Consider the following 144179-nt stretch of genomic DNA (forward strand, 5'->3'; position numbering starts at 1 on the left):
TGGGGACATCTAGCTCAATTGGAAAAAGATAGTTTATAAAGAAAATGTTCTACATCCTACTTTGGTGAGTGGCATTGGGGTCTTAAAAGCTTGCGAGCAACCATCTAAGATGCATCGACTGATTCCAAGCTACCTGGAGCAAAGGAGAATGAAGAACACCAAAGACACAAAGAAAATACTAGCCCTACAGACAAAGGAGCCACATAAACCAGAGACATCATCAACTTGAGACCAGAAGAACTAGATGGCGCATGGCTACCACCAGTGAACACCCTGACAGGGAACACAGCAGAGAGTCCCTGAAGGAACACAAAAAATGTATGGAGCAGAACATGAATTCATGTAAATAGACAACTTAAGAATCTTACTGAGACCAGAGGAACCCTAGAAGCCATGGCTCCCAGACATGCTGTTAACCCAGAACTAAGGCCATTCTCAAAGTCCACTCTTCAGACAAAGATTAGACTGGACTATAATACATAAAATAATACTGGTGAACAGTGTACTTCTTAGTTCAAATAAATACATAAGACCAAAGGGATGGCTCCTGTCTGGAGGTAGGATAAGAAGGCAAGGAGGGGACAGGACCTGGTTGGATGGACACAGGACTGGGATGGAATGGGGGAGTGTGCCGTCACATTATAGGAAATGCAACTAGTGTCATATAACAATATTTATATTAATTTTTGTATGAGAAATTAACTTGAGCTGTAAACTTCCACCTAAAGCACAATAAAAAAATTAAAGAAGACTCATTGCATTGGGCAATCTGCTGCAAAAGAACTCTTTCAAGTGTTGAAAAGCAAAGATGTCACCTTGAAGACAAAGGTGCACCTGACCCAAGCCATGGTGTTTTCATTTGCCTCATATGCATGTGAAAGCTGAATGATGAATTAGGAAGACCAAAGAAGAATTGATGCTTTTTGAATTGTGGTGCTGGAAAAGAATATTGACTATACCACGAACTGCCAAAAGAACAAACAAATCTGCTTGGAAGAAATACAACCAAAATATTCCTTAGAAGCAAGGATGACAAGACTGTGTCTCACATACTTTGGACATGTTATCAGGAGGGATCAATCCCTGGAGAAGGACATCATGCTTGGTAAAGAAGGGGTCAGTGAAAAAGAGGAAGATCCTCAGTGAGATGTATTGACACAATGGCTGCAACAATGGGCTCTAGAATAACAAGGATTGTGAGGAGAGCACAGGACCAGGCATTGCTTGGTCTGTTGTACATAGGATTGCTAAGAGTTGGAACCGACTGGATGGCATCTAACAACAGCAACAACATAATTTTGCAGCTCTTTTCACAGAATAAAGTGTTTTCTTTATCTTAATAGGTGCTGTGGCGATTTGATGGCAAGAAACCAGATAACTTAGGACCCAATACGAGACTGTATAAGTGGATCCCCCAGAATGACCTCCTTGGTAAGATTAGAGAATAAATACTGACAATATGAGTAACAGTCAGAAGGATAATAGTTCAACAGAAAGCCAATTTTTCAGCATTTACTGTTGAAAAACTCAAAAATGAAGCATAAGTTTTTTATATTTATTTTCTTGTTCTGGTGGGGAAAAAAATGAAATATAATAATTGGCATCTCATTATACACAGTCATAATCCTTCAGACCAGAAGCAAGGTATCTGTTATTTCAGAAGGAATCGCTTCTTGTTTGGAATTTTATAATAGCCTCCAGGATCATCACTCTGTCCCCTAATACTCTCACCTCATACCTATCCATTCCACTCTTACAGAGATAGTTCAAACGCAAACATTAACAGCCCCTCCCTTAGAACCAATGACTCTCCATATTCTGTAGAAAAATATCCAAAACGTTTATCATGAACTGATGAAACGTTTCATGATAAAGAACTGCCTTCCCTTCTTCTGAGTCCAGCACGACCATCATTACACTGCCGCTTGCCTTGGACACCCTACATATCAGACTGAGTCTTTTTCTCACTGTTTCTCTAAGAGAATATGTTCTGATGCCCTTTTTTTGCTCATGTTGTTACTTTTATCCAGAATATTCTCCTTCAGTTCATCCACCTGTCAATCTTCTATTCATTTTTAAAGTCTCCAGGCACATACCATTTCTCTCATGAACCCCTCACTTACTATTCCAGTAGACCTAATTGCTTCCTGCTCAGAGATCTAAAAACAATTGAAATATAGTTTTACAGGCGAGATAATCTGTTTCCCAGAAATCACTGTCTCATTGAGTTCCTTGTATTTCTCATTTTATTTCTACAAATTATAGTGAATAATTTTGCTAAATTTCACCCATTCCCAGGTCACCCAAAGACCAAAGCTTTTATAACTCATGGTGGAACCAATGGCATTTATGAGGCTATCTACCATGGGATCCCTATGGTGGGCATTCCCTTGTTTGCGGATCAACCTGAAAACATTGATCGCATGAAGGCCAAGGGGGCAGCAGTGAGTCTGGACATGAACACAATGACAAGTACAGATTTGCTCAATGCTTTGAAGACTGTCATCAATGACCCATCGTGAGTGGTTATAATAAGTTTTCTGCTTGTTTTTTGATGATGTTGGGGGAATGATATGTCACAGGTTTGAGGATAATGGAGAAGTTTTTTTTGTTTTTAATAATTTTTATTGTGCTTTAAGTGAAAGTTTTGTTTTTGGGTAAGTGAAAGTTTACAAATCAAGTCAGTCTCTCACCCAAAAACCCATATACACCTTGCTACACACTCCCAATTACTCTCCCCATAATGAGACAGTCTGCTCTCTCCCTCCTCTCTCTCTTTTTGTGTCCTTTTTGCCAGCTTCTAACCCCCTCCATCCTCTCATCTCCTCTCCAGGCAGGAGAGGCAAACATAGTCTCAAGTGTCCACCTGATCCAAGAAGCTCACTCCTCACCAGCATCCCTTTCCAACCCATTGTCCAGTCCAATCCATGTCTGAAGAGTTGGCTTTGGGAATGGTTCCTGTCCTGGGGCAACAGAAGGTCTGGGGGCCATGACCACTGAGGTCCTTCCAGTCTCAGTCAGACCACTAAATCTGGTCTTATGAGAATTTGGGATCTGCATCCCACTGCTCTCCTGCTCCCTCAAGGGTTCTCTGTTGTGTTCCCTGTCAGGGCAGTTATTGGTTGTAGCCGGGCAACATCTAGTTCTTCTGGTCTCAGGATGATGTGGTTGCTGGTTCATGGGCCCTTTCTGTCTCTTGGGCTCATAATCACCTTGTGTCCTTGGTGTTCTTCATTCTCCTTTGATCCAGGTGGGTTGAGACCAATTGATGCATCTTAGATGGCTGCTTGCTAGCGTTTAAGACCCCAGACGCCACTCTTCAAAGTGGGATGCAGAATGTTTTGCTAATAGATTTTATTATGTCAATTGACTTAGATGTCCCCTGAAACCATGGTCCCCAGACCCCTGTCCCTGCTACGTTGGCCTTTGAAGCATCCAGTTTATTCAGGAAACTTCTTTGCTTTTGGTTTAGTCCAATTGTGCTGACCTCAGTGGGGAAGTTTTGAAACAGCCAATAGGGAAAATGAGAGGAATCACTCTAGTTGGAAATGGAAGAATTACGAGATGAGAACAAATTTGATGTAGGGACCGTGACTGTTAGTAAAAATACTACTCTGCACAGTTGTGTGACACTCTCAGCATGCAATTCTAAATGTTTTAAGCTATTCTAAAATCATTACCCCCACACATCTGTCAGTTTGTCTTACCGTGGGGGCTTGTGTGTTGCTGTGATGCTGGAAGGAATGCCACTGGTATTCAAATACCAGCAGAGTCACCCATGATGGACAGGTTTCAGTTGGCTTCAGACTAAGACAATCTAGGAAGAAGGACCCGGCTGTCTACTTCTGAAAAGAATTAGCCAGAAAATCCTATGAATAGCAGTGGAACATTTTCTAATATAGTGCCAGAAGATGAGCCCCTCAGGTTGGAAGGCACTCAAAATACTACTGGGAAAGAGCTATCTCCTAAAAGTAGAGACGAATTTAATGATGTGCATGGAGTCAAGCTTTTGGAATTTTCATTTGGTTATGTGGCATGACTCAAAATGAGAAGAAACAGCTGCAAACATCCATTAATAAATGGAATGTGAATGTACAAATACGAGTAGAGGGCCAGTGAAAAAGAGGAAGACCTTCAACAAGATGAATTGACACAGTGGCTGCAACAGTGGGCTCAAGCATAATAATGATTGTGTGGATGGCACAGAACTGGGCACAGCATTTCGTTCTGTTGTACACGGGGTTGCTGTGAGTTGGAACTGACTCAATGGCACCTAATAATATACAATAATAAAATGGTTTGTTTTTAGTAAATCAGCATGACAAAATCATCCTCAAATTTCCATTATATTTAATGCTTCCAAAACTTTCTAGCCTGATAATTTGCTCCCATTACTAGAAATGGTAAAACTAGGGGTGAAAATATGTACAATTAAAACCATGAAAAATGTGGAAATCCAACTGTCATGGACTGAATTAGGTCCCCCCAAAAATATACGCATCTATTCAGCTGGAACATAATTCTCTGTATTGTGTGGTTGTCCTCTAATTTGTGATTGTAATTTTATGTTAGAGAGAATTAGGGTAGAATTGTAATTTTATGTTAAAAAAGATTAGGGTGGGATTGTAACACCCTTACCAGGTCACATCCCTGATCCAAAGTAAAGGGAGTTTCCCTGGGGTGTGGCCTGCACCAACTTTATTCTCTCAGGAGATAAAAGGAAAGGGAAGCTAACAGAGAGTGGGGACCTTATACCACCATGAAAGAAGCACTAGGAGCAGAACGTGTCCTTTGGACCTGGGGTCCCTGTGCCTGAGAAGCTCCTTGGCCAGGGGAAGATTGATGACAATGAATCTTCCACCAGAGCCGACAGAGAAAGAAAGCTCTCCCCTGGAGCTGACACCCTAAATTTGGATTTGTAACCACCTAGACTTTGAGAGAATAAATTTCCCTTTGTTAAAGCCACCCACTTGTGGTATTTCTGTTATAGCAGCAGTAGATGACTAAGACAAAAACAAAACCCTTTGCCATCATAAACCCAAACACACTGCCGTCAAGTCGACTCTGACTCATAGCGGCCCTATAGGACAGAGAAGAACTGCCACATAGAGTTTCCAAGGAGCACCTGGCAGATTTGAACTGCTGACCTCTTGGTTAGCAGCCATAGCACTTAACAACTACACCACCAGGGTTTCCATTGCCATCATAAATGTATGCAAAGCCTTAGTTCTTCTGATTATGATTATTTTTGTCTTATTTGGAAGAATTGTAAAATTAAAATTCATTGACTTGAAAAACACATGTTGGAATTATTATTAGGTTTTGTAGAGTCAGTTCCAACTCACAGCCATCCTTTGCACAACAAAAGAGAACACTGCCCTATCCTGCGCCATCCTCACAATCATTGCTATGTTTGAGCCCAGCGTTGTGTCAATCCATCTCGTTGAGGGTATTGCTATTTTTCACTAACCATCTTCTTTACCAAGCATGATGTCCTTCTGCAGGGACTAGTCCCTCCTGATAACGTGTCCAAAGTATATGAGACAAAATCTCACCATACTCACTTAAAAGGAGTATTCTGGCTATACTTCTTCCAAAAGATTTGTTTGTTCTTCTGGCAGCCCATGGTATATTCAATATTCTTCGCCAATATAAAAAAATCAAAGGCATCAATTCTTCTTTGGTCTTCCTTATTCATTGTAAAGCTTTTGCATGCATATGAGGTGATTGAAAATATAATGGCTTGGGTGAAGCACAACTTAGTCCTCAAACCGACAGCTTTGCTTTTCAACACTTTAAAGAGATCTTTTGCTGTAGGTTTGCCTAATGCATTACGTTGTTTGATTTCTTGACTTCTGCTTCCACAGGTGTTGATTGTGGATCCAGGTAAATGAAATCCTTGAAAACTACAATATTTTCTCCATTTATCATAACGTTGCTTATTGGTCCAGTTGTGACGATTTTTGTTTTCTTTATGTTGAAATGTAACCCATACTGAAGGCTATAGTCTTTGATCTTCATCATTTGGAATGTTGGAATGTTCCCTGTTCAAAAGTCAAAATTAAAGAAATCAGAAATATTGGGTGCCCAAATTATCTCAAGACATACATTAATTTCAATTATATAATTAATGCTATTATTATCATAATTATTCTGTATGCTTTTTCCTTTTCATTCATACTGACTTTAAGAGGAAATAAAATATTTATTTGAAAATTTATTGATGATAATAGCACCATGGACATTTACATGTTGAACACAGCAATATTTTGATTTTAGTACACCTATTGGTCATTCAGAAACCTGGTGCCATAGTGGTTAAGAGCTATGGCTGCTAACAAAAAGATCGGCAGTTCAAATCCACAAGGTGCTCCTTGGAAACCGTATGGAGCAGTTCTTCTCTGTCCTATAGGGTCACTATGAGTCTAAATTGACTCAGCCGCAACAGGTTTTTGGTATTGCTCATTCTACATGATAACCATGTTAAGCTTATTTTATTTTTCATTGTTTTAAAAGGAATATACTTCTCATTTGGTAAATTCATATAAAAATATATCTCTCTAGTATAGATCTATTTATAAAATTTTAATTTTTAATAAATATTATGGTGGTATTGAAATGTGAACAGAGTTTCTTTATTAGCTTATGTCTATTAAGTTCTTTGCTTGTATTAAGTGACATCGTCATTACATTCTTTCCCTGTTATATACCAAACATACTTCAGGAGTAGTAGCCCTTCCACTGTATTTTTTAAGTAACAAAGAGCCAAGTTACCTCCATTGCTATTGCTACAGTGTCATGCTATAGCACTTTGGGATTCAGAGTTTATAAACCCTATGCCTTTACTGACATTTCTCCCTTGATCAAAATGATTTTCAACAGAATAAAAGCAAATATAACTGCAATGCCTCAAAGTGAAATGTTGAGCAATATCCACAATCTAAAATAACAAAACTAACAGGAAAAATAAAAATAACAATAGCAAACATTTGCTGAGTCTCTACTACATGATAGGAACAATTCTAAGTATTCTAAGACTCAATGCATTATTCCTCACAATAATCAGATAACAGAGGCACTACCCCATCTATTCCATTTTAACAAAGAAACAACTGAGACACAGAGAGAATAGATAACTTGCACAGAACAGGCAGCAAAAAAAAGCCAGAATCAAGTTTCAAACTAACACAATCCACTTTCACACATTTAACTACACAGTCTCATAAGGTCAATACCAATTCCTGACCAACACTAATTCCTAACCAGCCCTGCCTGGACACATGCCTGGACCTCATGATATACCTGCTTCTTATTTCTGGATAATGGTATTATTTTTAAACTTGTACACCTGGCCCATTAACAATTTCTCAAATGATGATCTTTTTCTTTTCTTTTTCATTTTTTGCTTTAAACTTAGCTCTTTCAAATCATGTCCTCCCCAAACTTCTATATTTCTTTAAAAAAAAAAAAAATTTTTTTTTTTTTTACACATTGAAATTGTACATATTTAACAAATTCTAGCCTGTAAACTAAGATCTCTAAAATCATCTCAGAGGAAAATAATATATTTTTCTTCCAATCTTATGTGGCACTCATTTTTCACATTTGCATGAAAATTTCACTTATTTTTCTTTTCTAGTTTCTTCTCTAAGTTGATGTCTATTTGATTTTTCTTCAGCTATAAAGAGAATGCTATGAGGTTATCAGCCATTCATCATGATCAGCCTGTTAAGCCCCTGGATCGAGCCGTCTTCTGGATCGAGTTTGTCATGCGCCACAAAGGAGCCAAGCACCTTCGCCCAGCCTCCCTCAGCCTCACCTGGTACCAGTACCACTCTTTGGATGTGATTGGGTTTCTACTGGCTTGTGTGGCAATCGTCACTTTTCTTGTCATAAAATGTTGCTTATTTGGTTATCAAAAGTTTTTTAAGACAGAAAAGAAGAAAAAGAGGGAGTAGGCCTTTTTAAGACCTAAGACTAATAGGCATGATAAGTGAGAGCAGTACATTTAATTCAAGCATTATGGTTCAAGTTGGGGGAAGATTCTCCCCCACCTTTTGCAAGAGCTGAGCTTTTTCTGCTTTCCTCAGATATTTCACTCTTAGTTAGTTGTTATGTTAGCTAATCCATTCTTCCTAAGGAGGAATAATCCTGTGTGTTTTTGGATAAATTCCTCCTCAATGTTACTCTTGAAACGGACATTTCCATTCATCAGATAGATTACATTTCAAGGCATTATTCTCATTTTGTAAATCCAGAAAAAAATTCTACTTTGATGATGTCTTATGTATAATTTCATAATGGAACACAAACTAAAACTCACTTGAGCCTCAACCTATTGATTTGAAAAGATCAGGAAGCCTGATGTTTTCACTGCGATTTTTCAGAAATGTTTTCTACATGTATAATATGCATTCATAAGAAATACATGTACCCCTCATTAACCAAAAAGTATTTCTTCATGAAATTTTTCTTTCTTTCAGAAGTTCTGAGTGCTTTCAACTGCCTTTCCCCCTAAATTTGTGCAATCCTGTAAAGTCTTTAGTTAGAAAGGCTAAAGATATTTTCCACACCAGCCTTGAATATGTTTGAGTTATTGTTCTCCCTTTATTGAATTACCCTTTGTAACTGGATAGTAAGGCACAAAATAAAAGGAGAGAGTAGTTCCCATTATTAGGAATGATAGGTGAGGCCCAACAAGTTTATTCCAATGCCTCTGGATTATAATGTTAAAAGATCCTGTAATAAGATCTTTCATTTTTGACCTTAACTTGTCAATTCACATACTTTAATACCTAGGATACTTAGGAGAGAAAAACCAGAACTCTATACAAGTGTTTTATATAGATTCTTCCCTCAACCCCATTGAAAAAGTAAATTGCAGTTAGAATAAAGACCCACATTTTGTTATGTGCAACACTTTTTACAATCTTTGCATTAGAAAACATTTGAAATGGCAAAAAAGGTCTCCAAATTTATCTTTCAATATCAGTAATCAGAGCCTTTGGACGTAGAACAAACCACAGAGAAGAAAACAAACATTTCATTGTGATTTCTTCTGCCAGATAAGAGAACTTTAAACATTTGGATGGAAGAAAGGCATATTTAGCTTTTTTGATACCTGGAAATTTTTATAACACTCTTCTATATGACAAGCTAGGGGTCCCTGGGTAGCAGACACAGTTAAGAGTTCAAGTACTACCTGAAATATTTGGCAATTTGTTTCTGAAAGATCACAGCTTTGAAAACTCTGTGGAGTACTCTGCATATTTGGGGCCTCAAGGAGTTGGATTCTACTCTACAGCAACTTGTTAGGTTTGGGTTTGGGTTTCTACACATCAAAGACATTTTCAGTAATAGTAGTAAATGTAATTATGATAATAATGGTCAGAAAAATGAAATTATGATAATAATGGTCAATTAATATTTTCCTTTATTAAACTTATATCTTTAATTAAACTTTGAATCATGCTATTAAAAAGAAAAAAGTATCACATTGCAAAAGAGAAAAAAGTAATGCATTTATGATTTATTTATTTAATAGTTTTTTTTTGTTTTTAAGTGGGAGGATACCTGATACCTACACATTAGTCTGAGACAATAATGTAGCTCAACACATACTACCAATGCCAAATTCGTATCTATTTCTGCTTTCAAGAAGTAACGTGTGCGCACTTGTTAATGACTGTCCATATTGACCGTCTTTGCAATTCTTAGACCACATACCAGATACATCAATCTATATCTACTTATGGATGATTGAAGTGTCCTTTTATCCACCTTAATTTTGACAGTTTTTTCACATAAAACAACACTCATAATTATAATTATAATTAGGAAAAGCCATAAACATGAAGGTACATTTGGCAGAAAGTCATAAAAATCCCACAATCTATTAAATTCTACAAATTGCAATATTTTCCATGTAGTTGTTTCCTCAGGACTGTCCTGGCAGCTTTCAAATGCCTCAGCAGGCAAAAAAAATTTAATGCAAATGAAAACTTCAAGTAGTCACCTGGAATCACAGAATGAAGGTAACTTTCATCACCTTTACAATCTCCGGGCTAGTGTTATTTCAAATCTATTGTTTAAAGACAGGAACACGCAAGCATCACAGTGGTTGGATACAAAAATCAATGATTGTGAACTCAATCTTCAAAAGAATGCAGGAAACTGAGTCTGTCTATGCTGGAGACTGACAATATGATCAAGAGTTTTCTGAATTAATTTATATGTAAAATGCAATGTTTATTAAAGGGTATGTCATAAAAATATACTAATCAGAAGTTTCAAATTTATTCTTAAAACCCAGCAATAATCACAGTAACCACTCAATAACAATAATAAAGAGGGGAGGGACTTTGGCAGGGATATGTCATTCTGGTGCTTTATTTTGATAAAGCTTAACATTCAACCAGCTGGCAAAGAGAAATGCTTAGAGGGTCCGGATTCAACAACATAAAGCTAAATTTGGAGCTGAGACACAATAACCCAAAAACTGGCACAGCAGACAATATTTAAATTTTTCTCATGTATTGACATCTTAAAATTTTTTGTACCTTTGGGCACAGCACTATGGTGAAATTCAGACAAGTGAGAAGTGTGGCTTTCCTTTGAAAACAAAGTGTGTGAAAGTGGGGAATGTAAAGATCAAGTAATAGATTCCTGACAAAGGTCAGCTGATATTAGGTCCATGAGTCTGCAGTTCCACTCATGGCACCCCCAAACATATAATCAGAATAATAACAGGTTGGAGTTATGGTAACAGTAGTAACTAGATCAGTCTTCGGTCCATTCTGTTGGTACCATCCCATCACCACTCTGTTCATACACCTAGCAAACCAGAACTAGAGTGACAAATGATTTGGTGCCCTTCTTATGGGGGGGGTGAAGCCCAGGTGGCATAGTGGTTAAAAGTTCAGCAGGTAATCAAAAGGTTGGCAGTTTGAATCTACTAGCTGCTCCTTGGAAGCCCTATGGAGCAGTTCTACTCTATCTTACAGAATCACTATGAGTTGGAATCGACTGGACTGCAATAGGTTTTTTGTATGGTGGTATTAATTTTACAGTTCAAAGTATATGAAAATGTATCACATAGATTCAATTGCCAATCCCTCATTATTAACTTGGCCATTTTTTTGTATATGTTAATATTTTTATTTCTATAGGATTTAAATATTTCATGTTATGTTTATTTTATGTCTGTTGCTATCGTGATAAAATCTATAACATTTTATGATTGATTTTTGCTGATATTTAGGAAATTCATTGATTTCCAATATTATTGCATTCTATCTTCTTACAAAACTTTTAATACAGTATTATAATTTTTCAGTTGCTACTTTTAAATTTTCTCAATAGACAACCATATTATCGACAGGTGATGACAAATTCTTCTCCTGTGTTCTAGATTTTACTCTTTTCTCATATTTTTCCTGACTTATTGAATTGGTCAGGACTTTCAATACAATGCTGAAGAGTAAGACTGACAACTAAACATCGTTGTCAAGTTCTTGACTTTCATGATAATAAGTCATTAGGAAAAGGAACAAATCTCAGCAAATTTCAAGTAATTCATACATGTGCTTAAACAGATCAATTAGTGCGTATGTATTTTTAGTTGAAAACACATATCTCCTTCTGACTTGAGCCTTATTTAATCATTTTAGTTTTTGTTTCTTCCAATGTTGATCACATCATACACTTTAGTTAAACAAATCATAATAACCTCCCTTACATATGCATATGTCTTTGTACAAGGAGAAAGAAATGAAAGGATACACATGACGTAATCAACACAAGTCTCTGGAAGGTGCTGCTGCATGGTGGTTGGGTAGGGGGAGGGAGGAAATTGGAGGTAAGCCAAAAAAAGTGGGTAATTTTTTTAAAAGCACATTTTATAGAACTGTGATACTTTGTTTATGTAAAATTAAATATCTGCATGTATATATTCACTTTTTAAAAAAATTTACCTTCTGTTGCTGTTGTTTAAAATGTACACAACTGTACACCATTTTAACAATTTCTACAACTACAATTCAGTGACACTGATCATGTTCTTAGAGTTGTGCAACCATTCACTCTCCTTTTCCAATTTGTTCCTTCATATCATTAATTGAATTGTGTCCCCCCAAAATGTGTGTTATCAATTTGGCTGGGCCATGATTCCTGGTATTATGTGATTACCCACCATTTTGTCATCTGATATGATTTTCCTATGTTTTGAGAATCCTGCCTCTATGATGTTAATGAGGGGGTATGGGCAGCATTTGTATTGATGAGGCAGGACCAAATCTGCAGGATAAGATTGTGTCTTCAGCCAGTTTCTTTTGGGATATAAAAGACAGGATCAATCAGAGAGACAGGGGACTTCATACAACCAAAAAAGCAGTGATGGGAGCAGAGTGCATTGTTTGGACCTGGAGTTCCTGCGTGGCATATCTCCTAGTCCAGGGAAAGATTGATTAGAAGGAGCGTTTCTCCAGAGCCAACAGAGAGATAAAGCCATCCCCTGGAGCTAACACCCTAAATTTGGACTTCTAGCTTACTAGACTGTGAAAAAATAAATTTCTCTTTGTTAAAGCCATCCACTTGTGGCATTTCTGTTATAGCAGCACTAGATAACTAAGACACTCCCCCATTAACTTAAATCCCCCCCAATGCTGTCAGGTGGATTCTGAATCATAGCTACGCTATAAGACAGGATAGAACCAGCATGGAGTTTTCAAGGCTGTAATCTTTACTGAACAGTAAGCAACATCATGGTAAACGGAGAAAACATAGAAGTTGTCAAGGATTTCATTTTACTTAGATCCACAACCAACACCCATGGAAGCAGCAGTCATGAAATCAAACAGCGTATTGCATTGAGCAAATCTGCTGCAAAAGAACTCTTTAAAGTGTTAAAAAGCAAAGATGTCACTTTGAAGACCAAGGTGCACCTCACCCAAGCCGTGGTATTTCAATAGTCTCATATGCATGCAAAAGCAGGACAATGAATAAGGAAGACCCAAGAAGAAAGACACCTTTGAATTATGATGTGCTTGTGATTTTTTTTTTTTTTTTTTTTGTGAAGAATATTGAATATACTGTGGACTGTCAGAAGAACAAACAAATCTGTCTTGGAAGAAATACAGCCAGAATGCTCCTTAGATGTAAGGATGGCAAGATTTCGCCTGACATACTTGGGACATGTTATCAGGAGGAACCAGTCCCTAGAGAAGGACATCATACTTGTTAAGCAGAAGGTCAGGGAAAAGAGGAGGACCCATAGGGAGATGGATGGGCACAGTGACTACAATGATGGGCTGAAGCTTAGCAATGATTGTGACAATGGTGCAGAACCAAGAAGGGTTTTGTTCTGTTGTACATTGGGTTGCTATGAGTCAGAACCAACTCAATGGTACCTAACAATAGCAATCTTTATAGAAGCAGACTGCCACACCTTTCTCAAACAGAGCAACTGGTGGATTCAAACAACCCACCTTTGGTTAGCAGACAAACACTTAACCCACTAAACCACCAGGGCTTCTTAATGTAAACTCACTAACTCCTAAGTTTCTTATCTAACCTTTCAATAAATCTTCTTAAATTTCTGAGTGTTTTATTTCTTGGAAAGTAATACTTCAACTATCTCCAGCAATTTAAAAAATACTATAAGTGGCTGAAAACATTCCCCCTGAGAACAGAAATCATACAAGAATGCTTTTATTACCACTCTTGTTAAAACCTGTGCTGAAAGTCCTAACTAGAGGAACAGGCAAGAAAAATAAATAAAGGGTATCCAAATTGGGAAGGCCATGATGTGTCTGTCAGTTTATCATACTGTGGTGGCTTGCTAGTTACTGTGATTCTGGAAGCTTAGTCACCAGTATTACAAATACCAACAGGGTTATCCTTGGTAAACACATTTCAATTGAACTGCCAGACTAAGACAGACTTGGAAGAAGGACCTGGCAGCCTACTTCTGAAAAAAACTGGCCAGTGAAAACCTTATGAATAACAGCAGAACATTGTCTGATACAACGCTAGAAGATGAGCCCCTCAGGTTGGAAGGCACTCAAAATATGACTAAGGAAGATCTGTCTCCTCAAAGTAGTGTTGACCTTAATAATGTAGATGGAGTCAAGCTTTCTGGACCTTCATTTGCTGATGTGGCATGTCTCAAATTGAGAAAAAGAGCTGCAAACATCCATTAATAATTGGAACATGGAATGTGGGAAATAAAAAAAATGAAACTAGGAAAATTGGAAGTCATCAGAAATGAAGTGAAATGCATAGAGATCAATATCGTAGCACTTCATGAGCTGAAATGGACTGGTATTGGCCATTTTGAATGAGACAATCATATGGCCTACTATGCCAGAAACGACAAATTGAAGAGGAATGGTGTTGCATTCTTCATTAAAAAGAACATTTCAAGATATATCCTGAGGTACAACACTGTCAGTGATAGCATAATATCCATACACCTACAAGGCAAACCAGTTAATATGATTATTATTCAAATTCACGCATCAACCATGAAGGCCAAATATGAAGAAACTGAAGACTTTTAACAACTTGTTCTGTCTGAAATTGTCCAAACATGTAACCAAAACGCATTGATAATTACTAGTGATTAGAACGCGAAAGTTGGAAAAGAAGAAGGATCAGTCGTTGGAAAACATGGCTTGGGTGACAGAAACAAAGCTGAAGATCACATTACAGAATTTTGCAAGACCAACAACTTCTTGATTCCAAATACCATTTTACAACGTAAGCAGTGACTATACACATGGACTCACCACTACACTTAGGAAATAGACATTAGAAAAGCTCAATATCACCAGACAGCCAGGGACAGACTGTGGACCATCAATTGCTCATATGCAAGTTCAAGCTGAAGTTGAAGAAAATTAGAACAACTCCACGAGATTCAAATTATGACCATGATCTTATCCCACCTGAATTTAGGGACCATCTCAAGAATAGATTTGATGCATTGAACACTAGTGACTGAGGACAAGACAAGTTGTTGAACGACATAAAGGACATCATAGATGAAGAAAGTAAGAGGTCATTTAAAAGACAAGAAAGAAAGAAAAGACCAAAGGAATGTCAAAAGGGACTCTGAAATTTGTTGCTGAACATAGAGTAGCTGAAACTAAAGGAAGAAATGATGAAGTAAAAGAGCTGAACAAAAGATTTCAAGTAGTGGCTCAAGAAGATAAAGTAAAATATTATAATGAAATCTGCAAGGACCTGGAAATAGAAACCAAATTTGAGAAAACCCTAGGCATTTCTCAAGTTGAAAGAACTGAAGAAAAAATTAAAGCCTCAAGCTGAATACTGAAGGATTCCACAGTGAAAATATTAAATAAGGCAGGAAACATCAAAAGAAGGTGGAAGGAATACACAAAGTCACCGTACCAAAAAGAATTGGTCAACACTTAACCATTTCAAGAGGTAGCATGTGATCAAGAACCAATGGTACTCAAGGAAGAAGTCCAAGCTACACTGAAAGCATTGGAAAAAAAGCAAGGCGTCAGAAATTAATGCACTACCATTTGAGATGTCTCAACAAACAGATGCAGCACTGGATGTGCTCACTAGTCCATGACAAGAAATTTGAAAGACAGCTACCTGGACAACAGACTAGAAGAGATCCATATTTTTACCCATTTCAAAGAAAGGTGATCCAGCAGATGGCTGAAATTTTAGAACAATATCATTAACACAACACACAGGTAAAATTTTGCTGAAGATCATTCAAAAACAGCTGCAGCAGTACATTGACAGGGAACTGCCAGGAATTCAAACCAGATTCAGAAGAGGACATGGAATGAGAGATATCACTGTTGATGTCAGATGGATCCTGGCTGAAAGCAGAGAATACCATAAAGATGTTTACCTGTGTTTTATTGACTATGCAAAGGCAATTGATTATGTGGATCATAACAAATTATGGGTAACAATGCAAAGAATGGGAAATCCAGAACATTTCATTGTGTTCATGAGGAACCTGTACATTGACCAAGAGGCAGTCCTTCTAACAAAGCAAGAGGACACTGCTTGGTTTAAAGTCAGGAAAGGTGCGTGTCAGGGTTATATCTTTTCACCATACTTATTCAATCTGTATGGTAAGCAAATCATCTGAGAAGCTGGACTATATGAAGAAGAACACAGCATCAGAACTGGAGAAAGACTCATGAACAACCTGCATTATGCAGGTGACACAAACATGCTTGCCGAATGTGAAGAGGACTTGAAGCACTTACTGACGAAGATCAAAGACCGTACCCTTTGATATAGATTGCACCAAAATGTTTACACAAATAAATAAATAAATCCTCACAACTGGACCAAAAACATCATCATGATCAATGGAAAAAACATCGAAGCTATCAAGGCTGTCAAAAAATGAAACAATGCGATATATTGGGCAAATCTGCTGCAAAAGATGACTTTAAAGTGTTAAAAGCAAAGATTTCACTTTGAGAACTAAGAGGTGTCTGATCCAAGCCATGGTGTTTTCAATTGCCTCATATGTGTGTGAAACCTGGGCAATGAATAAGGAAGACCAAAGAAGAATTCATGCTTTTGAACTACGATACTGGCAAAGAGTATTGAATATACCATGGAATGCCAGAAAAATGAACAAAACTGTCTTGGAAGAAGTACAGCCAGAATGCTCATTAGAAGCGAAGGTGGCGAGACTGTGTCTCACATACTTTGGACATGTTATCAGGAAGGGCCAGTCCCAGGTGAAGGTCATTATGCTTGGTAAAGTAGAGGTGCAGCAAAAAAGAGGAAGATTCTCAAAGAGATGGGTTGACAAAGTGGCAGCAACAATGGAATCAAGGATAACAATGATTGTAACCATGGCTCAGTACTGGGCAGTATTTCGTTCCATTGTACATAGGGTTACTATGAGTCGGAACTAGATGGCACCTAACAACAACAACAACTACATGTTGGTAAAGAAGAAGTAAAACTATCCCTATTCAAGGTTAGTGAGATACCATACATAGAAAATCCCGATTTCATAAGAAAGCTACCAGAATTATGTATTATGCTACTTTGTTAATTTGAGGAATTAACAAAGTAGCATAATACAAGATCAACATATAAAAATTGCATGGATACTTCTATACTAACAGCCAGAATTTCATAAAGGATGTTAGAAAAACATTACCATTAACTATAGCCCCTCAAAAGATAAAATACTTAGGAATAAATTTAACCAGGATATAAAAGACCTATACAAAGAAAACTACAAAATACTACTCCAGGAAGCCAAGGGACAAACCAAAATGGAAAAACATACCATATTTACGAACAGGAAGACACAACATTGTGAAAATGGCAATACTACCCCAAATGAAGTACAGCTCTAATGCAATCCCAATCCAAATTCCAACAGCATTTTTTAATGAGATTGAAAAACTAATCACTAATTTTATATGGAAAGGGAAGACACTCCAGAGAACTAAAGCGTTATTGAAGAACAAAGTAAGAAGCCTCCCACTACCTGATTTCAGAACCTACTATACAACAACAGTAGTGAAGACAGCCCGGTACTGGTACAACAACATACAAATGAAATAGAGTTTAGAACCCAGATGTAAATCCATCCACCTATGGACAGCTGATCTTTGACCAAGGGCCAAAGTGAGGACAAGACAGCCTCTTTAACAAATGTTGCTAGCAAAACAGGATGTTCATTTGTAAAAAAAAAAAAAATACCCATACCTCACACCATCTACAAAAAGTAACTCAAAATGGATCAAAATCCTAAATATAAAACCTAAAACTATAAAGATCATGGAAGAAACAGCAGGGACAACGCTAGGGACCTTAATAAATGGCATAAATAAAATACAAAACATAACTAAAAATGCACAGGCAGCAAATGATGAACTAGATAAATGAGACCTCCTAAAAATTAAACACTATGCTTATCAAAAGACTTCTCCAAAAGAGTAAAAAGAGAATCTAAAGACTGGAGAAATAAATTTTGCCATAGGCTGGGGGACATCTATGTCAATTGGCATAACATAGCTCATAAAGACAAAGTTCTTTGACATATCCGACAAGGTTCTTATCTCTAAAATTTATAGAAAACTTCAAAAACTCAAAGACAAAAAGACAAATAATACAATTAAAAATTGGGCAGAGAATATGAACAGATACTTCACCAAAGAATACGTTCAGGCTGCTAACAAGCACATGAAGAAATGCTCCCAATCATTAGCCATTAAAACAAAAAATAAACAAACCTATTGCCTTGGAGTCAATTCCAACTCATAGCAACCCTGTAGAGTGATGCAAATCAAAACTACAATGAAACACTGTCTCACCTCGATATTACTGGCACTAATCAAAAAACAGAAAATAACAAATGTCGAAAAGGTTGTGGGGAGACTAGAAATCTTACACACTGCTGGTGGGAATGTAAAATGGTACAACCACTATGGAAAATATTATGGTGATTCCCCAAGAAGCTAGAAATAGAAATACCATATGATCCACCAATCCCACTCCTAGGAATATACCAAGAGAAATAATGGCCGTCACACGAAAAGACATATGCATACCCATGTTTACTGCAACATTATTCACAATAGTAAAAAAATGGAAACAACTAAGTACCTATCAAGAGATGAATGGATTAACATTAACACACAATGGAATACTACAAAACAATAAAGAATAATGACTAATCCACAAAACATCTCACAAGATGGTTGAATTTGGAGGGCATTATAGGGTCGCTAAGAGTCAGAATTGACTTGACGGAAATGGGTTTCGGTTTTTTTTTTTTTTTTTTGGTTTTATGCTAAGTGAAATAAGTCAATCACAAAAGGACAAATATTGTATGAGACCACTATTGTAAAGAAACAAGAAAAGGGTTACACAGAGGAAAAACAAAAACAAAAATTCTTTGGTTACCACGAATGGGACAGACAGGGAGGGAAAAATACCAAACAGATAGAAGACACATATTAGCATTGGTGAAGGGAAAGGCAATACACAGTAAGGAGGAAGTCAGAAAATATGACCAAGACATAGGAGGACACTGAGAGAAACGCAAGGACAAACGGCAACAACGGTACTTGGTAATTAGTACAGCATAGACAATCTTGCAGCAATAGTATTAACAAACACTAACTTACAAATTGATACTTAGGTAGATAGGTCTGTCAAGAGGTGTGGGAGGGTGTAAAGGAACACACCTACCTGCAGATATAGGTTTAGTGGTGGACATTTCTACATACTAACTGTAGGTACAGCTTATATATTTATATAGACAATAGAGCACACAAGGGCAAGAGACATAACCAAATACCTTGTGGGATGAAGTTCCTAGGCTCAAAGGTGAAAGAATATAGGCTGGGGGACATCTATGTCAATTGGCATAACATAGCTCATAAAGACAAAGTTCTGCATCCTGCTTTGATGAGAAAATCTTGAGGTCTTAAAAGCTTGTGAGCGGCCATCTTAGATACAACTATTGGTCTTTTACGGTCCAGAGTGAAGGAGAGTGAAGAAAACCAAAGACCAAAGACTCAAGAGAGCAATGAGCAATTAATCTAAAAAACTAGTGGACCACATGAACCACAACCTACATGACCCTGAGACCAGAAGAAGATGGTCCTGGCTACCACTACCTACTGTTCTGATGGGGATTATAATGCAGGGTTCCCGAAAGAGGTGGAGAAAAATTGCAGAAAAATTTACAAAAAAGACCAGGCTTACTGGTCTGGCAGAGACTGGAGGAATCCCAGAGGCTATGGCCCTAAGACAGACACCCTTCTGAACTAGAACTGAAACCGTTCCCAGAGACCATCTATCAGCCAAATCATAGATAGGCCCATAATGTAAACAATAACACCCAAGAGGAAAGTGCTCCTTAAAACAATCTGTATGAAATCAAAAGCAAACATGAGGAGGCAGGAAATGGTGAAAATCAGAAGGAAAGGAAATGGGGAGGGGGTTGACACATTGTGGGGAATGAAACCAATGTCATGAAACACTTTATGTATAAACTATCAAATGAGAAGCTAATTTGCTCTGTTAACCTTCACCTAATGCACAATAAAAAAAAATTTTTTTTAAAGGGGCAGGGGAAGCAAATATATATATGTACATATGCTCTAAGAACATTCCATTTTCTTAAAGAAAGAAAATAATTAAGAAAAACTAGAACTTAATTAAGCTTACTTTAAATATAAATAAATAAATACAGAGGTAAATTTACATGTATTAGTGGGCACTATGCTAACCTTTAGAAAGCCTGGTGGCTTAGTGGTTAAGTGCTATGGCAGCTAAACAAAAGAGAGGAGTTCAAACCCTCCAGGCGATCCTTGGAAATTCTACGGGGCAGTTCTACTCTGCCCTATAGGGTCGTTATGAGTCGGAATCGACTCGACTGCACTGGGTTTGGTTTTTGGTTTTATGTAAAGGCATAATCCATACCAAAGGTTGTGCTCTTTGATCTTCATCAGTAAGTGCTTCAAATCCTCTTCACTTTCACAAGCAAGGTTGAATCACCAGTATAATGCACATTGTGAATGAGTCTTCCTCCAAACCTGATGCCACATTCTTCTTCATATAGTCTAGTTTCTCAGATTATTTGCTCAGCATACAGACTGAATAGGTATGGTGAAAGCATACAACACCAACACACACCTTTCCTGAGTTTAAACCATGCAGTATCACCTTGTTCTGTTTGAACGACTGCCTCTTGATCTATGCACAGTTTCCACATGAGCACAATTAAGCGTTCTGGAATTCCCATTCTTCACAATGTTATCCATAATTTGTTACGATCCACACAGTCAAATGCCTTTGCATAGTCAATAAAACACAGGTAAAATCTTTCTGGTATTTTCTGCTTTTACCCAGAATCCATCTGACATCAACAATGTTCTATATCCACTTTTGAATCTGGTTTCAATATCTGGCAGTTCCCCGTGGATGTACTTCTGCAACTGTTTTTGAATTATTTTCAGCAAAATTCTACTTGCATGTGATATTAATGATATTGTTTGATAATTTCTGCTGGTTGTTGTCTTTTGCCTAGTGGGGTGAGCTAAAGCTTCATTCCATTAGTAGTCATATCAGAATAGGGTGGCTGTACTTTTCCATTGACTTAAGTCACAGGGCATATTATCACTAAGAGACACCCCAAATGATCTCCTGTATTCCAGACATAGTCTTTTTTACCATCATTGTGTAATATTTCCTCCATTTTCACTTGGAAATCAGGATCATTCACACAACCCAAAATTGTGTCTCCTTTCTTTACCTGTTGATACAGAGGCATGAGAAGCCCAAAGTAGCCAGTGGATTCTTAACTTCCAGTTATATGGAATCAGTGTTGTGTCTCCTGCTAGGAGCATTCCTACCTTTGGGACGAAGATCTCTGGACCTGTAGTGCACAGGGTCACTGGGACAAGAAGCAAATATCTTGTGAGTGGCTCACTTGGGGTAATAGTGAGTGGTGCCACTTCCATTTTCATCCCTTCATTCCTGGTCTTGTGAATTCTGACTATGGGAGAGAGAACACCGTATATTCAACACTGATTTAGAGCACATACAGCCTCCTAGAAAACAATGGCACAACGCTGCAAAGTATTACCAACTAGCTGGCACCATAATTGTGCCTTTAGTAGGCCATGACATCGTTCTATGAAGCCAGCTGCTTCAGGATAATAGGGAACATGGTAAGACCAGTGAATTCCATGAGCATGGGCCAACAGCCATACTTCATTTGCTGTGAAATGAGTCCCTTGATCTAAAGCAATGCTACGTGCGATACTGTGATAGTGGATAAGGCATTCTGTGAGTCCACACATGGTAGTTTTGGCAGAAGCACCACATGCAGAGAAGGCAATTCTGTATCCAGAGTAAGTGTCTATCCCAGTAAGAAAGAAACGCTGCCCTTTCCAAGATGGAAGAGGTCTAATATAATGAACATGCCACCAGGTTGTGGCCTGATTGCCTCAAGAAATAGTCCCTTATCAGGACTCAGTGTTGGTCTCTGCTGCTTGTAGATTGCGGACTCAGCAGTGGCTGTAGCCAAGTTGGTCTTGGTGAGAGGTTATATATGTTGCTGAGTCCATGCATAACCTCCATCCCAGCCACCATAACCACATTGTTATTAGCTTATCAGCAATGACAGGAGTGGCTCAGGAAAGGGGACAATCGGTTTCCACAGAAGCGCGATCTAATTCAATTGATTGTTAAAGTCATCCTCTGCTGAGGTCACCTTTTGGTAATCATTCACATGAGATACAAATATTTTCACTTCTTTGCCCCTTTTAGAGAGTTCTATCCAAATACCTCTTCTCCATACCGGTTTGTCACCAGTTTTCCAATCAGGTTATTTCCAAGACCCTGACCATTCAGTCAATCTTTGGCCATTGCCCATGAAATCAGTACATAATCCCACATCTGGCCTTTTTTCCTTCCAAGCAAAGTGGACAACCAGGTGCAGCACTCGAAGTTCTCTCCATTGGAAGCATTTGCCTTCACCACCGTCTTTCAGGGATGTCCCAGAAAGGGGCTGCAGTGCTGCCACTGTCCATATTTGAGTGATGTTTGCATATCACGTAGAGCCATCTGTAAACCAGGCACAAGTCTTCTCTTCCTCAGTCAACTGATAATAAGGAACTTCCCATCAGTCCATACTTACAGACCGGCAGGGGGAGGGGGAGAAGATAATGTGAAAGCAATGTAAACTATGGGCAGTTAAGCCACTTCCTCGTACAACTTACTTGTGCTTTCAGGTCCTGCTCAAGCCCAGTATCACGTATACCGCTTCCATTTAATGATGGAGTGCTGCTGTGCACGTCCAACTTTATGGCTTCATGCATCAGACAATACCCAGTTCATGATAGACAGTGTGGTGTCTTGGTGGCCCATGCTTAGGCATTCGGTGTCTACTAAAGCATGGTAACAAACCAAAAGCTATTTCTCAAAAGGAGAATAGTTATCTGCAAAGGATGGCAAGTATTTGCTCCAAAATCCTAAGGGTCTGCACTGTGATTCACCAACAAAAAAAATCACCAATAGGGGCCTGAAAAACTACAAAATGTATCTCTATCTGCCATTAATACATCAATTCCCATTGGATCAGCCAGATCATGATACCTAAGGTGCAGGACGGCTTGCATGGCAGCCTGAACCTGTTGCAGAGCCTTCTTTTGTTCTGACTCCCACTCAAAGCCAACAGTTTTTGATTTGGAGCCAAGATGGCAGACTAGTCAGACACACTAAGATATCCTGCAGCAACAGAGACCAAAATCACCAAGTAAAACAGATACAGATCTCAATCCTTGAACTCTGAACCTTAAATGAAGGGATAAAGTATTAGTTTGGAAGTCACTGAGAAGAAGAAACAGATAGACATCAGGATGAAACAGAGATACAGAGTGGACTTTCCTGGCCAAGAGGCATGTCTCAGTATGGCCGTCTTGGAATAAAACCAACAATCCTGCACGTGGAAAGTCACCTCCACAGAATTCCCAGTAGGAGAAAAAGGTACAGCGTGGACATATCCAGGGCTAAGTAAGACCACATTTACTGGCTACAACTCAAGAAGGAGCTCAGACTCCTCCAGGAGAATGTTTCTACAACACTTACTCCTCTGGTGAACACCAGGTAAAACTGTCCCATCCTGGCAAACAAGACTGCTGGAAATAACAGTACCAACACACATTATTGCCCTCTTCCATAAGTCCCCTTTGCCCCTCCCTTCTCCCCCCTTCTTATCTCTCTCCTCCTCTATGTCACCCACAGCCCCTAGGTGAATTCGCCCAGACCCCAGGCCCCGCCCCACCATCTCTGGACCTCTCCACAATAAAGTCACACATATCCATAATCACACTGAACGTAAATTGCTTAAATGCACCCATAAAAAGACAGAGCATGACAGAATGGATTTTTTAAAATGTCCCATCAATATGTTGTCTACAAGAGACACACCTTAGACACAAAGACATAAATATATTAAAGATCAAAGGATAGAAAAAAATATATCAAGCAAACAGCAGCCAAACGGTACTAATCTCAGGATTGGCAATACTAATCGCAGGTAAAATAGTTTTACAGACAAAGAAGGACACTATATAATGATTAAAGGGATGATTCATCATGAAGATATAACCATAATAAATATCCTTGCACCTAACAACAAGACTACAAAATACATAAAACAATGCTAACAGCTCCAAAAAGAGAAATTGACGGTTCCACAATAATAGTAGGACACTGCAACACACCTCTCTCAGTAAAAGACAAAACATCGAGAAAGAAACTCAGCAAAGATACAAAAGATCTAAAGGCCATAATCAGCCATCTTGATCTCATAAACATATTTAGAATATTCCACCAGACAGCAGAAAAATATACATTCTTTTTTTAACACATATGGAACATTCTCCAGAATAGAGCACATCTTAAGCCACAAAGCAACCCTCAACAAAATCAAAAACATTGAGATAATATAAAGAATCTTCTCAGACAACAATGCCATCACGCCCAAGCCCAGTGCTGTCGAGTCGATTCTGACCCATAGCAACCCTATAGGACAGAGTAGAGCTGCCCCATAGAGTTTCCAAGAGTGCCTGGCAGATTCGAACTGCCAAACCCTTGGTTAGCAGCCATAGCATTTAACCACTATGCCACCAGGGTTTCCAACAATGCCATAAGAGTAGAAATTAATAACAGGAATAGCAAGGAAAAAAAATCAAATACATGGAAACTGAATAACACCTTACTGAAAAACCACTGGGTATTAGAAGAAATCAAAGATGGAATGAAAAAATTTCTAGAATCAAATGAGAATAAAAACACCTCATACCAAAGCCTGTGGGACACAGCAAAAGACAGAGCTCAGAGGTCATTTTATAGACACACACATCAAAAAAGAAGAAAGCACCAAAATCAAAATGTCAGCCCTACAACTCGAACAAATAGAAAGAGAACAGCAAAGAAGCCCACAGCCACTAGAAAAGGAAATAATAAAGATCAGAGCAGAAATAAATGCAATAAACAATAGAAACAACCAACATAACAAAATGTTGGTTCTTTGGAAGGATCAACAAAATAACAAATCACTGGACAAGTTCACAAAAGAAAAAAAGGAGAGGAAACAAATAACCCATTGAAGAAATGAAACGGGGGGCATTACAGCAGACCTAATGAAATAAAAAGTTTCAGAGTACTAGGAAAAACTATACCCCAACAAACTTGAAAACCTAGAGAAAATGGACAAATTTCTAGAAACACACTTCCTACCTAAACTAACACAAAGTGAGGTAGAAAATCTGAACAGGCCCCTAACAAGAGGAGAGATTGAAAAGGAATTAAAAAAAAAAAAACTCCCAACCATAAAAAGGCCTGACCCAGATGGCTTCATGGAGAATTCTACCAAACATTCAGAGAAGAGCTCACACCAGTACTACTCAAATTATTTTAGAACATAGAAAAGCAAGGGATATTTTGGAATTCATTCTATGAACCCAGCATAACCCTGATAACAAATCCAGGCAAAGACGCCACAAAAAAAGAAAATTACAGGCCAATACCTCTCATGAATATATACACAAAAACTTTCAACAGAATTCTAGCCAATAGAATTCAGCACCATATAAAAAAATAACAAAACACAACCCAGTGAGATTCATACCAGGTATGCAAGGATAGTTTAACATTCGAAAATCAACCAGTGTAATCCACTATATAAATAAAACAAAAGAAATTAATCACATGATCATCTCAATCGACATGGAAAAAGCATTTGATAAAGTCCCATACCCATTCCTGATAAAAACTCTCAAAACAGAAGGGAAATTTTTCAACATAATAAAGGACATCTATATAAAACCAACAGCCAACAGCATCCTCAATGGAGAAAGGCTGAAAATATTCCCCCTGAGAACAGGAAAAAGACAAAGATGCTCTTTATCACCTCCATCCCAGCTAAAGCAATAAGGCAAGAAAAAGAAACGGCATCCAAGTTGGTAAGGAAGAAGTAAAACTATCCCTATTCATGGATGATATGATACCATATGTAGAGAACCCGAAAGACTCCCCAAGAAAACTACTGGAACTGCTAAAAAATTCAGCAGAGTATCAAGTTACAAGATAAACATACAAAAATCAGTTGGATTCCGATACCAATAAAGAGAACTACAAAAAAAGGAAATCAGGAAAGCAATACTGTTTATAAAATAAAATACTTAAGAACAAATCTAACCAGGGACATAAAGGACCTATATAAAGAAAATTACAAAACACTACTGCAAGAAACCAAAAGAGACCTACATAAATGGAAAAACATACTATGCTCGTGGATAGGTAGACTCAACATGGTGAAAATGTCAATTCTACCTAAAGCAATGTACAAAAACCATGCAATCCTGATCCACATACCAATAGCATTCTTTAATGAGATGGAAAAACTAACTTTATATGGAAAGGAAAGAGACCCCAGATAAATGAAGCCTTGTTGAAGAGGAAGAGCAAAGTAGGAGGCCTCCCACTACCTGACCTCAGAAACTACTATACGGCTATGGTAGTCAAAAGAGCTTGGTACTGGTACAATGACAGACACTGACCAATGACACAGAATCCAGAACTGAGGTGTAAACCCATCTACTACAGCCACCTGGTCTTAGACAAAGGTTCATTAAATTGTGAAAAAAAGTCTTTTTGACAAATGGTGCTAGCAAAACTATATTTCCTTTTGTAAAAAACAGAAACAAAAACCGAAACTCACACCATACACAAACACTAATTCAAAATGGATCAAAGACCTAAATATAAAATCAAAAACTATAAAGGTCATGGAAGAAAAGGTAGGGTCAACATTAGGGGCCTGATTATACAGCAGAAACAGGATAAAAACCATAACTAACGACACAGAAACACCAGAAGATAAGCTAGATAAATGGAATCTTCTAAAAATTAAACACTTATGCTCATCAAAAGACTTCACCAAAAAAGTAAAAAGAGAACCTAAAGACTGGAAAAAAAAATTTGGCTATGACATAGCCGACAAAGGTATAATCTCTAAAATCTATAGGAAACTATAACACCTCTACAAAAAAAAAAAAAAAAAGACAAATAATCCAATTTTTAAAAATGAACAAAGGTTATAAACAGACACTTCACCAAAGAAAACATTCAGGTCTCTACCAAACACACAAGGAAACACTTCTAATCACTAGCCATTAGTAACAAAAATTAAATTAAATTAAATTTTGACACTAGGGAAATGATCGGAAATGCTTAGAAAAGAATTTTCCATACATCTCATCTAAAAAATTGACACATTTTTAAAGAAAAGTACAATATAATGCCACAGAAGATAATATTGTTAAATCGTACATATAAGTCTGAATTAATTTTCATCAAACTAACTTGCAAGGCATTTAACAGAAAAAGGAGTGATATATACTGTCTAGCAAAAACTCCTACAAATCATAAACAAAAGAGAGAAACAGTCCAATATGTAAATAGATGAAGGATATGTACAGGCATCGACAGAAGTAAAAATGTCCAGTAACATGGAAGAACTGACAAAAGTCACTAACAGTTCGGGAAATGGAAATTTAGACAAATAATTTTGTCACAGATTGGTAAACCAAGTATCTGAGAAAACTATTTTTGTAGGAGTACAATATGGAATAACCATTCCAAATGAAATTGGTGTGACCTAGGAATTCTGCAGGAATGAACCTGTCATACAGAAATACTTGAATGTGAGTATGTATGTGATGTATGTACTTGTTGTTGTTGTCTTTAGGTGCCATTGAGTAGGTTCTGACTCATAAAGACCCTATGTACAATAAATGAAACACTGTCCGGTCCTACGCCATCCTCACATCTGTTATGCTTGAGCCCATTGTTGCAGCCACTGTGTCAATCCATCTCCTTCGGAGTCTTCCTCTTTTTCACTGACCCCGTACTTTAGCAAGAGTGATGTCCTTCTCCAGAAACTGAGCCCTCCTGATAACATGCCCCAGGTATGTAAAACAAAGTCTCTCCATCCATGCTTCTAGGAGCATTCTGGTTGTACTTCCTCCAAAACATATTTGTTTGTTCTTTTGGCAGTCCATGGTATATTCAATTTTTTCTCCAACACCACAATTCAAAGGCATCAGTTCTTCCTTGGTCTTTCTTATTCATTGTCCAGCTTTCACGTGCATATGAAGTGGCTGAAAGCACCCTGGCTTGAGTCAGACGCAGCTTAGTCTTCAAGGTGACATCTCTGTTTTTCAACACATTAAAGAGGTCTTTTGCAGCAGATTTACCCAATGCAATGCATCTTTTGATTTTTTGACTGCTGCTTCCAAGGCTGTTGATTGTGGATTCAAGTAAAATGAAATCCTTGACAACTTCAAACTTTTCTCCACTTATCATGATGTTGCTTTTTGTTCCAGTTGTGAGAATTTTTGTTTTATGTTAAGGTGTAATCCATACCGAAGCCTGTGGTCTTTGATCTTCATCAGTAAGTGTTTCAAGTCCTCTTCACTTTCAGCAAGGAAGGTTGTATCATCTGCATAACGCACATTGTGAGTAAATCTTCCTCCAAACCTGATGCCACATTCTTCTTCATATAGTCTAGTTTCTCAGATTATTTACTCAGCATACAGACTGAATAGGTTATGGTGAAAGCATACAACACCAACACACACCTTTCCTGATTTTAAACCATGCAGTATCACCTTGTTCTGTTCGAAAGACTACCTCTCGATCTATGCAGTTTCCACGTGAGCACAATTAAGCGTTCTGGAATTCCCATTCTTCACAATGTTATCCATAATTTGTTACGATCCACACAGTCAAATGCCTTTGCATAGTAAATAAAACATAGGTAAAATCTTTCTGGTATTCTCTGCTTTCAGCCAGGATCCAGCTGACATCAGCAATTGTATCCCTGGTTCCACATCCTCACCTGACACCAGCTTGAATTTCTGGCAGTTCCCTGTTGATGTGCTGCTGCATAGCTTTTGAATGATCTTCAGCAAAATTTTACTTCTGTGGGATATTAATGATATTGTTCAATAATTTCCACATTCAGTTGTATCACCTCTCTTGAGAATAGGCATAAATGTGGATCTCTCTGGTGGCATAGTGGTTAAGAGCTATGGCTGCTAACCAAAAGATCAGCAGTTCAAATTCATCTGGTGCTCCTTGGAAACTCTATGGGACAGTTTTACTGTAATAGGGTCACTATAAGTCAGAGTTGGCTCAATGGCAAAGGGTTTTTTTTGTTTGTTTGTTTGCCAGTCGGTTGGCCAGGTAGTTTGGCATAGATGAGTGAGCACTTCCAGTGCTGCATCCATTTGATGAAAATTTCAGTTGGTGTTCTATCTATTCCTAGAGCCTTGTTTTTCACCAATTCCTTCAGTGTAACTTGGACTTCTTCATTCAGTACCATCAGTACCTGATTATATGCTACCTCCTGAAACGGTTGAACGTCCCAACAGCACTTAATGGTCAGTCAAAGAATACACTTACTGCTAATAAAATGGAGAAGGTATTTTCTGCCATTACAGAGAATAAGTAGATTACAGGCAATATTGTCGAATGTTGTCCACGTCACGTTGTTATATAAAATAAAGTTTGAGAAACTGTTTAAAAAACAGTATGATAATCTTTCTTTGGAAAACTAATAAAATGTGAGTAAACGTGAATAAACATAAAAATTCTGGCATCCAAAATGACCAAAACAATATTATAAACAAAAACACAAAGTTGAAAGACTTACACTTTCTGATTTCAAAACCTGCCAATCTACAGTAATCAAGACAGTGTGGTACAGGCATACAGATAGATGTATAGATCATGAAATAGAATTGAGAATGCAGAAAGACACTCACACGTTTATCGTCAATTGATTTTCAACAAGGGCACCAAAATAAATCAGTGAGGAAAGAAAAGTCTTTTTCACAAATTTCCTGGGAAAACTCAAAACCCATATACAAAAATATAAAGTTGGACTACTTACCTCAATCCGTATATCAAAATTAAGCACTTGTACTTCAAAGAACATCATCAAGAAAGTGAAAACACAGCACTCCAAACAGCAGAAAATATTTGCAGAATCATACATCTGCTAAGGAACTTGTATTAAGAAAATACTAAGAACTCTTTTACAACTCAATAAGAGGAAGATAAATAATCCAAAGAAAAATGGGCAGATAATCTGAATAGACATTTCTCCAAAGAGTGCATGAACAAAAGCTCAACATCATTCGTCATCAGAGAAATGTAAGTAAAAACCACAATGAGATATACCACTTCACACTCACTTGGTTGACTATAATCAAGACAGATAATAAAAAGTGTTGTCAAGAATGTGGAGAATCTAAGTTATTGGTGGTGAATTAATGTGGGAAGAGATATCGAGAATAATGACACAACTTGAAGAATGTAATCAAGGTCACTAAACCCTACATGTAGAAATTGTTGAATGGGTGTATGTTTTGCTGTGTCTATATTTTTGGCAAAAATAAATATTTTTTGAAAGAATTAGTATTAGAAAAAAAAAGAATGTGAAGAAAATGGAACCATTATACATACTATTTTGGAAAATAGTCTGGCATAAGGTTAAACACAGAGTTACCATATAATCCAGCAATTTACTTCTATGTATGTTCCCAAGAGAAATGAAAGCATGCACCCACACAAACCTTGCAAATGAATGTTTATAGACAGCGTTATTGATAAACAGCATAAAAATCAAAAAGTTGAAACAACCCAAGTGTCTATCAACTGATGAATGAATGAGAAAAAGTGATATATCCATACAATAGAATATTATTTGACAATAATAAGAAATAATACTATGTACATAATAAACATAAATCTTGAAAAATTATGGTAAGTGAAAGAAACCAGTCACACACAAAAAAAACATATTGTATGATTCCATTTATATGAAATGTCTAGAATTGGAAAAGCTATAGAGACAGAAAATAGCCTAGCAGTTTTCTAGGACTGGGATTAGAGGGAGGAAGGGAAGACAAGGGGTGATGGGTAAGGTGCACAGAGTTTCTTTTTGGGTGATTAAAATGGTCTCAAATGATTGTGGTGGTGTTTGTACAACTCTGGCATAAACTAACAACCATTGAATTGTATGCTTTAAGTTGATGAATTGTTTGGTATGGGAATTATGTTAATAATGATTTTACTAGACACAAAAAGCCTTGAACCATGATATCCAAAAATATGCTTATGCAACCATGACATTACTTTGTTTTTAGTTCTTGTGTCAAGGACACTGCCATCACAAGTGGCCTCACAATTGCCACTGTCCTTAATACTACTCTAAAATCTATTATATAACAAGTCACACTCAAATGTTAGATCATCACCTCTTAGCTTTGTGATAGCACTTATGATAGAAGAGACATTAGGTACACTCGTACAAACACAAGGTCATCTACCCTTTGCTTTTTCTGCTTGACATCCATGTGCTCTATTTGTATAATGTATTTTCTTTGACCTGTAAGAGTTGTATTTTAACTTCTTGATTGATTTCTCCTGGAATATAAGCATGAGCAATGGCAAAAGGCAACAGAAATTTGAAAAGAAGCATTCATTTAACCAGGATGTCTGCGAAATGGATTTCAGTTCTGCTGATACAACTGAGTTGTTACTTTAGCTGTGGAACTTGTGAAAAAGTGCTGGTGTGCCCAACAGAATATAGTCACTGGATCAATATAAAGATAATACTGGATGAACTTATTCAGACGGGTCATGCTTCAGCTTCCATTCTTATTGATCCCAACACACCATCTGCTATTAAATTTGAAGTTTATCCTACTTCTCTTACTAAAGATGATTTTGAGTTTTTTTTTCTTGAAATGGATCAGGAAAGGGACATATGATCTCCCGAAAGATATATTTTGGACATATTTTTCGCTAGTACAAGAAATCTCTTGGGAATACTCTGTATTTGAAGGCTCTGTAAAGATGGAGCTTTCAAAAAGAAATTAATGATGTAATTACAACAATCAGGGTTCGATGTCATTCTTGCAGATGCCATTGATCCTTGTGGTGAGCTAGTAGCTGAACTACTTAAAATACCCTTTTCGTATAGTGTCTGGTTCACTTCTGGCTATACATTTAAAAGTACAGTGAAGGGCTTTTAATGACTCCTTCCTATGTACCTATTGTTACATCAGAATTATGAGATCTAATGACATTCTTGGAGAGGGTAGAAAATATGATATATGTTGTTTATTTTGACTTTTGGTTCCAGATATTTAGTGAGAAGAAGTGGGATAAGTTTTACAGTGAAGTACTAAACAAGTCATGTTTTTAGTTGATAGAATGAAGTTCTAGCATTCTCTGTGTCTTCAAAGGTTAGTTTGTGTAAATAAAAAGAGAGAGGAATCTGTTTTTTGTCAGTGAAAGATGAAATGAAAATACAAAATGATCTGTCAATCTCACCAATATTATAGAGAGGATTCTACTATAGAATCAGTAAGAAGAACTTGGTGTCCCATAACTACAACAGACTCCAGAAAGCCAGAAACTCAAACATTAAGACACTTAGAATTTCTTCAATTACATATTCATTTTATTGTGCTTCTTATCTTTAAAAAGTCATTACAGGGGCTGGGCGAAGATGGCGGACTAGGTGCACACTACTGCGTATCCCTCTTGCAACAAAGACTCGGAAAAACAACTGAATCGATCACCTACATAACAATCCATGAACTCTGAACAACAAACACAGACTTAGAGATGGAGAACGAACAAATACGGGGAGACAGCAATTGTTTTCAGAGCCTGGAGCCAGTGTACCAGTCAGGTGACCTTCGGAGCCCGATTTGGGGCAGAGCCCAGGGGGGCAGATGGCACAGACAAAGGGCCCAGCCCTAGCCCCCGAACTCATTCCGGGAGGGGGCCCAGCAGGTTCGCGCGGGCGGCGTGGCGCCCCAGCTGGTGGGAGAAGTCCCCAGGAGGCGGTGGCTGGTCTTGGAGCAGAGAAAGCGGTGTCCCAGCCGGGATGCGCAGTCCCGATGCAGGCGCGGGGAGCTGCTCCACTCTCCTGAGCTGACCACGGGGGGGGGGGCCCAGACGGTTCACAGGGGCGGCACGAGACGCGGGTGGCAGGATGGGGAGTCCCCGGGAGGAAGCGACTGATTTTGGAGTCAGGAGTGCACCGTCCCAGTAGGGGAGCCTTAACATTGGGGGTGGGGCTGACAGCGGAGGATCTGACCATGACGCCAGCGGGCCAGACCCCCCGGGGGCAATCTCCACACAGCCAGTACACATAGGCGACGCGCCCCGTGGAAATCTCAGATATAATAGTCATCCCAAGTAAGACAAGCAACTCTGGCTATATTCTGAGGTGCTACTCTCCTAGCTCTCTGATCCTTCCCCCACCCTCCCCAGGCAGCTCCATTAACATCCGAATAGCCTGAGCCAGAGGGAGAACTCTGATAGGGATCTGACTGCATTTTTTTAGCAGATTTTCTGGAAAAACTAGTTTCCCAGTGATGGCTCGGAGACAACAGTCCATATCAAACCACATAAAGAAGCACACCATGACAGCTTCTCCAAACCCCAAACAAAAGAATCAAAATCTTTCCCAAATGAAGATACAATCCTGGAATTATCAGATACAGAATATAAAAAACTAATTTACAGAATGCTTCAAGACATCACAAATGAAATAAGGCAAACTGCAGAAAAAGCCAAGGAACACACTGATAAAATTGTTGAAGAACTCAAAAAGATTATTCAGGAACATAGTGGAAAAATTAATAAGTTGCAAGAATCCATAGAGAGACAGCATGTAGAAATCCAAAAGATTAACAATAAAATTACAGAATTAGACAAAGCAATAGGAAGTCAGAGGAGCAGACTCGAGCAATTAGAATGCAGACTGGGACATCTGGAGGACCAGGGAATTAACACCAACATAGCTGAAAAAAAATCAGATAAAAGAATTAAAAAAAATGAAGAAACCCTAAGAATCATGTGGGACTCTATCAAGAAGGATAAATTGCGAGTGATTGGAGTCCCAGAACAGGGACAGGGGACAGAAAACACAGAGAAAATAGTTGAAGAACTCCTGACACAAAACTTCCCTGACATCATGAAAGACGAAAGGATATCTATCCAAGATTCTCATCGACCCCATTTAAGATTGATCCAAAAAGAAAAACACCAAGACATATTATCATCAAACTTGCCAAAACCAAAGATAAACAGAAAAAATTTAAAAGCAGCCAGGGAGAAAAGAAAGGTTTCCTTCAAGGGAGAATCAATAAGAATAAGTTCAGACTACTCAGCAGAAACCATGCAGGCAAGAAGGGAATGGGACGACATATACAGAACACTGAAGGAGAAAAACTGCCAGCCAAGGATCATATATCCAGCAAAACTCTCTCTGAAATATGAAGGCAAAATTAAGATATTTACAGATAAACACAAGTTTAGAGAATTTGCAAAAACCAAACCAAAGCTACAAGAAATGCTAAAGGACATTGCTTGGTCAGATAACCAATACTATCAGGTACCACCACAATACAAGGTCACAAAACAGAACGTCCTGATATCAACTCAAATAGGGAAATCACAAAAACAAACAAATTAAGATTAATTTAAAAAATAAATAAATAAATAATACACATAACAGGGAATCATGCAACTCAATAGGTAAAAGATCAAAATAATCAAAAAGAGGGACTAAATACAGGAGGCATTGAATTGACAGATGGAGAGTGATACAAGGCGATATAGAACGATACAAGTTAGGTTTTTACTTAGAAAAATAGGGGTAAATAATAAGGTAACCACAAAAAGGAATATCAACTCCATAACAAGATAAAAGCCAAGAAAAACGTAACGACTCAACTAACATAAAGTCAAACCCTATGAAAATGAGGATCTCACAACTTACTAAGAAAAACGCCTCAGCACAAAAAAGTATGTGGAAAAATGAAATGGCCAACAACATACATGAAAGGCATCAAAATGACAGCACTAAAAACTTATTTATCTATAATTAAGCTGAATGTAAATGGACTAAATGCACCAATAAAGAGACAGAGAGTCTCGGACTGGATAAAGAAACACGATCCATCTATATGCTGCCTACAAGAGACACACCTTAGACTTAAAGACACAAACAAACTAAAACTCAAAGGATGGAAAAAAATATATCAAGCAAACAATAAGCAAAAAAGAAGAGGAGTAGCAATATTAATTTCTGACAAAATAGACTTTAGACTTAAATCCGCCACAAAGGATAAAGAAGGACACTATATAATGATAAAAGGGACAATTGATCAGGAAGACATAACCATATTAAATATTTACGCACCCAATGACAGGGCTGCAAGATACGTAAATCAAATTTTAACAGAACTGAAAACTGAGATAGACACCTCCACAATTATAGTAGGAGACTTCAACACACCACTTTCGGAGAAGGACAGGACATCCAGTAAGAAGCTCAATAGAGACACGGAAGACTTACTTACAACAATCAACCAACTTGACCTCATTCACTTTTACAGAACTCTCCACCCAACTGCTGCAAAATATACTTTTTTCTCTAGCGCACATGGAACATTCTCTAGAATAGATCACATACTAGGTCATAAAACAAACCTTTGCAGAGTCCAAAACATCAAAATATTACAAAGCATCTTCTCAGACCACAAGGCAATGAAACTAGAAATCAATAACAGAAAAACTAGGGAAAAGAAATCAAATACTTGGAAAATGAACAATACCCTCCTGAAAAAAGACTGGGTTATAGAAGACATCAAGGAGGGAATAAGGAAATTCATAGAAAGCAACGAGAATGAAAATACTTCCTATCAAAACCTCTGGGACACAGCAAAAGCAGTGCTCAGAGGCCAATTTAGATCGATAAATGCACACATACAAAAAGAAGAAAGAGCCAAAATCAGAGAACTGTCCTGACAACTTGAACAAATAGAAAGTGAGCAACAAAAGAATCCATCAGGCACCAGAAGAAAACAAATAATAAAAATTAGAGCTGAACTAAATGAATTACAGAACAGAAAAACAATTGAAAGAATTCACAAAGCCAAAAGCTGGTTCTTTGAAAAAATTAACAAAATTGATAAACCATTGGCTAGACTGACTAAAGAAATACAGGAAAGGAAACAAATAACCCAAATAAGAAACGAGAAGGACCACATCACAACAGAACCAAATGAAATTAAAAGAATCATTTCAGATTACTACGAAAAATTGTACTCTAACAAATTTGAAAACCTAGAAGAAATGGATGAATTCTTGGAAAAACACTACCTACCTAAACTAACACATTCAGAAGTAGAACAACTAAATAGACCCATAACAAAAAAAGAGATTGAAACGGTAATGAAAAAACTTCCAACAAAAAAAAGCCCTGGCCCGGACGGCTTCACTGCAGAGTTCTACCAAACCTTCAGAGAAGACTTAACACCACTACTGCTGAAGGTATTTCAAAGCATAGAAAAAGACGGAATACTACCCAACTCATTCTATGAAGCTACCATCTCCCCGATACCAAAACCAGGTAAAGACATTACAAAAAAAGAAAATTGTAGACCTATATCCCTCACGAACATAGATGCAAAAATCCTCAACAAAGTTCTAGCCAATAGAATCCAACAGCACATCAAAAAAATAATTCACCCTGATCAAGTGGGATTTATACCAGGTATGCAAGGCTGGTTTAATATTAGAAAAACCATTAATGTAATCCATCACATATATAAAACAAAAGATAAAAACCACATGATCTTATCAATTGATGCAGAAAAGGCATTTGACAAAGTTCAACACCCATTTATGATAAAAACCCTTACCAAAATAGGAATTGAAGGAAAATTCCTCAACATAATAAAGGGCATCTATGCAAAGCCAACAGCCAATATCACTCTAAATGGAGAGAACCTGAAAGCATTTCCCTTGAGAACGGGAACCAGACAAGGATGTCCTTTATCACCGCTCTTATTCAACATCGTACTTGAAGTCCTAGCCAGGTCAATTAGGCTAGACAAAGAAATAAAGGGTATCCGGATTGGCAAGGAGGAAGTAAAGCTATCACTATTTGCAGATGACATGATCTTATACACAGAAAACCCTAAGGAATCCTCCAGAAAACTACTAAAACTAATAGAAGAGTTTGGCAGAGTCTCAGGTTATAAAATAAACATACAAAAATCACTTGGATTCTTCTACATCAACAAAAAGAACATCGAAGAGGAAATAACCAAATCAATACCATTCACAGTAGCCCTCAAGAAGATAAGATACTTAGGAATAAATCTTACCAAGGATGTAAAAGACCTATACAAAGAAAACTACAAAGCTCTACTACAAGAAATTCAAAAGGACATACTTAAGTGGAAAAACATACCCTGCTCATGGATAGGAAGACTTAACATAGTAAAAATGTCTATTCTACCAAAAGCCATCTATACATATAATGCACTTCCAATCCAAATTCCAATGTCATATTTTAAGGGGATAGAGAAACAAATCACTAATTTCATATGGAAGGGAAAGAAGCCCCGGATAAGCAAAGCATTACTGAAAAAGAAGAAGAAAGTGGGAGGCCTCACTCTACCTGATTTCAGAAGCTATTATACAGCCACAGTAGTCAAAACAGCCTGGTACTGGTACAACAACAGGCACATAGACCAATGGAACAGAATTGAGAACCCAGATATAAATCCATCCATGTATGAGCAGCTGATATTTGACAAAGGACCAGTGTCAATTAACTGGGGAAAAGATAGTCTTTTTACCAAATGGTGCTGGCATAACTGGATATCCATTTGCAAAAAAATGAAACAGGACCCATACCTCACACCATGCACAAAAACTAACTCCAAGTGGATCAAAGACCTAAACATAAAGACTAAAACGATAAAGATCATGGAAGAAAAAATAGGGACAACCTAGGAGCCCTAATACAAGGCATAAACAGAATACAAAACATTACCAAAAATGATGAAGAGAAACCAGATAACTGGGAGCTCCTAAAAATCAAACACCTATGCTCATCTAAAGACTTCACCAAAAGAGTAAAAAGACCACGTACAGATTGGGAAAGAATTTTCAGCTATGACATCTCAGACCAGCGCCTGATCTCTAAAATCTACATGATTCTGTCAAAACTCAGCCACAAAAAGACAAACAACCCAATCAAGAAGTGGGCAAAGGATATGAACACACATTTCACTAAAGAAGATATTCAGGCAGCCAACAGATACATGAGAAAATGCTCCCGATCATTAGCCATTAGAGAAATGCAAATTAAATCTACGATGAGATTCCATCTCACACCAACTAAAAAGACTGGCATTAATCCAAAAAACACAAAATAATAAATGTTGGAGAGGCTGGGAAAGATTGGAACTCTTATACAGTGCTGGTGGGAATGTAAAATGGTACAACCACTTTGGAAATCTATCTGGCGTTATCTTAAACAGTTAGAAATAGAACTACCATACAACCCAGAAATCCCACTCCTCAGAATATACCCTAGAGATACAAGAGCCTTCACACAAACAGATATATGCACACCCATGCTTACTGCAGCTCTGTTTACAATAGCAAAAAGCTGGAAGCAGCCAAGGTGTCCATCAACGGATGAATGGGTAAATAAATTGTGGTATATTCACACAATGGAATACTATGCATCGATAAAGAACAGTGACGAATCTGTGAAACATTTCATAACATGGAGGAACCTGGAAGGCATTATGCTGAGCGAAATGAGTCAGAGGCAAAAGGACAAATATTGTATAAGACCACTATTATAAGATCTCGAGAAATAGTAAAAACTGAGAAGAACACATACTTTTGTGGTTACGAAGGGGGGAGCGAGGGAGGGAGGGAGAGGGTTTTTTATTGATTAATCAGTAGATAAGAACTGCTTTGGGTGAAGGGAAAGACAACACTCAATACATGGAAGGTCAGCTCAATTGGATTGGACTAAAAGCAAAGAAGTTTCCGTGATAAAATGAATGCTTCAAAGGTCAGCGGAGCAGGGGCGGGGGTGTGGGGAACATGGTTTTCGGGGACTTCTAAGTCAATTGGCAAAATAATTCTATTATGAAATCATTCTGCATCCCACTTTGAAATGTGGCGTCTGGGGTCTTAAATGCTAACAAGCGGCCATCTAAGATGCATCAATTGGTCTCAACCCACCTGGAGCAAAGGAAAATGAAGAACACCAAGGTCACACGACAACTAAGAGCCCAAGAGACAGAAAGGGCCACATGAACCAGAGACCTACATTATCCTGAGACCAGAAGAACTAGTTGGTGCCCGGCCACAATCGATGACTGCCCTGACAGGGAGCACAACAGAGAACTCCTGAGGGAGCAGGAGATCAGTGGGATGCAGACCCCAAATTCTCATAAAAAGACCATACTTAATGGTCTGACTGCGACTAGAGGAATCCCGGCAGCAATGCTCCCCAGACCTTCTGTTGGCACAGGACAGGAACCATCCCCGAAGACAACTCATCAGACAAGAAAGGGACTGGTCAGCGGGGGGGGGGGGGGGGGGGGAAGGGGAGAGATGCTGATGAAGAGTGAGCTAATTAAATCAGGTGGACACTTGAGAGTGTGTTGGCAACTCTTGTCTGGAGGGGGGATGGGAAGATAGAGAGAGAGGGAAGATGGCAAAATTGGCACGAAACGAGAGACTGAAAGGGCTGACTCAATAGGGGGAGAGCAAGTGGGAGAAGGGAGTAAGATGTATGTAAACGTACATGTGACAGACTGGATGTATAAATGTTCACTTGAAGCTTAATAAAAGTTAGTTTAAAAAAAAAGTCATTACATGGGTCAGTGAATGTCTGGATGACCATAGACATATACATTGACAGGTAATACTCATATTTCTAGCATATCTCTCTACATAAACAAAACCCGTTGCTGTCGAGGCAATTCTGACTCATAGCGACTATAGATTGAAGTTGTCAAGTATTTCATTTTACTTGGCTCCACAATCAACAGCCACGGAAGCAGCAGTCAAGAAATCAAAAGATGCATTGCATTGGGTAAATCTGCTGCAAAGGACCTCTTTAAAGTGTTGAAGAGCAAAGATGTCACACTGAAGACTTAGGTGCACCTGATCCAAGCCATGGTATTTTCAATCACATCATATGCATGTGAAAGCTGGACAACGAATAAGGAAGACTGAAGAAGAATTAACGCCTTTGAATTGTGGTGTTGGCGAAGAATATTGAATATACCAGGGACTGCCCAAAGAACGAACAAATCTGTCTTGGAAGAAGTGCAGCCAGAATGCTCCTTAGAAGCAAGGATGGCGAGACTGCATCTTACATACTTTGGACATATTATCAGGAGGGATCAGTCCCTGGAGAAGGACATCATCCTTTGCAGAGCACAGGGTCAGCGGAAAAGAGGAAAAGCCTCAACGAGGTGGATTGACACAGTGGCTGCAACAATGAGCTCAAGCATAACAATGACTGTAAGGATGGCTCAGGACTGGGCAGTGTTTAGTTCTGTTGTACATAGGGTCGCTATGAGTCGGAACCAACTCGAAGGCACCTAACAACAACATAGGAGAGTAGAAATACTCCATATGGTTTCCAAACAGCAGCTGGCAGATTTGAACTACTGACCTTTTGGTTAACAGTCGAGCTCTTAACCACCAGGCCACCAGGGCTCTATTTATGTAACATTGGGAAAATTACCTCTCATGCAGCTCAGTTTTGTTATTTATTAATTGAAATATTTCTCCTTATTACCATCTCAGGATTTCTTCTCAGTTGAGAGATACAGTGACTCTATCCCAGACTCAGAAACTTATACTTTGTGTCTACAATATTTTTATTGATCTGCTGGCCAAATAGTCATAAACAAAATAATATAATTATGACTTGTGCCTAGTGAACACTGAGGTTTCTAACCGTCCCACATTTTTTCACTAAGTGCTTACAGATCTTCTGTCTTACAGGCTTATTATGTTGTTGAAGGGTTGATGTACAAGTTATTAGTCTGTAACTTTTGAAAACTATGTCTTGATCTTTAAAAAAAAATTCAGAGTGGACACAACTATTTCCATAATTTTTTAAAATTTTCCAGTTGTTAATTGCAAATAGTTTTTTTTAATGACAAATATTATTCAGCTCCTAACTTGCACCAAATGCATTAGTTGGGTTGATGAATTGAGCTATACTCACAAAAATCTGACAGTTTAGTTGGAAAGATGAGTGTCAAGGGACTGGCTTGCTAAATTGTAGAAACTAGAATGAGTACTTCTGAGAAAGGTGTTTCAATGGCTGTGGTAGGATTAATTGATTGGGGAGCTCAACTCCAGCTGTTTGCATTTTTGCATCTGTTACTTCAGCAACTTTAGAGAAAACAAATATGCATATTTAATTCTACAGTGGCTTAGGTTTAACAACTGTTAGTGGTGGTGAAAGTACTGATGTGACATTAGATATGTAAGGCTCCTCTCACACTTTTAAACACCTTTGGCTACATTATAATAAGCTTCCTTCAGAAATTTTCCCAGATATTCCTACTGCAATTTTCTCAAGTTACTGCAGCCTTTTGTTTTCCCTTTTCTTTTCAAAGCGGAAATATGGCTCACTCAAACATACTGGGATTTTGAATTTCTGTGCCCACTCTTGCCACATTTTGACTTTGCTAGAGGGCTCCACTGCAAACCTGACAATCCCTTGCCTAAGGTAAACCTATTACTCTTGGTCTTGTATTTTCAATTGAAATTCTTCTACATTCTTCATTCAGAATGTATGACTAAGTAAGAAAGATGTGGGAAGTGGCGTAAAGTGACCCACAAGTTAGAAATTCCAATATTTCCATGCCACCACAATCATGACAGAATAAAGTGAGATGCCTATGAGATTTTGCGAATAGGGTCTGATGAATTAAAGTCTTCATTATTTAACATGCAAGAAAGTATCAGTCATTCATTCAAAGAATATTTTTAGAGTGACTATAATACTCCAGGTGAGCTAGGTGCTGGCTGGATATACAGAGAAAGTAAGCAGACATGGTTTCTGCCTCCTCCCTGTTCCACCCAACCATGCACACATCTTACATTCAAGTTGGAAAAAGTGAACAGAAGCAGGTAATAAAAATACAGTGTGAAAAAGTGTTATGTAAGGAATGATCACAATGCTAAGGTAACACCAAAGAGGTATAAAAAGTAACCCAGGGTCATTGAGTATTAAGGCGGAGGGTACGCAGGAACTGGTAGAGGAGGTAAGGAAAAGAGGAACACAGAAAGAAAGCAGTTGGAGTAGTAATGGTGGTTCCTAAGAACTCCTAGTCTGGCAGGAAAAAAAAAAAATTGCCGTGGAGTTGATTCTGATTCATAGCAACCCTATGGGACAACATAGAACCATCCCACAGTATTTCCAAGGACTGGCTGGTGGATTTGAACTGCCAGCCTTTTGGTTAGTGGCTGAATGCTGAACCACTGCACTACCAGGGCTCCCTTTCGAATATATGTGTATCCATATCATATCTGCCTGATAAAATGAACAAAGAAAATGTATTCTATGGATATAATGACAATAATTTCTATGTACATAATAAAAATCAAACAATTTCTACCAATTATATCTGAAAATTCCCCTTAGTTTGAAATTATTCTGTCAGCATATAGGATAATATTCTTTGTGAAGGAAAGCAAGAACCTAATATTTTAAACTGATAATATACATTTAAGACATGAAATAAAAAGCAAGCATTCTTTATTGCACTAGTATATAATCCATTAAGAAATCTGTTTTGTCTACCTTCTTATTGGCAGTGACCTAAAACTGAGATCCAATTCAAGGATTAAAATTCAATACTTGCTTTGAGTGTAAATTATTTAGGTTATATATGATATCTTTCGTAGGGTCTAAAAGCTGCCATGATATTAATGAAAGTTTTCTGCAATCTAACCTTGTTCATGAAAGATATTCCCATTCACATTAAAGGAAAATGACAGTCAGTAGGAGAAGGCAACAGAGGAGGAAAACAAGGATGAGTATTAACATAATAGTTAAAATATATTTATAATAGCTGTAATTTACATTGCACAAACAAGAGTTGAATCCAAGTCAGTGATGTGAAGACTGTTATCCATTATTATAAAAAGTGATTGCTTCCCCCGTATTCCTTGCTTTTCCATTAATTATTAGAGTCTCAGATAATTTCTGATTTTTTGAAGAAAAAAATAAAGCACTTGGCAAAACGCATCAAAAGATTTAAAAATTCTTGTGGATTTTGACCTCATTATATGCTTACGTGAACCTACACAGAGAAAGAAAATCAAGATACGCAGAATCAATGTCTATGGCAGAACTATTTATAAAAGTGGACATTGGTAGTTATCTAAACTCCATTAATGAGAGTTTAAATAACTTATAATATGTGTATCCACAACTTACAATCATTTTATCAAAGAATGCTTAATTGCACAATATCGGTCATTATACAAGATTAGTTGGAAATTGAGGGGCAAAATGATTTTATTTATATATATATATATATGATGACAAATTTCTTGTAGAAAAAAAGGTATACACAGTGGGATTAAGATTTTCTTAATATGTGTCAAATATATGCATTTTGGCATATGAATAGGATAAACACTAGAATGAAAGCATACAGATTTTAAACACTTTCAGGATGGAAAGTGTAGCTGTATTACTTTCATAAAGATGTCATGGAAAAGAACGAACCAGTCCACGTCAGTGATTAATCTATATAAAGAAAAGTTGTATTACTAATACTATTAAGGTCCATTTTCCACAGAAAAGATAAAAGTGGTATTGGGCAACAAGCCAGTGACACACAACTATAAACACAGATTACTTTAAGTGCTCCTGTGAGTTGTTGGAATCATACAGAAAACCTGGTTTCACGATGTGATTCATAGGAATAGCATAGTGATCCTCATATTGAAACTGATGTCATCAGGCTAAAGTTACGCTTTTGAAGAAAACTCTGAGTTATATTATACAGTTGGGGTTTGGAATATATTTTCTTTTTTTTTTCTCTTCTCTATAAAAACATTAAAGGGGTTTTGAAAACAAGTTTTATGCCAATGAATGTTAAGCTCAGAAAGTACAGTTTTTATGTAGAAAGAGATCAGTCATGATTTTATAGTGAAAAAAGAACAAGCAACGAATTTAAGACAGAAGCAACGAAAGAAAAAAAAGGATGATTCTATGGTTTTGGCAAGACATCCGGGAAGCTTTTTGTTCTGCATTTTTTTTTTTCTTTATTTGGTGACAGGGTGCATTCACTGAGGAATAAGAAATCATTCTAATAGGGAAATTAATTTAATAAAAAGTAAGGCAAGGAGCACAAGTCAGAACAATTCAGAAACAATTCTAAGCCAGGTACTTTATATAGTTTTAAGTGAGATTCTCAAGAGGGTGACCAGATCTCAGCTTGAGAAAAGTCTGGTGTACCTCTCCTGTTGGGGTGATATTGCTCCCCACAGGACACAATGAGGTGATGACGAGAGTTCCTCACATTCACAGTTATGCATAGCACATTGTACAGGTACATCAATTTCATAATATGATTTTAGGGCAAGAAGTATCACAAGTAAGAAGCCCAGAAATATGTAACTACAAATGTATATTCATGGATTGTAAACGGGGCTCTTACAACTCTTTCACAGAAATTCCAAACCCAAAGTTTTTTTTAATGTTAGAGATTCTTAAGCTCTGGACTTTGAAGGATATTTCAAGGAAATATTTGGGAAACCATGAGAAAGTTTAAGGTGTTACATAAAGGATTATATAACTGAGAGAAATATAGATATACAATCATCCTCATAATAACTAAGTTTTCTTTAGTGTTCAGTGTCAGGAAGTAAAATACTAATGACACCCAACTGAAAGAACTCTCCAGAAAACCTATTGGAATAAACACATGTGATTTAGTAGAATATAACCAACCAATTGCCCCCAAGTTGATTCCAACTCATAATGACCCCACGGGCATCAGAGTAGAACTATGCTCTATAGGGTTTTCGTTGGTCGATTTTTCCAAAAATAGATGGCCATGCCTTTCTTTTGGTGCACCTCTAGGTGGACTGGAACTTTCAACCTTTTGGTTAGCAGCCTAGCACAGTAATCATTTGCATTGTGCTGGGACTCCAGTGGAAATATAACCATATAAATTAAAGCTGAGTTAAGACCCTGCTGTGATGCCTCCTTCCAAGAATGTATATTAGTGATTAATGACTGCAAAAGAAGAGTCAGGGTCCCTACCACTACTGTGTAATAGCTCAATTTCATTTCTTGCTTCCACTGCGCATACACATACACACATTTAAACAAATATACATAATAAAGCCAATTGATCTGGTATCACACATCTCATTCCAAAGAAACTGACTGATTAGATAGTTAAAACGCAGCCACCAAGAGGCGGGGTCAAGATGGCAGAGTATTCAGACACTTCCGGTGAGCCCTCTTACAACAAAGACCTGAAAAAACAAGTGATTATATATATGACAAGTTAGGGCCCCTGAATATCAAAGGCAAAGTTAGGAATCTGACTGAGCAGCAGTGGGAGGGAGAGATGGTTCAGAAGCAATGAGGAGTTACCAGACCTGACTCAGCAGGAACCAGAGCCCCTCAGGCACAATCCCCTGGTATGACTGGGCTAGGGCTGGCAGCATTCAGGATGCAGACTCCTCAGGGAGAGACAGTGAGCCAGGCAGTCTACTCATGCCTCCAGAACCAGAGAAGAACAGTGTTCTAGATATAAAGCTAAGTTCTTGCATTTAATTTACCACACTCCAGCCTCCAAGCTGACTTTCGGGAATATCGATTTCCCTGGGCCTAAGATAGGTCCTGCTGAGCACCCTGAGACATTCTCCTGGCCTTAGAGAAGGAATAAATTAACAATTGGAGGAAAAGATAATTTGTGCCAGCCCCCTCAAACTAGGAAATCAGGGCAGAAGTGACTCCTGTGCAGGCACAAGTGATTCATGGACTTGAAACGCCTTTCACCCCTGAATGGACCTGTATGCTACCATTTCAGGAGCTTAGGCCCTTGTTGGCAGACTGCAATGCTGTATGTGCCTGAGATCTGACTTCAACTGTTTCAGAGGCAGGTTTCTGATGTTTGACACCACTCTGCATATTAAACAGCGTCCTCACCTACCCACACCAGGGGCCTAAAGACTGGTGGATCCACTCACATGACCTAGCCTCCCACAACAAGGGTCCAAGGATAAGTGGTGCCTCCCAGTCCTTACAACCAAAAGCACTGGGTACCCATGGTCTGGCTGTAAACCCCACCACCTGTGTTCTGTAAGGAACAGGGATGCAATTTCTTCACAGACGCCCAGGGGGATGGTTGTCAGCTCCCTGCCTTGCTCAGAGCATGACCCCTTCACCCCTGCCCCTCTAAGACTGTAGGACAGAACCTGCACCACACACTTGGTGACTTACTACCTGGAAACCTGAGCTGAATCCAAACAAGAAAAGTGAATGGATTCCTAGGCTCTAGCCATCTGGTGACAGGACATTAGAGCTTCAAAGTTACAAATAGTCAAGCTAGCTCTCTCAAGCTGCCTATTTGGGCATATCAAAACAAACAAAAAAAAAGCAAATAGCTAGGATACAGTAAGCAAACATAAAATAAATAAATGCAATAACTTATAGATGGCTCAGAGACAACAGTCAATATCAAATCACATAAAGAAGTAGACCATGCTCACTTCACCAAGCTCCCAAAACAAAGTATCAAGGAATCTTCTGCATGAAGATGTATTCCTGGAATTACCAGAGAAAGAATACAAAAAAATTAATTTACAAAACTCTTCAAGAGATCAGGAATGACATCAGGTAAAACGCAGAATAAGCCAGGGAACACACAGATAAAGCAGTTGAGGAATTAAGGTTATTCAAGAGCATAATGAAAAACTTAAGAATCCATAGAGAGAGAGCAATCAGAAACTCAGAGGATTAACAATAAAATTTCAGATTTGGACAACTCAATAGAAAATCAGAGGAACAGAATTGAAGAAATGGAAAGCAGAATCAGTGAGATTGACGATAAAACACTTAGGACCAATATATATGAAGAAAAGTCAGATAAAAGAATTAAAAAAAAATGAAGAAACCCTAAGAATTATGTGGGACCCTATCAAGAGAAATAACCTACGAATGATTGGAGTACCAGAACAGAAAGGGAGAACAGAAAATACAGGGGGAAATGTTTTTGAAGATTTGTTGGCAGAAAACTTTCCTGATATCTCATAAGCCGAAAAGATATCTATGAAATGATTACTGAACCCCATATAAGGTAGATCTCAAAAGAAAGTCACCAGAACTTGCCAAAACAAAAGATAAAGAGAGAATCTTAAGAGCAGCTAGGAATAGACAAAATGTCACTTACAAAGGAAAGTCAATAAAAATAAGCTCAGGCTATTTGGCAGAAACCATGCAGGTAAGAAGGCAATGAGATGATGTACATAAAGCATTGAAGGAAAAAGAGTCACAAGCCAAGAAACATATATCCAAGAAAACTGTCTTTCAAATATGAAGGTGAAATTAGGATATTTCCAGATAAACAGAAGTTTAGGGAATTTGCAAAAAACTAAACCAAAACTACAAGAAATACTGAAGAGAGTTCGCTGGTTAGAAAATCAATAACATCACATATCAACCCAAGACTAGAACACAAAACAAAGCAACCAGGTATTAACCCAGATAGAAAAATCACAAAAATAAATCAAGGTTTTTTTAAAAAAACACTCAAAACAGGGAAACACCATAATGTAAGAGATTACAACCTTAAATCAATAGAAAGGGACTAAAACGTGTAGTCACAGATCTTTCATATAGACAGGAATTGAAGGTGAAAAGAAGAAATAAACGTTTGGTTTAAGCTTAGAAAAATAGGGGTAAATATTAAGGTAATCACAAAGGAAATTAACAATCTTACACATCAAAATAAAATATAAGAAATACATAAAAACTCAGCAAAAACAAAATCAGCAACAATAAAAAACAGAAAAAGACAATGAATAAAGATAAACTACTCGACACAAAAACTTAAGTGGAAAAAAGAAAATGTCAACAACACACAAAAAAGACATCAAAATGACAGCACTGAACTCATACCTATCCATAATTATGCTGAAAGTAAATGAACTAAATGCACCAATAAAGAGAGTGGCAGAATGGACAAAATAATAATAATAATAATTTGTCTATATGCTGCCTACAAGAGTCACACCTTAGACACAAAGGCACATACAAAAGCTCAAAGGCTGAAAAAAATATATCAAGCAAAAAACAATCAAAACAGAGCAGGAGAGGTGGGGCCAAGATGGTGGAATAGCCAGACACTTCCAGCCATTCCCCCTTACAACAAAGACCCCAAAAAGCAAGTGAAACAATTATATTTATGAAATCTAGGAGCCCCGAACATCAAAGGCAAATTTAGAAAACAGACTGAGTGGCAAGGAGAAGAAGAGATGGTTCAGAAGTGGAAAGGAGTTGCCGGACCTGAATCACTGGAATCCCTCAGAGACCATTCCTGGGAGCAGCTGCAGTGGGCTGGTCATAGAATTTTGCCACAGTTTCCGCAGGGAGAAACAGCCAGCTGCACAGCCTAGTCAAATCTCCGGACCCAGAGAAGAACGGCGCTCTCGGTGAAAGCTAAGTACTTGTGTATATTTTACCATGCCCCCACCCCCAAGCCAGTTTCACTGGCTATTGATTTCCCTGGGCCTGCGATAGGCCCTGATGAGCATCTGGAGCCATCCGCTTGGCCTTGGAGAAGGAATAAATTGCAATTGGGGGAAAAGATAATTTGCCAGCTCCACTAACCTGGGGAGCTCAGGACAGAAGCAGCTCCTGTCCAGGCATAAAAGGTCCATGGACTTTGATTACCTTTCCCCACTGTGTGGACCTGTGTGGGGCTATTTCAGGAGAATAGGCCCTTGTTGGGAGACTACAACTGTTTCAGCTCTGCAGTGGAGAAGTGGGCGTTTGATGTTTGACACTGCTTTGCCTATTAAACAGGGTCTTCACCTACATCAGGGGCCTAAGGACTGGTGGCTCCACTCAGGTCACCCAGCCACCTGTGACAGGGGTCCAAGGATGATTGGTACCTCCCAGTCCTTACAACCAAAAACATTGGGTGCCCATGGTCCATCTGCAGAACCCACCCACCTGTGTGCTTTAGGGGAGAGGGACGCACTTTCCTCAGAGACACTTGGGGACTATTCTCAGCCCCCTGCCTCATTCAAAGCATGACCTCCTACTGCAACCAAATACTGGTACCTACACAAATCACCTGTGCCCCTCTAAGACTGTAGAACAGAGCCTGTACCACACACTTCATGATCAGCTACCTGGACACCTGAGCTGAATTCACACCAGAAAAGTGAATGGACTCCTAGACTGATATACGTGATAACAGCTCTAGCCACCTGGGGACAGGAGGTCAGAGTTCCAAAGGTGAAAATAATCAAGCTAGCTCACTCGAGCAGCCCATTTGGGTATATCAAAACAAAACAAAGCAAGAAGCTATGTAACAGTAAACAAACATAAAATAAACTAATACAATAACTTATAGATGGCTCGAAGACAACAGTCAATATCAAGTCATATAAAGAAACAGACCATGATTGCCTCAAAAACTCTCAAAAAAAAAAAAAATCAATGAGTTTTCTTGATGAAGGTGCCTTCCTGGAATTACAGAATGCAGAATTCAAAAGATTAATATACAGAACTCTTCAAGACATCAGGCATGAAATTAGGAAGGAGATCAGGCAATACACAGAACAAGCCAAGGGACAAGCAAATAAAGTAGTTGAAGAAATTAAAAAGGTTATTCAAGAACAAAACGAAAAATTCAATAAGCTGCAAGAACCCCAGAAAGAGACAACAATCAGAAATTCAGAAGATTAACAACAAAATTACAGAATTAGACAATGCAATAGAAAATCAGAGGAAGAGAATTGGGCAACTGAAAGGCATAATTGTTGAACCTGAAGATAAAGCACTTGGCACCAATATATTTGAAGAAAATCAGATAAAAGAATTTTTTTAAAATGAAGAAACCTTAAGGATCACGTGGGACTCTATCAAGAGAAATAACCTATGAGTGATTGCAGTACCAGAACAGGGAGGGATAACAGAAAATACAGAGAAAATTGTTGAAGAGTTGTTGGCAGAAAACTTCCCTGACATTGTGAAAGATGAGAAGATGTCTATCCAAGATGGTCATCGAAATTCACATGAGGTAGATTTTAAAAGAAAGTCACCAAGACATATTATAATCAAATTTTCCAAAACCAAAGATAAAGAGAGAATTTAAAGAGCAGATAGGGATAAATGAAAAGTCACCTACAAAGGAGAGTCAATAAGAATAAGCTTGGACTACCTGGAAGAAGCCATCCAGGCAAAGAGGCAATGGAAAGACTTATATAAAGTATTGAAGGAAAAAAAATGCCAGCCAAGAATCATATATCCAGCAAAACTGTCTTTCAAATATGAAGGTGAAATTAGGACATTTGCAGATAAACAGAAGTTTAGGGAATTTGTAAAAACCAAACCAAAACTACAAGAAATACTAAAGGGAGTTCTTTTATTAGAATATCAATAATATCAGGAATCAACCCAAGACTAGAATACTGGACAGAGCAATCAGATGTCAACTCGGACAGGGAAATCACAAAAATAAATTAAGATTCAAAAAAAAAAAATTCAAAACAGGGAAACAGTGATGTTATTATGTAAAAGAAGACAACATTAAAACAATATTGACTGGTCAGGGGAAGCCAAGATGGCGGAATAGACAGACTCTTCCGTCGAGCCTTCTTTACAACAAAGACCTGAAAAAACAAGTGAAAGGAGTATATTTGTGACAAGCTGGGAGCCCTGAGCATCAAAGGCAAGCTTAGACAATGAACTGAGGGGAAGGGAGAAGAAGAGGCCATTCAGAAGTGGACCCTTAGGATTTTGGAGCAAATCCCTGCCATCCTCTGTAGATAACTGTCCTCCTTTTGAGAAACAGATTTTGGTTTGTTACTGTGCTTAGTAGGGGCTGAATACCTAACCATGCGCCACGAAGTCACGGCATAGCCAGAGCTGCATATCATGAACTGGGTATTGTATGACTCATGATGCCACAAATTTGGACAAGCACAGCAGCACTCCATCATTAAATGGAAGCAGTACACTACACATGAGATGGGGCTCAAGCAGGACCTGAAGGAACAAGTGAGTTGCCAGAGGAAGTGACTTAAATGCCTATGTACTCCATTCCTGTTACATTACCTTCCCCCTCCCTGTCTGCAAGTATGGCCTGATGGGGAGTTCTTTATTAACAGCTGACTAAGGAAGAGAAAACTGGTGCCAGGTCTACAGAAGGTTGTGCATGATATGCAGGCTCTGCTCAAATGTGGAGAGTGGCAGCACTGAAGCCCCTTTCTGGGACCTCCCTGAAGAACAGGGGTGAAGGGAAATCCTTCCAGTGGAGAGAACTTCAACTACTGCACCAAGAGGCAGAAAGGGCCACATGAACCAGAGACTACATCATCCTGAGACCAGAAGAACTAGATGGTTCCCGGCTACAACTGATGACTGCCCTGACAGGGAACACAACAGAGAACCCTTGAGGGAGCAGGAGAACAGTGGGATGCAGACCCCAAATTCTCATAAGACAAGACTTAACGGTCTGACTGAGACTGGAAGGACCCCAGTGGTCATGGCCCCCAGGCCTTCTGTTGGCCCAGGACAGGAGCCATTCCTGAACCAACTCTTCAGAAATGGATTGGACTGGACAATGGGTTGGAGAGGGATGCTGGTGAGGAGTGAGCTTCTTGGATCAAGTGGACACTTCAGACTATATTGGCATCTCCTGCCTGGAGAGGAGATGAGAGGGTGGAGGGGGTTAGGAGCTGGCAAAATGGACATAAAAAGAGAGAGTGGAGGGAGAGAGTGGGCTGTCTCATTAGGGGAGAGTAATTGGGAGTGTGTGTTTTTTTTGGGGGGGTTAGCAAGATGTATATGGGTTTTGGTGTGAGAGACTGACTTGATTTGTAAACACTCACTTAAAGCACAATAAAAATTATTAAAGAAAAATTGACTAAGAAATGTACTCATAGATCTTTCATATGGAGCGGAAGACAAGGTGATACAAAGAAATAAAATCAGGATTAAATTTAGAAAAATGGGGTAAATATTAATGTAACTGCAAAGGAGACAAACTATCCTACAAATCAAAATAAAATACGAGGAAAAACTAGAGACACAGCAGAAATAAAATCAACAACAACGAATGTGAGGAAAAGACAATATATAGAGATAAACTCCTCAGCACATAAAATTAAGTGGGAAAACGAAACTGTCAACAATGCACAAAAAAAGACATAAAAATGACAGCACTGAATTCATACCTATCCATAATTACACTGAATGTAAATGGATTAAATGCACCAATAAAGAGACAGAGAATGGCAGAAAGGATTAAAAAACATGATCTGCCTATAAGCTGCCTACAAGAGACACACCTTGACCTTAGAGACACAAACAAACTAAAACTCAAAGGATGGAAATAAATATATCAAGCAAAAAAGAGCAGGAGTGGCAATACTGATTTCTGACAAAACAGACTTTAAAGTTAAATCTACCACAAAGGATAAGGAAGGACACTACATAATGATTAAAGGGACAAAATACCAAGAGGATATAACCATATTAAATATTTATCCACCCAATGACAGGGCTACAAGATACATAAAACAAACTCTAACAGCATTGAAAAGTGAGATAGATAGCTCCACAAAAATAGCACGAGACTTCAACTCACCATGGTGAAGGACAGAACATTCAGAAAGAAACTCAGTAAAGAAACAGAAGGTCTAAATGCCACAATCAAACTACTTGACCTTACAGACATATACAGAATGCTCCACCCAACAGCAGCCAAGTATACTTTCTTTTGTAGTGCACATGGAACATTCCCTAGAATAGATCACATATTAGGCCATAAAGCAAGAGTTAGCAGAACCCAAAACATCAAAATATTACAAAGCATCTTCTCTGACCATAAGGCCATAAAAGTGAAAATCAATAACAGAAAAAGCAGGGAAAAGAAATCAAACACTTGGAAACTGAACAATACCCTGCTAAAAAAAGACTGGGTAAGAGAAGACATTAAGGATGGAATAAAGAAATTCATAGAATCCAATGAGAATGTAAACACTTCCTATCAGAACCTTTGGGACACAGCGAAAGCAGCGCTCAGAGGACAATTTATATCAATAAATGCACACAAACGAAAAGAAGAAAAGGCCAAAATCCAAGAATTACCCCTATAACATGAAAAAATAGAGAGCAACAATAGAAATCCTCAGGCACCAGAAGAAAGCAAATAATAAAAGTTAGAGTAGAATCAAATGAAATAGAAAACAGAAAAAAAAAAAATTGAAAGAATTAACAAGACCAAAAGCTGGTTCTTTGGTAAAAATCAACAAAATCGATAAACCGTTGGCCAAACTGACAAAAGAAAAAAACCAGGAGAGGGAGCAAATAACCCGAATAAGAAATGAGAGGGGCGATATTACAACAGACACAACTAAAATTAAAAGAATTATATCAGATTGCTATGAAAAATTGTACTCTAACAAATTTTAAAAACCTAGAAGAAATGGATGAATTCCTAGAAACACACTACCTACCTAAACTAACACAAACAGAGGTAGAACAACCAAATAGACCCATAACAAAAAGAAATATTGAAAAGGTAATCAAAACCTCCAACAAAAAAAAAAAAGCCCTGACCCAGGCAGCTTCACAGTAGACTTCTACCAAACTTTCAGAGAAGACTTAACACCACTACTACTAAAGGTATTTTGGAGCATAGAAAAGGACAGAATACTCCCAAACTCATTCTATGAAGTCAACTTACCCCTGATACAAAACCAGGTAAAGACACCAAAAAAGAGAAAATTACAGACCTATATCCCTCATGAACTTAGATGCAAAAATCCTCAACAAAATTCTAGCCAACAGAAATAAACAACATATCAAAAAAATAATTCAACATGACCAAGTGGGATTCATACCAGGTATGCAGAGACGGTTCAACATTAGGAAAACAATCAATGTAATCCATCATATAAATAAAACAAAAGACAAAAATCAAATGATATTATAAATTAACACAGAAAAGGCACTCGATAAAGTTCAACACACATTCATGATAAAAACTCTCAGCAAAATAGGAATGAAAGGAAAACTCCTCAGCATAATTAAGGGCAGTTATACAAAGCCAATAGCCAACATCATCCTAAATGGAGAGAGTCTGAAAGCATTCTCCTTGAGATCGGGAACCAAATAAGGATGCGCTTTATCACGACTCTTATTCAATATTGTGCTGGAGGTCCTGCCAGAGCAATTAGGCTAGATAAAGAAATAAAGGTCATCCATATTGGCAAGAAAGAAGTAAAACTATCTTTATTTGCAGATGACATGATCTTATCCACAAAGAATCCTAAAGAATCCTCAAGAAAACTACTGAAACTAATAAAGGAGTTCAGCAGAGTATCAGGATACAAGATAAACATACAAAAATCAGTTCACTTCCTCTACACCAACAAAAAGAACATCAAAGGGGAAATCACCAAATCAATACCATTTACAGTAGCCCCCAAGAAGATAAAATGCGTAGGAATAAATCTTACCAGAGATGTAAAAAATTTATACAAAGAAAACTACAGAACACTTCTACAAGAGACCTACATAAGTGGAAAAATATATCTCACTCATGGATAGGAAGATTTAACATTGTAAAAATGTCTAGTCTACCAAAAGCCATCTATAGGTACAGTACAATTCCAATCCAAATTCCAGTGACATTTTTTTAATGAGATGGAGAAACAAATCACCAACTTCGTATGGAAGGGAAAGAGGCCCTGGATAAGTAAAGCATTACAGAAAAAGAAGAAGAAAGTGGAAGGCCTCACTGTACCTGATTTTAGAACTTATTGTACTGCCACAGTAGTCAAAACAGCCTGGTACTGGTAAAATAACAGATACATAGACCAAAGTAACAGAATCGAGAATCCAGACATAAATCCATCCACCTACAAGCAGATGATACCCGACAAAGACCCAAAGTCAGTTAAAAGAGGAAGACAGTCTTTTTAACAAATGGTGCTGGCATAACTGGATATCCATCTGCAAAAATATTAAATAAGACCCATACCTCACACCACGCACAAAAACTAACTCAGAATGTATCAAAGATGTAATCATAAAATCTAAAACGATAAAGATCATGGAAGAAAAAATAGGGACAAGGCTAGGAGCCCTAATACATACCATAAACAGTGTCTGTCAGTTTGTCATACTGTGGGGGCTTGTGTGTTGTTGTGATGCTGGAAGCTACACCACCGGGATTCAGATACCAGCAGGGTCACCCATGGAGGACAGGTTTCAGCTGAGCTTCCAGACTAAGACAAACTAGGAAGAAGGACCCAGCAGTCTACTTCTGAAAAGCCTTAGCCAGTGAAAACCTTATGAATAGCAGCGGAACATTGTCTTCTATAGTGCTAGAAGATCAGCCCCCCAGGTTGGAAGGCACTCAAAAGATGACTGGGAAAGAGCTGCCTCCTCAAAGTAGAGTTGACCTTAATGACATGGATGGAGTAAAGCTTTTGGGACCTTCATTTGCTGATGTGGCACGACTCAAAATGAGAAGAAATAGCTGCAAACATCCATTAATAATTGGGACCTGGGATGTATGAAGTATGAATCTAGGAAAATTGGGAATCGTCAAAAATGAAATGGAATGCATAAACATCAATATCCTAGGCATTAAAAAAAAAAAAAAAACGAGCTGAAATGGACTGGTATTGGCCATTTTGAATCAGACAATCACATACTGTACTATGCTGGGAATGACAACTTGAAGAGCAATGGTGTTGCATTCATCATCAAAAAGAACATTTCAAGATCTATCCTGAAGTACAATGCTGTCTGTGATAGGATATTATCCATATGCCTACAAGGAAGACCAATTAATATGACTATTATTCAAATATACACACCAACCACTGGGGCCAAAGATGAAGAAATAGAAGTTTTTATCAGCTGCTGCAGCCTGAAATTGACAGAACATGCAACCAAGATGCATTGATAATTACTGGCGATTGGAATGCATAAGTTGGAAACAAAGAAGAAGGAGCAGTAGTTGGAAAATATGGCCTTGGTGATAGAAACAATGCCGGAGATCAAATGATAGAATTTTGCAAGACCAACAACTTCTTCATTGCAAATACCTTCTTTCACCAACATAAACGGTGACTATACACATGGACCTTACCAAATTGAGCACACAGAAATCAAATTGACTACATCTGTGGAAAGAGACAATGGAAAAGCTCAATATCATCAGTCAGAACAAGGCCAGGGGCTGACTGCGGAACAGACCATCAACTGCTCATATGCAAGTTCAAGCTGAAACTGAAGAAAATCAGAGCAAGTCCACAAGAGCCAAAATATGACCTTGAGTATATCCCACCTGAATTTGGAGACCATCTGAAGAATAGATTTGATGCACTGAACACCAGTCACCGATGACCAGATGAGTTGTGGAATGACATCAAGGACATCATCCATGAAGAAAGCAAGAGGTCATTGAAAAGACAGGAAGCAAAGAAAAGACCAAGATGGATGTTGGAGGAGACTCTGAAACTTGCTCTCGAACGTTGAGGAGCAAAAGCAAAAGGAAGAATTGATGAAGTAAAAGAACTGAACAGAAGATTTCAAAGGCCATCTCGAGAGGACAAAGTAAAGTCTTATAATGACATGTGCAAAGAGCTAGAGATGGAAAACCAAAAGGGAAGAACACGCTCAGCGTTTCTCAAGCTGAAAGAACTAAAGAAAAAATTCAAGCCTGGAGTGGCAACAGTGAAGGATTCTATGGGGAAAATATTAAATGACACAGGAAGCATCCAAAGAAAATGGAAGGAATACACGGAGTCATTATACCAAAAAGAATTAGTCGATGCTCAACCATTTCAAGAGGTAGCATATTATCAGGAACCGATGATACTGAGGGAAGACATCCAAGCTGCTGTGAAGGCATTGGTGATAAACAAGGCTTCAGGAATTGATGGAATACCAATTGAGATGTTTCAACAAACAGATGCAGCACTGGAGGTGCTCACTTGCCTATGCCCAGAAATATGGAAGACAGCTTCCTGGCCAACTGACTGGAAGAGATCCATATTTATGCCTATTCCAAAGAAAGACGATCCAACCAAATGTGGAAATTATAGAACAATATTATTAATATCACACGCAAGCAAAATTTTGCTGAAGATCATTCAAAAACGGCTGCAGCAGTATATCAACAGGGAACTGCCAGGAATTCAGGCTAGTTTCAGAAGAGGACGTGGAACCAGGGATATCATTGCTGATGTCAGATGGATCCTGGATGAAAGCAGAGAATACCAGAAGGATGTTTATCTGTGTTTTATTGACTATGCAAAGGCATTAGACTGTGTGGATCATAACAAATTATGGATAATGTTGCGAAGAATGGGAATTCCAGAACACTTAATTGTGCTCATGAGGAACCTTTACATCGATCAAGAGGCAGTTGTTCGGACAGAACAAGGGGATGCTGATTGGTTTAAAGTCAGGAAAGGTGTGCACCAGGGCTGTATTCTTCCACCATACCTATCCAATCTGTATGCTGAGCAAATAACTTGAGAACCTGGACTATATGAAGAAGAACAGGGCATCAGGATTGGTGGAAGACTCGTTGACAACCTGAGTTATGCAGATGACACAACCTTGCTTGCTGAAAGTGAAGAGGACTTGAAGCACTTACTAGTGAAGATCAAAGGCCACAGCCTTCAGTATGGATTGCACCTGAACATAAAATATAATTTTTTTTTTTATATTTTATGATGAAAATCCTCACAACTGGACCAATGAGCAACATCATGATAAACGGAGAAAAGATTGAAGTTGTCAAGGATTTCATTTTACTTGGATCTACAATCAACAGCCATGGAAGCAGCAGTGAAGAAATCAAAAGATGCATTGCATTGGGTAAATCTGCTGCAAAGGACCTCTTTAAAGTGTTGAAGAGCAAAGATGTCACCTTGAAGACTAAGGTGCACCTGATACAAGCCATGGTATTTCAGTTCCACCATAGGCATGTGAAAGCTGGACAATGAATAAGGAAGATCGAAGAAGAATTGATGCCTTTGAATTGTGGTGTTGGCGAAGAATATTGAATATACCATGGACTGCCAAAAGAACAAATAAATCTGTTTTACAAGAAGTGCAACCAGAATGCTCCTTAGAAGCAAGGATGGAGAGACTATGTCTTACATACTTTGGACGTGTTGTCAGGGGGGATCAGTCTCTGGAGAAGGACATCATGCTTGGCCAAGTACAGGGTCAGGGGAAAAGAGGAAGACCCTCAATGAGGTGGATTGACACAGTGGCTGCAGCAATGAGCTCAAGCATAACAACGATTGTAAGGATGGCACAGGACCAGGCAGTGTTTCATTCTGTCGTGCGTAGGGTCGCTATGAGCTGGAGCCAACTCTACGGCACCTAACAACAACAAGAAAATATTACTAACAATGCAGAAGAGAAACTAGAAAACAGAGAGCTCCTAAAAATCAAACACCTATGCTCATCCAAAGACTTCACCAAGATAGTAAAAAGATTACCTACAGACTGGGGAAAAAATTTTGCTTCGTCAATTTCAATCAGTGTCTGATCTCTAAAATCTACATGATACTGCAAAAAATCAACAACAAAAAGACATCCCAAGAAAATATGGTCAAAAGATATGAACAGGCACTTCACTAAATACATTCAGGCTGCTAACAGATACATGAGGAAATGCTCTCGATCATTAGCCATTAGCGAAATACAAATCAAAGCTACAATGAGATGCCATCTCACTCAGGAAATGCTCTCGATCATTAGCCATTAGAGAAATACAAATCAAAGCTACAATGAGATGCCATCTCACTCCAGTGAGGCTGGCGTTAATCCAAAAGACACAAAACGATAAACGTTGGAGAGGTTGTGGAGAGACTGGAACACTTATACCTTGCTGGTGGGAACATAAAATGGTACGACCACTTTGGAAATCAATTTGGTGCTTATCGAAAAGCTAGAAATACAGCTACCATACGATCCAGCAATTCTACTCCTTGGAATAAATCCTAGAGAAGTAAGAGCCTACACACAAACAGATATACACACACCCATGTTCATTGCAACATTGTTTACATAGCAAAAAGATGGAAGCAACCAAGGTGCCCATCAAGGCACTAATGGATAAATAAATTATGGTATATTCAAACAATGAAATACTACCCAATGATAAAGAACAATGATGAATCTGTGAAACTTCTCATAACATGGAGGAATCTGGAAGGCATTATGCTGATTTTAATTAGTCAGTTGCAAAAGGACGAATATTGTATGAGACCACTGTTATAAGAACTCAAGAATTAGTTTAAACACAGAAGAAAATATTCTTTGATGGTTACAAGGGCGGGGAGGGAGCAAGAGGGGTAGTCACTAAGTAGATAGTAGACAAGAACTATTTTAGGTGAAGGGAAAGACAACACACAATATAGGAGAGGTCAGCACAACTGGACTAAACCAAAAGCAAAGAAGTTTCCTGACTACACCTGAAAGCTTCGAAGGCCAGTGTAGCAGGGACATCAGTCTGGGACCATGGTTTCAGGGGACATCTAGTTCAATTGGCATAACAAAATGTATTAAGAAAACATTCTTCATCCCACTTTGGTGAGTGGCATCTGGGGTCTTAAATGCTAGCAAGCAGCCATCTAAAATGCGTCAATTGGTCTCATCCCACCTGATGCAAAGGAGAATGAAGAACACCAAAGACCCAAGGTAATTATGAGCCCGTGAGACAGAAAGGGCCACATAAACCAGAGACTACATCAGCCTGAGACCAGAAGACTAGATGGTGCCCAAATACAACTAATGACTGCCCTCACAGGGAATACAACAGAGAATCCCTGATGGAGCAGGAGAGCAGTTGGATGCAGACCTCAAGTTCTTGTAAAAAGACCAGACTCTACGGTTTGCCTGAGACTAGAAGGACCCCAGAGGTCGTGCTCCCCAGACCTTCCGTTGGCCCAAGACTGGAACCATTCCCAAAGCCAACTCTTCAGAAAGGGATTGGACTGGACTTTAAGACAAAAGATTATACTAGTGAGGAGTGAGCTTCTTGGCTCAAGTAGACGGATGAGACTATGTAGGCAGCTCCTGTCTGGAGGTGAGATGAAAAGGCAGAGGGGACAGGAGCTGGCTGGATGGACCCAGGGAATACAAGGTGGAGAGGGTAGTGTACTGTCTTATAAGGAAGAGAGGAACTAGGGGTACATAGCAAGGTGTATATCAGTTTATGTATGAGAGACTGACTTGATTTGTAAACTTTCACTTAAAGCACAATTAAAAAATAATTTTAAAAAAAAGCAGCCACTATTCTAATAATTTCTCTCTGTCAATGCTTCAAGATCCCCGGGTATCACAAACTAGTAATCAAAAGGTCAGCATTTCCAACCTAACCAAAATGGCACCACAGAAGAAAGGTCTGGAGATCTACTTCCATAAACATTATAGCAAAAAAAAAAAAAAACCTATGAACCTCAGTTCTACTCTGTAACACATAGGGTTATCATGAGTCGACACTACGGCAACGGGTTTGGCTTGGGACGTCATTACTTGACTTTCTCTCGTCTGTGGCCAAATAGTTAAATGTTGTCAAACATTTTGTTGCTGTTTCATGATGAATCAAATGCTTTTCACAAGAAAAAGAAGGGTTTGTCCAAATCTCTGGAAAGCATGGTGTTGTGGTGTTTACTCTTGGTTCAATCGTCAGGAACATCGCAGAAGAAAGGGCCCATATGATTGCATCAGCCCTTGCCCAGATTCCACAAAAGGTTAGATAAAGTGTCTTAATGGTGAGCAAGTACTTCGCTAGTCTGTTCAACTCTGTTAAGGATCTGATTATGGAAATTTTCTGCAGGAAGGTAAATTATTATGATAGGTCCAGTTTATCTCAAATTTAAGTTTGAAAAGAAAGTATAGGTGTTGGAGGTTAAAATAATGAAAAAAAAATTTTTCTTCAAAATTATGAAAGATCTTTTTAATTGATAATTTCTTTAGCATTAACACTGTGATGATAAATACATATATTTTAGAGGTGCAGCGTGAAGTTTTGGCATTTTAACAATGCTGTAGTCAGGTATACAGGAGTCACCCAATTCTGTCCCATCATTTGCTCTTCTTTCTTTCAGAATTCCTGAGGGCACTATACTCATACAGATGTTATCAGAAAGGAGTAAAATTTCAATTAGGTGATTAAGAGAAGGCTAGATCGAATAGGAAAGTAAAAAATATTTCACAAAACCATGAATCTATGTCATTCAAAGAATAATAAAAATAAAAACTGAGAAATGGGCTAAAATGAAATTTAGGTGATAAGAGCCAGTATAATAAATAGGAAAAAGAAAATAAATATGTAGATCATTAGGAATTCACTACTGTTTTTTACACCAGAATTATAACTGCCTAAAATTCCCCAGGAAACCCTGGTGGTGCAGTGGCTAGGTGCTACGGCTGCTAACCAAAGAGTTGGCAGCTTGAATCCTACAGGTGCTGCTTGGAGATTCTATGAGGCAGTTCTACTCTGTCTTGTAGGATTGCTATGAGTTGGAATATACTCGACAGCAACAGGTTTGGTTTTGTTTTAAAATTCCCCAAATACTTGAATTTCTCATTGCAAATCTCACTGTTTTTAGCTATGTGTGAAACATCATAATTACATTCTATACCTGATGAGATATTAAAATAAGTTCATTTAAAGTGGGTATTCCTATTTACTTCAATGTTTTAGTCGTTCCAATTTCCTATCATCTCTTGTCCTCATTTCCTATGTTGTATGGAGAGGTTGAATAGATGACCTTTTAATCTCTTTAGAATTCTCACTTGCTATAACCTTGCAGTTCTACTGATGGGTTATTTTCTCCATCTTAATAGCTGCTGTGGTGATTTGATGGCAAGAAACCAGATACCTTAGGACCCATACTCAGCTCTATAAGTGGTTCCCCGAGAATGACCTTCTAGGTAAGATTAGAGAACAAATACTGAAAATATGAGTAACAGCCAATCAGAAGGATAATAGTTCAACAAAAAACCAATTGTTGAGCACTTAGTATTGAAAAACTCAAAAATGAAGCATAAGTTCTTTATACTTATTTTCTAATTCTAGCGAACAGTGTTTTCTTCTATCGTACATAGGGTGGCTATGAGTCAGAACCAACTTAACAGCACCTAACAACAACAACAGTGAGGGGGAAAAAAGATGAAATGTAATAGTTGGCATGGCCAGAAGCAAGGTGTTGTATTTCAGGTGTAATTACCTCTAGTATGGAATTTTTTTAATAGCCTCCTGGATCATCTCTCCATCTCCTAATACTTCCAACTCATACCTATCCTTTCCACTGCTAGAGAGGTTTTTCAAATGCAGCTGAACAATAACAGCACCTACTTTAGAACCAGTGACTCTCCGTTTTCTATAGGAAAATATCCAAAATCTTTATCGTGAAGTGATGAAACATTTCATGATAAAGGATCACCTTACCTTTTTCTGAGTCCAGCACCACCATCGTCACACTTCCTCCTGCCTTGGACACCCTGCATATCAGACTCAGTCTTTTTTCTCACTGTTTGTCTAAGAGAATATGCTCTAATGTGTCCCCTTTTTTTGTACATGTTAGTTTTATGCAGAATATTCTCCTTCAACTTGTCCATTCGGCGAACTTCTATTCACCTTTCAAGTCTCCAGGCACACATCATTTCCCCCATGAAGCCCTCACTTACTACTCCAGTTGACCTAGCTGCTTTCCTGCTCAGAGATGTAAAAACCATTTAAACGTATAGCTTCATGGGCACGATAATTTGTTTTCTAAAAAACACCACCTCACTGAGTTCTTTGTATTTCTCATTTCATTTCTAAGAATTATAATGAACAATTTTGCTAAATTTCACCCATTCCTAGGTCATCCAAAGACCAAAGCTTTTATAACTCATGGTAGAACCAATGGCATCTATGAGGTCATCTACCATGGGATCCCTATGGTGGGCATTCCCTTGTTTGTTGATCAACGTGATAACATTGCTCACATGAAGGCCAAGGAGGCAGCAGTGAGTTTGGACATAGACAGGATGACAAGACACAGATTTGCTCAATGCTTTGAAGACACTCATCAATGACCCATTGTGAGCAGTTATATTAAGTTTTTTCTTGTAGTTGTTTGTTTTGTTTTTTGGTGATGTTGGGGAGACGATTTGTCAAAGATTTGAGGATAATGGGGAAGTTTTGAAATAGCCAATAAGGAGAATGAGAGGGATCACTAAAGTTCAAAAAGGAAGAATTATGAGATAGAACAAAGTAGAAGTACGGATCATAAATGTTGTAACAATACTACTCTGCACAGTGTGTGACTTTCTCTCAGCATGAACTCATTAAATGTTTTAGTCTATAATGGTTTATTTTTAGTAAATCAGCATGACATAATCACCTCAAATTTCTATTACATTTAACACTTACCAAAATTTCTAGCCTAATAATTTGACCCCATCACTGGAAAAGGTAAACAACTAGGACTGAAAATATATAAAATAAAAACTATTGAAAAATGAGGATACTGAACTAAACCAACTGCTGTCATAAATTCATACAAAGTCTTAGTTCTTTTGGTTATGATTATTTTTGTCTTATTTGGAAGAATTGTAAAATGAAAAAATGATTGACTTGGAATATATATGTTGGAAAGTTGCGGTTGTTGTTTTTGTTAGGTGCTGTGGATTCGTTCCAACTCATATTTTCTTCATGTTGAGGTGTAGTCCATATAAAGGCTGTAGTCTTTGATCTTCATCAGTTGGCCTGTTGAAATGTTCTTATTCAAAAGTCAAAATTTCTGAAACCAGAAATATTTGGTGTCCAAAATATCTCAACATATATTAATTTCAATTATATAATCACAACTGTTATTGCCAAAATTGTTATGTATATATTTTCCTCCTTTGATTTATAATGACTTTAAGAGGAAATAAAACATTTCATTTGAGAATATATTGATAATAATAGTGCAGCACATATTTACACTTTAAAAGCAGCATTATTTTAATTTTAGTACACCTATGGCTCATTCCAAATGATTTCCCTATAAAGCACATTTTACTTTTTATTATTTTAAAAAGAGTATACCTTTCAGTTGGTGAGTTCGTATATCTCTCTATTATCGCTGCTTTTATACACCTTTAATTTTTTAATAAATATAATGATGTGTTGAAAAATGAAAATAGCTGATGAATATTGAATGCTTATCATATGCTAGACATTATAGTAAGTTCTTCTCATACATTAAGTGACCTCTTCATTATAATCTTTAATTATACTGCAAAAATGCTTCAAGTTAGTGCCCTCCTCTCAAAAACTCAGACCTCCTACTGTGTTTTTTAAGTAGCAGGGAGAAAAGTTGCCTCCATTGCTATTGGTACAGTGCCATATTATAGCACTTTGGAATTTAGAGTTCATAAGCCATATACCTTTATTCACTCTTCTTCCTTGACTATGATCATTTTCAACAGAAAAAAAAAAAAACTAGTAAAACTGTTATACCTTCAAGTGAAATATCGATTGATTCTGAAATAACAAAATTAACAAGAACAAAAACAATAATGATAGCAAACATTTACTGAGAGTCTACGACATGATAGGAACAATTGTAAGTATTCTAAGACTCAATCCATTACTCCACGCAATAATCAGATAAAAAAAGCACTATCCCCATCCATTCCACTTCAACAAAGAGACAACTGAGACACAGAGTGAATAACTGGCACAAAGTAGATAGCAAGTTAGTATCAGAATCAGGGTTCAAACCAAGGCAATTCACTTTCACACTTTCAACTGCTCGATCACTGACATAAGGTCAATACAAATTCCTGGCAAACACAGACTTCTGACCAGTCCTGCCTGGACATGTTCCTGGATATCAGCATGGACCCACCTCCTATATCTGGATAGAGGTATTATTTTGAAACTTGTACACCAGGTCCATTTACAATTTCTTTCTGGATAATTCAAACTCTGCACATTCAAATGATGTTTTTCTTTTTCTTTTTTCACCTTTAAGACTTAGCTCTTTCCATTCTCTGTCCTAAAAATACTTGCCCTCTCCCAACTTTTATCTTTCTTTATCAAATCTTGAAATCCTATGCATTCAATAAATTCTAGCCGGTGTACTAAAACCTCTATAATCATCTCAGAGGAAAATATTTCACTTCCAGTTATATGTGTCACTCATTTTACCATCTGCATGAAAATTTTACTTATCTTTTCTGATTAATTCTTTAAATTGATGTCTATTTGATTTTTCTTCAGCTATAAAAAGAATGCTATGAGGTTATCAAGTCATTCATCATAATCAACCTATTAAGCTCCTGGATCGAGCCATCTTTTGGATCGAGTTTGTCATGCACCACAAAGGAGCCAAGCACCTTCGCCCAGCCTCCCCCAGCCTCACCTGATGTCAGTACCAGTCTTTGGATATGATTGGATTTCTACTGGCTTGTGTGGCAATTGTTACTTTTCCTGTTATAAAATGTTGCATGTTTGGTTATCAAAAGGTTTTTAAGACAGAAAAGAAGAAAAACAGGGAGTAGGCCTCTTTAAGGCCTAAGACTAATAGGAATGATAAGTGAGAGCATTACATTAATTCAACCATTATGGTTCAAGTTGTGGGAAGAGTTTCCCCCACATTTTGCAAGAGCTGAGCCTTTTCTGCTTTCCTCAGATATTTCACTCTTGGTTAACTCTTACGATGTTAGTTAATCCATTCTTGCCTAAGGAGGAATAATCCTGTGTGTTTTTTGATGAATTCCTCCTCAATATTCCTCTTGAAATAGACAGATCCATTTATCATATAGATTATATTCAAGGTATTATTCTTATTTATAAATCCAGAAAAACTTCTACTTTAGCGATGACTTATGCGTAATTTCATAACTGGGACACAAACTGAAACTCACTTGAGCCTCAACTTGTTGACGTGAAAAGATCAGGAAGTCTGATGTTTTCACTGTGCTTTTTCAGAAACATTTTCTATATAAATAATGTGCATTCATATGAAATATATGTACCTCCCCCCGTGAAATATAAAGCATTTCTTCATGAAACTTTTTCTTTCTTTCAGAAGTTCTGAGTAGTTTTAACTGGTTTCCTACCTAAAATTATACAATCTAGCAAAGTTTTTGGTTAGAAAGACTAAAGATATTTTCCACTTCAGACTTGAATATGCTTGACTTATTTTCCTCCCATTATTGAATGACGCTTTGAAATTGGGTAATAACATACAAAATAAAAGGAGAGAGTAGTTCCCTTTATTAGGAATGATAGGTGGGGCCCGACAAGTTTAGTCTAATGTAAAAAGATGTCTCGTTTTTTACGTTAACTTTTCAATTAACATATTTTAATACCTGAGTTTTTTAAGATATGAAAACCAGAACGCTGTATGTTCTTCCCTCCATCACACAGAAAAAGCAAATTGCAGACAGAATAAACATTTAAATTTTGTTATGTGCAAAAATTTTTAAAACCTGCGCATTAGAAGAGCCATGGCCATGCAATGGTTAAGAGCTAGGCTGCTCACCAAAAGGCTGGCAGTTTGAATCCATCAGTTTCCTTGGAAACCCTATGAAGCTGTTATACTCTGTCCTATAGGGTTGCTATGAAACAGAATGTACTCTACCACAATGGGTTTGGGTTTTGTTTCGGTTTATGCGTTGGAAAGTATTTAATACTGCAAAAAAGGTCTCTAAACTTGTCTTTGAAGATCAATAATCAGAGCCTTTGGATTCAGAACAAATGAACCATAGAGACAAAATAAACAATTTCTTTGCTGTTTCTTCAACCTGATAAGAGATATGTTAAACATTTGGGTAGAAGAAAGACATACTTAGCATTTTAGACACCTGGAAATTTTTATAACATTCTTCCATACGACAAGCTAGGAGTCCCTGGGTGGCACAGTTAAGTGCTTGACTGCTAACTGAAAGGTTGGTGGTTTGAACTAACCCAGAGGTCCCTCGGAAGAAAGACTTGGCAATCTGCTTTCAAAAGATCACAGTCTTCAAAGCCCTGAAGCATGTAGTTCTACTCTGCACACGTACGGCCTCCATGAGTTGGAATCTACTCAACAACTGGTTTGGTTTTGGTTTTGGTTTCTACATGACAAAGATATTTTCAGTAATAATAGTAAATAAAATTAGTTACAATAACAATGTTCAGAAAAGAAACAATGAATATTTTCTTTTATTAAATTTATAACTTTTATTAAACTTTGAATCATGCTATTGAAAAGTAAAAATGAAGTAGGTATTATGTTACAAAAGAAAAAAAAGTAATTCAATAATACTTTCTTTTTTATACCTACACATTAGTCTGAGACAAGAATGAAGCTTGACATGCACTACCTATGCCAAATTTCTATATATATCTGTTTTCAAAAAATAACTTTCACATGTTTGTTAATGATGTTGCCCAAATTGATCTTCTTTGAAATTCTTAGAACGTAGAGCCAGGTACATCAATCCATATCTACTCACAGATTATCAAAAAATCATTTTATTCATTTTAATTTTGAAAGTTTATTCACAGAAAGCAACATATACATATAGTTAGGAAAAGCCATAAACATGAATGTACATTTGACAGAAAGTCATAAAAATCCCACTATATATTAAATTCCACAAATTGCAATATAGTCCATGTGGTTGTTTCCTCAGGATTGTTCTAGCAGTTTTCAAATGTCTCAGCAGTCAAAAAATTTTTAATGCAAATAAAAATTCAAGTGGTCTCATAGAATCACAGAATGAAGGTAACTTCCTTCACCTTTAACATTCCTGTGCTAGTATTGTTTATTTCAAATCTGCTTAAAGGCAGGAATATGCAAGCAGTGCTTGGAGACAAAAATCAATGATTATGAACTTAATCTTGAAAAGAACACATGAACCTTTGTCTATGTTGCAGACTTATTGTATAATTAGGAGTTTTCTGAATTAATTTCCATGTAATATGTATTAAAGGATATGTAATACAAATATACTAATAAGAAGTTTCATATTTATTCTTAAAACCCAACAATAATCACAACAATTACATGATAATAGTAAAAAAGAGGGGTGGGATCTTGGCAGGAATATGTCATTCCAGTTCTTTCTACTGATAAAGCTTACACTCAAACAGCTGGCAAAGGGAAATGTTTAGAGGGTCCAGATTCAATAACACAAAGCTGAATTTGGAGCTGAGAGATAATAACTCAAAAACTGACACAGCAGTCAATATTTGAATTGTTCTCATTTATTGACATCCCAAAAGCTTTTGTGTCTTTGGATGCTACATCATTGTAAGATTCAGATGAGGGACAGGCATGGCTTTATTTTGAAAACAAAGTGCGTTAAAGTGGGGTAATAGAGTCCTGACATCTGCAGTCCCACCCAAGATCATTTCCCTAGTCCTCAAATGTATAATCAGAATACAAGCAGGTTGGAATGTGGGTGTCACCCTCAGCTAAATCAGTCTTGGTTCAAGAGAGTCCATTCTGTTGGGAAATCCCATCACCACTCTGTCCATGCACCCAGCAAACCAGCACTGGAATCGCCAATGGTTTGGTGCCTCCTTTATGATGGGTTTTAATTTATAGCAATCTAAGCTATTTTAAAATATATCTCATTGATTTAATTGGTAAATCCCTCATTATTAATCTGGTTGACCATCTTTTTGTATGTTTATCATCTTATCCATTCAGGTGTTCATCTCTGTGTCCATGTACTGCACTCGTGTTTATTTTGATGTCTCTTATTTGTTGTAGAGAGGTTACGAAAGGCAAATTTGTAAAAGTCCGGAATCCCAGGTCATGCATGACAGTGGGCCAAATTGGCTGGCAAAGAAACGAGATCAATCAAGGTAAGGTGAACTCTGGAAAAAATTAATCAAAAATCTTAGGTCACAAAAGATAAATTTTCAAAGACGGGTAGATCAATTATAGTGAGGACATGCATGTTGCAAGGGTCAGGATAGAATGAAAATAAAAAAACAAGGTAAACACTTTGAATAAATTCACAAACATGGCAATGAAGTACAGAATGGGAGGCTAAAACCAGGAAAACAGTCAGAAGCAAAGGAGATTTAGAAGTATGACAGGTAATCAGGAGGGCCCTAATGTAAGATATTAGTAAATAACTTTTATATATTAATCCATTTTCTGGCAATTCCTACAGCCTTTAGGTGATTCCTTTTGCAGGCACTATCACTCAAGTTTCAGCCTGGAAAACAAACTTAAAACAAGTAATTAGGTGCTAACAAGACCATTTCTCAGTGTACTAGAAGAGCAAAAGTTAAGCACCTATTTCAGATTCGCCTATTGTTAACAAAATCAGGATGTTGCTACTAATGCTGTTTAGGTCAGAAAACCATAGGATTCTACCATCAAGGTTCACAGCTGCTCCACAGCCTTGGGGTGTTTGTCATGGAAAACGCTACATGCCATTAGGAAGCCTCATATCTGCTAAAGCCCATTCATCCTCCCACTACTGCTAGATGAAGAGTATGACTTCCTTCTCTATTGTGTTGTCTGAATCCTAAAAGAGTGCATCTCATTGATAGAACATAACTCACATCCAGCACCCTGAAGCAAGAAGTCTAGAAAATATAATTCCAAGTGCAACACTGAAGAACCATAGAATGCAGTGGTTAATGCTAGGACCTAAAACTAAGACCAAATAATTTCCAACACAGGAGCAGAACCCAATCTCAGAATTTGTTACTCGACAACACAGGTAGAAAAATGATAAAAAGAGCCACTAGTAACAGTGTGTCAGCTTCTTGTAAGCAGATATACCCAGAATCTTCTCTAGAGTCACATAAGTTCATACTTTCAGAATTTAAGTTTGTTCAAGAATTAGAAAGCAAATTTGGCCATTGCAAATAATTTAGTCAAGATCATGGGATAACACCTAAGATTCATATTTTCCTACTCAATCAATGAGCAACTATCTTTGAATCTTTTTCAACTTTATTTAGCCAATCTTGCTCAATATTTATTTACCCAACAACAGGCAGCTTATCTACCATGTACAGCATACTATGTCAGGCACTACAGTGAATATTAATAAGGTACTGAACCTGCTCTCTAAGATCTTAAAATTACTGCGGAACAAAAAGCATATAAAGTTATGCATAGCAAAAATCAGACTGTGACAAGCATCAAATGTCAACTACGTAGTTCATGTAATTTTTCTTTACAATAAAAATAGACTTTGCTCTTATTCCAATTATACAAATAACTCATATTCCAGTTAAATAATTCAGGTAATAAAAAATTATAAATAAAATTCACCTAAATTTCCACCATCATGTGGTAACAATCATTAACACTTTGATGATTATATCATATAACATCTTATCTTTGTGAATCTATACATACAAATATTTAATTTTACATAAATGAAATATCATAATTCTATCACATATGCCTTTTTTAAATTGCTCACTTTTCAGATTTACCTCCAATTTCCTCCCTCCCCCTGCCCAACCAGCATGCAGCAGCACCCCACCTTCCAGTGACTGGTGTTGATTACCTCATGTGTATCCTTCCATTTCTTTCTCCACATACAAGCACATACACATATGTAAGGGAGGTTATCATGATTTGTTTTACTAAAGTGTATAATGTAATCAACATCAGACGAAACAAAAACTAAAATGATTAAATAAGGCTTATGGTCAGAAGGATATACATGTTTCCAAACATAAGCTCATATATACTAATTGATCTGTTTAAACACGGGTATGAATTACTTAGATTTTTGCTAAGATTTGTTTTCTATTTCCCAATGACTTATTAGTCACGAAAGTCAAGAATGACAAGAATGTTTAATTGTCAATCTTACTATTCAACATTGTACTGGAAGTCTTGGCCAATTCACTAAGTCAAGAAAAAAATATGTGAAAAGAATAAAATCTAGACCAGAGGAGGAGAATTTATCATTATTTGAGGATAATATGGTTGTCTATCGAGAAAATTCAAAAGTAGCAAATGAAAAATTATAATAGGTTATTAAATATGCTGCAAGAAGACCAAATATCATAGCAATATTAGAAATCAATAAATTTCCTAAATGTCAGCAAAAATTAGTCATAGAATATTATAGAATTTGTCACAATAGCAACAAGTATTATAAACAGAATCTTAACAAGACATGTTTAAAACATATAGAAATAAAAATATTAACATTTGCTGAAGAATATAAACAAAGGCATGATAAGATAGAAAGACCTGTTATGGACCTGGATGGATAATCTCAACATTTAAATTGTTCTCTTCAAATAATTCTAGGAACTCAGTATATTTATTTCAAAATCCTGAAAATATTTTGAAGAAGCACACAAATATTATACTAAAGTATTCTGGAACAAGGAACCCACAACAATAAGAAAAACTGAAAAGAATATACACAGCTATTAAAACCACTGTGGCACTGGTGTAGAAATAGATACATAGATCAGTGAAGAGACTAGAGTCCTAAACAGATACAAGTACATTGATCTGATGTATGTAGAAATTCAAAGTATGATACAATAAAGGGAATATTTAAAATCATTTAGACATGATTACACATTCATACATGGTATTGGGACAATTATGCAATGATATCCCCATGCCATATTGTCACAAAAACAAATTTCAGATTGGATTACAGAGTTAAATCTAAAAAATAAACCTTAAATTGTTAAACATATGTATATAAGAACATGTTTTAGAACCTTGGGAATAAAAAAAGCACAAAACAAAGAATCCACAAATAATTTACATATTTAACAGTATACAAATATAAATTTTTATATGGAAGATGCCATAAACAAAATTAAAACGTAACCTATAGATCAGCGGAGAACAATGACAATATGTATCACCAACCAATAATTGATACTTATATATGTAAAGTCTAATAAAAGGTAAAGTCATAGATATATAGAAGTAGGGTGGGTATAAAAAGGCAATTACCAGGAAAAAAAAACGTAAATGGTTAAATGAATTTATGAAAACATTCTATATAACAAATTTACAAATGATATGGGAAATGTAAATTAAAACAAAAAGGAAATAGCATCAGTTTCCTGTCAGATTGGTAGAAATTTAAAAGTTCACTATAGAAAATTGGCAAGTCTAATAGGCTGTTGGTGAAAGAGTAAGTTGTACAACTATTTGGAAAGTTATTTGACAATACCTATCAAAATGTAAAATGATCAAACTGTATAACTCCTAGATCCCTTCTAGATACTTCTCTCTCTTATTAAAAATAATGCAAAGGTAAAATGTATGCACAAGAATATTCATTACAGCCCACTTGTAATAGGAAACTTTAGGAACTCTCTAACCATCCAAGTATAATGGATTGTATAAAGACATTTTGGTACATCTGTACATAAGAAAAGATGAAGGCATTAAAAAGAAAAAAGAACCAGACCAATAAGTACTGATCCGGAAGTATGTTCATGACACATGATTGAGTAGAAAAAAAGCTATTTGCAGGAATATAAGACAGTAAATCAAAAAGTATTGCTACTAGGGTTCCAGTTCATACATGCACGAGTATATTCCAAACAAAACGTGTCCAAACATGTCTCTGCTATCAGTGGATGGCTGCAGACAAGTTCTCTCAGTAATACACTTATCCTTGCCTCATTTGGGTGCCTTCAAAAAAGAGTATACTTTTTGTGCCACGGAAAAAAATGATTTAGAGGTCAGAGCTAATACCAACTTTTTAACAAAACTCAAGGGGACATCTTCCCAAATCATTGAAACCTTGCAGCTATTTTACGGGAACACTGCACCACATAAAACAACAGTTTTTTAGATGGATCAAGCATTTTAAGGAAGGTCAGGAAAATCTTAAAGATGAGCCAAGTGAAGGAAGATGGCTCAGAAGGTTATGGAGACTGTTTTGTAGGATTCCCGAGGGGTAGTCTTGATAGATTATCTTGAAGGACACAGGACAATCACGGGGACTTATTATGAAGAAGTTTTTTTAAAAAAAATTGAAAACCGCATTGGTGAGAAAAAGGCTACGAAAGTTGCCCTGAGGAATTTTTTTCCATTACAACAATGTACCTGCTCATTCTGCGAGGATAGCAAGGGCTGTCCTACAAGAATTTCATTGGGAAACCTTACCCATCCACCCTACAGCCCTGATCTTGCCCTTTCAGACTTCCTTTTGTTCCCAAAACTCAAAAAATACTTAAAAGGAACATGATCTGAGTCCCTGGCTGATGCCAAAGCTGCCTTTTTGATGTGGAGTAAATCAAAAAGTGCAGAATTTTTCAGGGAAAGGTTAGAGAGATGGAAACGCTGCCTTCAGAAGTGTATACACCTAGATGGAGGATATGAGGAGAAACAACAGCTTCAATTTTTGATTTTTTTGTTTTATAAAGGTTTCAATGATTTTGTAGAAATGCTTTTTGCCTTACCTTCCTATATAAATAGTATTTATCTAAGTCAATAATTTTAAAACAATGCGTGCAAATTTGATTACATAGATACAGAAAAAAATGTAATAATAAATATCAAACTGATAACATGCTCCCTCTGGAAATAATCGAAAAGTGAGGTTACCAAGTTTACTTTATGTACATATTTAATTGTTTTATTACTTGTTCAGAGGCATGTACTACTTTTTTTGTAGTTTATTTTTGTTGTTGTTGTGGAGAATATAAACAGCAGTACACCATTCCAACAGTTTCTACATGTACAATTCTGTGTTATTGACTACATTCTTGGAGATGTGCAAACATTCTCACTCTCCTTTTCCAATTTGCTCCTCCTCCCCCGTTAACATAAACCCCCACCCATTGCCATTCAGCCAGTCCCAACTCATAGCTACCCTGCAGGACAGGGTAGAACCATTCCACAGTTTCTAAGGCTGTAATGTTTACAAAACAACAAGTAACATCATGATAAATGGAGAAAAGTTGGAAGTAGTCAAGGATTTCATTTTACTTGGATTGACAATCAACACGCTTGGAAGCAGCAATCAACAAATCAAAGGATGTATTGCACTGGACAAATCTGCTGCAAAAAAAAAAAACTATTTAAAGTATTAAAAAGCAAAGATGTCATTTTGAGGACAAAGGTACTCCTGATTCAAGCCATGGTGTTCTCAATCACTTCATCTGCAGGCAAAAGCTGGACAATGAAGAAGACCAAAGAAGAATTGATGCCTTTGAATTATGGTATTAGTGGAGAATATTGAATATACCATGGACTACCAGAACAACAAACAAATCTGTCTTGAAAGAAATACAGCCAGAATACTCTTTAGAAGCAAGGATGGTGAAACTTTGTCTCACTTACTCTGGACATGTTATCAGGAGGGACAAACCCCTGGAGAATAGCATCATGCTTGGTAAAGTAGAGGGTCAGCAAAAAAGAGGAAGACCCTTGAGATAGATTGACACAGTGGCAACAACAATAGGCTCAAGCATAACAACGATTGTGAAGATGGCACAGGACCAGTGGTGTTTCCTTCTGTTGTAAATAGGGTCGCTATGAGTCAGAACCGACTCAACGGCACCTAACAACAACAACAAGGTAATATAAGTAATCTAGAGATTATTTTAAAATATACAGGAGGATTATGTAGGTTATTTGGAAATACTAGCTATCTTATATACAAATACTTGAGGATCCATGGATTTTGATATCCACAGGGACTCCAAGTCCCCAAAGAAAATGAGAGACAACTGTAACCCAATGAATATACAGGATGCTGTGTAGAGTACAGTGGTTAAGTGGAGCCGTTAAGACATCCGGGGTTGAATCTTGGCTCTATCAATTACAATCTTGGCAATCTTGGGCAAATTCCTAGCCTTTCTGGGCCTCATTCCCCATCTATAAAACCAGGGATGTATGGGATGTTAGGTGAGGATGAAAGAAGTCAGTACATGAACATATATAAGTGTTCGTTAAGTACTAAGTGTACAATATAATTTATACCATTATTATTACTATTACTTCAGGAAAATAAGTTCAATATTACCAGTTTTATATAACTAGTTATCTCAAAATAACATGTCTAGTGATTCTTTGTAAGTCTTATTCTTCAGTTTAAGAACTTGAAAAGAACCTTAGATATTAACTTGAATAACTTACTTATGTATACAAACGGAATGCCAGTCAAAAGACTTACTTGTATTATCAACTGTTTTAGTTTGATTAAAGAAGAAACAAGAACCCAGGTTTTCTACATCCAATTTAATATTCTCTCTTCTCCACCAGACTGCATAGAGCCTTAGGATTTTTTTTTTAATAGGTAAAATAAAAGTATTCATTGGGAATACATGGAAAAACTATACATGGAATAATCCTCGGATGAACACACTATAAGTAAATGAACACTTACAAAGAATGAATCAATATCTACATTCTGGGGCTGTTCCATTCTGCCTCAATATGTGTCAACTCAATTGTCAACTATGCATTTTTGGCAGATCTGAGTTTTTCCAGTTCTTGTTATAATGCATGCTTAGAGCAAAAGAGCAAGGAAGTTCATAATAAATTCTTCTACACAATAAACTTTAAGTAGACAACTGAAAAAAATTTACTACTTGTAAAAACACATCAAAGAAATAAATATTGTTTTTTGTCTTTAAACAATCAGCACTTCCAAAAGCACATTATTTTCGACATCAAACTCTCTCCCCTTGTTCTCTGGCCTGCTTACATAATTGCTCTTTTTCTCTTTCTCTATCAGCCCTCTATCTCTAACTCTGTCTCTTCTATTATCGCTGAGGGTGTCTCACTTTCATTCCAGATCTCTTTCACAGGGTCTACTTCTCCGGCCACTGACAACTGCTTATGTGTGATGAATGAAATTATCCACCCTCATATCATAATCAAGTTAAAAAAAAAGAAGAAATAAGTTCCCAAACCCAGTGCCGTCAAGTCGATTCCAACTCCTAGCAACCCTATAGGACGGAGTAGAACTGCCCCATAGAGTTTCCAAGGAGCACCTGGTGGATTCAAACTGCCGACCCTTTGGTTAGCATCTGTAGCACTTAACCACTACGCCACCAGGGTTTCCAAGAAATAGGTTAGGTATGTCAAAAATTTCAAATGGAATTTAAGTCGCTACATTGTAATTATTATTTGGTAGCGAGAAAATCTAAAGAAATGCAGTTATTAAGTCACAGAATGTAATTTTGGCATTGCTTAGAAAAAGAATTTTGATGTCTTAGTAATCAAACACCTACAACAAAGGATTATTCAAATCTCATTAAAAATCACTTCAATCATGAGGTTTCCTATTTGATTTTAATGACTTTTCCATCCAGTCCCTTTAATAAGATCAATATATTAATGCTTTTCTCCAACAGACTAACCCAACTTTTTTTTTCTTCCTTCAAGTCTACAAACTAATCTGAACAAATTCCAACCTCTTAAAGTGAAATTAGGAAATTTTATGTACCAGATTTTCTTTCAAACTAAACAGTTAATAAATGATTTATGGAATTTGATGGAAATGTAAGAAAATATGTTCTTTGAAAGAATACTAAGTCTATTCCAGAGTGAGCCAACAATGCACAGAAGACTAAGGAAGACAAGGAAGGGAAAGATGAACAACTGTGTACATGAGGGCCAGGGAAAGCTGTAACTGTGGCTACTTCTTAGCTCTACCACTGATTTAGTTTAAGCTTTCTATCATTAGTTCACAGCTCACTTTCACTCACTGGCCTTTCTCATTTTTCAAGTCAGCTTACATAAATGCACACCCATAAGGCTCAAAAATACAATTACGTACAATTATATATAAGGAATACACGAATATTATATAAGCACGAAATATATAGACCTACCAAAAAAAATTAAGATACAAAGCTCCATCAAATAGTAGAGGTTGTTTTTTTTTTTAAAAAAAAGACAAATATCCTTAGCAAAAGAACCTTGGAATGAATTCTTATTTTGAAAATCATGTCGTTGTTAATAAAAGGCATTTTTTAAAAACATGACAAGCATTTAGTCACCTGAGATGTCATCATAAATAAACCGTGTATTTCCTTCTAATGTGACTAACTGGGAAAAACTAACTTAACTTTTAATCAGGTCAGAAGAAAGGCCTGTTGATCTCTGTCCAAAAATTCAGCCATTGAAAATGCTATGGAGTACAGCTCTGCTCTGACACATATGGGTCACCTAAGTCTAGTAAGTTCTGGCTTATTGAGACCCTATGTGTCAGAGTAAAACTCCACTCCATAGGATTCCCAATGGAAGTAGATCACGAGGCCTTTCTTCCTAGGTACCTCTGGGTGGACTCTAACATTAATCATCCCTTTGGTTAGAGGTCAAACATGTTAACCTTCTGCGTCATACACAGCTTCCTTTAGTCAGTTAAAAACCAATAAGAATCAAACAAACCCATTGCCATTGAGTCGATTCCAACTCATAGCAGCCCTATAGAACAGAGTAGAATTGCCCCATAATTTTTCCAAGGCAATAATCTTTACAGAAGCAGACTGCCACATCTTTCTCCTGCTCAATGGCTGGTAGGTTCAAACCATCAACTTTTCATTGTACCACCAGGACTCCTTATTTGTCAGTTAAGATCCTCAAATTGTTTTATTGAATGTTAAATGTCCTAATATGATTTAATTTTGAAATATCTATTTTTTAATAAGCATAAGGAAATAAAAATGCATAAAAGTATTTCAAAGATAAGCTAGGAAGCTATTGTTCTAACCAACCTCTTAAATATGTATTCTCTTCATCTTAGCAGGAACATAAAGGGATGTTTACTTGGATCATCATTAACTCAAGTGAGAAAAAAAACAAATTACAACATTTTATATCATACTCTAACAACCAAAAGACCTTTCTAAGTTTGTCAAATGTATATGCATATGGCTTAGACTTCCAACAAGTGCCAGGAGGCAATTTCTACTTTCTAAAACAAAAGTATTATTAAAAAAATCCATTTAATGAATAAACTCAGTGTCACTGGTATAGTGAAGACCAAGAAACCACAAACTAGAGATTGTTGCATTTCTTAATGTCAGTTTGTCATTTCCTAGCATCATTGTAAGAACCAGAAGCAGAGAAGTGAAACAATTCACTTGGTTACCAGTTTCACCAAATTTGATAAAAATATAAATAAATAAATGGATTGAGTGAATACCTGTTACATAACTTAATATGAATCACCTACCCTATGAATTTGATAGCACTTTTTTTTTTTACCCTATGAAAACAAATTAAGTCAGGATATATAAAAATCTTAGAAATACCCATTAGCAATATAAATTGCATAGTCATACACCCTCTTCTCACTTATGGATATGGTAAGGTTCTATAGACCAGTCCGTTCAGCAAAATGGGTGTTATGCAAAAATGGAGGATGACCGCAAGATCATAAAATGAAGGATGACGACATCAGTACATAACTGCCAAATTATGTCTTACATAACTGTCAAATTACATCATTATATAACTGCCAAATTACTGAGAATCATTTCCTAGCCAAGTTCACACATAACCTTAACCATCAAAGCCAGTGTTATTCGCACCTTGCACCTTGCATTCATTACTGCCAGATCTATATCATTAATATGCAAAATAAATATTTTATTATTGTCATAAATATGAAATATCAGATAATGAGATAGTTGAGAAGTGAGGAGAAGGTGTAATTGAAGATCAAAATACAGAAAGAAAATACTCTAGGTACTATATACCTAACATTATCTAAGAATTATATATAGGAATTACCTTAAAGTAGGTAGTAAGTTTGTGATTTGATCAGTAAAAGGAATATAGTCCACCTAAATAATACAAAGGGGCATGATCAGCCATTTTAAATAAAAACAAGTTGTAAATTTGCTCCAAAACAATTTGGAGTAAGATTATAAAGTATTATACACAACATAATCTGGTATTTCCCACATTTAAATTATCTACAGAATTCTAAGTAGTTTCCTCACACCTATGTGCATATTAAATGCACTTAATATCCATTTTCTTTGTATCTTGTGTTATGTGGTACTGGATGATGTTCTGAGCAAGAGGGATGGACTTGAGGAGATGGAGTATGATGCTGATAGTATGGATGATGTAAATGCTGTTCCATTCCTGGATAAGGGGGTGAAATTAAAAAAGAGAGAGAGAGAGAGAGAACCACTTCCATACGAGTCTACCAAATATTCTTATAAAAAACCTTTCTTAGAATCTCTGCACACAAAATGCCCCCTAAACAACTCTCAACGAGCCATTCACTTTGATGACATTAAGCTTCTTCAAGATACCCTCTTTATTTGATTGCTAAAAGTATAACATGTATAATAAACTCTCTAATATCACATTTTTAAGATTTAACATGTTTTCACTTTTCTACCCACGTTATTTAAATACTAATGGAAATAGTGCTTACTATGAGGCAGCCACTGACCTAAACACTTCACATTTCTCATTTGATTCTCACAAGCCTATGAAATAGGTACTATTATTCTTAATTTACTAATGGGAAAATGAGGCATCAAGTGACTTAAGTAATTTGCTTAAGAATACATTGCTAGTAAAGGGGTGGACCCAGGATATGACAATACAACAGCAGACATCCTGGCTCTAGAATCCATTATCTTCATCACTATGCACAAACCTATTTCAAAAAAAACCAGAAGCTAATAAACATTTAAAAGTCATTGTAAAATGAATGAAGGACAAATCAAAAGCGACTTTTTTAGGGTCAAGACACTTCAATTTCATAGAAACTAAAGGAAAGGAATATTATACGTTGTATCCAGTAGTATAAAACTATATGCTACTTTAAGTAAAATAAGATTCAGATAAAGAATTTTAAAAAAATTAAGAAACAATAAAAGCTACATAAACTTTCAAGATTTTGTTTCTTGGAAGTTAATACTCGGCCATCTCCAATACCTTAAAATATACTCTAAGTGATTGAAAGCATTCCCCTTGAAAATAGAAAACACATAAGGATGCTTTTTATCACCACTGTCCTTGAACATTTTGCTGAAAGTCCTAGCTAGAGCAATAAGGCAAGAAGAAGAAATAAAGGGCATCCAAACTGGTAAGAAAGAAGTAAAACTATCCCTATTTGCAGATTAAAGATACTATACATAGAAAACCTCAGATTCCACAAGAAAGCTACTGGAATTAGTGTAAGGAATCAGAAAAGTAGCAGGATACAAGATAAACATGCAAAAATCAGTGGGATTCTTCTATACCAACAATAAGAACTTTGAAAAAGATATTAGGAAAACAATGCAATTTACTATAGCCCCCTCCAAAAATAAAATACAAATAAATCAAACCAAGATGTAAAAGACCTATACAAAGAAAACTACAAAACACTACTGCAAAAAACTGAGCGACCTACATGAATGGAAAAACATACCATGCTCATGGATAGGAAGACTCAACATGGATAGGAAGACCCAAAGCAATTTACAGATATAATGCAATCCTTTCCAAATTCCAAAAGCATTCTTTGACAAAATGGAAAAACTAGTCACCAACTTTATATGGAAAGGAAATAGGCCCTGGGTAAGTAATGCATTATTGAAAAAGAACAAAGCAGGAGGTTTCACACTACCTGATTTCAGAACCCACTGTACAGAGATGGTAGTCAAAAGAGCCTGGTACGGGTACAAGGACAGAAATATAGACCAATGGAACAAGATTGAGAACCCAGACATTAATCCATCTGCTTGTGGACAGCTGATCTTTTAAGGGCCAAAGTATATTAAATGGGGAGAAGAATGTCTGTTTAACAAATGGTGCTAGCAAAATTGGACTGGGTTATTTATATAAAAAAAAAAAAAAGAAGCAGCAGCAAGACCCATATATCAAACCATACAGAAAAACTAACTCAAAATAGATCAAAGACCTAAATATAAAGGTTATGGAAGAAACAGTAGAGACAACACTGGGGACCCTAATATATGGCATAAATAGAATACCAAACATAACTAAAAAAGCGCACACAGCAGAAGATGAACTAGATAAATATCAACCTCCTAAAAATTAAATACTTATGCTTATCAAAAACTTTTTCAAAAGAGTAAAAGAGAACGTACAGACTGGGGGAAAAATTTTGGCTACAATATATCTGACAAGGGCCTATTTTCTAAAATTTATAGAAAACTCGCACAACTCAACAACAAAAACACAAACAACCCAATTTAAATAAAGGGCAAATGGTATGGACAGACACTTCCCAAAGATAATATTCACAAAACTAACAAACACATAAAGAAATACTCACGATCATTAGCCATTGTTGTTGTTGTTAGGCGCCCACAAGTCCGTTCTGACTCATAACGACCCTATGTGCAACAGGATGAAACACTCCCCAGGCCTACACTATCCTCACAATTATTGTTATGCTTGAGCCCATTGTTGCAACCACTGTGTCAATCCATCTCATTGAGGGTCTTCCTCTTTTTCTCTGACCCTCTACTTTACCAAACTGATGCAAGACAAAACTACAATGAGATACCATCTCACCCCAACATTACTGACACTAACAGAAAATAACAAATGTTGGAGAGATTGTGGGAAAATAGGACTTCTTATACACTGCTGGTGGGAAAGCAAAATGGTACAACCGCTATGGAAAATGATACGGCACTTCCTTAAAAAGCTAGAAACAGAAATACGATAAACGATAGGACCCAGCAATTCCACTCCTAAGTATACATGCTAAAGAAATAAGAATCACAACATAAATAGACATACTCAAATCCACTTTAATTGCAGCATTATTCACAATAGCAAATGGAAACAATCTAAGCGCCCATCAACAGATATGCACACAGTGGAATACTTGTTGTTAGGTGCCATCCAGTAGATTCCGACTCATAGGGATCCTATAAACAACAGAAAGAAACATTGCCTGGTTCTATGCTATACTCACAATCGTTGTTATGCTTGAGCCTACTGTGTCAATCCATCTTGTTGAAGGTCTTCCTCTTCTTTACTCATCCTCAACTTTACCAAGCATGATGTCCTTTTCCAGGTACTAATCCCCCCGATAACATTTTCAGAGTATGTGAGAATTAGTCTCATCATCCTTGCTTGTAAGGTGCATTCTGGTTGTACTTATTCCAAGACAGATGTGTTCCTTTTTTTGGCTGCCCGTGGCATATACAATATTCTTCACCAACACCATAATCAAAAGGCATCAATTCTTCTTTGTTCTTCCTAATTCATCATCCAGCTTTTGCATTCATATGAGGTGACTGAAAACACCATGGCTTGGGTCAGGTGCTCCTTAGTCTTTAGGATGACATCTTGCTTTTTAACACTTTAAAAAGGTCTTTTGCAGCACCTCTGCCCAATGCAATGCGTCTTTTGATTTCTTGACTGCTGCTTCCGTGGCTGTTGATTGTGAATCCAAGTAAAATGAAATCCTTGACAACTTCAATCTCTTCTCCCTTTACCATGATGTTGCTTAGTGGTCCAGTTGTGAGGATTTTTGTTTTCTTTATATTGAGGTGTAATCCATGCTGAAGGCTGTGGTCTTTGATCTTCTTCAGTGAGTGCTTCAAGTCCTCTTCACTTTCAGCAAGCACGGTTGCATCATCTGCATAAGGCAGGTTGTTAATGAGTCTTCCTTTGATCCTGATGTTCCGTTCTTCATATAGTCCAGCTTCTTGGATTATTTGCTCAACATGTAGATTGAATAGGTACGGTGAAAGGATACCAATCTGATGCACACCTTTCCTGACTTTAAACCATGCAGTATCCCTTTGTTCTGTCCAAACAACTGCTTCTTGATCTATGTACAGGTTCCTTATGAGCACAATTAAGTCTTCTGGAATTCCCATTCTTCCAGATGTTATCCATAATTTGTTATGATTCACACAGTCAAATGCCTTCTTATAGTCAATAAGACACAGGTAAACATCTTTCTGGTATTCCCTGCTTTCAGCTAGAATCCATCTGACATCAACAATGATAGTCCTAGTTCCACATCCTCTTCTGAATCTGGCTTGAATTTCTGGCAGGTCCCTGTTGATATACTGCTGCAGCCACTTTTGAATGATCAGCAAAATTTTATTTGAGTGCGATATTAATGATATTGTTCAATAATTTCTGCATTCGGTTGTGTCACCTTTCTTGGGAATAGACATAAATATGAATCTCTTCCAGTCAGTTGGCCAGGCAGCTGTCTTCCAAATTTCTTGGCATAGACAAATGAGCACTTCCAGTGCATCATCCTTTAATGAAACATCACAACTGGCATTCCGTCAATTCCTGGAGCCTTGTTTTTCAACAACGCCTTCAGCGCAACTTGGACTTCTTTCTTCAGTAACATCGGTTCCTCATCATATGCTACCTTTCCTGAAATTGTTGAATGTCAACCAATTCTTTTTGGTATAGTGAATCTGTGTATTCCTTCCATCTTCTTTTGATGCTTCCCACATCTTTTAATACTTTCCCCATAGAATCCTTCAATATTGCAACTTGAAGTTTAATTTTTTTCTTCAGCTCTTTCAGCTTGAGAAATGCTGAGTGTGTTCCTCTCTTTTGGTTTTCTAGCTCCAGGTCTTTGCACATGTCATTATAATACTTTTCTTTGTCTTCTCGAGCCACCCTTTGAAATCTTCTGTTCAGCTTTTTACTTCATCACTTCTTCCTTTTGCTTTATCTACTTGACATTCAACAGCAAATTTCAGAGTCTCTTCTTACATCCATCTTGGTCTTTTCTTTCTTTAATGTCTTTTTAATGGTCTCTTACTTTCTGCATGTATGATGTCCTTGATGGCATTCCACAGCTCATCTGATCTTTGGTCATTAATGTTAACATGTCAAATCTATTCTTGAGATGGTCTCTAAATTCAGGTGGGATATACTCAAGGTCATACTTTGGCTCTTGTGGGCTTGTTCTAATTTTCTTCAGTTTCAACTTGAACTTGCATATGAGCATTTGATGGTCTGGTCTGAAGTCAGCCCCGGCCTTATTCTGACTGATGATATTGAGTTTTTCCATCATCTGTTTCTACAGATGTAGTTGATTTGACTCCTGTGTATTCCATCTGGCAAGGTCCACATGTATAGTCACCATTTAAGTTGGTGAAAAAAAGTATTTGCAATGAAGAAGTCATTGGTCTTGTGAAATTCCATTATGAGCTCTCTGGCATCGTTTCTATCACCAAGGTCATATTTTCCAACCACTGATCCTTCTTCGTTTCCAACTTTTGCATTCCAATCACCAGTAATTATCAGTTCATCCTGATTGTATGTTCAATCTATTTCAGACTGCAGAAGTTGGTAAAAATCTTCAATTTCTTCATCTTTGGCCTTAGTGGTTGGTGTGTAAATCTGAATAATAGTTGTATTAACTGGTCTTCCTTGTAGGCATATGGATATTATTCTATCACTGTCAGCATTATACTTCACATAGATCTTGAAATGTTTTTTTCGATCATAAGTGCAACACCATTCCTCTTCAAGTTCCCATTCCTGGCATAGTAGGCCATATGATTGATTCAAAATGACAAATACCAGTCCATTTCAGATCACTAATACCTAGGATATCGATGTTTATGCACTCCATCTCATTTTTGATGATTTCCAGTTTTTCTAGATTCATACTTCATAAATTCCTTTAGAATGGATTAGAGTACTAAGTAGCAATAAATAATAATGACGAATCCATGAAACATCTCACAACATGGATGAATTTGTAGGACATTATGCTGAGTGAAATAAGTCAATCACAGAGGGACAAATATTGTATAATACCACATTTATAAAGAAATGAGAAAAGATTTACACACAGAAAAAAAAATCTTTGATGGTTATCACAGATGGGAGAGGGAGGGAAGGAAAATTACCAAATAGATAGACGACACAGGTTAATATTGGTGAATGAAAAGGCAATACACAATATGGTGAAAGTAAGCAAAATATGACCAAGGCATGGAAGGACACTGAGAGGAACACAATAAAAAGGGGAACAATAGTAATTGGTAATTACTATGGTATAGGCAATCCTGCAACCATAGTATTAACAAACGCTAATTTATGAATGTATACATAGGTAGATAGGTACGTCAAGAAGTGTCGGAGAGTGTAGGGGAACACATCAAAATGCAGATATAGGTTTGGTGGTGGTTATTTCTACATACATACATTATATATTAATATAGACAATACAACACAGAAGTGCCATAGTCAGGGCAATGTCTTAGACATAAGCAAATACCTCATGAGGTGAGGTTCCTAGGCCAGAAGGTGAAGGAACATAGACTCGGGGGACATCTACATCAACTGGCACAACATAGTTCATAAAGACATAGTTCTGCATCCTACTTTGGTAAGTAGTATCTGGGGTCTTAAAAGCTTCTGAGCTCCCATCTAAGATACAACAATTGGTTTCCTACAGTCTGGAACAAGGAGAGTGAAGAAAACCAAAGACTCAAGAGAGCAATTAGTCCAAAAGTCTAATGGACCACTGAACCGCAACCTACAGGACACCGACACCAGAAAAACTAGATGGTGCTTGGCTATCATTACCAATTGCTCTGACTAGGATCACAAGAGAGGGACCCAGGCAGAAGAGGAGAAAAATTGTAAAACAAAAATTCAAATTCTCAAAAAAGACCAGATTTTCCAGTCTGACAGAAACTGGAGGAACCCCCAAGACTGTGGCCCTAAGATGCCATTCTGAACTGGAACTGAAGCCATTCCTGGAGACCACCTTTCAGCCAAACCACAAAAATGGCCATAATAAAAACAATAAAAAAAAGAAATGAATATATATGTCCACACAAACATATCAAATGAATGTTCATAAACAACGTAATAGTCAAAAAGTGAAAACAACCCAAGTGTTTATCAACTGATGAAGGATGGGCAAAAGTGGTATATCCATACAATGGAGTATTATTTGGCAATAATAAAAAATAATGTATGTCCTGTACATAACACAACATAAATAAATTTTGAAAACATTATGATAAGGGAAAGAAGCCAGTCACAAAAGAACACATATTGTATGATTCCATTTATATGAAAAGCCCAGAATAGGAAAATCTGCAGGAACAAAAAGTAGATTAGCAGTTTTCTAGGACATGGGCAGAAGGAGAATGGAAGACTGAGGAGTGATGGCTAAGGGGCAGAGGGTTTCTTTGTGGAGTGATTAAAATGTTCTAAAATTGATCACGGTGGTTGTTGTACAACTCAGTACATATACTAACAACCATTAAATGGTATGCCTTAAATTGAAGAAATGTTTGGAATGTGAATTATATGTCAATAAAAATTTTACCAGACACAAAAAGCCTTGAATCGTTATATCCAAAAAAATGCTGATGTAACTATATAGTTACTTTGTCTTTAGTTCTTGCGTTAAGGAGACTGCTTCACAAGTGGCTTCACTGTTCTTAACACTATTCTAAATTCTACTATATAACACAGGTCACATGCAAATATTATATCATAGACTCTTAGCTGTGTGATAGCACTTTCGATAAAAGAGATATTAAGTACACTCATACAAACACAAGGTCATCTCCGTGTTGCTTTTTCTACTTGGCACCCACATTCTCTGCTTATTCGTATAATGTGTTTACTTTGACCTGTAACAGTTGTATTTTAACTTCTTGATTGATTTCTCCTGCGATAGAAGCATGAGCAATGGTGGAAGGAAACAGCAATTTGAAAGCGAGAATTCACTTAACCAGGATGTCTGTGAAATGGATTTCAGTTCTTCTGCTGATACAACTGAGTTGTTACTTTAACTCTGGAACTTGTGGGAAAGTGCTGGTGTGGCCAACAGAATATAGTCACTGGATCAATATAAAGACAATACTGGATGAACTTATTCAGAGGGGTCATGAGGTGACTGTTCTAACATCTTCAGCTTCCATTCTTATTGATTCTAACAAAACATCTGCCATTAATTTTGAGATTTATCCTACATCTGTTACTAAAGATGATTTTGAGTTTATATTAATAAAATTGATGAAGAAATTGACAAATGATCTGCTGAAAGACAGATTTTGGGCTTATTTTTCACTACTACAAGAGAACTTGTGGGAATTTACTGATTGTATTCAAAGGCTCTGTAAAGATGTAGTTTTCAACAAGAAACTTATGATGAAACTTCAAGAATCAAGCTTCGATGTTGTTCTTGCAGATGCCCTTGGTCCTTGTGGTGAACTACTGGCTGAACTACTCAAAATACCCTTTGTGTATAGTGTCCGATTCCTTCCTGGATACACATTTGAAAAATATAGCGGAGGACTTTTAACCCCTCCTTCCTATGTACCTATTGCTCTGTCAGAATTACAAGATCGAATGACATTCTTGGAGAGGGTAAAAAATATGATGTATGTGCTTTATTTTGATTTTTGGTTCCAGGCATTTAATGAGAAGAAGTGGGATCAGTTTTACAGTGAAGTACTAGGTAAGTCAGATTTTTAGTTGGTAAAATGAAGTCCTAACTTTCCTTGCACTTTGAAGGAATTCATGTAAATAAAAAGCCAGAGAAATTTTTTTGTAAGTAAAAGATTAAATGAAAATATGAAATAAACTATCAATTTCACAAATATTATGGAGAGGCGTCTGTTAAAGTATCAGAAGAATCCAGTAGCCCAACACTAAGGCAGGAGACCCTAGGAAGTCAGAAACCCAAAAATTAAGACGATTAGATTTTTATTAATTAACTACATATCCATTATGTTGTACTTTTATCTTTAAAAAAGTCACTATAAATCTCACTGAATATCTGGAGGAACGTAGACATGTACATTGAAGAGTGACATACATATTTCTGGCATAACTCTCTATGTAACCAAAACCAAAACACATTGCTGTCTAATCGATTCCAACTCATAGAGACCCTATAGGAGGGAGTAGAGTTGCCCAATAGGGTTTCCAAGGAGTGGCTGGTGGATTTGAATGGCTGGCCTTTTAGTTAGCAGCTGAGCTCTTAACCACTGTGCCACCTGGGCTCCAAATATCTATGTCACAGCAGGAAAATAACTTCTCCTATAGCTCAGTTTTCTTATATACTGATTAAATTTTTTTATATTACCTTCTCAGAATTCCCTCTCAGTTGAGAGATAAAATGGCTCTATTCCAGATTCAAAAACCTATAATTTTGTCTACAATATTTTATTAATATGCTAGATAAGTAGTTGTAATCAAAATAATATAATTATCTACAACTTGTGACTAGTGAAACTTGAGGATTCTAATGATTCACCATTTCTTCACTGTGTGTAAGCCATCTGTCTTACAGGCCTATGATGTTTTTGAAGGATTGGCATACAAGTTATTGGTTTGTATTTTTTGAAAACTATGTCTCTCTATTAAAAAAAAATTCAGGGTGAGCAAATCTATTTACATACTTTAAAAAAAATTTTCCAGCTGTTAATGGCAAATAGTTTCATTTAACAATCATGTATTGTTCAGCTCTTAGCTTGAACCAAATGCCAGAGTTGGTACAAGAAATTGAGCCATACTCACAAAAAACTCACAGTTTAGTTGGAAAACCAAGCGTCAAGGGACTGGTTTGCTCAACTGTAGAAACTAGACTAAGTACTTCTGGGAAAAGTGTTTCCATGGCTATGGTAGGATTAGTTGACTGGAGAGCTCAAATTCCAGTCATTTGCATTTTTCCATTGTTATTTGTGACTTTAGAGAAAAAAATGCATATCTAATTCAACAACGGCTTAAGTTTAATAACTGTTAATTGTGGTGAAAGTACTGATGTGACATTAGAGATGTAAGTGCCTTCTTACACTTTTTAACACCTTTGGTTCCATTATTCCAAGCTCCCTTCAGAAAATTGCCCAGATATTCAGATGTCAATTTTTTCAAGTTCCCTCCACCTTTTGTTTTCTCTCTTCTTTTCAGAAAGGCACACTACATTATCCGAGACAATGGGGAAAGCTGAAATATGGCTCATTCGAACCTATTGGGATTTTGAATTCCCACGCCCACTCTTGCCACATTTCGACTTTGTTGGAGGGCTCCACTGCAAACCTGCCGATCCCTTGCCTAAGGTAAACCTATTACTGTTGGTTTAGTATTTTTGATTGAAATGGTTCTACGTTCTGCATTCAGAATGTTTGACTAAATAAGAAAGATGTGGGAAGTGGAGTAAAGTGACCTGCCAATTGGAAATTCATGTATTTCCTTGCTACCACAAGTATCTGAATATCTTTATCAAGACAATAAAGTGGGAATACCTGTAAGACTTTGAGGATACAATATATTAAAGCCTTCATTATTCAACATATAAGAAAATATCAGTCATCCATTCAAAGAATATTTTTACAGTGACTAACATATTTCAGGTGAGCTAGGTGCTGGTTAGGTGCTGGTTGGATGTGCAGAGAAACTAAGTAGGCATGGCTTCTGCTCCATACCTTGTCCCACCCCGTGCACACACACCTTATTTTCTAGTTGGAAAAATAGAACAGAAGCAAGTAATGAAAATAAAGTGTGAAAATGATATAATAAGGAAAGACCACAATGCTGAAGGAACACCCAGCAGGAATCATAGGAACTAACCCAGGGCCATTGATAATTATGGGGAAGGGTGTGCAGGAATAGGTAGATGAAGTGGGAGAAAAAGGAAGACAAAAAGAAAACAGCTAAGTAGTATCAGAGGTCCCCAAGATTTCCTAGTTGAACAGGAAGAGGAAGAATAAAGAGGCAGATAATGTGGGAGATGTTAGATGGAGCCAGAAGGAGTTTCATCGATTAAGGGCATTGGGGAACTGAGGGAAAGAGTTAAGCAAAGGAGAGATATGGTCAGGTTGTTTTTTTTCTAAAAGAACCCTCAAGGTGCAATTACTGGATTGGATTGTAAAGGAGCAAGACTGTGGAATGGCAGATCCCTTAGAAGTTTATTGCAGGAGATTAAGCACCAGATTATGAGAAACTAGACTAAAATGTTCCCACTGTGAGGACTATTCCTATAATACTACCAACCCCATAAGGAGGTTGTATGGAAAATATTAGTTAATATGTATAAAACACTTAAAACATCTCTAGCACAAAGTAATCCAAAAGTAATATTAACTATTGTAATTATTGCTATTTTTGTTACTATTACTAGTACTATTAAAACTCAAAAACCCATTGCCATAGAGTAGATTCCGACTCATAACAACCCTACAGGACAGGAGTGGAACTACTCCATAAGGTTCCTAAGGAACTGTTAATCCTTTGATTAGCGGCCAAGCTCTTAACCACTGCATCACCAAGGCACATTTAATATGTGTCAGGCACATTAGACATAATTCTCATTTAATATGAACTGGTTTTCCAATAGATCAAAATTATATTCTCTAGCAAAGTCCTAAAGAACAGATATCTTGCAGATTTTTTAAAAGTGGATTATACATTTTGGAAACCAGATTAGCAGGTTGAAACGCTTAAATTTTGTTGTAAAGATTTAGGCTCTTCACCAGTATTGTAACTTAGAGGGAGACCATTCCTAAACAATATAAATGGGTGAATATTAATGGGTGCTGTCAACAATATTTGCAGCCAACCCAAAGTTTGCTTGCTTACAGCCTTGGTTTACAGCATTGAAACCATTCGTCATTCGAAACCCCAGAGTTTTACATCTTTGGGAATAAAAGGAGTGGTTTAGCCTATCAGAGAAAGTGTTTTCTGCCATACACCAACCCTATAGGAAACCTCAGTAAAAATTCCTTTGAGTATAAAAAAACAAAACCCATTGGCATCTTGTGGATTCTTATAGCGACCCTATAGGACAGAGTAGAACAGGCCCACAGGGTTTCCAGGGAGCAACTGGTGGATTCGAACTGCTGACAATTTGGTTAGTAGACAAATGCTTAACCACCTCACCACCAGGGCTCCCTACAGTTATTTATATCATAGCTCCCTGATAAAATGAACATAGGGAATGTATCCTGGGCATACAAAAAGAATAATAAATCCTGTGTAGATAATAAAGATGAAATTATTTGTATTCATTGTGTCTGAAAATTCCCTTAGCTTGAAATTACAAAATACTTCAGTCAGCATATAGGATAATATTCCTTATGCAGGAAAGAGCCCTTGTGGCACAGTGTTAAGAGCTCAGTGGCTGACCAAAAAGCTGGCAGTTTGAATCCACCAGCTGCTCCTTGGAAACCCTATGGGGCCATTCTACTCTGTCCAATAGGGTCACTATGAATCCAAAATCAAGAATCTAATATATTTTAAATTAATATGAACCTTTAAGACATAAGTGAAAATCAAGCATTCTTTTTTGCACTAGTATATGATCTGTTAAGAGATCTGTTTTGTCTCCCTTCTTATTGGTGGCAACATAAAACTGAGATCCTATTTTGCGTGCAAATTGTTTAGGCTATATATAACATCTTTCATGCAGTCCAAAAGCTGCAGTAACATTAATGAAGGTTTTATGCAATCTAATCTTATTCATGAAAGATATTTCTAGTCACATGAAAGGAAAATGACAGTCTTAGGAGGAGAAGGGAACAGATGAGGAAAAGGAAGATGAATAGTACCATAATAGTTAAAATAATATATAGTAATTGTTACCTAAATTGCAGAAACAAGATTTGAATCGAAGTCAGTGACTGTGAAGACTGTTATCCTTTATTATAAAAAGTGATTTCTCCCCCCATATTACTTGCTTTTTCCTTAATTATTAGGCTCTCAGATAATTTTGGACTTTTTTTAAAAAAGACATAAAGCACTTGACAAAATTCATCAAAAGATTTTAAAATGCTTATGGCCTTCGATCTTGTAATATACTCATATGAACCTACACAGAGAAAAAAAAAAAACAAGATGTGCAGAACCAACATTTATGGCAGTGTTATTTATAAAGGTAATTGCTGGAAGTAATTTAAATTCCAACTTTAATGAGAGGTTAGATAGCTTATGTGTACCCACACTATTATGATCATTTCAATGAAGAATGTTTAATTACATAAAACCACTCATTATCCAAGTTTAATTGGAAACTGAGGGGCAAAATTATAAATACAATATTGTTGACAAATTTCTTGTAGAAAAAAGGTATATTCAGTGAGATTACAATTTTCTAGATATATGTCATATATATACATCTCAACATATGAATAGGATAAACACTAGAATGAAAGCATATAGATTTTAAACACTTTCAGGATGCAAAGTGTGGATGATCTTACTTTCTTTTTTATATTTTTCATATTTTCCAAAATTTCTTACAATGAACTTACGTTATTTTCATAAAGATGTAACAGAATAGGAATGAACCAGTCCACATCGGTGATTATAAAGAAAGGTTGTATTACTATAATGCTATCCAGGTCCCTCTTCCACAGCAAAGATAAAGGAAGTGTTAGACAACAAGACAGTGAGACACAACTTTAAATACAGATTCCTTTAAATGCTGTTGTGCATTGCTGGAGTCACACAGAAAACCTGGTTGTGCCATGTGATTTATAGGAACAGTACAGCCATCCTCATTAAAACTGAGGTCATCAGGTCCCAATTACAAATTTGATGGAAGCTCTGAGTAATACATAGTCTGCACGGTTGGGGTTTGGAATATTTTTTTTCTTTTGTCTTTTCTTTAAAAGCAGTAAAGAAGTTTTGAAAAGAAGTATTATGCCAATGATATTAGGCTCAGAAAGTATAGTTTTTATTTTGCAAGGGGACAGTCATTACTTTATAGTGAAAAAATAACAAATAATGAATTTAAGACAAAAGGAATGAAAAAAAAAAAGATGAGTATATGGTTTTGGCAAGATATCCAGGAAAATTTTGACTTTGCGTTTTTTTCCCTTTTTTTGGTGGCAGGGTATATTCACTGAGGAATGATAAATCATTCTAACAGAGAAATAAATCTAATAAAAAATAAGACAAGGATCAGAGAGCAAAACTTAGAACAATTCTCAAACAACTCCAGGCAAACAAGTCCTCACCAGGAACGATATATAGTTTCAAGTGAGATTCTCAAGACGGAGATCAAATCCCAACTGGAGAAAGGCCTGGGGTACCTCTCTCACCTGAGTGACAATGCTTCCCCAGGACACAGTGAGGTGATGATGAGGGTCCCTCACAGTCACAGTTATGCATAGCATATTCTACAGGTACATCAATTTCATAATATGACTAAATGACAAGTATCACAAGGAAGAAGCCAGAAATATGGACATTCCAACATGTAACTACAAATGTATATTCATGGATTGTAAATGAGAATTTTATGACTATTTCACAGAAATTCCAAACCCAAAGTTTTTTTTGAATGTTAGAGACTTTTAATCTCTAGGCACTAAGGGGTATTTTAGGGGAATATTTGGGAAACTATGAGAAAGTTTAAGTATGACATAAAGGATCATGTAACTGAGACAAATATACAATCATCCCCACCATAACTAATTTTTCCTCAGTGTTCATAGTCAGGAAGTAAAATACTAATGAATTCCAACTGAAAGAACTCTCCAGAAAACCTGCCACAATAAACACATGTGATTTAGTAGAATTATAACCAACTAATTGCTCCCCAGTTGATTCCAACTCATGATGTCTCCACATGTATCAGAGTAGAACTGTGCTCCACAGGGTTTTCATTGGCTGATTTTTCAGTAATAGATGTCCATGCCTTTCTTTTGGTGCACCTCTAGGTGGACTTGAACATCCAACCTTTTGATTAGCAGCCAACCACAGTAATCATTTGCCCAGTGCTGCACAGTAATCATTGCACTATATATTCTTATAAGGTAGAAATATAACTATATAGAATTAAAGCTGAGTTAAGATCCTGTTGTGGTACCTCCTTCCAAGAATACACAAGAGTACTTAATAATTGTAAATGAAGAGTGAGGGTCCCTCTCGCTACTGTGTAATGGCTTTATTTCATTTCTTGTTTATGTCACACACACACACATACACACATTTACACAAATATATACATAACAGAGGCCATAGATCTCATATCACGCATATGCTTCCAAAGGAGCTTTGTTAAAAATCAGCCACCCTTCTAATAATTTCTCTCTATCAATACTTGAAGATCCCTGGGTAGCGCAAACCTACTAATCAAAAGGTTGATGGTTCCAACCTACCCAATGGTGCCACAGAAGAAAGGCCTGAGATCTGCTCCCATAAAAATTACAGCCAAAAAATCCCTGAGAAACTCAGTTCTACCCTGTAACACGTACGGTTGTCATGAGTTGGAATCGACTTTACAACAATAGTTTGGTTTTGCTGTCAACACTTGATTTTCTCTCTTAAGTTGTTTGTGGCCATATCTGTAAATATTGTACAAAATGTTGTTGCTGTTTCGTGATGAAGCAAATGGTTTCTTTACAGGAAATAGAAGAGTTTGTCCGGAGCTCTGGAACACATGGTGTTGTGGTGTTTACTCTTGGGTCAATGATCAGTAACATCACAGAAGAAAGGGCCAATACAATTGCATCAGCTCTTGCCCAGATTCCACAAAAGGTTAGATAAAGTGCCTTCATGGTGATCAAATACTTCACTAGTCTTTTCAACTCTGTAAAGGGTCTCATTATGGAAATTTTCTGCAGGAATATAAACTATTATGATGATCCATTGCCATCCAGTTGATTCCAACACATAGCCACCCTATACGATAGTGTAGAACTGCGCCATAGGGTCTCCAAGAAGTGGCTGGTGCATTCGAACTTCTGACATTTTGGTTAGCAGCCATATCTTGCCAAAGCTCTCAACCACAATGCAACCAGGGTTCCATTTTGATAGCTCCAATTTATCTCAGATTTCAGTTTGAAAACAAAAGTATAGGTGTTAGATGTTAAAATAATACTATGTATTTTTAAATGAAAATTACTTTAGCATTAACATTTTGATGAAAAATAAGTATATTTAATAGCTGCAGTGTGAAATTTTGACATCATAACGCTGTTGTAGCCAGGCATACGCAAATCACCAAATTCTGTCCTGTCATTTGCTCCTCTTTCTTGCAGGACTCCTGAGGGCATTATACTCACAGCAGACCTTAGAAAGGAGTAAAATTTTAATTAAGTGATTAGGAGAAGGACAGATCAGAAACCCTGGTGGCATAGTGGTTAAGTCCTATGGCTGCCAACTGAAAGGTCAGCAGTTAGAGCCCACCAGGTGCTCCTTGGAAACTCTATGAGGCCGTTTGACTCTGTTTTATAGGGTCGCTATGAGTCAGAATCCACTCAATGGCAATGGGTTTGGTTTGGTTTTTGTTTTGTAGATCAGATAGAAAAGTAAAAAATATTTCACAAAACCACAAAGACCGGATCAAGCAAACTTAAGTAAACTCCTTTCCATGTCATTCAAAAAATAATAATAATGAGACTTCTGGCCAACATGGTGCCATAGACAGAAGCACCATGGCATCCCTCCACAGTAAAAGACCTGAAAAACTAAGTAAAACAGAGACAAATGTAATTCCTGGAACCTGAAGCATCAAATAAAGAGATAAATAACTCAGCCAAATACCAAATAGAATAAGAAACTGACAGAAGAGAGAGAGCAAGGAGAGATACGTGTGGAGGTTGCTTATCAGCTAACACAGCATGGATTTGCCATCTTGGACTCCTTTCAGGGATTGGTGGACAGGGAGCATGGGAAAGCAGCTTCACAGAGCTCGGAGCAGGAGACAGAGCATCCAGTAACCAGCGATACAGGCTTTGCCACCCCCCATTCTCTCCCTGCTGCTCTACATTCGAGCTTCCTGGCTGGCTGCAGTGGCTCACCTGGCTAGGAAGTACAGCGTCTGTGCCACTTGGATTCACCTCACCTACATCAGAGGTCTGTGGACAGGGAGTAGAGGAAAGCAGCTTCACGAAGTTCACAGCAGGAGACAAAGCACCCGGTAATGAGCAATATACACTTTCCTAAACCTCACCATTCTTCCTCCCTCTTCAGCCTCCTTTACTTCCTGCCAGCTGCAGTCTCTTGGCCAAGAGGCTACTGCTCCCACCCCAGGCCACTTGGATTTGCCCCACTCACACTGGCTGGGTTCCAGAGCTGATGTTTCTTCTTTCCCTTTCTTTTGGTTTCTTCTGTGCCTCCCACCACCTCCCCCTCCTTTCTCTCAAACACCTGGGTCTGTGGGCCATCTTTGCTTCTTCCTGAAAGGCTGTGAGGCCCTGCTCCACTGGGGAACCATTCCTCCCGGCCAACGACAGCAAGCTGGTGGGATTCCTGGGGCTTTTTTTTTTTTTTTTTTTTTTGCTTGTTTTTATTGTTTTGCTTTGCTCTGTTTTGTTTTGTTTGTTTTCTTTCTCTTTTTGTACCTGGGAGCCCCTTCTAGCCAAGCTGTACTTCACAGCTTAGGAGCCACTCTCCCAATCTGCACAGCCACATAGTTGTGAATTCTAAGGGCCATTCTTTTAATCTTTTTTTTTCTTTTCTTTTTCTCTTTTCTCTCATTTTCGCTTTGTCTTTCTTCATTTCTCAGTTCTTGTCTGTCTATACTTACCTTCTTTTCCAGTCTCCTGAATACCTGGCACTGTGTGGCATCTATACCCCCTCTAACCAGGTTATTCTGAGCAGCCTGGGATCCACTTTCCCAGTCTTTACAGATACACCAGTGGGACCCCTGGGAACTTTTCTTTTCTGGGCAAAGTTTTATCTAGTTTTTTTTCTCCTCTTCTTTTTTTTTCTTTTTACCTTTCTCCATTTCTCTGTTTCTTATCTCTTCCTTCCAACGAGATGCTCACTTAGCACTTTTTCTTATTTTCCTTTGTTTATTTGTTTTTGGATTCTGTTTCTCTCTTCTCTTTCCCATACCTATATTAGCTCCATACATCACAACCTACACCCTTTTCCTGCCTACCTGCACCATGTGCTGAACATCACTCCACCAAGCAGCTCAGGAATGGTCAGTCAGAACCTGTCCAGCACTGAACCCTTGCCTACCCTATCAGACCTAGTATGTACCACAAACAACCAATCCCAGGCCCTGCACTTCAGCTGGACCTGCCCTATTGCACCATAGCTGAGTGACCAGTCCCACCCATTGGACAAAGAGGAGAAAAGTGTCGTGACTACAGATGAGCAAACAACAAAGAATGCACATCCTGCCTGATCAGACATAACCAAATAAAGCAAAACACCAGGACAAAACGACAAATCTACAATTAAAAAATGAAGAAAATAACTACTGAATGTCCCCAAGACAACAGACAACATCAAAACATATTAAAAAGACAGGACAGAATGATTCCAGTAAACATCCAAAATAAAACACCGGGTGACTTTCCAGCAGAAGAAAAGACACTAGAACTATCTGACAGGGAATTCAAATCTCTAATACTCAGAGCTATCCAAGAGTTGGAGCAAAAAGCAGACAAAAATGAGGGAAAAATAGACAAATTTATAGAAAAGGCAGACAGATTCATGGAAAATACAGACAAAAATATGGAAGAATTAAGGAAAAAAAATAGGAACAAAATGCCAGAATAAATTCACAAGTAGAAATCCTACAAAAACAACTAGAAATCCAAAGATAAACAACAATATTTCAGAAATGGACAGTGTCATAGAAGGGCTGAGGGTCAGGTTTGAAATAATGGAAGACAGGATCAATGAAAATGAAGACAAACACTTGGATAAAATTCTGAGGAAAAATCAGAAAAAAGTAAGAAGAAAAATGAGGAAACCCTGAGAATTATGTGGGGTACAATTGAAACCAAAAATGTGCAAGTGATAAGAGTTGCAGAACAGAGAGAGAAAATGGAAAAGACAGAGAGGATCATCGAAGAATTGCTGACCGAAAACTTTCCTAATGTCATGAATGATGAAAAGCTGACCATTTAAGAAGCTCAACGAAACCCATATAGGACAGACTCCGAAAGAAAAACACCAAGGCATATCATAATCACACTCTCTAAAACCAAAGACAGAGAAAAAATCCTGAGAGCAGCTCAAGAAAAACAAAAAGTCACATACAGAGGAGAAACAATAAGACTAAGCTCTGATTTTCAGCAGAAACCATGCAGCCAAGAAGGCAATGGAATGATATATATATAAAACTTTGAAAGAAAAAAATTGCCAACCAAGAATAACATATCTTACAAAACTTTCATTCGAATGTGATGGTAGAATTAGGGCATTTACAAATAAACATGAATTAAAACAAATTTACAAGAATTATTAAAGGGAGTCCTTCAGTCTGAGAACAAACAACATCAAACCACAGCCTTACACTAGGAAACAAGATTGTACCAGCCAGACACCAACGTAGGACAGGAACTCTCAAGGACTATCCAAAACCAAAAGAATTGCAACAGGGAACCAGAGAGGTTAATCTGTAAATGATAACAATGTCAGAACAATAAAAGAGGGTATATGTATAGAATTTTCCAATGGAGAGGAAAGCAAGGCAATACCAAGTAATAATAGACTGGTTCAAACCTAGGAACATAAGGGTAAACGTCAAGGTAACAACAAAGAAAGTTAACAAACATATTCATCAAAATAAAAAAGAAAAACATAAAATCTCAATAAAAACAAAAACGAAAGAAATCCAAAAATAAAAAGACTCAGAACAGGAGAGTAAGAGGAGGAAAGAAAATGTTAGTACCACTAAAAAAAAAGCACTACAAAGTGACAGGAATAAACTCACACCTATCAATAATTATACTAAATGTAAATGGCCTAAATGCACCCATAAAGAGACACAGAGTGAAAGAATAGATTTAAAAAACAGTATCCATCACTATGCTGTCTACAAGAGACACAAAGATGTAAATCTATTAAAAATAAAAGGATGGAAAAAAATATATATCAAGCAAATAACTACCAAAAAAGGGCAGGAGTGGCAATACCAATTTCAGATAAAATAGACATTGAAAAAAAATCCACCATAACAGACAAAGAAGGGCACTGTATAATGATTAAAGGGACAATTCATAATGAGGATTTAACCGTAATAAACATCTACACACCGAATGACAGGACTCTAAAATACATAAGACAAACTCTAACTGCATTAAAAAGAGAAATTGACAATTCCACAATAATAGTAGGAGACTTGAACACACCACTCTCAGTAAAGAAGAGAAGATCTAGAAAGAAACTCAACAAAGAACAGAAGACTAAAGAGCAAAATCAGCCTACTTGACCTCGTAGACGTATGTAGAACACCCACCCAACAGCTGCAAAGTACACATTCTTTTTCAACACACATGGAACGTTCTCCAGAATAGACCACATCTTAGGCTACAGAGCAAACCTCAACAAAATCCAAAACACTGAGGTAGTACAAAGTATCTTCTCTGACCACAATGCCATTAAAGTAGAAATTAACAACAGGAAGAGTGAGAAAAAAAAAAATCAATTACATGGAACCAGAATGACACCCTGCTTAAAAACCACTAGGTAATAGAAGAAATCAGAGATAGAATCCCAAAATTCCTAGAATCAAACAAGAATGAAAACACATCATACCAATACCTTTGGGATACAGCAAAGGCAGTTCTCAGAGGTCAATTTATAACAATAGATACACAGACCAAAAGATAAGAAAGGGACAAAATCAAAACATCAGCTATGCCACTTGAACAAATAGAAAGAGAACAGCAAAAGAAGTCCACACCCACCAGAAGAAAGGAAATAATAGAGATCAAAGCAGAAATAAATGAAATAAAAAACTAGTGCCATAGTTTTTTAGAAATAGAGAATAAAAAAACAATAGAAAGAATCAACCGAACCAAAAGTTGGTTCTTTGAAAGGATCAACAAATTCGACCAACCACTGGCCAAACTGACAAAAGAAAAACAGGAAAGGATGCAGATAACCCAAATAAAAATGAAATGGGGGACGTTACAGCAGACCAAACTGAAATAAAGAAGCATCATAACAGAGTATTATGAAAAACTATACTCCAACAAATTTGAAAATCTAGAAAACAGAGACAAATGTCTATAGACATACTGCCTACCCAAACTAACACAAAATGATGTTAAAAATCTTAACAGACTCATAACAAGAGAAGTGGTTGAAAAGGAAAAGGTAATCAAAAACTCCCCAGGAAAAAAAGAAGTCCTGGCCCAGATGGCTTTACTGGAGAACTCTACCAAACATTCAGAGATGCACTTACACCAGTACTACTCAAACTATTCTAGAACATAGAAAAGGAAGCGACACTTCCAAATTCATTCAATGAAGTCAGCATAGCCCTGACACCAAAACCAGGCAAAGACACCACAAAAAAAAGAAAATTACAGACCAATAATTATTATGAATATAGATGCAAAAATTCTCAACAAAAGTCCAGGCAATAGAATTCAGCATCATATAAAAAAAATAATAATAATAAACCACGACCAAGTAGGATTCATGCCAGGTATGCAAGGATGGTTTAACATTAGAAAATCAATCAACATAATCCACCACATAAATAAAAGGAAAGAAAAGAATCACATGATCATCTCAGTCGATGCAGAAAAGGTATTCGACAAAGGCCAAAACCCATTCCTGATAAAAACTCTCAATAAAATAGATATTGAAGGAAAATTTCTCAATATAATAAATAGCATCCATACAAAACCAACGACCAACATCATTCTTAAAGGAGAGAGGCTGAACACATTCCTCTTGAGAACAGGAACAAGGCAGGGATGCCCTTTATCACCACTCCTATTTAACATTCTGTTGGAAGTCCTAACTAGAGCAATAAGGCAAGAAACAGAAAAAAAGGGCATCCAAATCGGTAATAAAGAAGTTAAACTCTTCCTATTTGCAGATGATATGATACTATCCATAGAAAACCAAAAAAGACTCCATGAGAAAACTACCGGGAATAGTAAAAAAAAAATTCAGGAGAGGAGCAGGATGCAAGATAAACATACAAAAATCAGAGATCCATGAAAAGGAAATCACGAAAACAACAGCATTTATAATAGCCCTTTAAAATAAAATACTTGGGAATAAATCTAACCATGGAGGTAAAAGACCTATTCAAAGGAAACTACAAAACACTACTACAAGAAACCAAAAGAGATCTACATAAATGGAAAAACACACCATGCTCATGGATAGGTAGCCTCTAAAAAAAAAAAAAAAAATTGGGAAAATTACAATTTTACCCCAAACAATTTACAAATACAATGCAATACCGATCCAAATATGAACAACTAAAGAGATGGAAAAACATATCACTAAATTTATATGGAAAGGGAAGAAGCCCCAGATAAGTAAAGCACTATTGAAGAAGAATTAAGTAGGAGCACTTGTACTACCTGACTTCAGAACCTACTATACAGCTATGGTAGTCAAAACAACCTGGTACTGGTACAAGGACAGATGCATTGACCAAGGGAACAGAATTGAGAACCCAAATGTAAATCCATCCGCCTTTGGTCACCTGATCTTCAAAAAGGGCCCAAAATCCATAAAATAGGGAAAAGACAGCCTTTTTAACAAATGGTGCTGGCAAAACTCGATGTCCATCTGCAAAAAAATGTAACAGGACCCATACCTTACACCATGTGCAAAAACTAACTCAAAATGGATCAAAGACCTAAATATAAATCCCAAAACCACGATGTTCTTAGAAGGAAAAGTAGGATCAACACTAAAGGCCCTAACACACAGCATTAACAGGATACAAATCACAACCAACAATATACAAGCTCCAGAGGATAAGCTAGATAACTAAGATCTTCCAAAAATTAAACACTTATGCTCATCAAAAGAGAATCTACCGACTGGGGGGGAAAATTGGCTATCACAAACCAGACAAAAGCCTAGTATCTAAAATCTACAGGAAAATCCAACACCTCTACAACAAAAGGACAAATAATCCAATTAAAACATGGGCAAAGAAAATGAACAGACACTTCGCCAAAGAAGACATTCAAGCAGACAATACACACATGAAGAAAAGCTTGTGATCACTAAGCCATAGACAAATGCAAATCAAAACAACAGTGAGATACCAGCATTATTGGCACAAATCAATAAAACAGGAAATAACAAATGTTGGAGAGGCTGAGTCGAGATCTAAACTCTTATGCACTGCTCATGAGAATGCAAAATGATACAACCGTTTTGGAAAACGATACAGCGCTTCCTTAGAAAGCTAGAAATAGAAATACCATATGATCCAGCAATCCCACTCCTAGGAATATATCCTAGAGAATAAGAGTCAACACACAAATAGATAAATGCACACCCCTGTTTATTGCAGCTTTGTTCACTGTAGCAAAAAGATGGAAACAACCTAGATGCCCATCAACAGACGAATGGATAAACAAACTGTGGTACATATACACAGTGGAGCATTATGCAATGCTAAAGAACAATGATGAATCTGTGAAGCATCTCATAACATGGATGAATCTGGAAGGCATTACGGTGAGTGAAATAAGTGGTGAAGTATGATATGCTTCAGTGGTCTCACCCCATCGGGAGCAAGGAAGGATGGAGAAAACTAAAGATACAAGGGAAAGATTAGTCCAAAGGACTAATGGACCACATCTACCACAGCCCCTACCCGACCGTGTCCAGTATAACTAGATAGATGGTGCCCGGCTAACACCAATGACTGCTCTGACAGAGATCACAGTAGAGGGTCCCAGAGAGAGCTGGAGAAAAATGTAGAACAAAATTCAAACTCAAAAAGAAAGACCAGACTTGCTGGCCTGACAGAAACTGGAGAAACCCTGAGGATATGGTGCCCAGACACACTTTCAGCTCAGTGATAAGGCCACTCCTGAGGTTCACCCTTCAGCCAAAGATTGAGCAGGTCCACGCAACAAAACAAGACTAAAGGGGTGCACCAGCCCTGGGGCAGGGACTGGAAGGCAGGAGGGAACAGGAAAGCTGTTAACAGGGAACCCAGGGTTAAGAAGGGAGAGTGTTGACATGTCGTGGAGTTGTTAACCAATGTCATAGAACAGTGTGTGTACTAACTGTTTGAAGAGAAACTAGTTTGTTCTGTAAACCTTCATCTAAAGTACAATTTAAAAAAAGAAATAATAATAATGAAATGAGAAAGATTAAAACTAAATGTGGGAGATGAGAGCCAGTATAATAAGGAAATAAAAGAAAATACATAATAGGAACTCACTACCCTTTTTTTTTGCCCTGGAATTATGAGTGCCTAACAATTCCCCAAACACTTGAATTTATCATTGGGAATCTCAATTTCTTTTAGCTACCCATTAAACCATGGGTGAAATATCACAATTATATTCCATGCCTGATGAGGTATAAAAATAAGTTCATTTAATGTGGGTATTTTTATTTACTTCAATGTTTTTTGTAGTTCTAATTTCTTAACATCTCTTGTCCTCATTTCCTCTGTCATATGGAATAGGTTTGACTAGGTGATCTTTTAATTTCCTTAGAATTCTAACTTGCTATAACTTTGCATTTCTACTCACAGAATAAGGTATTTTCTTCACCTTAACAGGTGCTATGGCGATATGATGGCAAGAAACCAGACACCTTAGGACCCAATACTCAGCTTTATAAGTGGATCCCCCAGAATGACCTTCTTGGTAAGATTAGAGAACAAATACTGAAAATATGAGTAACAGCCAATTATCAGAGAGCTAATAGTTCAACAGAAAAATCAATTGTTGAGCATTTACTATTGAAAAACTAAAAAATAAAGCATACCAAAAACCAAACCAAACTCATTGCCCTCAAGTCAGTTCTGACTTATAGAGACCCTATAGAAAGAACTGAGCAGAACTGCCCCATAGGAATTCCAAGGAGCAGTTGGCGGATTCAAACTGCTGACCTTTTGGTTAACAAGCAAGCTCTTAATCACTGTGCCAGTGGGATTCCCAAAAATAAAGCATAAGTTTTTTCTATATGTATTTTCTAGTTCTAGACAGGAAAAAAAAAAAGATGAAAAATAGTCATTGGCATTTCACTATATATAGTCATAATCCTTACGCCCAGAAGCAAGGTATCTGTATTTCAGGAATAATCATCTTTTGCACGGAATTTTTTAATAGCCTCCTGGATCATCTTTCTGTCTCCTAATTCTTTCACCTCATACCTATCCTTTCCATTGCTGGAGAGTGACTCTCCATTTGCTATAGGAAAATATCTAAAATCTTTATCATGAAGTGATGAAACATTTCATGATAAAGGATCACCTTACTTTTTTCTGAGTCCAGACCACTACCATCTCACTTCCTTCTTCCTTGGACACCCTACATATATATCAGGCTCAGTCGTTTTTCTCACTATTTCTCTAAGGGAGTATGTTCTAATGTGTCTTCTTTTTATGCTTATGTTGTTATCTTTATCAAGAATATTTTCCTTCCACTTGTCCACCAGGCAATCTTTTATTCACCTTTCAAGTCTCCAGACACAAACCATTTCTCCCATGAAACCCTCACTACTCCAGTAGACCTAGTTGCTTACCTCTCAGAGGTGTAAAAGCAATTAAATATAGTTTCATAGGCGTGATAATCTGTTTTCAAGATAAGACTGCCTCATTGAGTCCCTTATATTTCCCATTTCTTATTTTATTTCTAAGAATTATAATGAATAATTTTGCTAAATTTCACCCATTCCTAGGTCATCCAAAGACCAAAGCTTTTATAACTCATGGTGGAACCAATGGCATCTATGAGGCTATCTACCATGGGATCCCTATGGTGGGCATTCCCTTGTTTGCGGATCAACCTGATAACATTGTTCGCATGAAGGCCAAGGGGGCAGCAGTGAGTCTGGACATGAACACAATGACAAGTACAGATTTGCTCAATGCTTTGAAGACAGTCATCAACGATCCATCGTGAGTGGTTATAATAACTTTGTTTTGTTTTGTTTGTTTGTTGTTTTTTTGGTGATGTTAGGCAGATAATTTGTTGGAGTTTTGAGGTAATGGGGATGTTTTGAAATAACCAATAAGGAGAATGAGAGGAATCACTGAAGTTGGAAATGGAAGAATTATAAGATAAGAACACAGTTGAAGTAGGGACCATGGATGTTATTACAATATTACTCTTCACAGTTCTGTGACTTTCTCTCAGCATAAGACTCAATAAATTTTTTAAATTATTCTATAGTGGTTTATTTTGAGTAAATCGGCATGACTAATCACCTCAAATTTCCATTACATTTAACGCTTCTCAAAATTTCTGTACTAATAATTTTATCCCATCACAAATAAATGGTAAAAAAGTAGACTGAAAAATTATACAATTAAAACCATTGAAAATGAGGGTACTAACCCAAACCCATTGTCATCATGAATGTATGCAAAGTTTTAGGTCTTTTGGTCATGATTATTTTTGTCATATTTGGAAGAATTATAAAATTTAAAAGAGATTGACTTGGAAAATATATGTTGGAATGTCACTGTGGTTGTTGTTAGGTGCCATCGAGTACATTCTGACTCATAGCAACCCTATGTACAACAGGATGAAACACTGCCTGGTCCTGCGCCATCCTCATAATCCTGCTATGTTCGAGCCCATTGTTGCAGCCACTGTGTCAATCCACCTCATTGAGGATCTTCCTCTTTTTCTCTGACCCTCTAATCTACCAAGCATGATGCCCTTCTTCAGGGACTATTCCCTCTTGAGAACATGTCCAAAGTAAATGAGACAAACCCTCGCCATTCTTGCTTGGAAGGAGCATTCTAGCTATACTTCTTCCAAGACAGATTTATTGGTTCTTCTGGAAGTCCGTGGCACACTCAATATTCTTAGTCAACACCATAATTCAAAGGCATCAATTCTTCTTTGGTCTTCTTACTCATTCTCCACCTTTCACATGCATATGAGGTGATTGAAAATACCATTGCTTGGATGAGGCACAACATAGTCCTCAAACTGACATCTTTGTTTTTCAACACTTTAAAGAGGTATCTTGCAGCAGATTTGCCCAATGCAATATTTCATTTCATTTCTTGACTGCTGCTTCCAAGGCCGTTGGTTGTGGATCCAAGTAAAATGAAATCTTTGACAACTTCAATCTTTTCTGCATTTATCATGATATTATTTATTGGTCCAGTTGTGAGAATTTTTGTATTCTTTTTATCGATGTGTAATCCACACTGAAGGCTGTAGCCTTTGATCTTCATTAGTTGGAATGTTGGAATGTTCCTGTTCAAAAGTCAAATTTTCTGAAACCAGAAATATTTGGCGTCCAAATTAACTTAAGACATGTATTAATTTCAGTCATACAATTACTACTATTATGATCATAATTATTAAGTATATATTTTCCCCATTATAAATTTCATAATGACTTTAAGAAGAAATAAAACATTTTATTTGAGAATATATTGGTAATAATAGTGCAGTGGACACTTACATTAAAAAAAAAAAAGTTGCCATAGAGTCGACTCTGACTCTTTGTGACCCTGTAGTAAGTACATCTACTACTCGCTTGTTGCCCTGGTGCTGTAGTGGTTAAGAGTTCAGCTGCTCACCAGAATGTCATCAGTTCAAAACCACCAGCTGCTCTTTTGAAACCCTGTGGGACAGTTCTCTGTACCACAGGGTCATTATGAATCAAAATCAATTCGACAGCAAGCGGTTTGGTTTGGTATTGTTCATTCTAAACATTTATCATGTAAGGCACAATTTAATAGCTATAATTATAAAAGGAATATACCTTTCATTTGGGGAGTTCACGTAAAAGAGCATTTCTCTTGTATAGATATCTTTAAACACCTTATAATTTTTAATAAATATAATGGTGGTGTTGAAAATGAAGACAGTTTCCTTATTAGTATATGTATATTGAATGCTTATCACATTATACTAAGTTTTTCACTTGTATTATGTGACTTCCTCATTATATTCTTTCTTTATTAAAATTACAAACAACTTCAGGATTAGTGCCCTCCTCTCAAAAACACAGCTCTCCCAAAGCAGCTTTACCAACTTCCCAGAGCACCCAGTAACCAGCAATGTATGCTTTCCTAATGCCCACCCTTTTCTACCCCTGTCTTTCAGCCTTCTGTCCTTCCTGCCAGCTGCAGCCCCTTCACCATGAGGCAACTGCTTTGGCCCCAGTCCCCTTGGATTCACCCCACCCACACAGGCCAGCTCCCTGAGTGCCATTTGTCTATTCCTGATGTTCCTTTCTTCCGTTTCTTTTAGTTTCTTCCATACCTTCCACCACCTTCCCCTCCTTTCTCTTAAACACCTGGCTTCATGTGCCATCTTTGCTTCCTCTTGAAAGGCTGTAAAGCACCACTCGATTGGGGAACCACTCCCCAGGCCTGCGAACCCACACTAATAGGATCCCCAGGGCTTTTATTTTATTTTATTTTTTGCTTTGTTTTGTTTACTTTTGTTCGGTTTTGTTTATTTGTTTGTTTCCTTTTTCTTTTCACAACTTTGGAATGCCTTCTAGCAGGGCTACACTGCACAGCTTTGGACAGACTCCCCTAATCTGCACAGCCACGTAGGTGGGATACCTAGGGGCATTCCTTTTTTCTTTCTTTTCTTTTTTCCTTTCTGTCTTTCTTCATTTCTCAGTTCTCATCTCTGTATACTTACCTTCTCTTGCTGTCTCCTGAATATCCGGTGCTGTGTGACACGTATACGTTCTCTAGACAGGTTATACTGTGCAGTCTGGGAGCCACTTCCACAGTCTTTACAGCCACACTGGTGGGACCCCTGAGGGTTTTCTTTTCTTTCTTTTTTTTTTTTTTTCTACAAATTTTTATCTAGTTATTTTCTTTTTGTCTCTCCATTTTTCTCTTTTTTTATCTTTTCCTCCATTTTTTGGTTTCTTGTCTCCCCACTCCAATGGCAAGCTCCCTTAGCACTCTTTTTTTGTTTGTTTATTTACTTGTTTTTGCTTCCTGATTCTCTCTCCTCTTTTCCATACCCATAATAGTTCCATCCATAGCAGCCTCCCACCTCCTTCCTGCCTACCTGCACTGAGCACTGAACATCACACCCTTGAGTAGCACAGGCACAGCCTACCAGAATGTGCACAGCAGATTCATAGCCCACCCAGTCAGACCTAGTACATGCCACAAGCAACCCAGTCCAGCCCCTCCTCTTCAGCCTGCCCTGCTACACCATAGCTGAGTGACTGGTCCTGCCCATTAAACAAGGAGGTGAAAAGTATCACGAACACAGATGAGTAAACATCAAAGAATGCATAGCCTGCCTGCTCAGACATAACCAAATAAAACAAAAAAACAGGACAAAACAAACAGAACTACAATCAATAAATGAAGAAAATAACTACTGAATGCCCCAAGACAGCAGACACCAAAACATATTTAAAAAAAAAAAAAAGGACAGGATGGTTCTAGTAAGCATCCAAAATAAAACACCAGATGACTTTCCAGTAGAAGAAAAGGCACTAGAACTACCTGATAGAGAATTCAAATCTCTAATATTCAGAGCTATCCAAGAGTTGAAGCAAAATGCAGAAAAAATTAGAAAAAATAGACAAATTCATGGAAAAGGCTTACAAAGTCATGGAAAATACAGACCAAAAAAAATAAAAAATGGAAGAATTCAGGAAAATAACACAGGAAAAAAATCCCAAATTTGCAACTATAAATCATACAAAAACAGTAACTAGAAATCCAAAAGATAACAAGATTTCAGAAATGGACAGCATCATAGAAGGGCTGAAGAGCAGGTTTGAAACGATGGAAGATAGGATAAGTGAAGTGGAAGACAAACACTTAGATACAACTCTGAGGAAAAGCAGAAAAAAGAAGGAAGAAAAATGAAGAAACCCTGATAATTACATGGGATACAATCAAAAGCAAAAATTTGTGAGTGCTCGGAGTTCCAGAACACGGGAGAAAACAGAAAACACAGAGAGGATCATTGAAGAACTGCTGACAGAAAACTTCCCTAATATCATGAAAGATGAAAATGTGGCCATTCGAGAAGCCCAAGAAACCCCGTATAGGATAGGCTCCAAAAGAAAATCACCAAGGTATGGCATAATCACACTTGCTTAAATGAAAGAAAAAGAAAAAATCCTGAAAGCAGCTCAAAAAAAAAACCCAAAAAGTCATAATACAGAGGAGAAACAAAAGACTAAGCTCTGATTATGCAGCAGAAACCACGCAGGCAAGAAGGCAATATATAAAGGCAAGAAGACCTATACAAAACATTGAAAGAAAAAAATTGCCAACCAAGAATAATAAACTCTGAAAAACTCTCGTTCAAATATGATGGGGAAATTAGGACATTCCCAGATCAACAGAAATTAAGGGAATATGTAAAAACCAAACCAAATGTACAAGAATTATTAAAAGTTCTTCAGTCTGAGAGCAAACAACATCAGACTACAGCTTGAATCTAGGATGCAAGATTGCACCAGCCAGATACCAACCTAGGAAATGAACTCACAAGGACTATCCAAAATCAAAAGAATTACAACCGGGAACCAGAGGTTAATCTGTAAACAACAACAATGTCAGAACAAAAAAAGAGGGAATAAATGGTATAGGTATAGAACTTTCTAATGAGAGGAAACCAAAGCGATACAAAGTAATAATAGACTGGTTCAAACCTAGGAAGATGAGTAAACTACAAAGTAACAAAAAGAAAGTTAACAAACCTACTCATCAAAATAAGAAGAAAAACATAAAGTCTCAAAAAAAAAAACAAAAGAAATCCACAAAAAAAAGGAATTCAGCACAGGAGTGTAAGAAGAACAAAAAGAATCACTACAAATTACAGCAATAAACTCACATCTATCAATAATTACGTGGAATGTAAATGGCCTAAATGCACCCGTAAACAGACACAGAGTGACAGGATAGATAGAAAAAAAAAAAAGGATCCATCAGTACTCTGTCTTAGAAGCAAACATGTAAATTTATTGAAAATAAAAGGATGGAAAAAAGATATATCAAGCAAATAACTTCCAAAAAAGAGCAGAAGTGGCAATACTAATCTCAGATAAAGTAGACTTTAAAACAACATCCACCATAAAAGACAAAGAAGGGCACTATATAATGATTAAAGTGACGATCCATCATGAAGATTTAACCATAATAAATATCAACACACCCAATGACAGGGTTCCAAAATACATAAATACATTAAAAGAGAAATTGACAGTTCCACAATAATAGTAGGAGACTTCAATACACCACTCTCAGTATAGAACCGAACATCTAGAAAGAAACTCAACAAAGGTACAGAAAAGCTAAAGGGCATAATCAGCCAACTTGACTTCATAGACATATATAGAACACTCCACCCAACAGCCACAAAGTACACATTCTTTTCTAGTGCACATGGAATGTTCTCCAGAATAGACCACATATTAGGCCACAGAGCAACCCTCAACAAAATTCAAAACACTAAGATAATACAAAGTATCTTCTCTGACCACAACCCCATCAAAACAGAAGCTAACAACAGGAAGAGTAAGGAAAAAAATCCATTACATGGAACCTAAAAGAACTGGGCACTAGAAGACATCAGAGATGGAGTCCAAAAATTCCTAGACTCAAACAAGAATGAAAACACATCCTACCAACACCTTTGGGACACAGCAAAGGCAGTCTTCAGAGGTCAATTTATAGCAACAGATAAACACATCAAAAAAGAAGAAAGGGACAAAATCAAAACATTAGCTATGCCACTTGAACAAATAGAAAGAGAACAGCAAAAGAAGCCCACAGCTACCAGAAGAAAGGAAATGATAAGGATCAGAGCAGAAATAAAGGCAATAAAGTATAGAAAAACAATAGAAAGAATCAGCAAAACCGAAAGTTGGTTCTTTGAAGGATCAACAAAATCAACAAACCACTGACAAATTGACAAAAGAAAAACAGGAGGGGATGAAAATAACCTAAATAAGAAATGAAACGGGGGACATTACAGCAGACTCAACTGAAATAAAAAGGATCATAGCAGAGTATTATGAAAAACTATACTCCAACAGATTTGAGAACCTAGAGGACATGGACGAATTTCTGGAAACACACTACCTACCCAAACTAACACAAAATGATGTTGAAAATCCAAATAGACGTTTAAGAGACAAGAGATTGAAAGGGTAAAAAAAAAAAAAAAAAAAAAAACTCCCAACAACAACAACATAAAAAAGGCTCTAGCTCAGACGGCTTCACTGGAGAATTCTACCAAACTTTCAGAGAAGAACTTACACCAGTACTATTCACACTATTTCAGAACAGAGAAAAGGAAGCAATACTTCTGAATTAATTCAATGAAGCCAGCATAACCCTAGTAACAAACAAAGACACCACAAAAAAGGAAAATTACAGACCATGAATATAGATGCAAAAATTCTCAACCAAATTCTAGCCAATAGAATACAGCATCATATAATACACTATGACTAAGTAAGATTCATACCAGGTATGCAAGGATAGTTCAACATTAGGAAATCAATCACATAATCATGTAATCCACCACATAAATAAAAAGAAAAGAATCACATGATCATCTCAATCGACACAGAAAAGGCATTCAACAAAGGCCAACACCCATTCCTGATAAAAACTCTCAATTAAATAGGTACAGAAGGGGAATTTCTCAACATAATAAAGGGCATCTACGCAAAACCAATGGCCAACACTGTTCTTAATGGAGAGAGGCTGAAAACATTCCCCCTGAGAACAGGAACAAGACAAGGGTGCCCTTTATCACCACTCCTATTTAACATTGTGCTGGAAGTTCTAGCTAAAGCAATAAGCCAAGAAAAAGAAATAATATGTATCCAAATTGGTAATGTAGTAGTTAAACTGTCCCTATTTGCGAATGATATGATACTGTATGTACAAAACCCAAAAGACTCCATGAGAAAACTAGAACTAATAGAAAGATTCAACAGAGTAGCAAGATACGAGATAAACATACAAAAATCAGCTGCATTCCTATACACCAATAAAGAGAACAATAAAATGGAAATCATGAAAACAATACCACTTATAATAGTCCCTAAAAAAATAAAATACTTCAGAATAAATCTAACCAGGGTTGCAAATGACCTATACAAAGAAAACTATAAAACACTACTGCAAGAAACCAAAAGAGATCTACATAAATGGAAAAGCATACCATGCTCAGGGATAGGTAGACTCAACATTGTGAAAATGACAATTCTACCCAAAGCAATTTACAAACACAATACAATCCCAATCCAAATTGCCAACAACAATCTTTAAAGAGATGGAAAAACTTATCATTAAATTTATACGGAAAGAGAAGAAGCCCCAGATAAATAAAGCACTACTGAAGAAGAATTGAGTAGGAAGACTCACACTACCTGACCTCAGAACCTACTATACAACTATGGTAGTCAAAACACCCTGGTACTTGTACAATGACAGATACATTTACCAAGGGAACAGAATTGAGAACTTAGGTGTAAATCCACTCACCTATGGTCACCTGATCTTTGACAAGGGCCCAAAGTCCATCAAATGGGGAAGACAGCCTTTTTAACAAATGGTGCTGGCAAAACTCGATGTCCATCTGCAAAAAAATGTAACAGGACCCATACCTTACACCATGTGCAAAAACTAACTCAAAATGGATCAAAGACCTAAATATAAATCCAAAAACTATGACGTTCTTAGAAGGAAAAGTAGGATCAACGCTAGAGGCCCTAACACATAGCATTAACAGGATACAAATCACAACCAACAATACACAAGCTCCAGAGGATAAGCTAGATAACTAAAATCTTCTAAAAATTAAACACTTATGCTCATCAAAAGACTTCACCAAAAGAGTAAAAAGAGAACCTACAGACTGGGGGAAAAAAAATTGGCTATTACAAACCAGACAAAAGCCTAGTATCTAAAATCTACAAGAAAATCCAACACCTCTACAACGAAAGGACAAATAATCCAATTAAAACCATGGGCAAAGGAAATGAACAGACACTTCACCAAAGAAGACATTCAAGCAGCCAATAGACACATGAAGAAATGCTCACGATCACTAGCCATACGAAGTGCAAATCAAAACAACAGTGAGATTCCATCTCACCCCAGCATTATCAGGATGAATCAATAAAACAGGAAATAACAAATGTTGGAGAGGCTGAGTGAAGATCTAAACTCTTATGCACTGCTCGTGAGAATGCAAAATGATACACCATTTTGGAAAACGATATGGTGCTTCCTTAGAAAGCTAGAAATAGAAATACCATATGATCCAGCAATTCCACTCCTAGTAATATATCCTAGAGAAATAAGAGTTGTCACACAAATATACATATGCACACCCGTGTTTATTGCAGCATTGTTCACAATAGCAAAAAGATGAAAACAACTTAGATGTCCATCAACAGATGAATGGATAAACAAACTGTGGTACATAGACACAATGGAGTATTATGCAATGATAAAGAACAATGATGAATCTACAAAGCATCTCATAACATGAATGAATCTGGAGGGCATTATGGTGAGTGAAATAAGTCAATCACAAAAGGATAAATATTATATGAGACCACTACTATAAAAACTCATGAAAAGGTTTACACACAAAAAGAAACAATCTTTGTTGGTTACAAGGGAGGGAGTATGGGGATGGAAAAACACTTAATAGGCAATAGATAAGTGGTAATTTTGGTGAAGGGTAAGACAGTACACAATACTGGGGAAACCAGCACAAGTTGTACAAGGCAAGGTCATGGAAGCTCCATAGACACATCAAAACACCCTGAGGGACGGAATTGCTAAACTAAGAGCTCAGGGACCATGGTCTTGGGGAACATCTAGCTCAAATGGCAAAAAATAGTTTACAAAGAAAATGTTCTACACTCTACTTTGGTGAGTAGCATCTGGGGTCTTAAAAGCCTGCGAACAGCCGTCTAGGATACTCCACTGGCCTCGCTCCTTCAGGAGCAAGGAAGAATGAAGAAAACTAAAGATACAAGGGAAAGAGTACTTCAAAGGGCTAATGGACCACGTCTACCACAGTATCCACCAGAATGAGTCCAGTACAAAAAGATGATGCCCAGCTAACACCAATGACTGCTCTGACAGGGATCACAATAGACGGTCCCAGACAGAGCTGGAGAAAAATGTGGAAAAAAATTCTAAGTCAAAAAGAAAGACAAGCCCTGGGGCAAGGAGTACAAGGCAGGAAGAGACAGGAAAGCTGGTAATAGGGAACCCAAGGATGAGAAGGGAGAGTGTTGACATGTTGTGGGGTTGTTAACCAATGTCTTAAAACAATATGTACACTAACTGTTTAATGAGAAACTAGTTTGTTCTGTAAACATTTTTCTAAAGTGGAAAAATAAAAAACCCAGCCCTCTCCCTGCCTTTTTTAAATAACAGGAAGAGAAGTAACCATCATTGCTATTGCTACAGTTCCATACTAGAGCACTTTGAGAGTTCATAAGCCATGTGTTTTATTAACCCTTCTTCCTTGACCACAATCATTTTCATCAGAAAAAGAAAATACAACTGCAATGCCTCAAAGCGCAATATTGAGCACTCTCCAGGTTCTAAAATAACATTACTAACAAGAGCAACAGCAATAATAACAGCAAACATTTCCCAAACATCTACTACATGATAGGAACAATTCTAAGTATTCTAAGACTGAGTCCATTATTCTGTGCAATAATCAGATAAAAAAGGCACTATCCCCACCCATTTCATTTTAACAAAGAGACAACTGTGGCACTGAAAGAAAAATAACTTGCACAAAGCAGGCAGCTAGTAAGTGTCAGAATCAGGATTCAAACCATGGAATTCACATTCACACTCTCAACCACTCGATCACTGACATAAGGTCAATACCAATTCCTGACCAACCTTGCCTGGACATGACCCTGAATCTCATCATGGACCTGCCACATATTTCTGAACAATGGTGTTATTTTCAACCTTGTACGTTAACAATTTCTTACTGGGTAATTCAAACTCTGCACACTCAAACGATGATCTTTTTCTTTTTCTTTTTTTGCCTTTAGGACTTAGTTTATGTTCTCTGTCCTAAAAATACACGTCTCTCCCAACTTCTGTCTTTCTTTACATCTCTTAAATCTATACATTCAACAAATTTAGGTCTTTAAACTAAAATCTCTATTTCTATCATCATCTCGGAGGAAAATAATATATTTTTCTTCTCATCTTATGTGGCACTAATTTTTACTACCTGCATGAAAATTTTACTTATTTATCTTTTCTGGTTTATTCTCTAAGTTGATGTCTATTTGATTTTCCTTCAGCTACAAAGAGAATGCTATGAGGTTATCAGCCATTCACCATGATCAGCCTGTTAAGCCCCTGGATCGAGCCGCCTTCTGGATCGAGTTTGTCATGCGCCACAAAGGAGCCAAACACCTTCGCCCAGCTGCCCTCAGCCTCACCTGGTACCAGTACCACTCTTTGGATGTGATTGGGTTTCTACTGGCTTGTGTGGTAATTGTTACTTTTCTTGTCATAAAATGTTGCTTGTTTGGTTATCAAAAGTTTTTTAAAACAGGAAAGAAGAAAAAGACCGAGTAGGCCTCTTTTAAGACCCAGTAACATTCAACTCAACTCTTATGGTTCAAGTTGTGGGAAGATTCACCCCCACACTTTGCAAGAGCTGTGCCTTTTCTCTTTTCCCAATATTTTACTCTTGGTTAATGGCCATTGTGTTAGTTAATCCATTCTTCCCCAAGGGGGAATAATCCTGTATGTTTTTTGATGAACTCCTCCTCAATATTCCTCTTGAAATAGTTTCACTTATCAGGCAGATTACATTCAAGGTATTATTCTGATTTTGTAAATCCTGAAAAAAAAGTCTACTTTGGTGATGACATGTATAATTTCATAACTGGAAAACAAAAATGAAACTCACTGGAGCCTTAACTTGTCGATTTGAAAAAAAAACAGAAAGCCTGATGTTTTCATTATACTTTTTCAGAAATGTTTTCTACATAAACAATATACATTCATATGAAATACATGTATCCGCTGTGAAATATAAAGCATTTTTTCTTAAATTGTTTTCTTTCGGAAGTTCTGAGTGGTTTTAACTGACTTCTTTTATTTATTCATACCTAAAATTATGCAAAACTTCAAAGTCTTTGGTTAAAAAGACTAAAGATATTTTCATACCAACCTTGAATATGCTTGAGTTATTGTTCTCCCCTTATTGAATGACTCTTCGTAATTGGATAGTAAGACATGAAATAAAAGGAGAGAGTAGTTTCCTTGATTAGGAATGATAGGAGGGGCCCAACAAGTTTAGACCAATAGCTCTGGATTATAATGTTAAAAGATACTGTAAAAGATACTCATATTTGGCCTTAACTTGTCAGTTCACATACTTTAATACCTAGGATATTTAGGATATAGAAACCCTGGTGACGTAGTGGTTAAGTGCTACAGCTGTTAACCAAGAGGTTTGCAGTTCAAATCCGCCAGGCGCTTCTTGGAAACTCTATGGGGCAGTTCTACTCTGTCCTATAGGGTCGTTATGAGTCAGAATCGACTCAACGGCAGTGGGTTTGGTTTTGGTTTTCATAAACCAGAATGCTATAGAAATCTTTTTTATTGATTCTTCCCTCCATCACACAGAAAAAGTAAATTGCAGATAGAATAAAGATGCAAATTTCGTTATGTGCAGCAATTTTAAAACTTATGCATTAGAAAGTATTTGAAAAGGCAAAAAGTTCTCCAAATGTGTCTTTGAATACCAGTAATCAGAGCCTTTGGATTCAGAACAAACAAACCACAGAGAAGGAAGAAACCGTTTCTTTGTGTTTTCTTCTACCTGATACAAAATACTTAAAAAATTTGGATGGAAGAAAGATATACTCAGCATTTTTGACACCTGGAAGTTTTTATAACACTTTTCTGTGTGATAAGCTAGGAGTCACAAATGGTTAAGTGCTTGACTACTGTTATGGATTGAATTGTGTCCCACCAAAATGTGTATCGACTTGGCTAGGCCGTGATTCCTAGTACTGTGTGGTTGTCCACCATATTGTGATCCGAGGTGATTATCCTGTGTATTGTAAATCCTAACCTCTATGATGTTAATGAGAAAGGATTAGAAGTAGTAATGTTAATGAGGCAGGATGCAATGCATAGGATTAGGTTGTATCTTGAGTCAATGTCTTGAGATATGAAAGAGACAAACAAGCAGAGAGGAGCAGGATCTCATACCACCAAGAAAGAAGATTCAAGAGAAGAGTGCATCCTTTGGACCCGGGGTCCCTGCTCTGAGAAACCCCTAGACCCAGGGGAAGATTGATGATGAGGACTTTCCCCCAGAGTTGACAGAGAGAGGAAGCCTTCCCCTGGAACTGGTGCCCTGAATTCAAACTTCTAGCCTCCCATACTGTGAGAAAATAAATTTCTCTTTGTTAAAGCTATCCACTTGTGGCATTTCTGTTATAGCAGCACTAGATAACTAAGACAACTATTAACTGAGAGGTCAATGGCTTGAACCCACCCAGAGGTCCCTCAGAGGAAATACTTGGCAATCTGCTTCCTAAAGGTCACAGCCTTGAAAGCCCTGTGGAGTGCAGTTCTACTCTGCACACACAGAGCCTCCATGATTTGGAATCTACTCGACAGCAACTGGTTTGGTTTGGGTTTTGGTTTCTATAGGAAAAAGATCTTTTTAGTAATAATCATAAATAAAATTAATTATGATAATAATGGTCATAAAAGAAACGTTGAATATTTTCTTTTATTAAACTTTTATCTTGTATCTTCTACTAATCCCTGAATCATGCCATTAAAAAGTAAAAAATAAGTATTACATTACAAAAGAGAAAAGAGTAATACATTAATGATTTTTTCTTACATTAATGTCGGTTTATTTTTTGTTTCTAAGTTAGGGGAAACCTTATACCTACACATTAGTCTGAGACAATAATGAGGCTTGACATATACTACCTATGCCAAATTCCTATTTCTGTTTTTAAAAAATAACTTCCACACATTTGTTAATGACTGTGTCCAAATTTGAACTGCCCACCTTTCGGTTGGCAGCCGTAGCACTTAACCACTACACCACCAGCATTTCCATTTTTTTTTTTTTTGGTGTCCAAATTGATCTTTGCAATTTTTAGACCATATAGCCAGATACATGTCTGTATCTACTCATGGATGATCAAGGAATCCTGTTATTCATTTTGGTTTTGACAGTTTTCACATAAAGCAACATACATATGTATGGTTAGGAAAAGCCACAAACATGAAAGTACATTTGGCAGAAAGTCATAAAAATCACACAGTATATTAAATTCCACATATTGCAATATAATCCATGTGGTTGTTTCCTCAGGATTGTTCTAGCAGCTTTCAAATGTCTCAGCAGTCAAAAAAATTTTAATGCAAATAAAAACTTCGGATGGTCACATAGAATCATAGAATGAGGGTAACTTCCTTCACCTTTACAATCTCTGTGCTAGTATTGCTTATTTCAGCTACTGTTTAAAGACAGAAACATGCAAGCATCACAGTAGTTGGAGACAAAACTCAATAATCATAAACTTAATCTTGAACATAAGAAGCTGAATCTGTCTATGTTGTAGACTGACTGCATAGCTAGGAGTTCTCTGAATTGATTTCCATGTAGAACGCAAAATTTATTAAAGGATATGTAATGCAAATACAAATATGGAAACCCTGGTGATGTAGTATTTAAGAGCTATGGCTGCTAACCAAAAAGTTGGTGGTTCAAATCCACCAGGCACTCCTTGGAAACTCTGTAGGGGCAGTTCTATTCTGTGCTATAGGGTCACTATGAGTCAGAATTGACTAAATGGCAATGGGTTTGGTTTTTGGTTTAATACAAATATACTAATTAGAAGTTTCGTATTTATTCTTAAAACCCAACAATTATTCAAGAATAATAATAAAGAGGGGAGGGACCTTGGCAGGGGTATGTCATTTCAGTGCTTTCTATTGATAAAGCTTAACAATCAATGAGCTGGCAAAGAGAAGTCCATAGAGGGCCCAGATTCAATAACATAAAGCTGAATTTGGAGCTGAGACACAATAATTAAAAACTGGCACAGCAAAAAAAAAAAATTAAATTTTTCTCATTTATAGACTTCCCAAAAGCTTTTGTGCCTTTGGGCACTACATCATGGTGAGATTCAGAAGTGTCAGAACCATGACTTTCTTTTAAAGACAAAGTGTGTGAAAGTGGGGTATATAGAGACCAAGTAATAGCGAGAGTCCTGAATAAAGGTTAGCTTACAGTAGGTCCTTTGGGTCTGCAGACTCACCGTGGTCATTGCCCTGGTTCCCAAATGTATAATCAGAATACTAGCAGGTTGGACTTTGGGTGGCTGCAGTAGTTAGATGCCTTGGTTCAAGAGAGTCCATTCTTTTGGGCAATCCCATCACCTCTCTCTTCATGCACTCAGCAAACCAGCACTGCACTGACCAATGATTTGGTGCCTCCCATATTGTGGGTATTAATTTTCACCAATTCAAAATGCATGAAAATGTGTCTCACTGATTTAATTGGAAAGCTCTCATTATTAACCTGGTTGGCCACCTTTTTGTATGTATATTATCCTATCCATTCAGGTGTTTTGCTCTGTGTCCATGTACCACACTTGCGTTTTATTTTGGTGTTTTTCTGCTGACACTTATTTGGTATAGCGAGGTTACAAAAGGCATATTTGCTATTTGTAAAATTCTAGAATCCCGGGTCATGACGACAGGGGCTTAAAAAGACTAGCAAAGTAATAAGATCAATAAAGGTAAGGTAAACTCTAGAAAAAATTAATCAAAAATCTTAGGTCACAGAAGATAAGCTTTCAGAGGTGGGTAAATCAATCATACTGAGGAAATGCAAGTTGCAAGAGTCAAATAGAATGAAATGAAAATCAAGGCAACACCTTGACTAAGATCACAAATACAGCAGTGAAGTACAGAATGGGAGGTTAAAACCTGAAAAACAATTAGAAACAAAGGAGCTTTAGAAATATGGCAGGCAAACAGGAAGACTCTAATGTAAGATGTTAGTAAGTAACTTTTATATTTTAATCCTTTCTCTGGCAATTTCTAGAGCCTTTAGGTGTTTCTTACTAGAGATACTATCAGTCAAGGTTCAGTCAGGAAAACAAATTTAAAGCAAGTAATTAGATGCACATAATACTATTTTTCAGTGTGCTAGAAGAACAAAAGTCCACAAAGATCATCACCTATTTCAGATTTGCCTATGGTTCAAAAAATCAGGATCCTACTAATAATGCTGCTTAGGTCAGGAAACCATAGGATTCTACCATCAAAGCTCACAGCTGCTCCACAGCCTTAAGGTGGTAGTCATGGAAAGGGCCACATGCCATTGGAAACCTCATACCTGCTAAAGCATGTTCATGTTCCCACTGCTGATGTTGTTATTGTTGTCAGGTGCTGAGTCAGTTCTGACTCATAGTGACCCTATGTACAACAGAACAAAACACTGCTCAGTCCTGCGCCATCCTCACAATCATTGTTATGCTTGAGCCCATTGTTGCAGTCACTATGTCAATCCATCTCATTGAGGGTTTTCCTCTCTTTTGCTGACCCTCTACTTTACCAAGTGTGATGTCCTTCTCCAGGGACTGATCCCTCCTGATAACATGTCCAAAGTATGTGAGACATAGTATTGCCATCCTTGCTTCTAAGGAGCATTCTGGTTGTACTTCTTCCAAGACAGATTTGTTCATTCCTTTGACAGTCAATATTCTTCTCCAACACTACAACTGAAAGTCGTCAATTCTTCTTAGGTCTTCTTTATTCTTTGTCTAGCTTTTGCATGCATATGAGAAGACTGAAAACACCACAGCTTGGGTCAGGCACACCTTAATCTTCAAGGTGACATCTTTTTTGCTGGATTAAGAATATGACTTCCTTCTCTATTGTGCTGTCCGAAACCAAAAAGAGTGTATCTCATTGACAGAACATAGCTCACGTCCAGGACCCTGAAGCCAGGCATCTAGAAAATGTTATTCCAAGTGAAATACAGGAGAACACAGAAGGCAGTGGTCAATGCTGGTGCCAAAAACAAAGACCTAATAATTCCCAACACAGGAGGAGATTCCAATCTCAGAATTTGTTGCTAGACAAGATAAGTAGAAATGGTTTAAAAAGAGCCTCTAGTAATGGTATATCAGCTTCTTGTAAGCAAATCTCCACAGAACCTTCTCTAGTTTCACATGAGTTTATACTTTCAGAATTTAAGTGTGTTTGAGAATTGGAAAACTAATTTGGCCATTGCAAATAATTTGGTCAAGATCATTGGATATCACCTAAGATTCATGTTTTCCTACTCAATCAATGAGCAACTATCTTTGAATCTTTTTCAACCTTATTTATCCAATCTTACTCAACATTCATTTATCCAACAACAGGCAGCTTATCTGCTATGTATAGCATACCTTGTCAGGCACTGTAGAGAATACTAATATTAATGAGATATTGAACCTCCTCTCAAAGATCTTAAAATTTAGTAGAGAACAAAAAGCACGTATAGTTTAGCACAGCAAAATCAGAATGTGACAAGTATCAAATGTCAACTATCAAGTTTATGTCAATTTTCTTCACAATGAAAATACTTTTACCCTTATTCTAATTATATTAAAAAGAAAAAAAACTCATATTCCAGGTAGATAATTAGGATAATACAAAAATGTATAAGCAAAATTCACCTAAATTTCCACCATCCTGTGGTAATCATCATTAGATTTTAATGATTACATTGGATCTTATCTTTGTGAATCTATACACACAAATATTTAATTTATATAAATAAGATATCATAACTCTATCAAATACACCTTTTTTAAAATTATGCACTGTTTTGGCTTACCTCCAATTTACTCCCTCCTCCTGCCCAACCAGCATACAGCAGCACCCCACCTTCCAATGACTAGTTGTGATAACCTCATGGGTATCCATCCCTTTCTTTCTCCACATACAAGCACATACACATATGGAAGGGAGGTTATCACAATTTGTTTCACTAAAGTGTACGATGTGATCAACATCAGAAGAAACAAAAACTAAAATGATTAAGGCTGATGGTCAGAAGGAGACACATGTTTCCAATTATAAGCACATATATACTAATTGATATGTTTTTAAACACATGTATGAATTACTTAGATTTTTGCTAAGGTTCGTTTTCTTTTCCTAATGACTTACTATCATGAAAGACAAGAACTTGACAAGAATTTTTAGTTGTAAGTCTTACTATTCAGTATTGTCCTAGAAGTCATAGTGAATTCAATAAGTCAATTAATATGTAAAAAGAATAAAATTTAGAACACAAGAGGAGAGTTTGTCATTTGTGGATAATGTGACTGTCTACTGAGAAGATTCAAAAGTAGCAACTGAGAAATTACAATAGGTTTTAAAAGTTCTGTAAGAAGACCAAATACCATATCAATATTAGAAATCAGTGGATTTCCTAAATATTAGCAAATCAAACATAAGATATTACAGACTTTACCACAATAGCAACAGACATCATAAATAAACATAATCTTAACAAGAAAATTTTAAAACCTATAGAAATAAAAGTATTAACATTTACTGAAAGAACATAAACAAAGACTTGATGAGATAGAAAGACCTGCCATGTACCTGGATGGATAATCTTGACATTTAAATTATTCTCTCCAAATAATTCTAGTTACTCAGTACATTTATTCCAAAATCCTGAAAATATTTTGAAGAAGCACGCGAATATTACTTCCTAAATTATTCTGGAATAGTAAATGCACAGCAATAAGAAAAACACTGAAAATGAAAAATAAACACTAGAGTAGATCTCAATTATTAAAACACTGCTGCAATGGTGGAGAAATAGATACATAGATCAATGAACAGACTAGAGTCCAAAACAGATCCAGGAAAATTCATCTGGTGTATGTAGAGTTTCAGTGTATGATAAAGGGAATATTTGAAATCATTTAGACAAGATTACTCACTCATATATGGTATTGGGGCACTTATACAATGAGATCTCCATGCCATATTTTCACAAAACCAAATTTCAGATTGGATTACAGAGTTAAATCTAAAAACTATACCTTAAATTGTTAAAAATATATAGAATACCATGTTTTAGAATCTTGGGGATAAAAATGACACAAAACAAAGAATCCATAAATAATTTACATTGTTAACAGTATAAAAAATTGAAATTTTATATGGAATTTCTTGTAAACAAAATTAAAAGTAAGCTATACATTAGTAGACAACATTGACAACACCTGTCACAAACTGATAACTGATACTCATATAAGTCTAATAAAAGGTAAAGGCATAGATATATGAACAAAGTTTAGAAAAAGGTAATTACCAGAAAAAGAAATATAAATGGTTAAATGAATTCATGAAAACATTCTAGATCCTTCTCTGTCACTAAAAATACTATAAGGGCAAAATATATGCATGAGAATATTTATTACAGCTCAATTGTAATAGCAAACTTTAGGAGCCGTCTAATTGTCCAAGTATAAGTGATTGTATAAAGACATTTTGGTACACCTATACAAAAGAAATAATGAAGTTATTAAAAGAAAAAAGAGCAAGACAATAAAAACTGATTCAGAAATATGTTCATAACCCATGATGGAGCAGAAAAAAAAAAAAAGCTATTTGCAGGAACATATATAAGCCCCATTTATCTAAGTCAATACTTTTAAAACAATAGGTACAAATATGATTACTTAAACACAGAAAAAAAAAGCCTGCAATAATAAACCACAAAATGATAACATGCTCCCTCTGGAAATAATTGGAAAGTGAGGCTACCACATTTACTTCATGTACTTTTTAATTGTTTTATATTTGTTCATAAGGCATGTATTACCTTTTTTATAATTTTTGTTTTTTTGGTGTTGTTTAGAATATACACAGCAGTACATCATCTCACCCTCACGTATCTGTCAGTTTGTCATATTGTGGGGGCTTGTGTGTTGCTCTGATGCTGGAAGCTATGCCACCGGTATTCAAGTACCAGCAGGGTCACCCATGGTGGGCAAGTTTCAACTGAGCTTCCAGACTAAGACTGACTAGGAAGAAGGATCTGACAGTCTACTTCTAAAAAGAGTTAGCCAGTGGAAAACTTATGAATAGCAGTGGAACATTGTCTGATATAGTGTCAGATGAGTCCCTCAAGTTGGAAGGCACTAAAAGATGACTGGAGAAGAGCTGCCTCCCCGCCAAGGAGTCTGCATTAATGACCTGGATGGAGTCACACTTTCAGGACCTTCATTTGCTGATTGGTACCACTTACAATGAGAAGAAATAGTTGCAAACATCCATTAATAATTAGAATGTGGAATGTACGAAGTATGAATCTAGGAAATTCCAAAGTCATCAAAAATGAAATGGAACACATAAACATCTATATCCTAGGCATTAGTGAACTAAAATGGACTGGTATTGGCCACTTTGAACCAGGCAATCCTATGGTCTACTATGCCAGAAATGACAAATTGGGGAGGAATGGCATTGCACTCATCATCAAAAAGAACATTTCAAGGTCTATATTGAAGTACAACGTTATCAGTGATAGGATAATATCCATATACCTACAAGGTATATCAACTAATACCACAATTATTCAAATTTACACACCAACAGCTAAGTCCAAAGATGAAGAAGTTGAAGATTTTTACCAGCTTCTGCAGTCTGAAATTGATCAAACATGCAATCAGGATGCATTGATAATTACTGGTGACTGGAATGCAAAAGTAAGAAATGAAGAAGAGTTGGTAGTTGGAAAATGTGACCTTGGTGATAGAAACAATGCCAGAGATTGCATGACAGAATTTTATGAGACCAACGTCTTCTTCATTGCAAATACCTTCTTCAACAACATACATGCAGATCTCACCAGATGAAATACACAGGAATCAAATCGACTACATCTGTGGAAAGAGATGATGGACAAGCTCAATATCATCAGTCAGAACATGGCCAGACTGCTGAACAGACCATCAAATGCTCATATGCAAGTTCAAGTTGAAGCTGAAGAAAATTAGAACAAGTCCACAAGAGCCAAAGTACAGCCTTCAGTTTATCCCACTTGAATTTAGAGACAACCTCAAGAGTAGGTTTGACTTGTTGAACACTAATGATCAAAGGCCAGAAGAGATGTGGAATGACATCAGGAACATCATACTTGAAGAAAGCAAGAGGTCTTTCAAAAGACAGGAAAGAAAGAAAAGACCGAAATGAAAGTCACAACAAACTCAAAACTTGCTCTTGAACATCAAGTAGCTAAACCAAAAGGAAGAAATGATGAAGTAAGAGAGCTGAACAGAAGATTTCAAAGGGCGGCCCCAGAAGACATAATGAAGTATTAAAAATAACATGTGCAAGGACCTGGAGTTAGAAAACCACAGGAAAAGAACATGCTCAGCATTTCTCAAGCTGAAAGAACTGAAGAAAAAATTCAAGGCTCAAGTTGCAATATTGAAGGATTCTACAGACAAAATATTAAACAATGTAGAAAGCATCAAAAGAAGACGGAAAGAATACACAGAGTCACTATACCAATAAGAACTAATCAACGTTCAACCATTTCAGGAGGCAGCATGTGATCAGGAAGTGATTGTACTGAAGGAAGAGATCCAAACTGCACTGAAGGCATTGTTGAAAAACGAGGCAACAGGAATTGACTAAATGTCAGTTGAGGTGTTTCAGCAAACACACGCAGTGCTGGAAGTACTCACACGTCTATGCCAAGAAATGTGGAAGACAGTTACCTGGCCAACCAACTGGAAGAGATCCATATTTATGCCTATTCCAAAGAAAAGTGATCCAACCGAATGAGGAAATTATCAAACAGTATCACTAATATCACATGCAAGTAAAATTTTGCTGAAGATCAGTCAAAAGTGGCTGCACCAGTGCAATGACAGGGAACTACCAGAATTAGGGATGTCGTTGTTGATGTCAGATGGATCCTGGCTGAAAGCAGAGAATCCCAGACAGATGTTTACCTGTGTTTTATTGACAATGCAAAGGCATTTGACTGTGTGGATCACCAAAAATTATGGAATGGGAATTCCAGAACACTTAATTCTGCTCATGAGGAACCCGTACATAGAGCAAGAGGCAGCCGTTGGAACAGAACAAGGGGATGCTTCATGGTTTAAAATCAGGAAAGGTGTGTGTCAGGGTTATATCTTTTCACCGTACTTATTCAATTTGCTGAGCAAATAATCTGAGAAGCTGGACTATGTGAAGAGCAGAACATCAGGATTGAAGGAAGACATTAACAACCTGCATTATGCAGATGGTACTACCTTGCTTGCTGAAAGTAAAGTGGACTTGAAGCACTTACCTATGAAGAGCAAAAACTATAGCCTTCAGAACGGATTACAGCTCAACATAAAGAAACCAAAAATCATCACAACTGGACCAATAAGCAACATCATGATAAATGGAGAAAAGTTTGAAGCTGTCAAGGATTTCATTTTACTTGGATCCACAATCAATATTCATGGAAGCAGAAGTTAAGAAATCAAACAATGCATTGCACTGGGAAAATGTGCTGAAAAAGACCTCTTTGAAGTGTTAAAAAGCAACGTATCATGTTGAAGGCCAAATTCCATGATTCCATGAGGTGTTTGGTTGTACACAGCAGCCTCAGCATTTACTCTTTTTGTTGTTTTTGTAAATATATCTATCACATAACTTTTACCAATTCAAATTTTTACAGGTGCACAACTTATTGATAGTGATTACATTAATCAGGTGTGTAACCCTGCCCTTAATGTGTGAAATTTTTCCATTACTGTAAACTGAAACTCAGCACTACATAAACAATAACCTCCCTTTCCCCCACCCTCCCACTCCTCATAGCCACTAATAAACTTTGGTGTCTATACATTTGTCTGTTCTTGTCTTTTATATAAGTAAGGTCATACAATATTCTTTTGTGATTGTACTTTCACTTGGCATAATGTTGTCAATTACAGTAGCTTTAAAATTTTCCAAAATATCACTTTACGTAAAGGGAAAACCAAACCTCAGCAAATAACGTAGGCCATTTGGAATTATTAGGTTTTCAACTTCACTTTCGCCTACACTCTTCTCATATGTTCCATCACCCAGTTCTATCTATAGCATCTCTAAACCTCATCCATTTCCCTTATCAATCCTGCTTCATCATTTGAATTCACACTCATATTCTCCTTGAGTATGTGCTTTATCAGTATATATGATTTAATCTCCTTAAAGACAGGAATTGTCTTTTATAACTATATACCTCCTAATGTGTCCCATTGGAAAAAGTACTTAATAAATGCTTGTTGAAGGTAATTAGTGACAATGTATTGACATGCTGCATTGAATATATTTCCAAAATCTGTATTATTATTTTTGTCCACTTTTAATGGAAGGTCTAAAGTTGGATTCTAAGATGGCTGGATATACTTTCTATTAATATTTTGGTATTTCTCCTTCCTCCCCAATCTACCTCCCATCTGGACTGCTATTTTGCCAGATTGCAAATGGAACCACATTTCCAAACACAGAGGAGGAATGAGCTCTTCCTCCTCACAGAAGATTGAGGAACTGAGTAATCAAATGTGTAGTCAAAACAATGTGACTCAAAGCCTGATTCTATAGCATTCACGAGTGCATGAGCTGTCTGATTTTGTAAAGAAAATAATACCCACAAGAAAGAGATAAAATGAAAGTTAAATATGACAACATAAATCATATCGTCCTTTTCCTTCTCCTTCTTTGCTAGACTTTCCCTGTGCAACTCCACTGTTCTCTGAGCACCTTTGCCCCACATCAACCCTCTAGGGAGTCAGATGAGTTCAATTGCAAAAGATATCCCTGTGAAATTTTTAGTGAGTTGAAGTGTACTTTTTTTACTAAGGTCAATTTGTTCTTACTGATCCTACACCTTCTGTTTTATTCAGATCTATGAGCTCTTCTCAATGAGTTTCCTTGTTTCTGTAAAACCTTGGCTATATTGCAGGGTCCTTGTATCAGAGCCTAATGCAATAGAAAAGTTCTTCAAAGAATTACAAAAACTCCTGCCCTGTTCTATCAAGCAAGTATCTTCTGTGGAACCTGTTCTTAATCTATCCCACTCATACTGGGCACTCATACAAGGCAATTGCTATAGTAAAGGGAAAGCATATTTCTAAAGATGTCTGTAGAAACATAAGAGCCCAAACCTTTGGCTTAGTGGTTAAGAGCTACAGCTCCTAAACAAAAGGTCAGCAGTTTGAATCCCCCAGGCGCGCCTTGGAAATCGTATGGGGAAGTTCTACTCCGTCCTGTAGGGTTGCTATGAGTTGGAATTGACTCAACAAGTGGGTTTGGGCTTTAACCCGTCCATGAATTTTTCTACAACACAGAAAATGTGCTTGTGATTTTGAAATTAGAAATGACATCGATGGGAATGTACCATTATCCAAAATCCAAAAATGAAGTCTGTATATCTGAAATATTTAATGCACACTGAAAGTTAAAAAAAGAAATTGGGTGTCCTGAGCTTAAAATTACTTCCAATAATATCCTATCTCCACAGATTTCAGTTACACACTGTCACAAGCTACACAGAAGAAAAACACATAGTCACTACCCAGAACCCACCCAGTGCTATCGAGTCGATTCTGACTCATAGCGACCCTATAGGACAGAGTAGAACTGCCCCATAGAGTTTCTGTCACTACCATAGTAAAAGAAATCACTTTTTAATCTGAATAAAACACTCCCTTAAAAACTACTTAGATTCTTAATTTGTACCAAAATTTTCATCCCCTTCTGAAAACCTCTATAAATGATGTGAGAAGCAGGCATTTTTCCATCCCATAAACAAGGTGTTGGTCAATTTATGTAATATTTTCAGCCAAATCCCAGGTATGGTTGATTAAACTGAGCCCGCATCCCAGGACCACTAAGAGAACCTGCGAAACTATAAGGCTAACTGTAGCCTACTGCCTTCAAGCCACGTAAGTTACAGACATACTTTCTTTGAGTGACTTCACTGGAAGCTAATATCTGGGACCTATTATACCTTCAATATCATTAGTAGGATTGAACAGACCTTTCAGATGCCACAAACAAGTTTAGGACACGGGGAAGAAACTAAAAGGGAAACATGAAGAGGAAGATTTAGGAAAAAAAAAAAAAGTAGAAGAGGAAGAGTCAAAAGAGAATAGTTATATACCTGAGTCCAATTTCACTCTCCTGAACTTTCACTCTAGCCAATAAAATCCCTGATTTTCTAAGCTCCTAATGACTGAATTTTCTTTTTATCTGAATTATGTTGAAAATATACTTTTACAATCACAGAATTTTAGAGTACATAGAAGAAACCATCCTTCTCACAGTGAGAAAGGCTGTCATAAATGTCTTCAAGTGTCTAATCAAAAATTCACATCATACATATCAGTAGTATTTTGATTTCTCTGTGCAAAAAAAAAATTATCTGGCAATCTTTTACTTTATGTTCCTCTATCAGTTTTTTTCATCTAAAAAATTGGGAGCAGGAAAATGAGTTACTGTGAGGATTAAATGAGCAACACCAGTATTTAGAATAAGACTTGACACTTGGTAAAGACTCAGTATAAGCTAAGGTTTTTTAAGATTAGCTGGATACTTAACTCCTCAATACCCAGAATGCAAAGCATAAGTTGACATTAAGTGATTGGACACCTTAGGAAAACCTTCTCCATAATGAGGAATCCTAAAGGAAATATAAATGTTTAAAATCCTTAGTAAAATTTAACACCATTTGAAATATTTATTAATCTATATTCCAAAAAAGATGAAGCAGCTTCTTAGGAAAAGCAAACTGAATAAAAGCATGTTATTAAATGAAACTTGCGTTTACATTTGTAATTCTAGGATAGACTCTAAAGCTCACAAAATGGTGTTTTCACAATTATCGGCAAGAATGATCATACCGCAGGTCCCCTAGATGTTCCTGATTAATGTTGAGATGCCTTAAATTTTACAGTCAAATCTCCAAATTCATGGTTTCCACATCTGCAGGTTAAATAAACTGTGGATCAAAAACATTCAGGAAAAAAGAAACCCAAAAATCAAAACTGTAATCTGCCATGTACCAAGCCCTATGCAAATAAAGTGATGTGTAGGCATACCCTGCTGTAGCTTCCTGCCACTTCACAAATCCTCAGTTTCTCTCCAGCACATTGTTCACCTGACATCTCCTTTGTTCATTGCTTGTGTGCACCCTTTGTTTCTGTGAAAAAAAAAAAAAAAGAGAGTCTTAAAAAGCAATTAAATGGTCAAAGCAATCTCTCAAAGACTAAGTGTAAGGGGGTTGAGGAGAGCAAGAGGAAGGAGTTTAAGGCTAGTAAGGGATGGCTGGCTAGCTATGTAAAGCTCTAAAGCGTCAAAGAGCTTCAAGATCATGGGAGAATTGGCATTGGCTTATGCCCAGGCAGCTTCAGCATTCCAAGAAGAGCTCAAGAAACTTGGAGAAGAGAAAGGTTACCTTTCAGAGCAAGTCTTCAGTTGTGATGAAATAACTCTTTACATAGCATTTGCATTATAATCCATAATAGAAGTAATCTAGAAATGATTTAAAGTATACGAGAGGATATGGGTGGGTAATTTGCAAATACTACACTTTTTTTATATAAGAGACTTGACCATTCATGGATTTTAGTATCCCTGGGGCCTCCTGGAACCAATCCTCCACAGATAACAAGGGGCGACTGTAACTCAACCAACAAACAGGATGCTGTGTATAGCACAGTGGTCAAGTGGAGTTGTTAAGACATTCTGGGTTGAATTTTGGCTGTATCGATCACAATCTTGGTAATCTTGGGCAAGTTCTTAGACTTTCTGGGATTCATTCCCCATCTATAAAAATAGAATTGATTGAGATGTTATGTGAGGATAAAAGAAGTCAGTACATGGAAGTTTTCTAACATCCAGTTTAATGTTCTTTCCTCTCTACCAGACTGCATAGATCCTTAGGATTTTTTTTTTTTTAATAGATAAAACTATTCATTGGAAATACACAGAAAACTGTTCTAAAAACTGGTAAGAGTATTCATACCAGTCAAATTATAGTTTAAATATCCTTAAGGAGTGAAGCTCCTACGTTCCTCATCCAGCTCCATCAATATAGATTAAATGTAAAACTGTGTGTCAAGATTTGGTGCTGATAGGGACCTTAATGGAAACCCTGGTGGCATAGTCGTTAAGTGCTACGGCTGCTAATCAAAAGGTCGGCAGTTCGAATCCAGCAGGTGCTCCTTGGAAACTCTATGGGGCAGTTCTACTCTGTCCTATAGGATCTCTATGAGTCAGAATCGACTCGACAGCACTGGGCTTGGTTTTTTTTGGTTCGTTAGGGCCCTTAATATGTGGTATAAGTAGGATACAAACCACAATTAACAATAGCCAAACATCAGAAGCTAAGGTAGATAACTGGGGTGTTCTAAAAATTAAACACTTGGAGGCAGGGCCAAGAGGGCAGAATAGATGCTTCCTGTCATCCTTCTTACAACAAAGATCCAAAAAAACAAGTGACTTAATTATATATGACAGTCTAGGGACTCTGATAATCAACGACAAAGCTGCAGAGCTGGACTGAGTGCAGGGGAAGGACAGACTATTCAAAAGCTGTAAAGAAGTGCCAGTAGCGAGGTTGCTGGCACCTTGCTGTCTGGGTCAGCCAGCACACAGAGGCTGAGGCAAGCAGTAGCCTTCAGCACATGCCTCACCATGGTGGGAGAGGCCTGTTGGTGGAGAGTCTGCACAAGCCTCCAGATCCAGGTGGAAACAGCGCTGGGCCTGCAAAATGTAAGTGCAAGCATCTAACTACCTCCAAGTGTTTAATTGCACAATAATAGCTGCTATAACCACCTGGGAAACCCTGGTGGCATAGTGGTTATGTGCTACAGCTGCTAACCAAAAGGTCAGCAGTTCAAATCCACCAGGCACTCCTTGGAAACTCTATGGGGCAGTTCTACTCTGTCCTTTAGGGTCACTATGAGTCGGAATCAACTCGACAGCAATGGGTACGGTACAGTATGGTATAACCGCCTGGAGACAGGAAGTCAGAGCTTCAAAGACAACAATAACCAAAGTAGCTCACGTGGCCAGACTACTTGGGCTATCAAAACAAAACAAAAACCTTGGACACAGTAAACATACAATAAATAAATATAATAACTTATTGATGCCTCAGAGACAACAGTCAATACCAAATCACATAAAGAAGCAGGTCAAGATGGCTCCAGCAAGCAATCAAAATAAAGAGCCAGTAAACCTTCCAGACGAAGATAAGGTCTTGGAATTACCAGAGATAAAATTCAAAAGGTTAATATAAAGAGCTACTTAAGAGATCAGGAAAGACATCAGACAAAACTCTGACCAAGCCAAGGAACACGCAGACAAAGCAATAGAGGAATTCAGGAAAACAATACAAGAACAGAATGACAAATTTAACAGGCTGCTAGAAACAATAGAGAGACAGTAACTAGAAATCCAAAAGATTAACAATAAAATTTCAGAATTAGGCAACTCAATAGAAGGTCATAGGAGCACAATTCAGGCAATGAAAGTCAGAATTAGTGAGACTGAAGATAAATCCCTTGACACCAATTTATTTGAGGAAAATTCAGAAAAAAGAATTTAAAAAAATGAAGAAACACTAAGAATTACCTGTGACACTATCAAGAGGAAAAATCCATGAGTGACTGGAGTACCAGAACAGGGGTATCACAGAAAATGCAGACAGTTGTTGAAGATTTGCCGGCAGAAAAATTTCCTGTTATGATGAAAGATGATAATGTACCTATCCAAGGAGCTCAATAAACCCTACACAGGGCAAATCCTAAAAGAAAATCACCAAGACATATGCCATGGATTGAATTGTGACCCCAGTAATATCTGTCAACTTGGTTAGGTCATGATTCCCAATAGTGTGTGGTTGTCCTCTATTTTGTAATTGTAATATTATGTTAAAGAAGATTAGGGTAAGATTGCAAAACCCTCACCCAAGTCACATCCTTGATCTAATGTAAACGGAGTTTTCCTGGGGTGTGACCTGCACCATGTTTTATTTCTCAAGAGATAAAAAGGAAAGGGAAGTGAGTAGAGATGGGGGGCCTCATACCACATACAGAAAAAGCAGTGCCAGGAGCAAAGCCTGTCCTTTGGCCCCGAGGTCCCCACGTGGAGAAGCTCCTAGTCCAAGGGAAGATTGATGAAAAGGCCAACAGAGAGAGAAAGCTTTCCCTGGAGCTGACACCCTGAATTTGGACTTTGAGCCTACTAGACTGTGAGAAAATAATTTTCTCATTGTTAAGGACATCCACTTGTAGTATTTCTGTTATACCAGCACTAGATGACTAACACAACAAATTATAAGCAAACTTGCTAAAATCAAAGACAAAGATAGAATCTTAAGAGTGGCTAGGGGTAGAGGCAGACCCAAGATGGCAGTGTAGTCAGATGCATCCTGTGGTCCCTCTTCCAACAAAGATCTGAAAAAATAAGTGAATCACTTATCTATGACAACCTAGGAGCCCTGAACATCAAAGGCAAAGTTGAGGAACCAGACTGAGTGGCAAGGGTAGGGAGAGATTGTTCAGAAGCTTTGAGGAGTTGCCAGATTGACCCAGGGGAAACAGGGACCCTGCAAGCGAGGATTGGTTGGTGCCAACAGTGAGGCAAGCAGTGGCATTCAGGATGCATTTTCCACATTGAGAGAAACAAAGTGGTGCAGAGCCTACTCGTGCTTCCACAATCAGTGAAAAGTGGCATTCAATCAGCAAAAGATAAGTACATGCATCTAAGCTACTGCACAGATCAAAAAAACACCTCTTTGGGAAAAACCTCTCTCTCACTTACCTGCTTGCTTCCCACTCTGCACTGGGTCCAAGTCAGCTTCAGAGAGTGCCATATTCCCTGGGCCAGAAGTAGGACCCATCAAGCGTCCTGAGCCATTCTCCCAGCTTTGGAGAGGGAACAAATTAACAAACATGGGAAAAATAATCTACGGCTCCCCCAAGCCAGGAACTCAGGGCAGAAACAGCTCCTTGCTTAGGCACAGTCGCAAGGGGTCCATGGACTTTGAATGCCTTTCACCCCTGCAGAGACCTGGGTAGGTTCGTTTCAATTGTGTAGGCCCTTATTAGCACAGTACACAGTACAAAAGGGTATATACCTGAAGTTTAATTTCAACTGTTCCAGCTATATAGTGGAGAGGTAGGTTTGTGACACTTAACACTGCTCTGCCTATTAAGCAAAGTCCTTACCTACCCATATCAGGGGGCTGAGTATTAATGGTGCCACCCATGCCACCTAGCCACCTGTGACAGGGATCCAAGAATAAGTAATGCCTTCCAGCCCTTACAGCCAACATTATAGGGTGCCCACAGCCTGGCTGTAAAACCCACCCACATACATGCTCTAGGAAACAGGGACTTACTTTCTTCACAGACACTCAAGGGCAGCTGTCAGCCCACTGCCTTGCTCAGTACATGACCCATACTTCAGCCAGATACCTGTGCCTACACCTATTACCCCTGCCTGTCGAGGACTGTAAGTGAGAGCCTATACCACACAACTGGTGACCAACTACCTGGACACCTGAGCTGAATCCATATGAGAAAAGTAAAAGAACTCCTGAGCTCTTATACTGAGTAATAGCTCTAACCACCTTGTGACAGTACAATAGAACTTCAAAGACATGAAAAATCAAGCTAACTCACACAAGCAACCTATTTGAGCATATCAAAACAAAACGAGAAGCTAGGACACAGTAAGCAAACATAAAATATATAAATACAATAACTTATTGATGGCTCGGAGACAACAGTCAATATCAAATCATATAAAGAAGCAGACCATGATGGATTCAACAAGCTTCCAAAACAAAGAATCAAGGAATCTTCCAGATGAAGATAATTTTCTGGAACTACCAGAGGTAGAAGACAAAAGATTAATAGTATACAGAACTCATCAAGAGATCAGGAAGGAGATCGGCAAAACTCAGAACAAACCAAGAGAAGAGAATAATGACAAATTTAATAGGTCTCAAGGATCCACAGAGAGACAGCAAACAGAAATCCAGAAGATTAACAATAAAATTTCAGAATTAGACAACTCAATAGAAAGTTATATGAACAGCATTGAGGCAATGGAAGTCAGAATTAGTGAAATTAAAGATAAAGCTTTTCACACCTACATATTTGACAAAAAATCAGATAAAAAAATTTAAAAATTGAGAAACCCTAAGAATTACGTGGGACTCCATCAAGGGGAATAACCTACGTGTAACTGGAGTACCAGAACCAAGGCGGGTGGGAGGATTACAGGAAATACAGAGAAAACTGTTGAAGGTTTGATGGCAGGAAACTTTCCTGGTATCATGAAAGATGAGAAGATATTTATCCAAGATGCTCATCGAACCCTACACTAGGTAGATCCCAAAATAAAGTCACTAAGACATATTATAACCAAACTTGCCAAAACCAAACACAATGAGAGAATTTTAAGAGTGGCTATGGATAAACAAAAATTCACCTACAAAGTAGAGTCAATAAAACTAAGCTCAGACTACTCAGCAGAAACCATGCAGGCAAGAATGCAATGAGATGACATATATAAAGTCTTGAAGGAAAAAAATTGCCAGCCAAGAATTATATATCCAGCAAAACTCTCTTTCAAATATGATGGGGACATTAGGACATTTCCAGATAAACAGAAGTTTAGGGAGTTTGAAAAAAGCAAACCAAAATTATAAGAAATACTAAATGGAGTCCTCCGGTTAGAAAATCAATAACATCAGATAAAAACCTAAAACTAGGACAAAGGACAGAGCAACCAGATATCAACCCAGAGAGGGAAATCACAAAAATAAATCAATTCCAACTCATAGCAATCCTATAGGACAGAGTAGAACTGCCCCCAGAGAGTTTCCGAGGAGCACCTGGTGGATTCCAACGGCCAACCTTTTGTTTAGCACCCATAGCTCTTAATAACTGTGGCACCAGGGTTTCCAAGTCAAAGTTAAAACACTCAAAATAGGGAGACAGAGACATCATTATGTAAAAGATGAAAACGTTAAAACAAAAAAAAGGATAGGAAGTCAATTTGATATAAAGAAATAAAAGATTGGTTTAAACTTAGAAAAATAGGGGTAATTATTAAGGTAACCACAAAGGAAACTAACAATCCTACACATCAAAATAAAAAAACAAGCAAAACATAAACAATCACCAAATACAAAATTAACAGCAATGAAAATGATGCAAACAAAATACATAAAGAAAAATGACTCAGCACTGAAAATTAAGTGGAACAAAGAAACTGTCAACAACACACACCAAAAAAAGACATCAAAAATACAGCACTAAATGCACCAATAAAGAGACACAGAGTGGAAGAATGGATTAAAAAAACATAATCCATCTATATGCTGCATATAAGAGAGACACTTTAGACTTAAAGACACAAAAAAACTAAAACTCAAGGGATGGAAAAAATATATATCCAGCAAACACTAACCAAAAAAAGAGCAGAAGTGGTAATATTAATTTCTGACAAAATAGGCTTACAGTTAAACCTACCACAAAGGATAAGCAAGGACACTACAAAATGATTAAAGTGTCAACATACCAGGAGAACATAACCATAATAAATATTTATGTACACAATGACAGGGCTCCAAAATACATAAAACAAACTCAAATAGCATTGAAAACAGAGATAGACAGCTCCACAATAATAGTAGGATATTTCAACACACCATTTGCAGTGAAGGACAGAACATCCAGAAAGAAGCTCAATAAAGACACGGAAGATCTAAATGCCAACTTGACCTCATATACATATACAGAATACTCCACCCAACAGCAAAGTATACTTTCTTTTCCAGCACTCATGGAACATTCTCCAGAATAGACCACATATTAGACTGTAAAGCAAGCATTAACAGAATCCAAAGCAATGAAATATTACAAAGCATCTTTTCTGTCCATAAAGCCATAGAAGTAAATATCAGTAACGGAAAAAGCAAGGGAAAAAAATCAAACACATGGAAACTGAAAAACTACTGGGTTATAGAAGAACTTAAGGACAGAATAAAGAAATTCACAGAATCAAATGAGAATGAAAACACATCCTATGAGAACCTATGGGGCACAGCAAAAGGAGTGCTCACAGGTCAATTTATAGCAATACATGCACACATCCAAAAAAAAAAGAAAGGGCTGAAATCAAAACATTAACCCTACAACTCAAACAAATATAAAAAGAGCAGCAAAAGAAGCCCTCAACCACCAGAAGAAGGAAATAATAAAAATTAGAGCAGAATTAAATGAAATAGAGAACAGAAAAACAATTGAAAGAGTTAACGAGACCAAAACTTGTTTCTTTGAAAAGATTAACAAAATTGATAAACCACTGGCCAAACAGGCTAAAGAAAAACAGGAAAGGAAGCAAATAACCCAAATAAGAAATGAGATAGGCCATATCACAATAGACCCAACTGAAATAAAAAGAATCATACCAGAATACTACTAAAAATTGAACTCTAATAAATTTGAAAACCAAGAGGAAACGGACAAATTTCTAGAAACACACTACTTACCTGAACTAAAACAGACAGAGGTAGAATAACTAAATAAACCTATAACAAAAGAGATTGAAAAAGTAATTTAAAATTTCCAACAAAAAAAAGCACTGGCCCTGATGGTTTCACTGGAGAATTCCACCAAACTTTCAGAGAAGAATTAACACCACCACTATTACTAAAGGTATTTCAAAGTATAGAAAAGGATGGAATACTCCCAAACTCATTCTACAAAGCTAACATTTCCCTGATACCAAAACCAAGTGAAGACACCACAAAAAAAGAAAATTGCAAACCAACATCCTTCATGAACTTAGACACAAAAATCCTCAACAAAATTCTAGGCAATAGAATTCAACAACATATCAAAAAAATAATTCACCTTGACCAAGTGGGATTCATACCAGGTATGCAGGGATGGATCATTAGAAAAACGATCAATGTAATCCATCATATTGATAAAACTAAAGATAAGAACCACATGATCTTATCTATTGATACATAAAAGGCATTTGACAAGCTCCAACACCCACTCATGATAAAAACTCTCACCAATATAGGAGTAGAAGGGAAATTGCTCAACATGATAAAGGACATTTACACAAAGCCAACAGTTAATATCATCCTAAATGGAGAGTCTGAAAGCATTCCCCTTGAGATAGGGAACCAGACAAGGATGTTATTCAACATTGTGCTGGAGGTCCTAGCCAGAGCAATTAGGCTAGAAAAAGAAATAAAAGACGTCCAAATTGGTGAGGAAGAAGTAAAAGTATCTCTACCTGCAGATGATAAGATCTTATACACAGAAAACCTTAAAGAGTTCACAAGAAATCTACTGGAAGTAATAGAAGAGTTCAGCAAAGTATCGAGATACAAGACAGACATACAAAAATCAGTTAGATTCCTCTACACCAGCAAAGGAATGTCAAAGAGGAAATCACCAAATCAATACAATTTACAGTAGCCCCCAAGAAGATAAATAGGAATAAATCTAACCAGAGATGTAAAAGACCTATACCAAGAAAACTATAAGATACTGCTGTAAGAAACCAAAAGAGAAATACATAAGCAGAAAAACATACCTTGCTCATGGATAGGAAGACAAATGTTGTTAAAATGTCTATTCTACCCAGGGCGATCTATAGATACAACGCAATTCTGATCCAAATTGCAATGACATTTTTTAATGAGATGGAAAAAAAAATCACCAACTTCATATGGAAAGGGAATAAGCCTTAGATAAGTAAAGCACTACTGAAGAAGAAGAACAAAGTGGGAGGTCTCACACTATCTGATTTTTGAACATATTATACCACCATGGTAGTCAAAACAGCCTGGTACTGGTACAACAACAGAAACATAGACCAATGGAACATAGTTGAGAATCCAGATGTAAATTTATCCACCTATGAGCAGCTGATATTTGACAAAGGCCCAAAGTCTGTTAATTGGGGAAAAGATAGTAACTTTAATAAATGGTACTGGCTTAACTGGATATCCATCTGCAAAAAAATGAGACAAGGCCCATACCTCACACCATGCATAAAAACTAACTCAAAATGGATCAAAGACCTAAATATAAAAGTGAAAAAGATAAAGATCTTGGAAGAAAAAACAGGGACAACATTAGGAGTCCTAAAACATGGCGTAAACAGAATACAAAACATTATTAACAATGCACAAACACAAGAGAAACTAAACTAGGAGCTCCTAAAAATCAAACTTTTATGCTCATACAAAGATTTCATCAAAAGAGTAAAAAGAAAACCTACAGACTAGGAAAAAAAAAATTTGGCTATGACAAATCTGTTCAGCCTTTAATCTCTAAAATCTACAAGATACTGCAAAACCTCAACAACAAAAAGGCAAATAACCCAATTAAAAAATGGGAAAAGTATATCAACAGGCATTTCACTAAAGAAGACATTCAGGTGGCTAACAGATACATGAGGAAATGCTCATGATCATTAGCCATTAGAGAAATGCAAAACTAAACTACAAATGAGAAACCATCTCACCTCAACAAGGCTAGCATAAATCCAAAAAACACAAAATAATAAATGTTGGAGAGGTTGCAGAGAGACTGGAACACTTATACACAGCTGGTGGGAATGTAAAATGGTACCACCACTTTGAAAATCAATTTGGCACTTCTTTAAAAAGCTGGAAATAGAACTATCATATGATCCAGGAATCCCACTCCTTGGAATATATCCGAGAGAAATAAGAGCCCTCACGTGATATATGCACATCCATGTTCATTGCAGCACTGTTCACAATAGCAAAAAGATGGAAACAATCTCAATGCCCATGAACAGATCAATGGACAAATTATGGTATATTCACACAAGGGAATACTATGGAATCATAAAGGACAATGAAGAATCTGTGAAACATCTCATAACATGGATGAACCTGGAAGGCATTATGCTAAGTGAAATTAGTCAGTCACAAAAGGACAAATATTGTATGAGACCACTGTTATAAGAATTCAAGAAAAGATTTAAACACAGAAGAAAACATTCTTTGATGCTTACGAGGGTGGGGAGGAAAGGAAAATGGTACTCACTGACTAGATAGTCAACAAAAATTATTTTAGATGAAGGGAGGGAAGTCAGTGCAGCTGGACTAAACCAAAAGCTAAGAAGTTTCCTGAATACAAGCAAACACTTCGAGGGACAGAGTAGCAGGGGTGAAGGTCTGGGGACTATGGTTTCAGGGGACATCTAGGTCAACTGGCATAACAAAGTTTATTAAGAAAATGTCTGCATCCCACTTTGGTGAGTGTTGTCTGTGGTCTTAAATGCTAGCAAGCAGCCATCTGAGAGACATCAATTTGTCCCAATACACCTGGAGCAAAGGAGAATGAAGAACACCAAAGATACAAGGAAAATGTTAGCCCAAGAAATGGAAAGGCCATGTAAATCAGAGATTCCATCAGTCTGAGACCAGAAGAACTAGATGGTGCCCGGCTACCACCAATGACTGCCCTGACAGGGAACATGGCAGAGTCCCTGATGGGGCTGGAGAAAAGTGGCATGCAGAACTCAAATTCTAGTAAAAAGACCAGACTTAATAGGCTGACTGAGACCTGAAGGACCTCAAAAATCATGGCCCCCTAACCCACTGTTAGCCCAAAACTGAAACCATTCCCAGAGCCAACTCTTCAGACAAAGATTAGAATGGATTACAAGTCATAAAATGATACTAGTGAGGAGGTGCTTCTTAGCTCAAGTAGATACAGGAGGCTACATGAGCAGTTCCTGTCCAGAGGTGAGATGAGAAGGCAGACAGGGACAGGAGCTGGTTGAGTGGACACAACAGAGGAAACAGGGTGGAGAAGAGGAGTGTGCTGTCATATTGTAGGCAGAACAACTAGGGTCACATAACAGTGTGTGTATCATTTTTTGTATGAGAGGCTGACTTGAGTTGTAAACTTTCACTTAAAGCACAATAAAAAAAAGTAGTGACTAAGGATAAATGAAAAATCATCTGCAAAGGAGAATCAATAACACTAAACTCTGACTACTCAGCAGAAACCATGCAGGCAAGAAGGCAATGGGATGACATATATAAAGCCTTGATGAAAAAAAATTGCCAGCCAAGAATTATATACCCAGTAAAACTGTCAAATATGATGGCAAAATTAGGGAATTTCTAGTTAAACAGAAGTTAGGGAATTTGTAAAAACCAAACCAAAATTACAAGAAATATTAAAGGGAGTTCCCGGATTAGAGAACTAACAATATCGGGCAATGATCCAAGACTAGAACACAGGACAGAACATCCAGATATCAACCCAATAGGGAGGTTGCAAAAACAAGTCAAAGCTTGAAGACTGAAAATAGGGAAACAGAGAAGTCAATATGTAAACAATGACAATGTCAAAACAAAGAAGAAAGAATAAACAGTGTAGTCATAGAATTTCCATATAGAGAGGATGTTAAGGTGATATGAAGAAATAAAAGATCAGTTTAAACTTAGAAAAATAGAGGTAAATTTAAGGTAACCACAAAGGAAGCTAGCAAATCTACCTATCAAAATAAAAAAGAAGAAAAACATAAAGATTCAACAAACACAAAATCAACAATATTGAAAAAGAAGAAAAGAAAATACATAAAGCAAAATGACTCAGCACAGAAAATAAGTGGAACAAAGAAACAGTTAACACCACAAAAAAAAAAAAATCATCAAAATGATAGTAGTAAATTCATACCTGTGAATAATTACACTGAATGTAAATGGACTAAATGCAATGGTAAAGAGACAGAGAGTGGCAGATGGATTTAAAAAAAAAAATCTGTCTATATGCTGCCTACAAGAGAAACACCTTAGGCTCAAAGTCACAAACCAACAAAAAATCAAAGGATTGGAAAAAATATATCAAGCAAACAACAACCAATAAAGATCAGGAGTAGCAATATTAATCTCTGACAAAATTGACTTTACAGCAAAATCCTCCACAAAGGATAAGGAAAGACACTGCATAATGATTAAAGGGTCAATACACCAGGAGGACATAGCAATAGTAAATACATACTTGCCCAATAACAGGGCTCCAAAATACATAAAACAAACTCTAACAGCATTGAAAAGAGAAATAGACAGCTCCACAATAATAGTAGGAGACTTCAACACACCATTTCTGTTAAGAACAGAATATCTAGAAAAAAAGAAACTAATAAAGACATGGAAGATATAAATACCAGGACCAATTAATTTGACCTCATAGACCCATATATAGAATGCTCCACCCAACAGCACCCAAGTATATATTCTTTTCTAACACTCATGGACATTTTCCAAAATAGACCACATTTTAGGCCACAAAGCAAGGCTTAACAGAATCCAAAACAATGAAATATTACAAAGCATCTTTTCTGATCATAAAGCCATAAAAGTAGAAATTAGTAACAGAAACAACAAGGAAAAAAAGCTAAATACATGAAAAGTGAACACCTTGCTCAAAAACTACTGGGTTACAGAAGAAATCAAAGATGGAATAAAGAAATTCATAGAATCAAATGAGAAATAATTAACCAGAAAAAGCAGTGCTTAGAGGTCAATTTATAGCAATGAAAATCAAAACCATGTGATAATGCTGACATTACTGGCACTAACCAAAAAAACAGAAAATAGAAAATGTTGGAGAGGTTGTGGAAGGATTGGAACTCTTATGCACTGTTGGTTGGAATGTAAAATGGTACAACCATTTTGGAAAACGATATGGCACTTCTTTAAAAAGTTAGAAATACCATATGTCTTAGTCACCTAGTGCTGCTATAACAGAAATACCACAAATGGATGGCTTTAACAAAGAGAAATTTATTTCTTCAGAGTAAAGTAGGCTAAAAGTCCAAATTCTGGGCTTCCCTCCAGGGGAAGACTTTATCTCTCTGTCAGCCTTCTCATCAATCTCCCCCCAGACTAGGAGTTTGGTGGTATGAGGTCCCCAACTCTCTGCTTGCTTCCCTTTCCTTTAATCTTTTGTAAAATAAAAGGTGGTACAGGCCACATCCCAAGGAAACTCCCTTTACATTGAATCGGGGATGTGACCTGAGCAAGGATATTATATCCAACCCTAATCATCTTTAATCACGGGCAGAGATTACGATTTATAACACATAGGAAAATCTCAAAATGGGGGACAATCACACAATACTGAAAATGATGGCCTAACCAAATTCACACATATTTTGGGGGGACACTATTCAATCAATGACATTCTACCCTTTGGTCCCCAAAAATTCATGTCCTGGCTACATGTAAGACACATTCATCCCATCATATCATACAAAAGTCTTAAATCAACCCTGAGTCCAAAATCTAAAAATTCCTATTCATCTGTGATACCTAGAATACAAGTTATCTGCTTCCAAAGTACAATGGAAGAACAGGCACAAGCTAGACATTTCCAATACAAATAGGAGAAATTGAAGGAAAAGAAGGCATAACAGGCACAAGTCAGCAGAACACATTCCATTAGCCCTCAAAGCTTGAAAATAATCTTCTGTTCTCTGAGACCATTTACACAATGGCCCTGCCCTCCGGATTCTAGGTGTTGGTCACATTCTCCAGATTTTGAGTTGAGGCTCCTCCACCCTAAGCTTCAGCTCTGTGTTCTGGGCCTGCTAGGACAGCAACTCCACTCCCTCAGCTTTAGGTGCACCATTCTCTTAGTCCACCCGAGTGGTGACTCCACCCTTAGAAACACCAGAGGCCATTGCTCCACCTTTTGAAACCCCAGAGGTCATAGTCATACCTTTTGAGACTGAGCCAGCTCCACCTCTTGTGTTCCTTGTCTCTTCAGCTTCTGCTTCCTGTGGTCTTTCAGCCCTCAGGACTAATGCCCACATCTGTCCTGCTGGGGCAAGAGCTCCAAAGCTCAGAAGCTCCACCAATAAGTGTCTGGAGGAACCCCACTTCCCCAAGAAGCCTCCTGGGCACAGGCACTCAGCTCTCCCACTCTATGGGTCAGCCCCAGCACTGTCTGACACTGGTCTCCTGGTTTTGCTGCTGCCAGTTTGCTGCTGTTATTTCTCACCATCTACACCTTCTCCTCACTTACCT

General features: G+C 37.1%; 1 protein-coding gene and 1 pseudogene across 5 annotated transcripts in view; both read left to right on the forward strand.

Annotated features, from left to right (window-relative positions):
* The window catches only part of LOC126077120 (UDP-glucuronosyltransferase 2B31-like), a 24911-nt gene extending 16953 nt beyond the window's left edge, over positions 1 to 7958 (forward strand). For all 5 annotated transcript variants that reach the window (XM_049886142.1, XM_049886141.1, XM_049886143.1 and 2 more), the window contains 3 exons: positions 1344 to 1431; positions 2299 to 2518; positions 7679 to 7958. In XM_049886142.1, the coding sequence (XP_049742099.1) occupies positions 1344 to 1431; positions 2299 to 2518; positions 7679 to 7958 (588 nt within the window). The remainder of the gene's footprint in view (positions 1 to 1343; positions 1432 to 2298; positions 2519 to 7678) is intronic.
* Positions 7959 to 31613: 23655 nt separating this feature from the next.
* On the forward strand, positions 31614 to 115567 carry LOC126077107 (UDP-glucuronosyltransferase 2B31-like; annotated as a pseudogene).
* Positions 115568 to 144179: the final 28612 nt, after the last annotated feature.

Source organism: Elephas maximus, chromosome 5 (genome assembly GCF_024166365.1).
Source record: "Elephas maximus indicus isolate mEleMax1 chromosome 5, mEleMax1 primary haplotype, whole genome shotgun sequence".
Taxonomy (NCBI): Eukaryota; Metazoa; Chordata; class Mammalia; order Proboscidea; family Elephantidae; genus Elephas; species Elephas maximus.